Source organism: Nelumbo nucifera, chromosome 5, assembly GCF_055504915.1.
Source record: "Nelumbo nucifera cultivar China Antique chromosome 5, China Antique-T2T, whole genome shotgun sequence".
In the NCBI taxonomy this organism is placed as follows: Eukaryota; Viridiplantae; Streptophyta; class Magnoliopsida; order Proteales; family Nelumbonaceae; genus Nelumbo; species Nelumbo nucifera.
The window spans coordinates 7,243,072-7,362,740 of NC_142653.1; the positions used below are offsets into that span (position 1 = coordinate 7,243,072).

At 39.8% G+C, this 119,669-nt stretch overlaps 12 protein-coding genes, 1 long non-coding RNA gene and 1 other non-coding gene across 28 annotated transcripts; 6 read left to right on the top strand and 8 right to left on the bottom strand.

The window, feature by feature from the left end:
* The first annotated feature begins 1,402 nt into the window (after window positions 1–1,402).
* LOC104608397 (uncharacterized) lies at window positions 1,403–1,927 on the top strand. The gene is made up of 3 exons (XR_737090.3): window positions 1,403–1,539; window positions 1,639–1,691; window positions 1,792–1,927. It is a non-coding gene; the product is annotated as an uncharacterized LOC104608397 (long non-coding RNA).
* A 3,024-nt stretch (window positions 1,928–4,951) lies between these two features.
* PUB49 (plant U-box 49) lies at window positions 4,952–19,881 on the bottom strand. 5 transcript variants are annotated; one of them, XM_010274355.3, is made up of 11 exons: window positions 19,517–19,881; window positions 19,318–19,380; window positions 19,068–19,171; window positions 15,719–15,810; window positions 15,525–15,614; window positions 15,347–15,422; window positions 14,879–15,252; window positions 13,276–13,532; window positions 12,914–13,202; window positions 5,429–5,542; window positions 4,952–5,334 (listed from the first exon to the last, which is right to left on the bottom strand). In XM_010274355.3, exons 1-11 carry the CDS (start codon window positions 19,642–19,644, stop codon window positions 5,125–5,127), a joined length of 1,797 nt encoding a protein of 598 aa, XP_010272657.1. In that variant the 5' UTR covers window positions 19,645–19,881; the 3' UTR covers window positions 4,952–5,124. The 5 variants fall into 5 exon arrangements, with proteins under 5 accessions (XP_010272657.1, XP_010272648.1, XP_088744250.1 ...); XM_010274346.3 differs by having other exon boundaries at window positions 5,429–5,551; XM_088888124.1 differs by having other exon boundaries at window positions 15,525–15,642; window positions 19,517–19,876.
* Window positions 19,882–23,049: 3,168 nt separating this feature from the next.
* Window positions 23,050–29,475, top strand: LOC104608356 (uncharacterized). 6 transcript variants are annotated; one of them, XR_737084.3, is made up of 6 exons: window positions 23,051–23,463; window positions 25,704–25,851; window positions 26,285–26,355; window positions 26,458–26,673; window positions 27,200–27,456; window positions 29,125–29,475. XR_737084.3 is itself a non-coding variant. In XM_088887145.1 (5 exons), exons 1-5 carry the CDS (start codon window positions 23,218–23,220, stop codon window positions 27,227–27,229), a joined length of 699 nt encoding a protein of 232 aa, XP_088743271.1. In that variant the 5' UTR covers window positions 23,050–23,217; the 3' UTR covers window positions 27,230–29,475. The 6 variants fall into 6 exon arrangements, 4 of the variants coding, with proteins under 4 accessions (XP_088743271.1, XP_019055185.1, XP_088743272.1 ...); XR_737080.3 differs by having other exon boundaries at window positions 23,055–23,463; window positions 26,458–26,661; window positions 27,197–27,456; XM_088887145.1 differs by having other exon boundaries at window positions 23,050–23,463; window positions 26,458–26,661; window positions 27,200–29,475.
* A 722-nt stretch (window positions 29,476–30,197) lies between these two features.
* On the bottom strand, window positions 30,198–30,269 carry TRNAG-UCC (transfer RNA glycine (anticodon UCC)). The gene has a single exon. It is a non-coding gene; the product is annotated as a tRNA-Gly (tRNA).
* Window positions 30,270–30,345: 76 nt separating this feature from the next.
* On the top strand, window positions 30,346–41,270 carry LOC104608342 (Pentatricopeptide repeat (PPR) superfamily protein). 3 transcript variants are annotated; one of them, XM_019199634.2, is made up of 3 exons: window positions 30,346–32,879; window positions 35,673–35,819; window positions 41,134–41,270. In XM_019199634.2, exon 1 carries the CDS (start codon window positions 30,401–30,403, stop codon window positions 32,774–32,776), a length of 2,376 nt encoding a protein of 791 aa, XP_019055179.1. In that variant the 5' UTR covers window positions 30,346–30,400; the 3' UTR covers window positions 32,777–32,879; window positions 35,673–35,819; window positions 41,134–41,270. The 3 variants fall into 3 exon arrangements, with proteins under 3 accessions (XP_019055179.1, XP_010272610.1, XP_010272603.1); XM_010274308.3 differs by lacking the exon at window positions 41,134–41,270 and adding an exon at window positions 36,983–37,514; XM_010274301.3 differs by lacking the exon at window positions 41,134–41,270 and adding an exon at window positions 37,086–37,514.
* LOC104609786 (endo-1,4-beta-xylanase 5-like) lies at window positions 38,948–43,339 on the bottom strand. The gene is made up of 5 exons (XM_010276178.3): window positions 43,054–43,339; window positions 42,785–42,948; window positions 42,476–42,574; window positions 41,599–42,381; window positions 38,948–41,443 (listed from the first exon to the last, which is right to left on the bottom strand). The coding sequence occupies exons 1-5, from the start codon at window positions 43,322–43,324 to the stop codon at window positions 41,093–41,095; spliced, it is 1,668 nt and encodes a 555-aa protein (XP_010274480.2). The 5' UTR covers window positions 43,325–43,339; the 3' UTR covers window positions 38,948–41,092.
* A 7,281-nt stretch (window positions 43,340–50,620) lies between these two features.
* On the bottom strand, window positions 50,621–54,516 carry LOC104609779 (endo-1,4-beta-xylanase 5-like). Its single transcript, XM_010276167.2, has 7 exons — window positions 54,337–54,516; window positions 52,938–52,984; window positions 52,617–52,839; window positions 52,335–52,498; window positions 52,154–52,252; window positions 51,276–52,058; window positions 50,621–51,164 (listed from the first exon to the last, which is right to left on the bottom strand). The coding sequence occupies exons 1-7, from the start codon at window positions 54,395–54,397 to the stop codon at window positions 50,811–50,813; spliced, it is 1,731 nt and encodes a 576-aa protein (XP_010274469.1). The 5' UTR covers window positions 54,398–54,516; the 3' UTR covers window positions 50,621–50,810.
* A 4,120-nt stretch (window positions 54,517–58,636) lies between these two features.
* Window positions 58,637–62,624, bottom strand: LOC104608329 (adenylyl-sulfate kinase 3-like). Of its 4 annotated transcripts, none has more exons than XM_010274288.2 (7): window positions 61,943–62,624; window positions 61,214–61,354; window positions 60,323–60,472; window positions 59,972–60,090; window positions 59,727–59,811; window positions 59,239–59,280; window positions 58,637–59,039 (listed from the first exon to the last, which is right to left on the bottom strand). In XM_010274288.2, the coding sequence occupies exons 1-7, from the start codon at window positions 62,256–62,258 to the stop codon at window positions 58,999–59,001; spliced, it is 894 nt and encodes a 297-aa protein (XP_010272590.1). In that variant the 5' UTR covers window positions 62,259–62,624; the 3' UTR covers window positions 58,637–58,998. The 4 variants fall into 4 exon arrangements, with proteins under 4 accessions (XP_010272590.1, XP_010272582.1, XP_088745149.1 ...); XM_010274280.2 differs by having other exon boundaries at window positions 59,234–59,280; XM_088889023.1 differs by having other exon boundaries at window positions 58,843–59,039; window positions 59,133–59,280.
* Window positions 62,625–70,554: 7,930 nt separating this feature from the next.
* LOC104608322 (Galactose oxidase/kelch repeat superfamily protein) lies at window positions 70,555–72,111 on the top strand. Its single transcript, XM_010274271.3, has one exon. The coding sequence runs from the start codon at window positions 70,713–70,715 to the stop codon at window positions 71,841–71,843; it is 1,131 nt and encodes a 376-aa protein (XP_010272573.1). The 5' UTR covers window positions 70,555–70,712; the 3' UTR covers window positions 71,844–72,111.
* A 2,599-nt stretch (window positions 72,112–74,710) lies between these two features.
* Window positions 74,711–75,949, top strand: LOC104608315 (uncharacterized). The gene is made up of 2 exons (XM_010274266.3): window positions 74,711–75,436; window positions 75,551–75,949. The coding sequence occupies exons 1-2, from the start codon at window positions 74,858–74,860 to the stop codon at window positions 75,719–75,721; spliced, it is 750 nt and encodes a 249-aa protein (XP_010272568.1). The 5' UTR covers window positions 74,711–74,857; the 3' UTR covers window positions 75,722–75,949.
* Window positions 75,950–77,459: 1,510 nt separating this feature from the next.
* LOC104608308 (mitochondrial outer membrane protein porin 2-like) lies at window positions 77,460–82,643 on the bottom strand. The gene is made up of 6 exons (XM_010274259.3): window positions 82,356–82,643; window positions 82,183–82,250; window positions 78,934–79,044; window positions 78,743–78,829; window positions 78,441–78,649; window positions 77,460–78,063 (listed from the first exon to the last, which is right to left on the bottom strand). The coding sequence occupies exons 1-6, from the start codon at window positions 82,402–82,404 to the stop codon at window positions 77,757–77,759; spliced, it is 831 nt and encodes a 276-aa protein (XP_010272561.1). The 5' UTR covers window positions 82,405–82,643; the 3' UTR covers window positions 77,460–77,756.
* Window positions 82,644–97,199: 14,556 nt separating this feature from the next.
* LOC104608300 (cyclin-like protein) lies at window positions 97,200–110,392 on the top strand. Its single transcript, XM_010274247.3, has 4 exons — window positions 97,200–97,410; window positions 100,428–100,698; window positions 101,742–101,802; window positions 109,582–110,392. The coding sequence occupies exons 1-4, from the start codon at window positions 97,343–97,345 to the stop codon at window positions 110,187–110,189; spliced, it is 1,008 nt and encodes a 335-aa protein (XP_010272549.1). The 5' UTR covers window positions 97,200–97,342; the 3' UTR covers window positions 110,190–110,392.
* Window positions 102,500–107,598, bottom strand: LOC148791207 (uncharacterized). Its single transcript, XM_088887028.1, has 2 exons — window positions 105,244–107,598; window positions 102,500–105,171 (listed from the first exon to the last, which is right to left on the bottom strand). Exons 1-2 carry the CDS (start codon window positions 106,046–106,048, stop codon window positions 104,687–104,689), a joined length of 1,290 nt encoding a protein of 429 aa, XP_088743154.1. The 5' UTR covers window positions 106,049–107,598; the 3' UTR covers window positions 102,500–104,686.
* A 554-nt stretch (window positions 110,393–110,946) lies between the features above and the next one.
* On the bottom strand, window positions 110,947–114,682 carry LOC104608291 (pentatricopeptide repeat-containing protein At2g33680-like). The gene is made up of 2 exons (XM_010274234.3): window positions 113,941–114,682; window positions 110,947–113,846 (listed from the first exon to the last, which is right to left on the bottom strand). The coding sequence occupies exons 1-2, from the start codon at window positions 114,349–114,351 to the stop codon at window positions 112,557–112,559; spliced, it is 1,701 nt and encodes a 566-aa protein (XP_010272536.1). The 5' UTR covers window positions 114,352–114,682; the 3' UTR covers window positions 110,947–112,556.
* Between the last annotated feature and the right edge of the window lie 4,987 nt (window positions 114,683–119,669).

Consider the following 119,669-nt stretch of genomic DNA (forward strand, 5'->3'; position numbering starts at 1 on the left):
ATTAATCATATAATATATATATATATATATATATATATAATATTTGGATTTAAGAAATGCATTGAAACCAAATCAAATATAGAGATATATAGATTGTATTTACAAATAGAAAAAGTTTAAAAGTGTATATAAAAATTAAAATAATTATGATGTTATACCATTAAATATTAGACAGAAATTTTTCTCAGTATATAAAAACTAATATTGTAGTAGATAGGTTTCAAATAGGAAAGTCACGATTGGAGCCAATGACCTCTTGCTTCAAGAGTTATGCCTTATGCGGCATCTGATTCATGGTTCAGAGTACCGCAATATATGCTACTGTATGTAAGTTTTTTTTGAGTGAAAGATACACCAAATATAGGAATTAGAAACATCTGTCAGGTTTGAATAATGGCAGTTTAATGGATGTGCACAGAAAAATAGCAAAAAACAGAGCGTCGATGCTTTGAATCGCTTGGTACTTTGGTAGGTGATTTTTCAAATATCAAGTATATTGTTAATTTGAACCATGACTTGAGGTACGCCAGGTCTGAACCACAGGACTGTGGGTTTAAGTATTTCATGGGGTGGATATGTGCCTTCTTCTGTAAATCCCAACTGTGTTGGTCCAGCATTGTTGTCCTTGATCTCAACTGTGTTGGTCCAGCATTGTTGTCCAGTATATTTTCTTTTTGGGGAGTGGAGGGCTGATGTGCCATCTACAAATGGCCCATTTGATGAGGAATCATGGGGTTTAGCTACATGTTTTTGTCCTTGATTATATTATATCGTTTGCTGTACGGGGCCAGTATTCGGCTTGCTTCCGAACATTATTTATATTGTAAATTTAGGTTAGTTTTTTAACCCATTTCATGGATCTTAAATGAAATTATTTTGTTTAGTTGAAAGTAACTGCTATATGATGCATATTTTTTTAGTAAGTACATATCTAAAGAATTTGATCCTCTTTCTTGAAAAAAGTAAGGTAAAATTTTTAAAATATTTTTATAGTTTAGCTAATTGATTAAGTGTATTTTTATTTTTTATTATATGAAAGCTGGCTGATGCTATCTCTATTATTTCTAACAATTGATTAATTTTATCTTTGTCAAAACCTGTATATATATATATGAGGCCACATGGTGAGTAAAATTCTTTTAGAATCCAAATACTACCCCTCGCTCGTCCCGAATTCATTTTTGAAAGAACTGACAAAACACTGTTCATCATCTACGGTAAACAGAGAATTACCACCAACGAAGGGACCTGGACGAACAATCAGGCCATATTCATCCCCAGGCGATGACACTGGTGACCGTATTCGAATTCTAGTTGAACCAAGGGTTTCAGTGATTCATTAGAGGTAAAGAAACGATGACATTAGGCTGTCCGTGTTTACCTCTTGCGATGGCAAGTATTATCGCTGCTTCCCTTTCGCAGCGACCATTAAGAACTGGACGAAACTTTCGCATAAAACTTCTAGATGGTATTGCGCTAGGAATTACAAGATCCCGGCTCCCCTGTCCATCATTCATTTTGAGAACAAAATAAGATTAGGTAAGTCCAATCGTTATTAATTTTTCCCTTGTTATTTTCTTTTGTTTTCCGTTTATTTTTTTATTTTTTTCTTCCGATCATTTTGGTATGAGGTAACAGGTATTGAGTAGTCGTTGGAACCGGTGATGAAGCTTTCACCGAACTGTATTTTGGTGAGATTCTTAAAGTTAACCCAGATCACCGAACTGTATCGTTATTTCTTTTTGGTTTCTTGTAGGATTCAAATGTTGTTTTTTTTGGTGATTTCTTCAGGGTTTCCGACGACGAAATCACCGCCGCCGCTGCAACAGGGTTTCTGACGGCAAAAAACAAAGGGAAAAGGATCAGGGTTTCCTCCGCCCCCTTCAACTCTGTTTTTGGATCTACCAAAATCACCGTGCCACTACTGCAACTTCCAATAGCGGCGGTGATTTCTTCTTCCGCCCCCCTTCTCTTCGTTTACCCTCTCCACCTCCCCTAATTGCATATCAAGAATTCACTGAAAAACCAGCCCAACTGAGATAACCCTTTTACACAGATTATAAAAAAAATAGAAGAGTAAAATAGTCTTTTTATCTTATCGTTAACTGAATATTAAGAGGCACTAACTATAAATGAAGTATTAGTCAATTGTTAGAGATAGTAGGGATAGTGTTAGTCGATTTTCAAATAGTAAAGATACACTTAATTAATTAGTTAAATTATAAGGATAATTTAAAAAATTTATCCAAAAAATTTGATGCCATTTGTCTAAAAAAGAAACCTTTAAATATCAACAAATTAATCAAATTTGAGTCTACCTAACATCTATTTGCAGCCTACCCCAAATAAGTATTCTTTATGTTTCTATCAATAACCTCATGTAGATAACGTGATGCAAAATGTGGTGCAATCATATTAAATTAAATCACCCATGATGTGGCCATATCAAATTAAATCACCTGTTTTGTGCCCATATCAAATTAAGTTGCCTAGATGTGGTGTGCCAACATCTCTTCAGACTAATGCATCTATGCCATCACCATATATGGTTATTCTCTTTATTATGAGAAGGTGCTGGGCTACAATTTCAGAAAACCACCTTCATTCTTTTTAACCCTCTCAAGGAATAAGATCTGCACTTAATAAAAATGAAAAGGGGTGAGAAAGACCTCCTTAACTTTTTTTTTTTTCTTTACGATAAAAATCTCTGAACTTTGGCAAGACCTCTAACCGTTAAGTCAGATAACGAATGCATTAAATTATCAAAATACCCATCTGAAATTTCTGTATTTCTTTTTATTGCCCTTCTCTCTTAAATCCTAATCTAACGACCTAACTTCATGCGTTACCTTCATTTTATCGTTCTACAAATCAGGCAAGCGAATCAAACACAAACGGCTTCTCAAAAACCGTAAATCCTAGAAGCAAACCTGCATATCGTAAATTGTTCTACAAATCTGCAAATCACCCCCTCAAGTTGGAAGTTATCGAAGCAAACCCATAAACTACATCTCCCTTCTTATGAAATTGTAAATCAGACACCAGCAGTGGCTTCTCAAAAATCGCAAATCGTAGAAGCAAACCTGCAAAGATACAGATCTCCAAATCGTAAATCGTAAATCATTCTGTAAATCTGCCAATCACGAAGTTATTGGAGCAAATCCATAAACTGCATCTCCCTTCTTATGAAATCCTAAATCAGACACCAGCAATGTCTTCTCAAAAATCGCAAATCGTAGAAGCAAACTTGCAAATCGTAAATCGTAAATCATAAATGGTTTTGCAAATCACCGCCTCAAGTTGAAGTTGTCGAAGCAAACCCATAAACTGCATCTCCCTTCCTGTGAAATCGTAAATCTTCATTTTCTTTGTATCCTATATTCCTGTCATCGATTCCTAATAACAACGGTTCGGAACTTTTCTTTACCTGGCTCCCAGGCTTTACTCTCTACATTCCTCTTTCTCTCTCTGTTTAGGTGTTCGTCGGTTCTCTCAATGCTTTGATTGAAGTTTGGACTTTGGGTGACCCTTGTTCCGCAAGTACTCTCCCCCAAATCAGATTCAGTCCACCCTTAGAAATCTTTGCTCCACCCTAGGTGTGGACTGAACGGTTAAAACCCCAAAAAAAATACTGTTTTGGTAAATCCTTAATTTATGAATTGCTGAATGCAGTGTTACCGGTGAACCCCAAAAAAAATCCCTAATTTACAAAATTCCTAACTTACAGTGTAGGCTTACCATGGATTGTACTTGAATTTTGAATATCCTTGATTGGTGAATATTTTAGCCGTTTGAGACCATCTAAATCCATTGTACATCATAATAGTGAACGTCTCATCCATGGCTTTTCATATTTTGAGTCATCCTAATGGATGCAACAGTGCCAAAAAGAAATATGGGTGCTGGTTCGAATTGGTTGTTCTCTACAATCATCGATGATTGTTCCCTATCTTCGTCGTAAGTCAGATCACCTTCAACAGTTACTATTTCGTTTCCTTCCTCTATGATGAAGAAAGGAAGAGGCCTTTGCGTGGCGAGTGGGAGCAATGAGATGGCTTCGGCCTTCGAGAACAAGGAAGCAATACAGGAAGTCAACGAAGATGAGGTTGAACTTGTCGTGACGGAGGAAGACGAAGATGGTTAGGGCATTCAGGCGGGTATTGATGGTGTTGAGGATGGCATTGACCATGGGGGCGATGAAGTGGAGCTCGTACATGGCTGGAACATTCATAGCTACGATAGAGACCACATCTCTCTTGATGCTGAGTGAGGGCTGAAGCAAGTTGCAAGCACCGACGGGACTACCGGATTAGGTGTAGGAGATAGACAAAAGAGTGTATAAAAATGATAACAAGTGTAAAATTGTTTGAATAATTATCAAAAGGCTAATTTAGGGATTTAAAACTCTTTAACAGCGAACTGAGAGTCTTTTTTTTATGATCACCAATGGAACACTAATGAAAGGGGGTCTTTGTCTAACAGCCAAAGTTCGGGGGTCTTTGTCAAAAAAAAGTGCTGGGGTTTTTGTCACTGACCCCATAGTACAGGGGGCCTGTATACTTTACCCAAAATAAAAAGTAGTAAAATCTCCAAAAATCTTGAGAAATGTAGATTTATGGCATCTCGTAATAATCTTAGGGTTCGACTATGATATGATATTCCAAAAACAACTGACCAATGGTGTTAATTATCAAAATTAATGGGTGGGTTTTGATTGATCAAAACTCTTTCCATACTTCGGGCAGACACGTGCATACATTATAGTGGGAAGTGGAAACTGGGAAATCCCAGCTGTAGTTAGCCTGCTTTCCTTGATGTAAACAGAGCAGAAAACAAATTTTCCGCTCCAAAGGGGCAAAAATATTCCAGTATGAATAATTGTCTCTTTTTATGTTGGAAACAAATGCATCAAACTGGAATTGCTAAAACAAAGAATTGATAAATGGACAGATAAGCTAATGCAGATGTATGCTGTACACTCAACACATTATCATATCAAAATACATTGTTCCTAGGGAAAATTTTCATATTCAGGCCATATTATACAATACATAAAAGCAAGGATCAATTCTTTGGTGAATAAGATCTGCAGTACTGCTAATGGTACAAAATCTTTGGGAATTCTTACCAGGCAGAGAAGTCCTTCAATTCCCCCGTAGAAACACCTAATTTCCTTTTCTTCGCTACAACATTTTCCTGCAAACCAGCATCACCAACAGAAGCAGCAGCTTCCACTTGAGCATTCCTTGCTTTCAGATACTTGCCTACACCACCCACAGTTGTTGATCCCATTGTTCCACTACCTGGATTGCTATACCATGAACCTACTTTATCCTGAAATGCAGCAAAAATAAACAAAAACAACTGAAAAAAGATTATCCTGAATATAGATGCCAATACTCTGATACCAAAGTGTTCTAAAACATACATTTTCATCATCAATGGCATTCTTCTCATCTTTACCCTTCTCTTTCTCTTCTTCATCATCAGATTCTGTGTAAGGATTGACAAATACCGTGACGCTATTTATCTTTATTTCTTCCTGCAGGGGCTAGATGGATTAACAGCACATATGAAAATATACAAAAACAAGATGGAATAAGAGAAGATTGACATTATTTGTGTGTAAACAACTTGAACTCATTGCGAGTTAAACTCTAACACACTACAAATGCAATGAATAAAAGGCAATGCCACTATCAAATGAATAATCACAAAAAGAAACAGGACAGTAAGGAACAGCAGAAATTACAATAAAAAAGGTTTCATAAATAATTGCACCAATAGGTGCTGTTATTTAGTATTTATAATATTAGGCTTCTATTTCCATAAAACAGATGAAAAGCTTTTACCATTTTCTGTAATTTTTTTCACATTTTTCTTAATTCCCAATTTCAATAAAACTGATAAGCTGGGGAATATTCAGAAAGACACCTTTTAACAAAACTGATAATCATGGGTCTTTTGCAGGATGCAAAGTCCAACCTAGGGCACCAAATAACTTGCTACTGTTGCATGTTTAGAGATCCCTCCCAGGAACCTGGGGCAAAGCTGAGCTGGGTTTGATTGTAGTAGGGTATAGACAGTATGGGCTAGGCCCAAGGCATAAACATTTGGGACCAAGCCCAGCCTGGCAATGATAAATTCAGCACTTTTTATGTTCAAAACCTGTCACCATTAAGGGTCCATATCATAATGACAGGGTCTTTGAGCACAAGAAGCCATTAACTCAAATTTTTTGGTCAGGGCCTTCCAGGTCAGACAGGTTTTGATCACCCCTAGCCTGAAGCTATACCCAACCACAACATAGGCCTGGCTCAGGCCTCGGTGAGTGGGTGGTCTTACACAAGCTGTTTAGTTAGTGTCTGAAAATTTTTATGTGATTTTGTGGTTCATACAATCCAATATGATAGGCATAGCAAAATGGAGGAATTTCAAAATCCAACGAGACAGATGGAACAAACATCTATACTATATATATAAAACAAAGCAGTCCACATCAGCATGCTTCTCCTTTCTCCCTTTCCCTTTCCTGCTTCCTCCTTAACTCTCTCTCTCTCTCTCTCTCTCTCTCTCTCTTACCCCTTCCCAGCCCTCTCATTAAGCCAAGTCATCAACCCTCCCACTCCCATTAAGCCAAGTCACCAACCCTGTTACCCTTCAAATTGTGATATAACAGGTAACGCAAAACAACGAGGTACGATGCATAGACATGATGGAAATTTACCCAATTAAATTCCGCCCTTCTTCCAATCTACCAAAAACAAATTCTACCCCTCTCTAATCAATACAGAGAAAAGAAACAGCATTGTTCTACAGAACTCATTCCCTTCTACCAAAAATTGCTCCCTGTTTTCCATTCTTCTACCTCTCCTTCTACCGAGTACCGACTGTGAGAGAGAAGATTATCTAGAGAGGAGGCAGTGAGAGAGAGCAGGCTACCTTACCTGTTTTTGGTCGTACTTCAGTGAACACAGAAGCTGCATCCTCGGTGAGGGAGAGATCAAAGCTCGTCTACAACTTTTTTTGGGTTTATGTTGATGTGTCTTTTTGTCTGTTTTTGAAGATTTAGTTATTTACACCTCACAGTGAGCATTAGATCTAACAGACTGGTATGGTATTCTGGAGAGAAATGAAAGAAAGGGGAGAGAGAGAGAGAGAGAGAGAGAGGAATAAGAGATTGTAATGGCAGTGTCTACTCTCCTGTTCATGGCAGAATTCAAATATATTAATTTTAATAATAAAAAATCAATCTTTTTGATATCAAATTCTTATATTAATTCTTTTTTAACTAGTTTTCCTCAGTTTGTTTACTGTTGCTTAAGCTAACACTCAGATTGACCGGTTAGGGAAATAGTGATTCTTATTTTAACCTAAAATGCCCATTTTTTATTTACAGAAAAAAAAATGCCTGTCTTTATCAATTATTGCTACATGGTGTTCATTATATAAATAAAGGGAAAGAAGAACATACATCAATCGTGCATCATTCATGGAAGGAAGGATTATGTGGCTCTCTATATGGGTCAGCAGGTGATGGTCATCTTGCATTGTATCCGTTCATTTCTTTTTTTGTTGAAAATGGAGAATTTTTATCAGAAAGGGTTGAAAATGGAGATTGGAGCCCACTAAGTTAACTGTAATCCACTTGCTGTACAAGACTGCTTTGCACGGGCTATTTCTGATTTGTGGTGTGCAGAGACTGTTGGTGGTATTTCTTTCTCTTGGTTGTATTTGTGATTTTGCAGGGAATATCTTTGCCTTTGACCGGAGTTCCTTTCATTTTCTTATGATGGCTGATTGTCATTTGTTGGGAATGGAGGTGGAAGGCTGGTTTGTGGTATTTCTTTCGGGTTGTGTTTGATTGGATTGGACCGGTCTATTGCACTCAGGCGAGATGGGTGTGTGCACATGGAGTTTGGTCTGGGTTTGGTGTTTCTATTTTCTGATGAGGATTGGACTTCTTCGGGTAGCTTCTTCATGTTTTTCTTTGCATGGGTGCTAGAGGCAGAAACAGGGCATTTTGTTCGCTTTTCATTTCTTGCTTTCATAGTTGCTGCTGTCCTACGTTTTTTTATGGCTTTTATAACATTTTTTTGTTCCTTGCAAAGCTGACAGCGGGGGAGATAAGGCTGGAAATGGGAGGACTTATGTTTAGGTTTTGTCTTACACGAATGTTTTTTTTCTTGGAGAGCTTCTAGCAGCAGAGACAGTGCTGCAACCAAGAGAGGAAGGATGGTGACACAGAAGAGTACGGGGGGAGAAATTTTATCTGCATGTCGGCAATTTCTCACTGTTAAAGGATGCTAGACCGGCCGAAGACTGGGTTGTCATGATGATCTATGGGTGGTCAATTCAAAATGAAGTGAATTGCTGCTCACTGTTACTTTTATTTTTGTGGTTCTGTCAATCATGACAGTGTCATAGTTGGGCACGATACAAGTGGCCAACTCTCCTACAATTGTTATATGATTCCTATCACAAGCCCATGCTTGCACTGGCTACCTGCTAATTATAGCTTATAAACAACAGAATTTGATGTACTATTTACTTTAAGAGCAAATATGCAAAACAAATTTATGAGGAGAATTGATTATTATGGTAATAAATAATAAAGTATTTAGCATGCCATACCTCAGGAGCAAAAATGTCAAGGAGAATCAATAATAATACAATTGGTGCAGATGAACAGGAACGGAAGTTTGACTTAGATAATGAACATAGTATGTCTTTTCAGGGAAAAAATAAATAATAACGTGGCATATGCGTGTGCCCATGGATTCACAAGCTTGTTGGTTGGTACATAATATCATATAGTGCGAGGTTGTAAGCATAGTCAGTAAGTGTATATATATATACACACACACACACATGCATACTCCCTACAATAAAAACTCCATGCAATGAGAGGAAGTTATGAACACTTCTGTTGCAAATTTCACTTCAAACATCTCAAACAACACATACAAATGATGTTCAAGCATATTAGTGGATTTTCGGTACCAAGAACGAGGAGTAAGTTGGGCCACCCCACCCTTGACAAGTTATGGCATTTAGGTTTTCAGACACAAGGCTTTCTTTTAAATTCTAATCCATAATTATGAATATACTAGAGTGACTACCAAACAACAATATATGACTTGTTAAAGCAGAAACCAATTTTCAAGCCACCAACCAGCCAAAAAAAAAGCCCCAACACTGTCAAGTAGATCGGGAGAAAAAAACATTACTGAACAAAATTAGTATTTTTATTTTTATATTAATTCCTGTCTCTTTTTTTCAATTTCTATTGCAGTTAATATTTATGTTTTATTTCTATTTTTGTAAATAAAATGTACAATTAAAGTAATTCATAACAAAGGAGAAATTGAAGATGCCACCCATAGAATCAGAGCAAGATAGAGAACATGGAGGGGTGCATCTGGGGTCTTACGTTATAGGAGAATACTGCTTTGACTAAAAGGAAGATTTTATAAAATAGTTATAAGCCTTGCTATGTCGTATGGAGCAGTGTTGAGCAGTTAAGAAAAACAACATGTCCAAAAAATGAGTGTGGCAGAAATCCAAATGCTTAGATGGATGAATGATAAAACCATAAAGAATAGGGTTAGAAAAGAAGTCATATGAAGGAGACTAGGAGTAGCACCAATAGCTGATAAAGTGAGAGAAAGTAGATTGAGATGGTTTGGTCACATGCATAGAAGACCATCTACAACACGTGTTTGGAAAAGTGACCTGTCATAAATCAAAGGGGATAGAAGAGCTAGGAGCAGACCAAAGAGGACGTGGGTGGAAGTAATAAGAAATGAGTTAAGCACCCATAATTCAATGATGGATATGGATGATTTAAGGGAGTTTTTAGGAATCTGTTTTTAATAATTAAAGTATATAAAATAACCCCTCCAATGAAATTTTGAAAAAACAAACTAAAAAAATAAAAGTGGAAGGTTCAAAGTATCGCTACACCCCTTTTGGTGTATCAAGGTGTATCGATATTTTGAGCCTTGGACAGGATCAGAAATGAAATCATTTAAAGGAACCTAGGAGTAGCTCCAATAGGTGACAAGATAAGAGAAAGTAGACTAAGATGGTTTGATCACGTGCATAGAAGACCATCAACAACATCATAAGAATAAGTGACTTGTTGCAAGTTGAAGTGGCCAAAAGGACTAGGGGTAGATCAAAAAGGACATGTGTAGAAATAGTTAAAAATGATTTAAGCGCCAATAATTTAACAATTGGTATGGCATTACCGCATTATACAGAATGGAATGGCAAAGCAGCATTATGTGGCCAGCCCCATAGGCCAAAATTGAATGATAAGGCTTGGATGATGATGTAGTTGGGACAAGGCTTCGACAACGATGATGATGACGTACAATAAATTATAAACCAAAGTATTTTTCAATATAGTAGTCGATCAAGACTACAATCAGTCTTGAATCCCAACTGATTTCGGATTGAGAAAAATAGAAGGAAGAGGAAGAAGAAAGGAGAAGAAGCAGAAGTGCACAAGGGTTTTGAATGAGGCTCGGGTACCTGAATGAGCAAATGCAGATGTGGCAGAGGCTGATGGTGACTGAGATGATTGGGCCGAATTCCCAACCTCCTTTTCCAACTGTATCAGGGCAGCCCGAACAGCAACTAAGGTATCTAGGGGTGTGCCTTTTGTGCCTGATGAGGAAGCAGAATCAGTATTCATAGCCATATGAGCATTACCCCTTTTATTCTTCAGTTTTGCTGGGACTAAATGAGGGTGGAGCTTCCAACATGTATCTTTCGCATGCTTGGGTTTCTTGCAATGTTCACATACCAGATCCCGTTTGTCTTCCTTCTTCATGTCTCTTTCTGTATCACCCCCAGACTTAGGTTTAACTGCTGCCAGGGCTGGGGGTAAGGGTTGATGTTGCATCATAACCTTCCTCCTGGTCTCTTCACTATGCATCAGGGAGTATGCTTGAGAAAGGGTCACACTGTCTCTTGTCAGTATCTGCTGTCTCACAATGTCATAATTTGAATTCAGGCCAGCCAGAAATTCAAACACCCTATTGGTCTCGACTTGCTTTCTATGGGTCTGTGCATCTTTTGGACTTTCCCACTCAAGAGTCTCCAGATAGTCAATTTCATGCCACAGTGATTTCAGTGTAGAGAAATACACAGAGACTGGTTTCTCTCCTTATTTAAGGTTATTCACTTCACACTTTAGTTCATAGGCCCTAGCAACATTAAGGGGTTGGGAGTAGGTCTCTTTCATGACATCCCATATCTCCTTGGATGTCTTAGCCCACAAGTAATTTCGGCTTATATGTGGCTGCATCGAGTTGCACAGCCATGTCATAACCAAGTAGTTCTCCTGAACCCACTTGATATACATTAGGTCCTCCTTGGAAGGCTCTTTCACATCTCCCAATAGATAGCTAAGTTTTCCCCTTCCCCCAATAGCCATCATGGCTGATTGGGCCCATTCCAAGTAATTGGATCCATCAAATCTCACAGTTGTAATCTGAAACGCAATCTTAGACATACTACCAGAACTGTTGTTCCCAAACACACCTTCTCCCTGATTTTTGAACTCCATTCTTGGTCAAGAATCAGTAGTTAAGAACTATTAGGGTTTCCACACTAGAAAACAACACTGAAGCAATCGATCACAATCAGAAAACTGTATGAAATCAGTTCAAATCTGATCTGAAACCAATCGGCAATCAGAATATATGCAGTCTGATAACAGTTCTCACTCTCAAAACAGGCTCGAAAGCCAAAACCAAGTCTGAAACTCACTTAGAAAGCACTTTGTAGAGCTGAAGCAGAATTAGGGTTTCAATCGTAGGGTTAGGAAGACCCTTGTGAGAACATAAACAGTGCTCAGCCGCACTTTCCAAGAGAATTCAGTCAAGTCTAGCCGTAGGGTTAATGACAAACCCTAAAAAAAACTGATCACCTTTGAGAGAAAATAGGAGGGTTCGGCCGCTCCTCCTAGATAGGTCCAACTTATCTTGACTAACAGCAATCTCAAGGGAAAAATAAAGACTTACCCAGAGAATTCTGATCGCTACCTTCAATTGTGGCCTGAACCCTAACCTCCTCTGATTCTTCCTGATTACCAAAACACTGTAAGCCGCGACAAGTCTTCGCTAAACTTTTCTGGTAACCTCCAAAAATCAGCCAACGAACAGTCCTTTGTAAGCTTCCAGCCCTAGAAAATTCTCATGTGGTCAGCTGGACTAGACTCACATGAGAAACACTAGATAGGCTCTGATACTAAGTAGTCGATCAAGACTACAATCAGTCTTGAATCCCAACTGATTTCAGATTGAGAAAAATAGAAGGAAGAGGAAGAAGAAAGGAGAAGAAGCAGAAGTGCACAAGGGTTTTGAAAGGAGGGACAGATTGAATGAGTCTGCCGCCGCCACTCTCTTAATATTTATAGGTTATGTTCACTAAATATAGGAAAGGACGGAACTGCCCTTAATACTTACATGGCAAATAAATCAAATAAAAGACTGAAATAACAAGCTGTCTAAGATAACTACCAACTAACACTGACATGACTAACAAAGGTTACACATGCTGTCATACGAACACAGTGGAGACCACAGCCGTGGGGCCCACATCAGTGTTCTCTACAAATATCAACTCTAAAATTCCCAATTTCGAATGCTAACAAAACTATCTATAAGAAACAAAACCAGGTATATGACAACATTGCCTTCCATATGCCAAACTTGAAAATATCTGAATATGCAGAAAGAAACAATGTTAGGGATCAGCACCCTTGAAGACCAATATATCGTAAGGCCAACTTCATGCTAGTTGTTTTTTCAAAGGTTTGATATCATTGAATTGATCAAGACAAACTGCACTGAATAATTTGTTTAGCCATCCTAGAAAGAGGCAAAAAAGCATAGCTTACCAAAGGCCGGTCATTGTCATCTACAGGAACCTTTTCCATTGCTGTAAGAGTAGTCAAGCCACCCACAACTACACCAAAAACCGTGTGTTTGAAGTTCAGATGATTTGCGGACTTGTAAAGAATGAAGAACTGGGAACCATTTGTGTGGGGACCACTGTTTGCCATACTGACAATACCCCTTCCTGAGTGAAGCAGTTTTGAATTCAGCTCATCTTTGAAAGGTTTTCCCCAAATAGACTCACCACCTCTTCCAGTGCCAGTGGGATCACCCCCCTGGATCATAAAATTCCTGCAAAATAGTGGATGTGATGCTTTAATAGATTTGATAAATAAGTTTCAGTATTTGCAGTTTGTCACCATACCGAATACTCCGATGGAAAGCAACTCCATTATAGTATCCACGTTCACAAAGTGTTATGAAGTTTTCACATGTCCTGGGAGTTATATCACAGTGCAGTTCGATATTCAAATCACCATGTGTAGTATGCAGTTGAATGTAACCTTTCTTCTTTGGATTTTTCTCAACTTTAACATATTCAAATTCATTTTTGGTAACAGGATCATAAGAAGTTGAAGTGAAGGAGCGAGATGCAGCACCAGTAGTGAAACGACTTTTTACCTGGAAAAAAAAATACCCAGTACCTTCATGTAAGAACAATAAGATACCAAGCACTGCACTGTTTTTTATATTGGGCTAGATATTTCCATGAGTTTAACAATCTATACAAACTTTAATTTCTCCTGCAACAGTAGCCACTTTACAAGAAATTGACAATTTGACATAAATACTTGCATAAAATTTTTCCACAATCTCAAGATACATCTCAAATGATCTCGATGTTTGCATTAATAGAAGAAACAAGAATATATGAACTTCCAATAAATATATAATTGTATTATTTGATATGCTCAATTTTCATTAAGTGGTGCGACAAATTCCAGGAGGGAGCAACCGTTTCCCAAAGATTACATTTCCTCTATTTGTGCTCATTGGTTGAGGGATACTGGGATAGAGAATCCACAAACAGCCAAAGAGGTGGACAAATTCCACCAAGTGGATGAGATTTGGAATCTTTATGGGAGGCCTATCATATTAAAATCCACCAAGTGGATGAGATTTGAAATCCTTGGAGGAGGTAGTCATCCATGAACCTTGGTTGGAGAAGGGATAATATGAGCTGAACTGTAGGCAGCATCATGTTGAGTTTTTCAGACACTGCAAGAAAAGGGATCTCTCTTAGAGCTGAACTACTTTACTCTCTTACAAGGTCTAATGCTAGCCTACTACTCTGGTTGGAGTAGACTATTCATTGAAGGTGACTGCCCTTCTGCCCAGTGGTAATAAGGTGATGTATTTGGGAGGAGAGTATATGCACTCTTCAACAGATCATTTAGGTGAATTCTGCAGTCAGTGAATACTCTAGCTAAAGTGTGGGAAGACAGGACTTTGAAGGGAGGCGGGGGATAGTTCAGGTCCAGGGGGACAGTGAAGCTAAGGGTTTTTCTACATATATAGTGTTTACCAGCTTTAGCTGTTTTCTTTGTTACAGTTATTGTAAGATTATTATTAAACTTCCCTAATAGCAGGAGTGTATCCCTAGACAAAGTAGGATGGAAGAACAGGATTTTTGTAGCCAACCCGAGACTTTTTTTTAATAACAGGGATCATCATTTTAACATCACTCTCTTAGATGAAGTTCAGGATTCTGCAGTACTTAATCTCCATTCCACAATTTGATCCAAAGTCCAAATCCAAATACAATTATACAACATGAAAGAATTTAAGAACTTTACAATTCACTAATCACTAGCCAAAAGAAGACGGGAGAATAATAAAGCTAAGAAAACAGATGTACTAATTATAAGTTGATATCTAAAGGGGAAAAAAGATCAATACATTCTTTTTCAAAATCCAATAAAGATTAAAGCTATCAATTAAAAAATATCTTGAGTTGAAAAACTAACCAGTTTTGCATTTACAGGGGTCCGTTCACCTGCCATGTGCATGGCTATCCGTGCAGCAGTCTTGTCACTTGATGCAGCTTTGGCTGCTGCAGCACTTCTTCCATGTACTGAAGCAGATGCAGCATCTACTATACTGTAAGACTGAGTAGGTTTAACCTCTCCATTCATTTTTGACTTGGAATCTTCTTTTATGCGGGACCTTGAAGCTAAAATTGCAGCAAGCGCAGCAGCTCTTTCACTTTGTGCTTTGCTACCACCTCCACCATGCAAAGCAGTTTGCCTCCCCTTCTCAGTCCCAAGCTCCTGAAGCATCTGCTTAATATCCCCAAAGACATTTATGTTGTAGGTTGGATCAGAATTCATTCTCCTTAATTCTGCTCAAACAAACATCTATGAAGTCAATAGATGGTGTATAAATAAATAAAAGATAAAACTATGCTTAAGAGAGTTTCTAATTGCATAAATCACCTTCGTCATCAACTTTCAAACTGTTTTTAACATGATCAAAGTCTGAGAGAACCTTGCTATCAAGTGCATTTGGATTCTGCAGAGAAAGCCAATGCAAGAACCAGTTGTAATTGTCCTGACAATGAAGATTAAATTAACAAGAAACTGAAAGTGGCATTTTTCAACTTTAAACATATACCTGAATTGTAATCAGGTCTTCCTTAGTGAATGGTTCATCTGTAAGGAGCTCCTTCCAGTTTTTTGTTTTCAAGTTCAATTCTTTAATGGCCTTGGCAAGAAAACCAAACAATGCTAAACTGTATGGAAGCCATTATGTACAGAAAAGTTGAAATAAAAGCATACTAGCAATGGTCATCAGAAAAATGCCCATACCTCATAACAGAAGACATTCCCTGTAGTCTTCACAGCAACTATGTGTGTGAATTCAGTAAATACTTTGTTCAAAACTGGGCAATGGTATTCTCCTGCAGTAAGAAAGAGGAGAGGTCCAGCAGTTATTATACCAAGAGAAGTAATTTAGAAGTCTAATTGGTCTCCAAAGACAAGAAAAAAAAAATACTTGGAACCAAAATATAAAGACGAAGCAAGTAATGCCACATGATTATATAGAAATAGATGACTGAACTAAAGAGTAATAAATTGGTTTAGTACAGTTTGATAAGAAAATTAAAATTCATACCTTCATTAGGCAATATTCACTAGCATAGGTTTCCTCTTGAAATCTACAAGCTTAAATCATAAAATTGTTGTTCATATATTAAGAAGGAGGTCCCATGGTGTATGTTGTTCGTTGATGATACAGTATTAATTAATGAAATTAGAGTAAGATTAAATCACAAACCATATCTATAAATAGGTGATCTAGAAACAAGAAATTTTATGACAAGTTGGACTAAAACAGAATATGAAATGTAAATAATAGGAGTTTGAATCAGGGAACAACTAGGAATAAGAACCAAGAGGCACCTCATTGTGGCCTTCATTACCTTGTGTGACAAAGAATACCACTAAAAGTAAAAGGAAAATTTTATAGAACAGATAAAGCCAAAAATGTTTTATGGAGCAAAATATTGGGCAGTCAAGAAATGACATGTTAAAAACAAATGTAGCAGAGGTATCAATGTCGAGACAGATCCAACTGAGGGGTGGTTCAGTTGGTTTGTTAGCTTGTTCGCTTCAGCATATATTCAGATTTGGTTCCCACAACCACTGACTTTTTTTTTTTTTGTGGGGGGGGCTAGTGGTGTGTATTACCAAATACCAAAAAATAATATTGAGATGGATCAGTGTTTTAAAAGCGCAAGGCGCAGGGGTCAATTTGCGCCTGATTTTTGAAGCAAGGCACAAAATTACAAAAAATGCTAAAAAATCAAAAAAAGAGTCAGAAAATTCAAAAAAATATTAAACATAATATTACTAAAAAAATATAAACTTAAACTTTAAAATAATGTTTTAAAAAACCTATTATCTAAAATTAAAATACATAAACATAAGATGTAAAGCATATTCAAATGAGAATTTAAAAATAAAATCAAACATATAAAACATTTTCAAGCATGTAAAACCTCTAATCTCTTTTTTTCACTCAATTGCAGTACTTTACATAGCTAATGTAATGTAAAACATACTACATTCCTGATTCTATGAGCCGCCTTTAAGCTACACCCCTCGAGGCAAGTCCAAACAAGTCCACATTAGGTCTTAAATTCTTAGTTTTCACACAAAAAAATAATGATTTTATAGTATGTTCAAAAAAAACAAAAAAGCGCCAAGTCCACCCTTCAACTTGTAATAGATGACTTTTTCATACCGTTGCTAAGGATGGTCTTCTATGTGCATTGCCAAATCACCTTAGTCTATTTTATCTCAGTTATCACCTATCAGGGCTACTCTTAGATTCCCAATTTCCCATGAATTACTTCTGTTCCTATCTTTTAGTTTCCCACTCATCTGTCTCAGTGATTTAAAAGGTGTGCTTGATGCGCACAGGCGAGGCGTCCTAGGTGGGTGATGCGGGTCTAGAAGGCTAGGGGCAGGCCAAAAAGGGCATGGATTGAAGTAGTGAGAGAAGATTTTAGAGCTCAAAGTTAACAATGGATTTTTTTTTTATTTTTATCAAAGATAAAGTAAAATTTATTAAAGACAAAAGAAGAGTAAAAGAAAGGTGACCAGTTATCACCCAAGAGAAGAAATATAAAATGAGAAAACAGTAAAACAACCCTTCACCACCCCACTCCCAACACCAACCAAGAGACTCCACTACCCAAAGAATAGACCATAACAAAGGCACCACTCTCCAGGCCAGCTATAAGGACTACAACCTTCCCCACAAAAAGACTAAAACCTAACCCAAAACCCCATCTCCAGCAGCAATAGAGCACCAACTCTCACTTGAATCTCCTTAGGATCAACTTTGTTGCCCAAATCCTATAGACATATGAGTCGTTACCTCTTATTTTTATTAATCGTCATCTTAGTTTTCTTCATCTTCTTGATGGGTCCCATCCCAAATAACCATCCTCTTAATCTTGCAAAAACTTTAGACACCAGAACACTCTGTTTAAATTCCATTTTTTGAAACATTTCACTGCAGTAACATTCTTTTTTAAGGGTATTCTGGCTCTTAGAACCCTCAACTATCCCTTCGAGATCCAGAATTGCATTCTTCTCAAATGTCTGAGCTGCAACCGATTCCCCATCCCCTTTCTTCCTTGCAAATTCATCTCCTCAGAAAAATAACCCCAAAATTTTACACACTTCCACCTCCTTGTTAGCTGCCATTTCCAGATCAACAGAACTTTCAACTTTGTGTTTCATCCAGCATCACACTGTCTTCTTGAAACTCACTTTCTTCAATATAGGTTCACTCTCATCATTTTCATAGAGAGGTTTTTCTATAATTTCTTTAACAATGGATATAGCATGAACAGAGCAGAATGGTGAAACAGGATTCATGTAGCTGACCCCATATAGTTAAGACAAGGCGTTGTTGAGTTGAAGTGCAAAGTATTAATTTTAAAGCAATTAAAAACATTTGAATTTTTTAACCGGCGCATAGCTTACACACATACAACAGAAAGTGAAAAGATAAACAAGAAGACATAACGCAAGTAGATCTCCCCTGACAAGCAGGCAGTACCATTGAGGTACAAATCATGGATATCTACCAGTATCAAGAAAGTGAAATAAAGGAAATAAGTTGAGGAGAGGAACATCATGCATATACAATGCTGCCTTGTTATTATGTTTGGTGCTGCAGTGGCAGTGTATTATAATTTCAAAAAGAAAATGCAAATATTAACCAACCTTTTTCCCATTTCTGCAGAAAGTTACAAATTCTCTCCAGATAGAAACCCAGTTCTAAGATTTTCTTTTACCCAATAAATATGTTCCCTTTTCTCCATCCATTTAGCTAAAACCAACTTCAATATGCTTATGCATCAGTTGTATGGATTTGAGGGGTAAATTTCTTTTTATTTACAGCCCAAAATCCAAATTTAAAAACCTGTCTCTTCATTTTAACAACAAAAAGGTTTTATTCCCAAGTGAATTTTATTTAAGGAATACCAAAACGTGTTTGTAAAGAAATTTATCCCAAAAACTGTGACTGTAAAGAAGCCAAGTGAAGTTTGCACTCACGCAATGTCTGTTAGATGCGATCTTACTTCCCCAATTAAGTCGAACTGCCAGAGAATAATAATAGACATTCAAGAGGCCATACCTTCGGAATTCTTGTGGAAAGTAAGAGGTATAAGATCCTCCTCCTTAAGGGGAGCTCCTGTAACTGGATTCTTTCCATACTTTTTTATGTAAGGAATTATATTCCTGCATTCAAACTTAAACCAAGCTCAAAAAAATATAACGAGAAAAAAAAAGCACTTTCTGATAATAATTAATAAATATAAGTGGAATTAAAAGGGTAAATCATCACTCTCTAGCTTAGCCTGATACCATGAATCGATAATACTCACATTATGTCGAAAACACTGCCGTCAATTGTACACACTGCATCCTCGAACGGAGTAAATGTGAGCCTATATCGAACGATTCCCGCAGAGAGAGAAAACGATATGAAATCAGAAAAGTATGAAAGGATAAAAAAGATGAAATTGAACGAGAATAAAATACCAAAAAGAAAATTAGGGATCCTGATACAGAGAGGGAACGCACGCGCAACAGTAGAAGGGAAGACGCTTGAAGGGTGTACCGCCTTCCTTAGATTTGGCGCCACCCCATTCTGTCGCCCACTCCGTTTTCGTAATGAACATGCGATCTTTGCTGTGTTGTTTCTTCCCCATTGCTCTGTTGGCAGTCTAAAATAAAAGAAATCTGGATTTTGCTCAAGTTGCCCTCTCCGTCTGATTTGTCAATTCTTTCTTCTGCAGATCAACAATAGCTCGAGTATGTCTGTGCCTGCGCCACTGGCGGGGAGGGAAGGTAGAGAAAAGAGGATGTGGATGATCGAAGAAGTAGAGCGAGGGAATTGCAGGATTGCTGAAAAAGTGAAAAGCGCCAGTAGGGCTGCAAATGGCATTTGCTCGAATCCGAATTAGAATTACTTAAGAACCCGTTTGGAGGGGTTCAGCTTTGATTAAGCTGCGTTGACTGGGCCGCGTTCAGAAAGCTATTGAAATAAGCTTCAACGGAAAGCTGATTAGCTCAATGCGAATTCTAATTTCCTGGGCTTTTGATTAATTAATTCAGCATCTACAGTGTGGGTTCACCTTGCTAAGCCAGGAGGCAGAAGCCGCTGCATCAAAGCCCTCCAAAACGGCGGGTGATCTGAATTCTATTCCATTTATATATGGATCCCTATCCGATCCGATATGATTTTCTGATTTAAATGTATTTTCGCTGCAATCTAATCCAAGTTATTTTGATATTTTCAATTCGCAATTAAAATCTTCCGATAAATCAGATTACGGTAAAGCACTTAAACCTCTCCTGATATTTCACCTAAATACTGACCTCACTTTTCAAATTTGACTCAGAACTCCTCTCGAAGAAAAAATCCAGGATATTGACAGTTAGACTGCTTATTCATATCAACGCTGCATTGCTGTCCACGAAGGAACGGGATCTGCTCCTCACAATTGGACGCCTTACATATATATCCACCGTACATTAGGAACATCTCTCGTAAAAAATAATTTATAAGTACAGGAGATGTTCCCAATGCATGATAGGATGCACGTGTGAGGCACCCTACGTGAGGAGTGTATCCGGTCTCGTCCACAAAACTCTGATAACATCTTGTGGGTGTGTTTTTCTTCCTTATGATAACTCTGATAACATCTTGTGGCTGTCTCAACCTTAGGACACTCATCATCACTTGGTCAAAATGACCAAACTAACAAATAATAGCACTTTAATTCTCTTATATCATATAAATATGGATAAATTTCTTAAACTATTCTTATGGTTTAGTTAATTAATTAAGTATACTCTTATTATTTGAAAATTAACTAATGCGATCCCTGCTGTTTCTGACAGTTGACTAATACTTTCCCTATTGTTAGTGCACATCAACATAAAGACAAAAAATACTATGTTACCATTTATTCTTCTTTAAATTTTCAAAATAAAACAAAGGAAAGAGGAAAGAAATGCTGGTTCATCCAACCCTGTTGGAGCTCCTGAAAGTATAAAGAATGACCCTAACAGTCTTACAAGCAGATCTGAAAATAATCTTTTGACTGTTATAGCAGAATTTAACGGAAAAATCTCAGATCCAGCAAAGGGGCTCCATGCTCCTTCTTCCTCTTCTTATTTTCCTTTTTCTTTCTCCCCTGTTATGAAAATAATCTTCCTCATCGTCTTTACACTTAGTGACAAGAGTCTTTTTACCCTCACTGTTGGTTCTTGTTACGATTTCCATTGCCGTACCTCAGCTTCTCCATTTATCTGATCTTGTGAGTCTACCTAATGGATCAAAGATCAAGACTCTGGTTCCAGGAAAGGAGATTGTAGTTTGCTCCTTTAACAGCATTAAGGTCAACAGTGCAGGGATTTACAGCAATAGTTCGGTAGTGATCGTCGGTATATCGCATCCAATACCAACGAAAAATGGTTTCTTTACTATCGCTTTTTCCATATGAACTTGGAATCCGACCAATTCTACCATCTATGGAGGAGAAATCACACTAGTTCTTAGACATTGGTTCACAGAATCCGACAAAATTTGCTGAGAGAGCCACAACTGTTATGTTGTTTAATCTTACACCACCTGTTTTGCCGTCTACAACCTTTTTTGAAATTTTAATCAGAATGTTGAAACTGATTTCTATAGCCCCTGTTGAAATTTTAATCAGAATATTACACCACCTGTTTAACGTTACACCATGAATTGTGAAATTTTAATCAGAATGTTGAACTGCGGTAACTTCTCCAAGAACGCTGATTTTTATAGCTCCATGAGAATCGGGACATGGGAGGGTAATATTGGGTTTTAAAAGAATTTTAAATATCATGTGATTTAAAATGTATACGGGTTTTGGCAAATAACAATGGATGCTATTAGTCAATTGTCAAAAACAATACAGTAGTGTCAGTCAATTATTAAATGGTAAGGGTACACTTAATTAATTAACTAAACCATAAGGGTAGTTAAGAAATTTACCCTATAAATATTAGGGTAATTTGCTAAAACCTCCCCTCAAGCTTTTTAACTATTGTTAAAACCTTCATTGAAGTTTGGTAATTGCAATCACCTCTAAAAAACTTCATAACATAGTTACAAGTAGATTCACTCTCTTAGAATCCTCTAACAAGTTGCATTAAAATGTCTAAAATATCCATGCAATTACTTTTGACCAAAATGTTTATTTTTAAAATATTTCTCTTCATATGGCTACCCTTTCAATATCTTTTCCAAAATTAATCTATTTTCCAAATTCACCCTCCACATCAATTGCTCAAAGGTAAATTTACAACTTTAAACTCTTATTTTTTATTGATTCTAAAATTTACATTATTTTTCTGTAAAACCCAGCCTTGATTGTAATTGCATAGGTATTTTGGACTTTTTTTTGCCCCTTGTTAGATGTTTCTAACAGAGGGGATCTAATGCAATTATGCATTTGTTTGGCATCAATGTCGTTGCTCCAAATAATGGTGACACATCAGTGCCATATCCGAAAAAAAATGATATTCCAAGAAACACCTATAAATGAGCACTTAGAAAAATTTTTTTGGCACTTGTTACTTAAAATACCCCACCCTACTGCCTACTCTTGAAAAAAGAATAATACCCACTTTTGACAATTGTCAAAATATTTATCAAATACTCATTTAACGTATTTACTTTGTTTGTGCCTACTAAATCCAATCCCAAAGGCATTGATCGATGGAGCAAGTTTGCAAGGGTACGTGTTTCTATGGATGTTTATAATCCCTTGTTACCTGTTGTTCCCTATGTTACTTAATAATGAAACAATCTCATTAGTTGTAAAATATGAACGACTGCCAAGGTTTAGTCACGTGTGTGGTCAGATGGGACACACTATTGCATCTTGCTCCATTCGGTTTGACATGGAGGAACATATCATCAATTCCACAAATCGGGAGTTTATTTCGAAGATGAAGCAAATGTTAATTCCCAAATATCATGAGTATCTAGAATACTTAAAAGAGCATTTGTATCTTTTTCAAATATCATTTTTAAGTTCAGGGACCTAAACGATACTAATCCTAAAAGTACAGGATACTAATCGAGGGTGTTTTTAGTAAATGAATCACTATCGCTGATGGCAAGAAGCCAAGAAGAGTTTGCACGACCGAAGAAAAAGCACTATCGCGCGCTCCTTCTCTGTCTGCGCGCGCACGCATAGAGGCGAACCGACGAAGGGGATCCTCGCTTTACCAATTTCGTGATGGGAGGTAGAGATTCAGACTCGAGCAGCAGCAGCAGTGGAGAAGAAGACGGGGACGCGGATTGGAGAGCAGCGATCAATTCCATTGCAACCACGGATTTCACTATCACCATCACTAAGGGTTCCACAACTAAGGCCAGCGAGTCAGTGAAGCACATTAATTATTCGACTTCTAACACTGAAGAAGATGGGAATAACGACCACATTAACCAGAAGCCTCAAAATCTGAAGCTCTACCAAATAAAGGTCTCTCTCTCTCCCCCCCTCCTGTTGGAATAACTCTTGTGGCGTGGAACCCTATCTCTATTCCATTTTTACTAAATCATGTCCCTGTTTTATTGTCTAATATTGTGAAGTTTGTTGATTGTTGCAAAAGAATTGTTTATTTTCTTGGTTACCATTAAATTTACGAAGTTGTTATATTCATAATAAGCGAAGGTATAGATTGTCATATAATTTCCGTGCTTTTTTAACATGTTCGAGTTGGTAAGATTGTAGGACTCGTTTGATTCGATTTCAGCTTTTACGAACTACTACATTCTCCTATTTATTCATTTCGCTTCATCGATATTATTCCTAATTTGTAGACACCAAGAAGACAAATCATGTAAGAAAGGTTTCCGGTAAATCCCCCATCCACCGCGATGTATATGAAAGAAACATAATGACACATTGTAATGATGAACTGGCCTTTACAAGACATTTTGGAGATTCTAAACCAGCACTAATATTTTCCCCTCCCCATGGAGCGACAAGAATGTATATGAATAATTTGAATATGTTTGAATGCAGATATTCGTGATTCTAAACATACTGGTGAAAGAAATTTATATCGCTTTGTTTTGTTGGGTGGAAACAAAGTTGCAAGAAGAAATGGTTTAAATGGAAATAAAGTTTCAAGAAGGCCGCTTGAAAGAGATATCAAGTCCTTGTTGTTCAGTAGACGTATATGATTGGGGATTTGGGGCTCTTATTTGCAATCACCATTGGCAGAAAATACCAGTGAATGCCAATGATTGACCACCTCCCCTGCTATCAAACTGTTATGTGCCTTAGGAGAACTCACCCTTAAAAGCTAGTTGTTAGAGGGAGGGAACCCAAACACATATATACTCCACAACAGCATCCCATATAACCGATGTGGGATACCTCACATTAGCATCCCATACTACCAACATGGGACAAATGAATCGTAAACTCTCCCTTATGGATGCTTCTTTTTTGCTGCTAATCTGTAAGCAATGGCGAAAGAGGACTTCAATAGTCGTGGTATACACCACGTGTCCTTCCAGAATAATGTGTTCACCATTCCCAATACAAAGCTTTGAACTTGGAGAAATAATCTAGAGTATTCAGAGCCCCTTCCCAAATACTTTGTGCCATAAGAGACTGCAGGATTACCTGTTATCCAGTCAAATATATCATTTCCATATTTGCTCCTTCTGCCTGGAAAGGTGACCTTTTCTTCTTCAAAAACATCAAAATTTGTTTGGTTGGTTGTAGGAAACTGCAAATAAGGATATGAAAATGGGGACAGAAACTGTCCATATTTCTCTTTGAAGTTGAAATTAAGAGTTTGATAAAGGAAAGATGCTTAGAAATCTAATGAAGACCTTTCAAGTTGGCTATTCTAAGTTGGTATTGGTAATGAAAACGGGCATTTAGTGTGTGCAAGGAATATTCTATTCAATGATGATTGGGCAAACTGTGTACAACGGGAACATTGATCCTTCTTTGATCTATGAAAAAATTTGATTTTAAGTACTCAAAGATGCTCATCATGTATAATGGCCAATGAAGAACTTCAGTGCCCATCAATATTCAATAGAAAGACCACAAAAGCAACTGTGTTTTATATATATATTTTTTGTTTTTTGTTTTCTTTTTGGTGCTAAAGGATTGTTGCCCAATGTTGGTCCTGACCTTTTGCTGTCATCTCTTATTTATGATATGCACAAATACATTTGTGTCGTAAACCTCTTGGCAAATTAATCTATGACATGAATCAATGGGGGTTTGATAGATGCTATCTAGGAATTCCCTGATACATATTGGGTTGTTTAAAGAACCCTATGTCTGGATCCGTTTGGACTTCTATAGTTTTATTTTTGATATTCTGCTTGGCAGGTAAAGGAATCCTATTAATGCTTTGTAATTTTGTGTAACGTGATTGAATTATAATCCCTGCTCTTGCTAGGATTAACCAAATAGTAGTCTAGTCTGTTTTTACATGAAATGGGCAGTTGAATGGAGGTCAATTATGTAAAGGTGAAATGTCCTGATTCAAGTATCCTCTTTTTTGTTTACCAATCAAAAGTCTTGTAGTCCTGCTTCATCAAGTCAATTCCAGTACATTCCTTGAAGGCATGGGTATTGTGGGGAGAGTCAGTCTATTTCCAGATCACAAACTATTCATTTTGATTCTGAATTTTTTATTGCTTGTTGTGTTATATGGTAATCCTAAGCCCTAATGGACATTGCAACAGGCACAGAAGCTTTTAGAAGGCCTCTTAGAAAAGAGCTTGGAGATGGTGAGAGGTCCTATTCCTGTATTGGATGATGATAACCTGGTTGATGAAGGTGGAATCCGGCTATTCAGACAATCACCCCTTGGGATAGTATTTGATCATGTTGGTATGGGTGTTTGATCAAATTCAGATATTTCATTTCATCATAGCATCATGCAAGAATTGGGTGGAATTTCTTACTATGACTTTAAACGTTGTTCACCTACTCAATCTGGACATTTCAGTTGGTGGGACGCAGTTCAAAAATCATGACCACCTGGTAGTCCTGACTATATGCTATATGAACTTCCAAAACCTCCAACAACTTTTACTTTAGCAACCCAATTGTGACCTTTGACTAAACGAATAAAAACCTCCTGTTAGATTGGTTGGGGTTATCTGTTATCACCCGATGGATCAAGGTTGATTAGTTGGTGATCCATGGTATGGTCTGCGGCACTAAGTACTACCTTGTTGGGTCCATGCACCATCATTCATTTCTTCAACCTTCATTAATAAATTATAAACAAGTGCAACTGTGTGCTATGTGCTGTTGCCAGATGAATTTCAACAACCAAGAAAGAAGCCAAGGATTCTTCCTGGAGAATTGTTTGATGAGAAATCAAAGAAGGTTTCATTCCTATCTTCTTAAATCTTTTCTGCAACTCTACTTCCCCTCCACTAATTTGATTTGATTCTGCCAAACCTAACTCCATTGATCTGTGGTTTCCAGTTCAGGCGCCAAATTCAGTCTGTTGCTGTTGATGGTATAGATATAATGGCTGCAGCAAGAGAGGCATCTCAGAAAGCATTATCTAGATTTGAAGCTAAAGTTGATGCAACCAAAGAAGCAGCCAAACGAGAGGAAGAAAGAGTTGCTGAACTGAAAAGAATTAGGGGGGAGAAATGGCTGCCTTCTGTTGCTAGAGAAATGAGGGTAAATTTCTAGGTTTGTTCGTAAAATCAGGACTGTGTAGCAATTTAGTTCCATGCTTGATTGCAATGTTGGGCACTGGTCTATTGTTGGGAGCTTGTTGGTTGCAGCTGGTTCTTGGCCTTGCTAGTTAGGAAAACCTAACACAAACCATCTAATCCATGCTCAACCTCTTGGATTAATCATGCATGCTCCCCAATAATTGCACTCACATTGATCATCAATGAATCCATGCATCAGACACATAATTTCAATTGGCATGCTCGGAAATGTAAACTCAGTTTGATTTTTTATATTTGCCTTTCAATCGTCCAGTACCATTTTTTAGCAGAAAAATAAAAGAAAAGGTAATGGTCATTGGGGAATTTGGATTAGCTGAACGCTTTAGCTGTTCAGCAGGCTGTGGAACCAATGATGAGGTTCCACGCCTGTGGGGGGGGGGGTTGGGGTTGAGTATTAATCTGAAGCAGTTTATACTTTATAGTAACTATATTTCACTATCTGCCTCTTGCTAAGGAGATTCTTTCAATAATTGCAGCAGGTTGCAGGCGATGGCATTGTCAAATCTTAACAGAAAAATGCCCTAATCACACAAAAGCTACAATTGTCCAGAACATCTGTGCTTGACATTAACTACTTTAAAGTTTCAACCCAGTGCACGGAATTCCCTGATGGATAGGATTAGCATGGTCACTTCATAAGGATTGAGTGGATGACGTACAGACCAAAAAGCTAGGTGGAGCGGAATTGTCTTAATATATGCTACGGGGAAACTGGACAATGGACATTATATGAAAGGTAAGCTGTGTCTCTTTATTATTATCATTATTGTTATTTTTTGATGGCTAGGCAACTAGGCAAGCCCTGAATCTAAGGTACCACCTATCATGTTTGAGAGCCAAAGCTATGGATTTGCTGCTTTTGGTGGTGTAGTATTGATTGTAGACTTTGTAGTATATATTTGCTACATCATGTATTACCCAGAGTGGGTTTGGGCGCACCCTTGATTGTTATCTGACAGGGTGTTTTGATTACGACTTAGGTGTAAATCATTTCTAGCCGGGCCTGCCCACGATGCATGTATATATTATGTGTGTATATTCATCCAAATGAATTTAGGAATAGCTTTAATAGATGATAAAATGTGAAAATAATAGTTGGTCATGTACATAGAAGACCATTGGAACACCCTTAAAAAGTGATCTATTGAAAGTTGAAGGGGTCAGAAGGACATGATGTCAAGGAGTAAGAAATGATTTAAGTGCTCATAATTTAACATGAATATGTCATTCAAATAGAATGGAATGGTCAATGGTGAAAAAGGATTTATTAGATAATTTAAACTTTATACAGATATTGAATGCCACATAAAAGCCCGGTACAACCCATAATCACCTGCTAAAGTCAACCAAGTGACATATTGCTTTGTGTTTTTGTAGATAAATTAATCATATAATAAGATAGACGGGTAGAGTAATCAATGAAACGTGCTATTCAGGAATGAGGAGCTCACAACTTGCTTAATGACTTATTCACTAAAGAACAAAGTAATAGTCATTTTGTTAATGTAGCTCTTGATTTTTTTTTCAGAAAGCAAAATGGTACATATTGATGAACATATGCATCTTTGTCAAAATTAACTGTTGGTTGTTCATATATGATATATCCATTGCCTTGGAAACACCAAATGGCTTAACGATAAGCTTGTCAAGTGGCTCACCCCTAGCAACAATTATTCTTTTGCTTTTTGTAATCGATTTTGGTGTTATAAATTATACATTACATGAGGATTAAGAACAGGGTGCAAATGAAGTCCACTGACCTTACCACATAGAGCTTGCATTTTATGAGCTTTATCCTGCCTCCATATTCTAAGGGATGCTGGTCACCAAAGCTATTGGTTAGTTGGTCCTTGGTACAACAGCTAGTCATCGGGGGGGGGGGGGGGGGGGTTATGGCCTCAAAGAAGAAAATAAAACCCATCCACCAATTTGCATATAGAGCCCCATGAAAAGAAGGAATTTTTAAAAAATCTACTCCGACTCTCCGAGGCGTTCCAAAGGGCGCATCTAATGAAAAAATAGGACCCACGATATCATGTTCGCAACTCTACCATCAATCAATCATTAATTATTAGCATAGATAGCACGGAGCAAAAGGACATAAAATTCATTTACTGAATGTGGGAGGAAGAAGCATCGAGGAAACAACCCACAAAATTCCTCTGGTTGCAAAGCTAATCCACATCATGGCCCCCCCACCCCCATTATATTTATATGTTCTTCGCTTCTCATTCGCCTCCATTTGGAACGAGAAGCTGAGTGGCCGAGAAACCGCATTTCTCTCTTTTCTTCTTGATATTAAGGTATGAAGGAGTCTACTTTTCAGGGAGAGGTCTGAAACATTATCTGATTATCCTTCTCTTGTTCGCTTCTTTTCATTTGTTTGGCTCGTTTTCTCATCAAGAGACAAGAGACAAAGAGGTGGAGGTGGTTCTCCGAAGATGGGGATTCTTCTGGAAATTTTTGATGGATTAGCAATGTTTGTTTCTACGCTTTGGGCTCTGCAGGAGAGGCGATTCAATGCCATTTTCGATTCTGTAAGTTCTGCTGCGAGGTCTGCTGTCATGACTATTGTGTTGTGTTCTATTCGTCGGAGGAGAAGATGGAGTGATTTTCTCATATAATTTCTTTGTTCAATTTCAGCAGTACTTGTGTATTTGTTTTTGGTGGTTTGAGACGATGAGAGATATGAGATCGACTTGTTGTAATGTAAAGTTGTCTTGCTAAGAGGTTTAAGAATTTCCTTTTAAGACTATATGCGTATGTACTATTAGCTCCTTGTTCATCAGTTGAAGTTAGTTATTTCTGTGAGAAAATTATAATCTAGTAGAAAACTTTAGATCTGGCTTTCTTTATTCAGATAATAGCATTACCACTATGACAACTATGAGCTGATGACCATGAAGATGATGTAGTAACGTTGTATGGCCTCTCTGTGTAACCAACCAGTGTTAAAAATACCATGGAGAACAGTGGATCCGTTTGGTTTGTAGTTGGAATCGGAATCAGATATTATCCAGAATTGGAATTGGAATGGTCCATTCCCATAGTCTGTTTGGTTCAAATAGGAATGAAAATGAGAATTAAAATCAACAGGAATGAGATTTCATTCCCAAAGAAAAGGTCATTCCTTCAAGTGAGGGAATGCCATTCCAACAAAAATGAGAATAGAATTCCAATTCTAACCAACCAAACAGTGCCTAAACACTGAATCCTCTGCATATAGAACCAACAATCCCCCAATCACGTCAGCTTGACATGTGGGATTCTCGCGTATGGGCATGATGTGTTTCATGATTGACCCAATAATTACAACGTAGCTTTTGGATTTTGGGCTGGCCGAGGCCGACCTCCCAAGTCCCAAATATCACAAACTTGGGGGATGTTTGTTTGGTCGGAGGAAGAATTCATTTCCTGAAGCGTTTACAAAAATAATTCCCTTTTCTTTTACGCAAGCCGATCAAAACTAGAAAATGATGCGTTTGCCGGGAGTCGAACCCGGGTCTATTGCTTGGAAGGCAATTATCCTAACCGTTGGACTACAAACGCCTTTTCATTAGAATGGAAAATTAGAATATTTTAAAGAAGAAACTGTTCCGTCATCATATAAGGGTCTAATTCGGAACTCTGAAGGCCGAGAAAGCATTTCAGGAGTTCAATTTCCAGTAAGTAGCAGTAGCATGGAGACGGCGTCGTCACCACCAAAACCACCGCCGTCGCCGCCAACTGAATCTGAAGTTATCGAAAACGTTACCAACATTCTCACTTCCTCTCAAGCTTCCCTCCAATCCCTTTACCCATACATCCCCCACCTCACTCCATCTCTAATCTCATCCATCCTCTCGTCCGCTTCTCTTTATTCCCGTCCAAGTACTCTCTTATCATTCTTCAAATGGTGCCATTCTCACATTCCCAACTTCTCCCACCAGTCCAACTCCCTCCATTCCCTCCTCAAACTCCTTCCTTCTCTCTTCCACCACAACAAGTTTTCTGACGCCAAGTCCCTCCTCCTCTCTTTCATCGCTTCCGACCGCTTCCACCAGCTCCACCACTCCCTCCTCCACCCTCCTCGCTCCTTCCCTCCCCCTACCAAAGCTCTTCTTGACACCGCTGTTGGTGCTTACGTTCAATCGCAGAAGGTCCACCTTGCCGTTCAGATTTTCAAGAAGATGAAGCGTCTCCACCTCCGGCCCTCCCTCCTCACCTGCAATACTCTCCTCAATTCCTTGGTAAGATACCCATCTTCCCATTCAATTCCTATGTCCCAGGAGATTTTTAATGACGCCATCAGGCTAGGGGTTACCCCAAATACCAAGACTTTTAACATTATGATATATGGCTATTGCTCGCAATTTAGGTTTAAAGATGCAATGGAGTTGTTTAATCGGATGACGGTCCAGTTCAATTGCTTTCCCGATAATATTACATATAACACCATTTTAGATGCATTCTGCAAGAGGGGTCTCTTGAACGAGGCCCGAGATTTGCTTTCTGATATGAAGGATAGAGGACTCTCGCCCGATAGGAATACATACAATACCTTGGTGTGCGCATATTGTAGGTTGGGATGGTTGAAGGACGCAGTAAAAGCGTTTGAATTGATGACCCAGAGCAAATTTCTGCCAGATGTTTGGACTTATAACATGCTGATTAGTGGGTTCTGCAAGGAAGGTAAGATCGAAGAAGCTTTTAAGCTTAAGGATAAGATGGAGAATTTGAGGTTGCTGCCAGACGTCGTTACTTACAACACTTTGATTAATGGGTGTTTTGAGTGGAGAAACAGTTCTGAGGCATACAAGTTGCTCGAGGAAATGAGTGAGAAAGGGGTGAAGCAAAATGCTATCACCTATAATATAATGCTCAAAAGATTGTGTAAAGAAGGGGCCATGGAAGAAGCAAGCAACACCATTCGAAAAATGGAGCAAAATGGGTTTTCCCCAGATTGTGTTACTTACAATACTTTGATCCATGGCTACTGCAAAGCCGGTAATATGAGGGAAGCCTACATGATGATGGATGAGATGGCTCGGAAAGGTTTGAAGATGGATACTGTTACCCTAAATACTGTTCTGCACAACCTCTGTAAGGAGAATAAGCTAAGCAAGGCGTACGAGTTACTTGAAAGTGCAGTCAGAAGAGGATACACTCTTGATGAAGTTAGCTATGGCACTCTAATTACAGGGTGCTTCAAGGACGAGAACATTGATTTGGCTTTGAAGCTTTGGGATGAGATGAAGGAAAAAGAGATCCTTCCTAGTGTTGTTACCTATAATTCAGTTATCGGAGGCCTTTGCAAATTCGGAAAGACTGAGCAAGCACTAGCCAAGTTGAATGAGCTTATAGAGAGTGGGTTGGTTCCTGATGTAACTACCTACAACACTATCATTCATGGGTATTGCAGGGAAGGAAGTGTAGAGGAAGCTTTTCATTTCTACACCAAAATGGCCGAGGAATCATTCAAGCCGGATATTGTTACATGTAACATTCTTCTTCGTGCACTGTGCAAAGAACAGATGCTAGATAAAGCTCTTAAGTTCTTTAATTCGTGGATCTTAAAGGGCAAAGTTGTTGATGCTGTCACCTACAATACATTGATAACGTTCATGTGCAAAGAGAGGAAAATGGAACAAGCATTGAAGCTTCTTGCAGAAATGGAAGAGAAGGAATTGGGACCCGACCATTTCACATATAATGCCATTTTATGTGGGTTTACAGAGGCTGGCAGAACTGAAGATGCAAAGGAGTTTCTTTCAAAGATGATTGAAACAGGAAAATTACCTGATCAATCATCTGTCTCTGCATTAGAAAAAGTTGTTTCTGCAGGAGAGAAGGGGCAAGAGGTGGTAATTAGTGAAATTCCACAGGATCCTGATTCAAGTTCTGAAGATTATTCGAAGCACATAGATGACCTGTGTAATGAAGGGAAATACAAAGAAGCAAGGTGCATTTTGGAAGAATCAACGCGGAATGGTATTACAGTAAATAGATCCACTTATATCACTTTGATGGATGGGCTCATTAAGAGGCGTAAAGGCACATCAAAAGTTGCCCAATGAAGCAGGCTGGGATTGAAGGGTTCTCTTTTCCAGTGTCAAGCTGGGTCATCTTTGTCAACGTGTGACAGCAGATGTCAGCCATGTAACTAGAGAAGCAGTTCAGGTATACATTCTTTTCATCTTCCAATATGAAAGAAAATTAGTAGAACTTGTTTGGGTAACATTTTCTGTATATACATCCCCATAGTTTCCTATTTTGAGTGCTTTATTTTTTAATTATGTGGTATACTTTCTTGATTTCTCTAAAACAATTATTATACATGGATGGTGAACCAAGCCTATTTATGGTTCTTTTTCCATTATTATATCCAGAACAGATAGATAGATGGCCCCCAATAACAAAATCAGAGAAGGCCAACATAGGATCCTGTAAGAGGGTGAAAGTTCAGAAGTGATAGATGGAAAGAAGCTCTCAATACTGAAAAGGCCTATTCTTATCATGATACATGATCAATTCCCTACTAGCACAAGTTCTGAATGTTAAGAATAACACTATCCTGACTCCATATCCCATACCGATAGCATCATACTTACCATGCATTGGTGATAGATGAAACATATGGTATTGCTTAAAGCCCAAAACTATGTCTGATGAGACTGAATAAGGAAGGCAGAACCTATGGTGATGAACGTGCTGCATATTCAACATGGTCATGATTGGATTTATATACAAATGAATCTAATATCAACGCAAACACAATATCATGCAAGTTATAGCAGATTTTTTTTTTAAAGGCAGTAAAACTTGTTTTCTGGAGATGAGAGGAACCAAAGAATGCTTTCAGTTGAGTTTCCAACAATTGCTCCATGGCTTTTCTGCTTTTTCATACAACTCGGTTTCTGCTCTGAAATGATCACCTCAATGTCATGGATTCTGTGCTGGCTAGTGCAATGGCAAGGAAAGGTTTCTAAGGGAATACTCTTATACAATGGTTTTTCCTTTCCATCCTTTTCTTGGTGCTTGTTGGCCATTACAAGGTTTCAGGTTTATCTTCTCCATCTTTCACCTTTTTGATGGCATATTCCTTGTTATCTATCTATGTGCAGGGGTAAGGCTGCGTACATCTGTCCCTCTCCAGACCCCACATTAGTGGGAGCCTTGTGCACTGGGCTGCCCTTTTTATTCCTTGTTATCTATCTCCATTAAAAGCAAAAGGAACTTGTCATCTGGAGATAAAATCAGAGTTTTCTTTTTGATTAGCAACAAGTTAGAGTTTCTTACTGTCTTTTAATTTGCATGTTACATGTTTGTTTTGTTTCAAATTCATATAAATATGGTATATATAAAGAACAAGTGCAGATTTGCTTGATTGCATCCATTATTGAAAAGCATATTTCCCATTTTGCTTCCTGTTACTTCTTGTGCCAGAAACAGTTGAGCTTGATTAATTTGAGAGATGGTGTTCTTTTTTTTTTTTTGACAAAAGGTAATGTAATATTAATTCTGAAGAAATACATACACATGGAGGACAAAGAAGACTGCCTTCCCCACACAAACAACATCAGATGTCCCACAAACATTGACAACAGTACAACAGTTGAAGGACGTTTCATTTTTCAAGTGATGGAATGAGAAATGCTTTAAATGAGATTACAAAAGACTATGCGGCTTTATTGATAAAAAAAAAGACTATGCGGCTTTGTGCTTGTGGCTCTTAAGGAGCCAGCTCCAATTTACTTTTATTTATTTATTTGGTTAGACTGGCAATATATCTCAAGCATCAATTAAAACATGGTTTGTTTCTTTCGCTGTGTCCTTTGCCATTTGCAAGCTTAGTTTAATCAGTCAATATATCTCGACCTGCTTCTGCCTGTTGTAGTAATCAATACTACAGTTTTCCACTTATCAACTGGCTTATCCACAACATCTTCTCTTGGCATATTTTTGTAATTGTTATCTTTTAGATACACCCTTGCAACCATCAATCTGCAGGCATGACCAAATGATGATGATAATGATCCCTTGTACAGCTGGATGATGGTACCCCTCACTAAGTATCTCCTTCAAGTACTGGGTTGCCTCAGAGTAAAAGTGAAGCAACCACATTGGTTACCTATGGAAACCCCACTTTAGATAATTATTTGGAAAAGCTTTGGATTTGGATTAAAATACCTGATTTGATCTTTTGCCACGTCCACTTCTGGAAGCCAAAGGTTGCACCTAGAATGCCAACAGAAGCTTGCTTGCAAGGGACTTCTGTCTGGCCAGAAGTAAAATGGACTGGACTCGTATCTTCATTACAACAAGCCATCGTTCCTCGAGAACGAACATATCTGTCTAATGATGTGCGAGCAACCAAGTCATGGACTACACTCCAATCTTCTATGTTCCAAGAATCATGGATCCAGGCACATATTTTATAGTTTATGGAAAGAGAAAATTTGTAGTATGCATGTGACGTTAAAACTCCTCTAAAATCTTTTCTTTTTTTAAAAAAAAATTTGTTGATTTCTCTCACAAATGTTTTTTCATCCTTTTGTGGGAAGCCAGCTAAGGATGCCTTCAAATTGAATTTCCCTAACATTCATTTATTGTGAATCTTGTATAAATTTTCATTGTGAACTTTCACTTCTACATATTTATTTTGGTTTTCTATATCTTCATAGCCTCTTGAGAGAATCTGTAGTACTCTTATAAGTAGTGGATCTAAGTTGAACAAAATTTTAAGTTTTTTCCATTGTCATTTACTCTTGTTTTTCTTTTTCTTTTTTTGCATCTTGACCATAAAAAAGAGAATGCTATAAAAAACAAGAAAAGAGAATGTGTTTTGGACATATAGCAATGTTGAAATCAGAATAACCTTTTATATGTTCTTTCTGTAATATATTTTGAGGTAATGAAGATCGCTTGTTTGATACATTTAGATGAATCTGATCATGAAGTTTATTGTGATAGGTCCTCATTGGTTAGAAGGCATTTATCAGGGCCGTGGATGCTGTTGGTCCTTCAGGAGGCATGATTAAATGCATGGCATGCAAAGAATATCAAGGTTTCAGACGACAATTTGGGATAACATTTCATTATTTTTCTTGTTTATGGCAGGTATATGCTCCAGTCCACTCTATTTAGTTTATAAAACCATTTTCTATGCCTCTGCAGTTGAAAAATTTCTGAGTTTTTAGTGTGCTGTAAATTTTATACATTAAATGAAAGGGAGGGGGGACAAGAAAAACAAAACAATATACTTATCCTTGGTGTTCAAAAAGAAATAAAGTGCAGCATTCAAGCATGCATGTTTAACTGAATCCTATTCTTTCATCTAAATATTGCTGTCATTAACAGAAAACAAGGGCATTTTAGTTGATACAAATAGGGACTAAGGAGAATTTACTCTCGTATAAAGGAAAAGATTTTTGTATATTTTCATAATGTACTATCTGCTTTCTTATGCTATTGATAAAAGAAGAAGGGTAGTTTGTTTGCACTCATCCAGTCTTTTTGAAAGAAGCCAGCTAAATTTGCCATGTGAAACTTCAGAATTTGATGCCATTAAGTTGATTGTTTCCTGTAATAACTTTTCTTTTTATACAATGTGCCCTCTTCATCCACAATTTGTTGGTTCTTCGTGATATCTTAGTAATTTTGCAATTACCCCGTTGGATCTTCCTGTTTCCTACTTAAGTAATGTAAGACCAAATTGAATAAAAAATTTCATCTTTTTTACTTTTGAAAAAAAAATGCAGCTCTCAACTTGTTGCCCTCTTGTTATGTAAAAGTAGAAATTTGAAAAATCCATCAAAAAAAGTTGAAAATTGGAAAAATGAAATTAAATCAGGTGGACAAGGATCTAACTGACATGTCTATAATCCAATCAAATACGGGAAATACCAAACCTGCATGATTCAAAGGTAATTGCAGAAGAATTCCATGCCCTTGGGCTATTTATCACTAAAGTTAGCCTCTGACATGGAGTCTCAACGCTAATTGTAGACCATATCATTGATTTGTGACTGGATAGCAATTTTCATTGGTTACCCTTGTATATGCAATCCTAAAAATCCAAAACCATTATCAAAAACCTTTTGTAACCAGGCACTACTGCCCCTCCCCCTTGGGGGGAGGGTATGCAAGTTAATAGCTTGTTTTTCTCTGCCAAGTTGCATATTAGTTAGTTGGGGTTTCTGGAAACCATATTGAGTGAAATTATTTCATTTCCTCCTAATATTTGGGAGATGAACTCATGATCTAAACTTTCTGTATTACAGTGATGCTGATAAAATAGAAATGAAGGCATTTTAGGGTCTCAAGAAGTGAAACTATTTCAACCTTTTTTTTGTTAAAATACCAATACTGGAATTTTGTTTACAGCCATTGGGACCTGTTGACGCTGAGCTTCATTTACTCCTCCAAAGCCTTATCTTTGTCTTTATGGTTATGGATATTGAGATGATTTCATGGAGTGCAACTCTCAGACTTTTATTGGATGGTGCTGGTAGTTCCTTGGGTCTATGGAAAATTAGTAATTCTTTCAGGGAGATGGGATCATTGTCTTCCTAGAAGGGGTGCTTGGTGTTGTATCTTCTTTTTACTAGAACATCTTATTTAATGATAAAAATTTCTGATTGTGAATCCAGTCTACAATTCTACATGAACTGTGTCTGCCATATTCGTGGCAAGTTGTGATAATAGAGATAACAGAGTACTACTATGATAAGATTAGTTGATTAGTTTTGCTCTCAAAACCAAGTTACTGTAATGTTGGTGGTTTAAAGTAACAGTTGCCACTGTCTCCATTCACTGATCCGTGTCCATGCTGAAAAAAGTCTTGAAATAGGGAAGGCAGAATCACGTTAGCGTGCTCTTTGCATTACCTAATGTAAGGCATTAATTAAGTACTGGACAGACTAAAATCAGAATTATTTAGTCCAACAGAAAAGATGTGTCTGGGACCCTACAGTGGGCTTCGATCAAAGTAATTGTACTGCTCTGTCCTTTACCTCTTGAGCACCACCACCCAGTGGATGGCCATTGTTATTAATGTTGTTATTCATTTTTATTTTAGTGAATCTATCCAATGACTTTGGAAGTTAGGACGTTTCATCAAATTCTCCTTAACTATCATGCTTAAAACTTAGGAAGCTGATTTGTTTGTTGTTTAATATTTGCTCTTTGCCTATAAAATGGATTTCTACTTTGAGCTGAAAAGAGAAACATCTTTAAAATTTTTGAGTTAATAAAGAACTAGAAACTGTCTAGTGGTCCAGATTCAGATGACCCGTTTACATAAGTGAATAGGATTTGAATTTTAAAAAGTGCATCTGCTTAATAATCGGTGGATTGAATCACTGTGGAGCATTCATTCGATTGTTGCAAGCCGAAGGAGTTTAATGGCTTACTTCATACTCAGTTACTGATGTTTGGTAAGTGCTAAGATGCTACTCACACTGTTGCTAAATTTGCTATTAGTTGTAATGAAACCACTTTGTCATCCACTACTCCCAATTTTCTTGTGAACACGCTGTTATAGGAGTCTTTTCACTAGTATGGTTAATATGAGTTTTTTTTTTTTTTTTTGAAAGATAAAAGAACTATATTAACTAAGAATAGAAATAATAAAGTTCATTACATCTGGTACCCCATCCGGGTAATTATCAAAAGAAAAGGAGTTCTGGGAGTAAGTTTTGGCTATCTGAGCCACATTGTGAGCCGAGGTATTAAAGTTTCTATGTATATGATAAAACACCATGGAAAGACAAGAGGCTAGTTATTTGCTTGGTCGTCGACAAAAGCCCATGGCACGACCAATGGAGAGATGCTTTGTTCTGCAAAGCCTTGATCACTTGTTGGGAATCCGAGCATATTAGGAGGTTGACTTTCATCATCTGGATTGTGAGGGAGAATTTGCTCCTAGAGGCAGTTGAGATTGAAGTTGTCTCTTCTGGGAACACAGTCTGAGTAAATAAATTGTTAATACGTGCAATCAACCATTGGGTGGGGATTTGCCTGTCTTTGAAGCACTTTTCATTTTGGGCAAACCAGATATAATACAAGGCTATGGTATACCGATTACCGGCGTAGGACTTGAGTTATTATCATTTTATCTGGGAGAGTTCTGATTAACTCACATGCAATTTAGCCAAGAGGATTGAAGATAGCATTTATATTTAAGTTCTAGGGAGCTGCAAAAAGCACAACCTGTGTTTGAGGACAATCCAAGAACAAATGCTTGATTGTTTCCACCTCATTGTTATAGACCACACATCTTCGATCCTAAGAAGAGTCCAACACATGATCCCTGACTGGGAGGAAATTTTGATTTATCCTCCATATGAACATTTGGTAGTGAGGAGCTATCGGGAGATTCCATATCCATTTAAGACAAAGTTTAAAATTATCATTTGGCGCTCTTTGGGAAGGAAAGAGTAGGCCTGTTTTGTGGAAAAAATTCCTGAAGGAGGTGTCTACACCCAATACTTTGAGTTTTCCTCTTATGGCAAAATGGAAGTAAAGAGTTGCATTGCAAGAACCCTGAGAAATCACATCTGAGACTGACAGATTTCGAATACCTGATGGGGAAGGCTGCTCTAGCATTTGAAACCTATTCCTAGTTTGAATCCAGGGGACTTGGGGCAGTGGAGTTCCAGAAAAACGAGCTAGACGAGCTAATGGAGTATGGGAAGAGATTATTATTCTTCAAATATCTTGACTTCCATATTTGAGCCCAAACTTGTGTTGCTCATTGAGATATCTCCAAGCAAGTTTCTTGAGGAGAGCTTGATTAACCAGTTTGATTCTCCTGAGTCCTAGCCCTCTCATGTTTCTTGGTTGAGATAGTTTGTCCCGAGCACACCAACAAAAGGGGTGAGGATTAGATTTGGATCTAGACCACCAAAAATCTCTCATTAGTTTATCGATCTCATTAGTGGTCTTCTTGGGAAATTTGGCCACACTCATGGCATGGATTGGGATTGATTGAAGGACAGGTTGAATAAGAATCCGCTTTCCTGCCTGACTAAGGGCCTACGTTTTCCACTTATTTAGTTTGGTCTTAATATTCTCCAACAGAGGACAACTGGGAATGCTCATTTCACCTAGTCGCACATTAGGAACATCTCATATATTTCCCGATGTGCGGCTGGATGAATGTGGCCAGTAATGTGTTGTGGTCAGCAGATTCGGATCTATTAATATTATCAAGTGATTGAGCTTTTAAAAAATATTTGATCAAGAGTCAAGACCCGAGTTATGGCTTATTTATTTTATATTTATATGATTTATTCTATAAAGTCAAAGAATAATTAATATATTTATATGTTTCTAATTTTTATTTGTTTTAAAGATGGTACAACTAACTTGGATTAAATAAAAAAAATCTGACAGGATTCCAATCCAATTTGAGACTCTTTGGATCCGTTCATTGAATTTGGAGTTGAGTTTTTGATAATTGGACCAGACTCAAACGTGGCTGGATAGAATCCAACTCGATTATAGCTCTACTCCACACACATACGCATACACAAAAAGGTGCCATTATAAGTTTATAACCCTCTTTTCTATGGGATCAATACCAAGTGTTTGGTGTTTGATCAAGCACCTCTATATTTGGGGACGCTGAGTGACTATCTCAGCTATTGATTCATTGGCTTATTTATATATCCTTATTTTCATAAAATTTGATAGCTTAAGCTGGTTTTTCACCTTACAGGTTGGTGGAATTTTTCATTTGTGGAACAACTTTTTATTAAGGGGGTATTTTAGGTATTAACAACAATATATGAAGAGTAGAGTAATGGATAATGGATGATGAGTAGTGATTTTGCATTCTTTGCGCTGTCATTTGATGGGATGGGGGCGTCTCTATAGTTCTCTTATTCTCTATAGTCAGGGGTAGTTTTAGGCATTAGCAGCAAAGCCAAGGGAGATTTTAGATAATTCCGTCTATCCTTGAACAGGGTATTGATCTAAAATTCTTGGTATTGAACAGTAATATTGCATCGGTAAGTTTTGATTTAAAATTGTGTCAGATTGAAATCTCTCTGTCCATTGGGTTAGTTTGAAAAGAGTACAAATGCAAATATGTACAATGCAAATACATGCAAAATAATACAAAATATAAGGTTATGCACTCTACACATTTGCATTTGTATTCCTTCCAAACTAAGCCTTAATGAACAACTCAGGCGAGATCGAGGCAAAACAAAGGTTTGCGAATTGGCAAAGTTTGGTCAATTGACATGAAGAAGAGGGAGTTTGGACTTTGAAAACATTATAATATTTTATTGTAACTGCAAAATTTGTCAAACATTTTTTTTTATTCCTATTGAATCAAAAGAATAACAGGACCTACTGGCCAGTTTAAGAATGTTTCGTTATGCCTAGATTTTAACGTCGAGCATTGTTTCTTGAGAAACTCCAGGAGTTGTCACCTTGAAGCTTTGAACCAAAGAGGAATTCATGGAGGGATGAGTAATAGTTACAACATAATCCCCATGGAAGAGCGAGGTCTCGAAGTAGCCATTGCTGTCCGTCAAGCCGGCCAAGGATGCATGAGTCCACTCACCTATCAGCTTGTCCACAACATTGCCTGTGGGAAGATTTTTAAAATTGTTATCCGTCAAACACATTCGGCGACACTGCTCTGGGTACGGCCATGCCCCCCAGATGACGATCCCCTTTATGGCAGGGTGAGAGTGTGCCTCTCTCAGGATTTCTTCCAAGTATTTTGCCTGCACGGACAACCCAAATCTTTGATTAGCTCGTATCATTTAGAAATTAGAACTGTGGTCTTGCCTTACCTTGGTATGTCCCACAAACACACAAGCACAGACACAGACACATCCTCATGAATGCTTTTCTGCAATCTTACATTCATCAACATTACCTGATTTGGGCCGCCCTCCACATCCAACTCTGTGATCCAAATGGGCAGCTTTGTAGCGGCAAGAGTATCAAGAGCAGATCTCATGTAAGCAATATCTGGGGTATTGAAATGGCCCTGGAGCCCGATTCCTAGTGGGATCCTTCCCCCTGCGTAGGACTGAATTTCCTTCAGTTTCTGAATGTACTTGGCGGGTGACGACGTCCCGTCCCTGCTGTCTTCTATTGTATTGTACTCATTCAAAAACATGATTGCTCTGTCATCGAGCTGGTGTGCCTTCTTATAGAAAGCTGCTGATGCGTTCCGACCCAACCTATCCTCGAAGAAGGAAAAATGGAGGTTCTCATTAACAACATCCCATGCAATAACCTGCCCTTTGTATCTTGACATAATGGAGTTGATCCTCTTCCATGCGGCCTGATTGAGTTGGCTATACGATAGCTTGGGTACCCACCATGGTTGATATTTGGGATCATCCCAGAAGACATTGTGGCCTCGCACTCTGATTCCGTTCTTTCTGGTAAATTGGAGCATGGCATCAGCTACCGAGTAGTTTTCCTTGCCGGGAGAGTTCTCTGTGCTGTACCACTTCATCTCGTTTTCGAAGGTGGTCACCGTGAACCTGGACGTGAACCATTTCTGATACGTAGGATTGTGGAGGATAGTCTGAGCAATGGCAGCACCAAATGGGAAGCTTGGCTTTTTCAGATGAATGGAGATTTGGGCACCGGTTAAGGTTTTTCCAGATGAGTCAACCGCTTGAAATTTCACCTTCCTTTTACGTGTCTGCAACATGAATCAATTCATCAGAATTATAATACAACATAGCAAATACCCCAGAGAAATTAACCTGTTTTATTTGTTTTGACAACTCTTTTACCTTCTCAATGCTTTGCTCTTGGTGAGCTCTCCACTGCTCAATGGTAAATGGTTGTAACGAGACACTGTCTACCCATATATCCACCGTTTTGTTTTCGCTCTGAAGACGAGATATGGGAAATTGTAAGAAATTTTAGACTAAAGATTTGATCATAGAAAGGAAACAGGAAAGACTCGTTCATTTCATTCAACTCGTAAACAAAACTATGATAAATTAGTAACATTCAACTTGACCAAAAAGAAAACAATTAATCAGAACCAGAGCTGATCTGATCAGTCTTATGTCCATATAAAGAACTGACAAAAGTACCTCAAAATAGAGTTCAGCCGGGCCTGAAGAGTTAGCAGTTAGGCCACCTTTAAGCATGGACCAGCAGCCAGACTCGGTTATGACTGCACCAGCATGTTTATAACCAGTTTTTGTTTTGAAAACAGCTCTCACTGGTACTTTTCCTTGACTCACTTGTATCCATGCTAATATAAGAAAACAAGCAAATACATGTACAATGTTTTTCATTAGATACAAACCCTTTTTCAGTGTTTGTTTTTATTGGGCTCTGTCATTTTATCAAACATTACCAGATAAGGTGTAAAGATTCCCCTTGCGCAAGTAAAACTTCTGTGAGATACTATCATGTGGTTGTTTCCTGCTATGAGCGACGATGAAGCTGTTGCCTCCTTCTGACACTCTTTGTTCAATCTTTGCACTCCCAAAGATAGACCATCCTCTCAAACCATGATTGAACTCTGGGTTAACAATGATACCTCCTTCGTATTGAGGTCTGTGAGGTTCTACTAGACACTGAAAATTTTGGATAAAAGATGAAAGGAAACAAATATTAGAAAACATTAATTGTTTGCAAAACAAAATGCCTGTGAATTCATGTTACAAAAAGCATGCCTCAATGCTTGCCGAATAGTCATAGGATAAACCTTCTGCAATGGACCCTGTAACCACAAAGAAACAGTATATGCAGTAAGTACAAAAGATGAATTTCAACTAACGTAACCTAGGTCTGGATGGTGAAAGAAAGGAGCTACACTTCTCTGTAAATTGATGGGATTGAGGAGAAATATGGGTTATTGGAACTTGGAAGGCTTAGATCAAATGCATTATTTTTTGCATGTAAGAGTCGGCCCACCGGCCCACTTTGTTTGAGCCTGTATGTCTATTCTAGGTCAACGACACTGGACCTATCCAGTTTGTTTTTCTCTCATGTAAGGCCCAGTCCATTTTTGTTTTTGCCTGCATAAAAGGCCTTATCCTGGCTCAAAGAGGCTGGATCTAGGCTACTTAGGATCACTCCGGATTTGCTACTCATAAATTGTTCTCACATCTCTGAACCATGTATTAGAAACATCTCCCCATGAATGATAAGGGAGATATTCCCAATGCACAACTGTAATGTCCCATGAGCAGCAGATCTGAACCCACTTAGAGATCATATCAGCACCCCACAGCATACTGTATGGGGTACGGATGTTAACTCCAACAATAGATCCTGCCAGAGAACATCTGCTGCTGCTGCTACTGCTGAAGCAACACTCCCTTGCCACTCCCAAATGAAACATGGACAGGGCAGCCATAAAAACATCAAGTGATTTGCTTTTTTGATTTCCATTGTTGGCATGTAGGGGAATTCACATCAGTGACCAAAGAGTGCGCCCCACAGCACATCCCAACCGTGCACTAGGAACATCTCCCAATGACAAGTACAGGAGAAGTTTCCAATACATGTTGAGATGTACATGTAGGGCGTCAATGTGAACTCTTATGTTTCATTAGTGGGTGACAAGGGACTCCAGTTTGCTGCCTACAAGAAAACTACTCACAATAATGACAATATACTTCATCAAGAACATTTTTCCAAGAATGATAATATACAATTACAGAAATATTCCTGATGTGTGGCTGATATACATGTCTTATGGGTAGATGTGGCAGAAATCTATGACATGCCTAGCCTGGTTTGTTAGTAGAAGACCCAGATCCACCACTTGGGGTTGGATAAGTTGTGGCTCAAATCAGATCTTAAGAGCTGGCTGATGCGAGTGCGAGGACAAATTGGAAAAGAAGAATGCCAATCGGACAGTTAGAACCATCTGATCAGTAGTGATTTTGGGGGCCCATTTCATGAATGCATTCATGCGGAGTGGTGACGGATGGTGTTAGCATTTCTTTCTTACGTAGCATATCAAGACCTAGTCACCCATTAATTCAAAAACAACTGCAATTCTATATTTGCAGAGAAGCTAAGCTACGTACTTGGCAAGATTTATATATAGTGATATTAACAAACCTGTAAGAAGAAGAAGAAGAAGGCAAAACAGGAATAGAAGCAGATTTTTTCCTCCATCAGTAGCACCCTCCATTGTCTCCTTTCAGTGCCCTGAAACTGATTTGAAGCAGTAATTCAAATAGATCCAACTATTAGTTCTTGTCTGACAAACTGACGAACACAAAACCTAAGAAGACACATAAAGGGATAGATGAATAGCTATTGGAGAACAGCCTGTGGACAGAGGGAGCTCGGTTGCATACGACTATCTATAGGAGATGCCTATGAGTGATTTGGAAAAAAAAAGTTGGAAATTAATGGGGAATTAATGATCTTTCCCAAATTGGTTTCTAATTATCTTTTCTTCATTGAGCCAGTTACTGCATTAATCCTTATTCATTAAAGGATTAAGTCTCTAAACTTCAAGACGAGTAGGGATCATGTAAGCACATTTAGTGAGCACACTCAATAAGCACTCAATGCTTGCATGGCTTCCCACTCCAAGTGGACGGTTCATCGCAGAGTTATTTATGACAGCACCCTGGGCACATCCATGGACAGCACCATTTTACGCAAACAAAACTGTGGTAGCATAAAGGCATATCCCACCAAGGATGCAAATCATGGATTCATGTAGGATAATGCAAAGTGCAAATTTGAGCATGTGTGAATTGCAAATTGGAGTAGACGGAATTAGGTTCGAATTGCAAAGTGGAGAAGAATGTGAATTAGATAAAATGTGAAATAGGGTTCAACTATGATGCCAGAATTATTTGATACCGGAAAAACTTACAACCAATCAACCAGTATCATAAAGTAGGAAAATCAGGTGGGTTTAAACCAAAATTCACTAAGGGTTGTGATTGATCAAAACCTTTCTGGTATGATTTCTTTCCGGCATCATAGGTCATTTTCCTTGTGAAAAATGATTGAAGAAAGGTAGCAAGCATGTATGTAAATGAATATAAATAATAATAAGGCAGAATTCCCGATCAGTATCCTGTACTTTAGCTCAAGTGACACTTTGGTCCCCAAACTTTAAAATGTGATAATTCAGTACCTGTCGTTAATCATCTGTTATGTGACATTTGAAAAGTCAAAAATGCCTTTCGTATGCCATTTAATTTTCTTTATCAACCATCCAAACATTGACAAAAAACTTAACAATCCCAAATCCTAGATTCTTCTAAACAGTTGCCAACTTTTTTGAATAGACGGGACTAGGATTTGGGACTGCTCAGTTTTTTATCAATGTTTGGATGATTGATAAAGAGAATTAAATGGAATTTGAAGGGCTTTTTTGACTTTTCAAATGTCACTTAACGGATGATTATCGGATTGGTTAATGGCAGGTACTGGATTGTCACATTTTAAAAGTTCAGATATTGAATTGTCGCATTTTAAAGTTCAGGGACCAAATTGTCACTCAAGCCAAAGTACAAGAAATTTTTCCTAATAATAAATTATCAACATCAAGCAAAATCACTATGTAAGTAAAGGGAAGTATTTGGTTTCGGGCAAGTCTTTTAAACTATCCTTGCGTTTTAGGAAATAGACTAAAACTTCCCTTGATATTTGTAAAATCTCATAGAATATCCCTAGTTTTTTTTTTAACAATTGACGCCACCTTTAAATATTAAAGAAAAAATATTGAAAATATCTATTTTGTCATGTCATGCCTTTGACAGTGTGGCAGTAGCAAAGAAAAAGAAAAAGGGTAAAAATTTTCAATATGTCTATTATGGCTCAGTTTTGAAGGAGTATAAATACAAATACATAGAGTGCAAAATCTTGTATTTTGTATTATTTTGTATGTATTTGTACTCTTTCCAAACTGAGCCTAAGGCTGTATTTGTTTGCAATGCAAATAAATTTGTATTGATACAAAACCATGACAGTACAAATGATTTCAGTGTAAATTTTGACCTATTTTTGTTTTAAATTTTATCTTATTTTGTTTGATTGCAATATAAATGAAGTAAATTAAGACACGAAGTAGAATAAAGTAAAATCCAAAACAAAATTAAATAATAATTTGCATTTCCATACATTTATACTGATACAAATAAAATTGCACTGCAACCAAACACAGCCTAAAGCTCAATGAAAGAGAAAGCAAGCATCCATGTTTGTTTAAAAATTTCAGATTTCTAGAAGTGTTTGGTATGAGCAATAGCTAACTTTTTGGTTTATTTCATCTGCACTGTTCACCCATCTCTACAACAACCAACTCTGTTTCAACCAATAGATCTTGTCTTTACAAGTACACTGGACCATGGGCACCCAAAGCGAATGGATAGCGCTTGATTTTTTTACAATGAGCTTCAAGGATTGTTGCCAGTTTTCATGGTGATGATGATAAAGCTCTTAGCTTTGTCCTTGGAGTACAACAAGTTTACATGGATGATAATCTCTTAGACGTCCATCAACTTTCTTCTTTTGTTAAGGTGTAGATAAGAAGCCAATAATGGCGAGCCCAGATTTTCTATTTACTTTTCTGCCTACTCGCTAATTGTTTTGAGATGCAGTCACATATCTCTTAATTCATAATAGGCATGTGTGGCTCCAATTCACGGCCGGTAGAGAGTGGATAGGAGAAGTGAATAGAAAATCCCGAGTGAATAATGGCGTGAAGAGCTTACTCTGAAAAGTTGTCGCTCAACAATAGGCTTGTCTCTTTTGAAAACTGATTTGTGGAGAAGTTATCAGTGGTGAGATTCCTTCACCTTGAGTGTGGGGGTAGAAATATGTCCAAAGAGAGTGATTATAGATTGAGTTGTGGTGTCAACCACATTTGATACAATAGAAGGGTTTGTTCAATCTCAAAAGGTTTGACTTTGACCATAGACTTTTGTATGTTGTTGGTATACAAAGGGTAAAATTGGATTTTACAAAAGTTGTAAGTCACATGCGGTCACATGCAAACAGATTGTTACATTTGTTAATAATAGGGGTAGAATTGGGGATACTTTAAGGGATTTTGTAACAGTAGGGGTTTATAAATCCATTTCTTAGTAGTTTAAGAGATTTCTGCTTTGGTTTATTTGGTTAAAAATCAAACCAAGTAAATAAAAACTAATATACATACATATGTATATTAGACCTGTTCATGGGCTGGGTGGTCCAATGGGCCGGCTCGGCCCCTGGACGGGCTTGAACACGCAAATGAGCCCGGCCTGCAATAAATCCGAGCTGGGCTCGGGATTTGCCAAAATAGCCCAGCTCGACTTATAGACTAAACCCAAAATCCCTAATATCCTAATCCTTCTCAGTCATCTCTTTCCACATTTCCTGTTAGCCGAACCTTTCTTCTCTTCACATCCTCTTCACACTCTCAAGCAGCTGCAGAACCAGCGAACATTCACTGGCGCAACAACTCTGGCAAACTGGCGGTGAGTCTTCTCTTTCTCTCTCTTTATTTCTCTCTCTCATTCCTCTTCTCACTTCTTTTCTTTCAAATCTCAGACACCGGCGAGGCAGTGAACACAGGCACTGGCGAGGCGGTGAACACAGGCACCGGCGACGGCAGTGAGTCCTCTCTCTCTCCCTCTCTCTCTCTCTCTCTCTCAGACGTGAACTCAATCATTGGCGGAGAGTTCTTTCTTCTATTAGGTCAGGCTTCGGACTTTTTATTAGGGCTAGGCTCGGGCTCGAGCCTAATAAAATCATGTTTATGAAGAGTAAAAAGCCGGTCCGACCCATGAATAGGTCTAATGTATATATGTACATAACATGGAGTATATATATGTGTGTATATAGGGGCGGAACCATGGGGATCCAGGGGAGCCCATGGCTCCCCTATAGTCCCAAAAATCCCCACTTGAGTTTCATGTACATTTCCCCCTCCCCCCACTCCCCACCCCAATGGGTTGGCCCCCCCTATGACCATCCATACTTATTCCCCCATCCCCAATTCATCTTAGGTTTTGGTCCCCCTGTTGAAAGTTTCCTAGCTCCGCCCTAGTATGTATAGATACATACTTAGGGGTGTATGTATGTTTGTAATCAGACCAGACTGGTTTTTCAAATCAGTTTTTTTTTTTTTTTTGTTAACGAAATTTTAAAATTTGAGAATTGAAACTGATAAAAAAAAACTAAGTTTTGATTTCAGATGCATGAGATGTGTGGTGTCAAATCAAATTGATAGGGTGTTGGAACGTATTTTAGAGGCAAGTGATCTAGATTCATCGATTTGTAAGAGGTTTCATTACCAATTGGATGTTAATTGGTGATGTTAATGCTGTACTTGTGAGCCAATGATTATTTTCTTGATGTTTGTAAACCTTTAGTTGCAATTAGAGAGGACTGTTGTACCCATTAATTTCTAAATTAGTGGAAGACTTTTATGGACCATAGGTCCCGTGGTTTTTTTCCCAATTTTGGAGTTTTCTATGTAAAAATTCAGGTGTGCTATTGTGTGGTGGTTGCTATTTGTATTTTTTGTTATTTGTCTGAATTGTTTATCTACTGTTATTGACAAACCCATTTTAACACCCAAACTTAGGGGAAAGTTTCTTGGTGTCCTGAGATTGCTTTTCACACTCATTTCTGCTACTGTAATGTACATTCCCCCAACAGGAACCTCTCCACCCTTCCTGCCCTATGTAAACAATATTATTAAAGAGGAAAGTTTTAACAAGTTTTCAGTTTTTGATGAATGAAATCAATAACCTGTATTCTTTAACTGATGTGTTCTCAAGATTCAAATCTCTATTTTTTTTTTCAAATATTTGATGGTATGGCTTCTATAGTATTGTTCTCCTTTTGCACCATAAATCAAAACATAATAATATAGCATTGATCTGATAATAATGGGCCTGATGTTTTACTCTTTCAAGTAATAGCCGTAGTATTCTCTTCTATTTTCCTCATTTATTGAAAAGAAAAAGCTGAATTTCCTTTTCACCTCCATTACATGCTGGGACCTCAACAAACGAATGAAAGAACAAAAGTAAAATGCAGAAAAACCGCATATCTGATTCCCTGAGTTAATAGCGAGTATATACAAATTATAGACCTCCTTTTTGAATCTGGCAGGACTGCACGAAGAAGCTTGTAGGGGTCTGAGGCCCATTGTTCAGTAATAACAAAAGCCTGTTCTTCTCACAAGTCATAATATCCAAAAAACCTGTTCTCACACACAACCCAGAGTTGACATAAGCCGAATCACAACCCTACCATCCCCTTCACAGAGATTTAAGCTTCAAAAAAGCTTGTAATACTTTATCAGTTGATATGTCGAGCTAATCCATCCCATTTGAAGATATCATATACCATCGACAAGTGAAAATTCGGATTCATCAAGAAATCTCGACTCTCAAGATTAGAAATATATATTGTACTACATTAACAAAGAAAATCAAAATACAGAGTTCAAAGAAAGAAAATCAAAACAAAGAGATGGGACGAGCAAAATCTTTAACAGTTCACCAATCTCTCTGTCACTTTGATTGTGGAAAACCAAAAGAGTTCTTCAAACTCTGTGAACCCATTTCTCTGTATTAGGCTATTAGCAAATAAAGCAACTCAACTACAAAACAATCTCTCCAGAGCTCTTCTCCTTCAAGCTCCTGACACTTCTTTCACATAACTCTGTCGGGCCACCACACGGGGTGTACTTAAATAGATTTGGGATATTAATTAGTAGTATAGTAAAACAATAGGGTATATTTAAGTAATTAACCATGTTTTGACAATAAAAAAGGGGGTTAATGCCTTGGGTTGTCCTGCTGTAGCACAAGATGGGACTCTTCTCACATAAGTGGGGACAGTTGGCATTGTTTTACTGGGCAATAGAGAGAAGATCAGAGTGAAGGAAGCAGGAAATCCAGACTGCATTTGCTCACTGTCGATCACCAAATGAAAACTTTTTGGTGCTTATACAATGGAAACTTTATTTATCAAAACAAAATTTTCACCATTACAGGGATCCAACATGGTAATGGGATTTCGAAGCATTATATTCTTTTATTTAATTAAACTGCAAAATTTGTCGAACACTTTTTTTTCTCTATTGAAACAACAGAACATGATCTACTGCCGAGAGTGAACTATTTCTCATGCATTGATTTCAACTTCGAGCATTGTTTCTTGAGAAACACGAGGAGTTGTCACCTTGAAGCTTTGAACCAAAGAAGAATTCATGGATGGATGAGTAATAGTTACAACATGATCCCCATGGAAGAGCGAGGTCTCGAAGTAGCCATTGCTATCTGTCAAGCCGGCCAAGTGTGCATGGGTCCACTCACCTATCACCTTGTCCACAACCTCGCCTGTGGGAAGATTTTTAAAATTATTATCCGTCAAGCACATCCTGTAACACCCCTCCGGGCGCCATGCCGCCCAGATGATGATTCCCTGTAAGCCAGGGTGAGCGTGTGTCTCTCTCAGGATCTCTTCCAAGTATTTTGCCTGCACATACAGAAAACGCAAAGCTGGTTAGCTTGAGGCGCATGCACACACACACAGAGACAAGCTTAGGAATGCTTTTAATTTGTAAAATCTTACATTCATGAAGTTTACCTGATTTGGGTCGCTTCCCACGTCCAACTCTGTGATCCAAATGGGCAGCTTTGTAGCGGCAAGAGTATCGAGAGCAGCTCTAATGTAGGCAATATCTGGGGTATGGAAATGGCCTTCGAGCCCAATTCCTAGTGACATCCTGCTCCCTGGGAAGGATTGAATTTGTTTCAGTTTCTGAAGGTACATAGCCGGTGTCGACTTCCCGTCCCTGCTGTCTTCTATTGTATTAAAATCATTCAAGAACATGATTGCTCTATCATCGAGCTGATGTGCTCTCTGATAGAAAGCTGCGGATGCGTTCCAACCCAACCTATCTTCAAGGAAGGAAAAATGGAGGTTCTCATTAACAACATCCCATGCAATAACCTGCCCTTTGTATCTTGACATAATGGAGTTAATCCTCTTCCATGCGGCCTCACTGAGTTGGCTAGGCGATAGCTTGGGTACCCACCATGGTTGGTATTTGGGATCATTCCAGAAGACATTGTGGCCTCGCACACTGATTCCGTTCTGTTTGGCAAATTGGAGCATGGCATCGGCTACCGAGTAGTCTTCCTTGCCGGGAGAGGACTCAGTGCTGTACCACTTCATCTCGTTTTCAAAGGCGGTCACGGTGAACCTGGACGTGAACCACTTCTGATACGCAGGATTGTTTAGGATAGTCTTAGCAATGGCAGCACCAAATGGGAAGCTCGGCTTTTTTAGTTGAATGGAGACTCGGGCACCGGCTAGGGCATTTCCTAGTGAGTCAACAGCTTGGAATTTCACCTTCCTTTTACGTGTCTGCAACATGAATCAATTCTCTAAGTATATATACAACATAGAAAAAACCAGAGAAATTAACCCATTTAATTTGTTTTGACAGCTCTTTAATTTACCTTCTCAATGCTTTGCTCTTGGTGAGCTTTCCACTGCGCACTGGTAAATGGTTGTAACGAGACGCTGTCTACCCATATATCCACCGTTTTATTTTGGCTCTGAAGACGATATATGGGAAATTGTAAGTACTTGTATTGACTAAAGATCGATCATAGAAAGAACTGCACCTGATAAAAGTACCTCAAAATAGAGTTCAGCCGGGCCAGAAGAGTTAGCAGTTAGGCCACCTTTAAGCATGGACCAGCAGCCAGACTCGGTTATAACTGCACCAGCATGTTTATATCCAGTTTTTGTTTTGAAAACAGCTCTAATTGGCACTTTTCCTTCACTCACTTGTATCCATGCTGTAAGAACACAATCAAATACATGTACAATGTTTCCATTAGATACAATTACACTAATTAGTTACAGACCCTGTCTTAAATTTTGCTTTTATGGGGTTGCCATTTTATCGAACATTACCAGAGAAGGTGTAAAGCTTCCCCCTTCGCAAGTAAATCTTCTGCGAGATGCTATCATGTGGTTGTTTCCTTCCATGAACGACGACGAAGCTGTTGCCTCCTTTTGACACTCTTCTTTCAATCTTTGCACTCCCAAGGATAGACCATCCTCTCAAGCCATGAGAGAACTCTGGGTTAGTAATGATACCACCTTCGTATTGAGGTCTGTGAGGTTCTGCTAAACACTGCAAATTTTGAAGAAGAAACGAAAGCAGACAAATTAATATTAGAAGCATTGTTTGCGTAACAAAATGCCTATGAATTCGAGTTGCAGAAAGCATACCTCGATGTTTGCCGAATAGTCGTAGGATAAAGCTTCAACAAGGGACCCTGTAACCACAAAGAAACACCATATGTAGTAAGTAGACAAGGGAGCTACACTACTCTGTAAGTTAATGGAAATGAGGTTGTATATTTTGGGTTATTGGAAATTGGAAGGTTTCAGGCCATGCCAGGATTCTAAGAACGGCCCATTTTGTTTGAGCCTGCATAGATATCCTGGCTCAATGGAGATCACATCTCCTACCCACAAGGGCCCGCCCCGCAATGTAGTATATTGAGAACTTCTCCCGATGATAGTACCAGAACCAATGATGTCATCTTCCAATACATAGCAGGAATGTGCTGAGGGACGTTGTGGGGGCGGCCCATTGTGGGGATGTGAACTCGGCTCAAAGAGGCTGGACCTAGCTAGTTGGGCTTTCTTTCATGCTAGGCCTGGCTCAAAGCCAGAAATGAGATTCCAATTCAACTCAGCTAAACAGTTGAAATCGAAATGACCCATTCTGGTTCTGATTCCAAACTCCTATTCCCGCGAAACCAAACGGATCCATCATTGAAATATCCATGTTCCAGGGGGAGTGGATCTTAACAAACAAACAAGCACATCATGAGCTTTTGCTACTTGTTCATAGAACTTGACAAAATGCACTCATGTAAGTTGTTTGTAACTAGCCGATCCGGACCCACCGCTTGGACAAGGTAGGGCTCAGATCAGATCTTAAGACTTGAACGATAGGAAGGCAAATTGGTAAAGAAGAATGTCAGTCGGACGGTTAGAACCATCTGATCACCATTTATTCTGTGGGACCATTAAGAGACGCTCCAGAAATCAGAAGCTTTTATTGGTATGGGTATGGGAATGGGGGAAGCAGTGAAGTTGCTATAAATCTCCGTGGGATGGGACCATGACCAGCTCTATATTATTCCAAAATACAATAAATATATCCTTCCAAAATTAAAAAATAAATAAATAAATAAATCTGTGCACTGGTGAGTAGTACTAGTGACTTGTATGTTAAGAAAGCAAATGATAGACAGTGGTCCTAGGCACCACTGTGATCGTTATGCTAATCACGTTGACTCAATTTTTTACAGCTCTTTTCTCGTCAAGAAATTCAATCTCTGATCTTCCTCTCACAGCAGAAAATAAAAATAATACCATTCAATTTAGATGGTCAAAAGCCAAGAGTTTCTTTGTTGCGTTTAAAAAACTTACAAAAAACACAGGAAAACGACAGCAAAATAGCAATATTAACTGTTCCATGAATGCATTCATCTTGTGGTGACGGACGGTTTATAGAGAAAATTAATCGCTACCCACCAATACAAAACAACCGTAATGTCCATATTTCCACAGAAGCAATACTTGGCTAGATTTATATATAACGATAAGAACAAACCTGCAAGAAGGAGGCAAAACAGGAACAGAAGCAGATGGTTTCCTCCATCAGCACCCTCCATCGTCACCCACTCGCTCTTTCTGTGCCCTGAAACTGATTTGAACCAGTTACTCAAAAAGATCCAATTACTATGGAGAACAGGCTGTAGAGAGAAAGAGACAGAGACTGAGGGAGCTGGGTTGCATACGACTATCTATATAAGGAGGTATCCTCGAGATTGAATGATTTGGAAAAGGTTGGAAATTAATGGCGTATTAATGTTCTTTCCAAAATTGGTTTTTAAATGATCTTTTCTTTTGTTCAGCCAGTTGCTTCATTAAAGAACTAAGGCTCTAACCTTTAAGACATGTTTGCATGGCGTCCAACTCCAAATGGATGGATCTTTGCAGAACTTGCATACAAATTTATGTCTACGACAGCACCCGGGGAACATCCATGGGCTTGGACAGCAGCATTTTGTACACAAAACTGAGACATCCGATCAAGGTTTATCATTTTCTTGTAGCAGTGTGTAGATAGATGTGTAAATGAAGCGTTTGCAAATTGCGATACAAGGAATTAGGTTCCAAACTTCCAATGCCGAAGCATCAAGGGTGTGAATTAGATACAATGCGAAATTAAATAGGGCTGTGAGGGACATGTAGCCAGCATGGAAGGGTAAATTGCAGATTAGTATCCTGAACTTTCGGGTTAGTCTCATTTTAATACCCGAACTTCTAAACATGCAATTGCAATATCTGATCTCTCAAAAATTACTAATTTAACACGTGTTGTAATTGTATTACATGATGGCATGTGTGGCTTAAATTTTTTAAAAATATGAAAACTACTTTTTTTTTTTAATATTTTTTATACCATTTCACCTTTGATTGTATTCCTGAATTACTCATCTTTTCTGGCAATAACGACGGTCTAAACCCCCCTTTGTTATGGATTGAATAATTGAAAAAAGGATTACAATGACAGTGGCTCTAATTCCCTCTTCTCCGGCAATGACATTGTGGTGACGTATTTCTGTGTAGCTTCTCCAATGGGAAGCACTGGTTTTTTGACAGAAAGGCTAGGGTATAAAAGTGTAGAGTGGTGTCCAATCGCAGTGGAAGAGGACTTAAACATGGCTATTTTGGAAATGATGCTTACCTCACCTCTTCAAAACTCGAAGGGCATTTTTGCCCTTTCATATAGCATCTAACGTTGGTTAACAGTTTTGGACTAAATTAATAGTTTTTGAGAGTTTAAGTACCTAGTGACACATTTTGAAGCTCATACAAAGTACCAATCTGCAATTTACCCATAATCACTTGACAAATTGGCTTAACAATACTGCTTAACTAACGACTTACCTTAAAAAGAATATGTTTCCACAATATTATATGAAGGGCGTTTCACCCTCATTCAAACATTCTAGCACTTCAACTCTCTCCGAGAACTCAAATCTCTTTGTTTAAGCTCTCCGGGCTTAAGTTGTCTTAGTTACCATTGCCACTTCAACTTATTTTGGTACTTGTGATGATTAGGCATTAAACAAGTGTTTTGAGCAGTATTGTATTTGGTATTGGGAGAATGACCAATCAGCCCAGATCAGAATTTTATAGCCCCAAAGTACAGGGTGAATGCATCCTGACCGTGAATTGATGTCAAATTCACGGGCAGGATGTAGTTTATAGGGGGGGAGAGGGCTAATAGTAGGGGGGGTGGGGGCTGGAATTCAGAATTCTACATCATGTGTATCCATACTTCTCCGTTTGGGTTCTAAAAGCGTAAAACCGGTAGGTTATTGGACTGTTTCTTCAAATGGGCCGCTGAAGGGAGCCCAGTTTCCTATTCACTTTTCTTACCCACTTTTTACTCGCCATAAACTGCAGCCATACATCTCTCAATTCATAATAGAGATGTATGACTCCAATTCACAGCGGATAGAGAATGGATATGAAAAGTGAATAGGAAATCCCGAGTGGTGTTGGTTGAGACTTGACAGCCTTACGTACATGATACATTTTCACGAGCGCGGTTAAAATAATAATAATTACAAAGAAATTGAAAGCTCTAATTATATTTCAGTCTTTGATGAATGAAATCAAGCTCAGTACTTTAACTGATGGGTTCTCAAGATTCATATCTCTATAGTTAAAAAATCTGAGGGTGTGATTTACATTCTATTGTTCCTCTTTTGTTGCATAAAACAAAACATAACAATCATACGCTTTTTACTCTTTTAAGTCTTAAGTAATAACCGTAGTACTTCCCTCATTTAAAGCTGATTTTCCTTTTCCACGTGCAGATAGAATGGAAATTGTATGAAGCGTAAAGGGATTGACATGATATAATATATAGAAATGCCGGGATCTCAAAAAAGAAAGAAAAATTAGGGTCCATTTTAGTTCACGACCAGAATCAGAACCAAAATCTCTCATAATCAGAATTGGAATGATCATTCCCATAGGTTATTTGGTTCAGCTGGAATGAGATTTCATTCTTAAGGGGAAGGAATAGTCATTCCTCAAATGGGGAAATGCCATTCCATCAGGAATGAGGGAATGAAATTCCAATTCCCAATCTTTTTGTTCCTGTTGTTACAGAAGGCCAGTGCCAAGCCTTACCTACTTTTACCTTTTCAGACCCTAGATCTATTTATAGAATTCACATCTGTGCCTCACAAATGCCCTACAGCACATCCCAACTGTGTGTATTGGAAACATTTCCCAATGTTAAGAGAGATGTTCCCAATGCACGCTAAGATGTGCATGTGGGACGCAGATGTGAACTCCTATTTATATGTGATCACATGGGACAGTATAGCCCGATGGCATGGTTTTTAAAAAAAAACGGAAATGAAACCGTTCTAGCCATTGGTTGACAGATCGATAGTTCGACCATCCGGTTCAAACGGCCAAAAAAATTAAAAAACGACCAAAAACCGTTAAACAGGTCAACAGATCGACAGTTCAATCACCCGATTCAACGGATTGTTGACCAAGTTTGAGGTAAAACAGAACCGATTGCCTGTACAATTCCCAGGCCAAACGGTCCAACCATCCAGGTCAACAACGGTTTGAAAACCATGCCCGACGGTATAATTGAAAAGCCTGTATAGCCTTTTCCTTGAAGTACATCAGCTGCCCTAGGCCCAAGATTAAGATCAATGATTTGGTCAAATTTAGTGCCCGTTTGGAAAGGCCGAAGGCAACCTCTTCTTGCTTTAAGGACTTGGGATCTGTTTCTCACAGAGCACTCTTGGCACCAACCTCACAGCATGTCCTGGCCACACATTGAGAACATCTCCCATACAAAGGTGGGATATGCTGTGAGGTCAGTGTGAGGAGCACTCAATGAAGAGCAAATTCCGTTTCATTTGAAGGGCTGTCCGCATCATCCTCTTTAAATAACATAACCAGAGGGTTTCAAAGCAGCTGAACCAGCTAGGCTAAATCTTCAGCCAAGCCCTCCCAAACGGGCCTTTATACTTAGAAAAGGAAGTTTTGGCTCAGTCTCATAATTGTCCAGCCTATTGTCTCCTCTCAACTTCTTGTCCAAGTTTTGTGCCTCCCTTGTCTCTATTTTCACTCATATTGCAGTTCAAGGTTCAAAATATTGACTGATACTATGGATTTTCAGGGTCACTGAATAGGTTTCCTGTCAAAATACCAAAAAAAAAATTGATCAAGTAAACTCTTTGATAGGCAAAATTTGCTTATCCAGAGAGTATTGAGACTTTGAACACTGGTTTGGACTTTGGAGTATGCCTCTAACTACCTTGACTGCCTGCCCAGCTATCCTATTTCACACCCATATATGTTACAGAGGAACCCAGAATTGCTCCTCACAGAGCGTGCCCCCACCAACCTCACAGTGTTTTCTGCCGTGCATTGAGAACACATCCAGTACTTGAATGTCATTCATGAGAAGGTATTCTCAATGCGGAGCTGCAATGCGCTGTGAGGTTGGTGTGAGGCACACTGTATGGGGAGAAAATCCAATTTCATTATAGAGCTTCTTTCATTGTATGATGATACAACTTTTCATTGCTCATCTAGGTGAATGTTTGCATTTCAGGTTTCCTTCCCATCATGAGATGGAACTTGGTTTTTAAACCTAAAAATTTGGTCAATCCTATGATCCATACAATCATAAGCTCATCTTAGGACTACTTGTGTACTAAATTTGTACCTCCATAGTGCAGAAGCTCTTGATTATTTGTTCAAACCAAGTAAATCTTGTGCCTTCCGAATGTGCAGTCCTATTCAATAGATGAATATATAGATCAAATGGTAGCATGACTACCTGAATAAAGGAAAGAAAGTTTCTTACAGAAATGATAATTTAGACCAATAATCTTACAAACACAACTGTTGATCAGATGCTATATTCTACAAAACCAGTTCCACATTATTACAATCACAGAGAACAGATCTGTAGGGCACAGAGCAACAGCCAAACCACAGCATAAACAATGATATTAATTAATCGATCGATTAATTAATGTAGAATCAGGAAGCAATCTAAGCATGGAGAGAAGGAACCAGAAGTTCCCTAATTTATTGCATTTCACAAAGTTGAATAGCTGCCTCAATGAACAAGAAATAAGTAATTCAGTAGTAAATGTGTATTTAGGCATGCAGGAATCTCTTTTCCTCTAAGTACATTATCACTTCTTTGGCCATGTCACATGCTGACGAACAGCCTCTCTTTTGCTTCAGTATTATCTGAAAGAGATGACAATTCACTGTCAAATTTCTTGTGAAATACTTGCTGGTAAAAAGGCCATAATTTTTGAAGAGGAAATAGATAGAGCATACAAATTTCTAAAAATACATTGCAACATCCTTTTAGTAGTAGTAGTAGTAGTAGTAGTAGTAGTAGTAGTAGTAGTAGTAGTAGTAGTAGTAGTAGTAGAGACCTCACAATCCAAAGGCGGCTCATATGGGTCATCAACACCAGTAAAACCTGTGGCATAATAGTTGAGCACCAGTAAGGAAAAATTAGATTAATATTTGAAAACAGCTTATTTGAGCAATCATATATCCAATCAAAGTGGAAATTAGGTAACCAAAACACTCAGTGCCTCAAAAACAAATGATTGGCCAACTAGTCGTGCTCAAAACTTCAATGCACATTTGGAATGATAATGGATAACAGAACAAAAAGATATTCTTTGAAGTTTTCATGAAATCAATGGGATGATGGCAATAATATGTTGGAGCAAGATGAGGTCAAATAGATGAACAGATTGAAACCTCTAGATGACTCTTTAATTTCAAGCATGGTTAATCAACATTAAATTTTAAAAACCGAATCATAAAGGATAAAATACTCAAACAATCTGGGAATAACTTTGAAACAACTAAAAATCACATCCAGTCCTGGTATGGTACAGATTCCCAAAACAATACCTCTGATCTTTCCAGAACGTGCAAGCTTGTACAATCCCTTAGGGTCCCTTGCCTCACATACATGCAGTGGCACATCCAAGAAAACCTATGCAGTGTATGTTTTGTTAGGCCAGTATCATCAACATTTAGATAATTTTAAGCCTAGAGATAAGATAAAAGTCTCTTTAATTTCCTTCTCTTTTCCAGTGACTAATATTGGAATAAGGCATTATGGTTCAAAAATCACCACACCATAAAGTTCAGACCTCAATAAAATTTCCCTCTGTCATCATTGCACGGCAGGCATCTCGTTCCCTTCTATAGGGAGATATCAAGCTAGTAATGCAAATCACCCCAGCATCCGCAAACAGTTTTGCTACTTCCCCTGAAATCAAATAATATGAAATTAAAATTCATTAGAACAAAAGTTTACTTGAATCCATATTCAAAATCTTGACATCTGTGGTAGTTCCATATACTTTCTCAAGAAGAAAATCCAGAATTCTAGTTTCATTGACAGTCTAAATGCAAAATTGCCACAACATGAATACCTTTTATACAATAAAATTCATAATGAGATGGGGGAAAGAAGAAATCAAGACTCTGGAAATACTCACCAATCCTTCGAATGTTTTCCGCACGGTCTTCTGCTGTGAAACTCAGATCACTGTTTAGGCCATGCCTAACATTGTCACCATCAAGCACATAAGAGAGCTTTCCCCTATTGTGCAAGCCACGGCTCAAGGCACATGCTACACTGCTTTTTCCTGAATTTTGAATATAATGTTGATACTAGCAATCTTTACAAACAGAAACATAAACCACAAACTTCAAAAGAAAAAAGAGGAAATTCCCTTTGTAAAAGAAAGTTGTAGCAACTTGTCTAAACCATTCTTTTTAGCAGTGATTAAAATGTTTAGATGCTTGTTTTCTCTAATTAGTCTTTGGCATTTCTGTTTTGCTTTTGTTCTCAGGTAGTTTATAAATGTAATGACCTCACATCAGGTTCTCATCTCAGATTCCCTCCTTGACCTTTGAGTTAACTAAATTTTGTATGATAGAAAAAGTAATGGCATGATCTTCTACCAGTCCTGTTCCATAGTGGATGTAGGGCCTTAAGGGGAGGATTAAGTTTAATTTGATCGAGTATTCACCTAAGGAATCTCACATGTTCGAGTATGGGCCACATATTTTAAAACTGCAAGTGGGAGTTTTATATATTTTCACACCCAGTCAAAATTCCTTACTCAACACGACTGTAGCCTTGATGCATCCCATTGAAGGCTTTATTTGCCCATTTTTCTTTCTTTCTTTCTTTCTTTTTTTTTTTTTTTTTTTGAAAGAAGGTAAAGTATGATTGTATTAATAACTGGTCCTGCGTATGAGTAACTGTACAAGCTTCTTTTCACATCGTTAGGAAAATCCAAGGTTTAACTTTAATTTGAGCTTTGTGCGAGTAGAAAAATTCTTAGGGGTGAATGGTGATTACTAAAATTACATCAACAAACCTGAACCGCTGAGACCTGTAATCCATATGACACATCCTTTTTGCTGAAGTAATTTTTGCCTTTCAAGCCTCCCAATGGAGCATTCATACCACACAATATTTGTAGAACTTCCAACATTATATATTGTTTCATGACTTTCCCCTAGCCAAATAGAATATCAACACCTTGTCAGACCCAGAACGAAAAGAGAACCTATGAGCTTGAAACATATAGATTTCACTAATATTTTCAAGTAATTTTTTTTATCAGTAATTAATATTTTCAAGTAATTGGGATCTCTTCCATCACCAACAACGTAGAATTCAAAAAAAAAAAAAAAAAAAAAAGAAAGAAAGAAAATTTTAGAGAAATTAAAAGTATGAAGTCCTATGAAACAAGTGCCAAAGTACTACCCGGCAAGAAAATTAACAAACAATGCCAACAGAAGACAAGGGATAACAGAGGTTAATAACAACAAGCTCAAGCTCAGAAAAAGAAAAGAAGCTTCCAACAACTGTCCAAAACATACTACATGATAGCTGCTGTCTAAGCAACCAAAAATAGTCAACATACTGGAAGTGGCTTCTCTTGCCTTTTGCACAACGAAACACACTTCATATCCCATTTGAAGGGAAAGGGAAGAACAAAGAGAGACTCAATGAAATAGTGTTGTGTAATCAAATTACAAAAACTCAGCGCAAATCACTAGCAAGGATCAAATAATGTAGTGTGCAGAACAACAAAGAATACCAGAAGCTCCAGCACAGTCGTCAGTGAAGTCCGCTGGGGAATCCAATCCAGATCCATTCCAGCCTGCAGCATTACTGGCGTCTCCATTTACATAGGCCGTTTTCCGCTCTTCAATCGCCTTAATTGGCGGAAAGAATGTCGATCTAAGATTGGCAAGGGAGAGCCCCGTGGTTTTAATCCTCCGATGAAATCCAATCACATCAGTGTGAGACAAATTCAGAAGCCCTAAATTTAACTTGGATGGCGCCAAGAAAACGAAACGTTCACGCTCCGGAGTAAGACAACCTCGCAATGTTCTACCTCCAGTCGGTGCCATATTTATAGGGAGCAGCCACCCGAATAAGAAGAAGAAGAAGAAGGTGGAAATTCAATATTTGGAAGAAGCAGGATAGTGAAGAATTATCAGGAAATGAAATCAAAGCTCATCAGTACAGTAGCCATCACTCAGGAGTCGGAATCAGTAACGTAGCGGACACGACTCAGTTCAAAGGATAATTAGATATATTTTCCAATTGTTCGCGTCTGGAAAGCGAGGGAAGAATGGAAGATCTAGTAAGAAAAACAGTTGGGCCTTGGGCGACGACGGGTCTTTGTGCGTTTGGATTGGAGTGGACTCGACGGGATTCAGGAAGAGCAGACGGGGGAGATGGAGATTGGAGAAGGCCAGTCCAAACTCCAAAATGTAATATATCTTTGATAGTGAATACTTTATAGAGATAATCCGGGTTTCGGACTCGGAGGGATTTTCCGTTTGAGTTCCAACCATTGTACAACACGTGGCTTTTCAATTTTGTTGAGGCTGAGTGGCTTAAAAGGATGAGTGCTGAGTGACCGATTGGGGATTGGGCTGGGCCGTACGTGCCTTGTGGTTGCGGATACGTGGCTTTTCAATTTTGTTGATAATAAGGGGCAAAGGCTAAAAAGCTGAGAGTGAACCAAACACGGATACGATGTACCGTATGGGACGACTGGACGAGAAATATTCTGTTTGGCACATTCTAGAATCTAGATGCACGTTAATCTGCAACTACAGGTGACATGGGGATTTCGTCCTCATAAAAAATGGTCGTCACACCGTTTTCAGGCGTGCATTTGGAACATCTCCTTGTATCATGGGAAGATATTTCCAATACAAAATTCTGAATTGTAGGACAAAATTCGGATTCACCACAGGTGTGATATGAGTCAGATCTCACGTCCAAAAAAGAAAAAGGTGGCACTTGCTATAATAATGCTTTTAAAAGAGATTAGGCGTATCCCAACGGAGTCGGAAAGCATTCAAAGCATCATGTTTATCCTATATGTTAACGAGAAGGGTTTATTGCAGAAAAGGGCAACTTTTTGTCCTGAATATCAATAAAAGATAATGTTTTTATAAAATAATTAAAATAAAGTAAATTTTTTTTTAAATATGACACTGTTCATCATCTTCCTCTTCCTCTCTTTCTCTTTCTTGCTTTTCTTACTGAGATTGAAGCTCTGATGTAAATGTAACATCTGTAATTATTAAGGAAGAAGACCAAGAAAAATGGAATTGACGGATCTTTATAGCATTGCAGGAATGATTTTCAAGGAAGTCGGTGGTTGGGTATTTGAAGAGGTCATCGGCCTGGAACTTGGAAGAAATGCGTTGGAGGCTCGAGAATCTACTATCTACCATCAAAGCTGCAATTCTGAATGCAGAAGCAATAAGTCCAATAGACCATGAGGTCATAGATTGACTGGCCAAGCTTAAAGATGCAGTATATGATGCTGAGGACGTGGTGGATGATTTCGCTAGATAAGCATTGCAACAACAATTGAAGCGTCAAGTGAGCATCAGAACAAAGGTACGCAATAATCTCGCGAGAATAAAGGTACGCAGACTCTTCCCCATATTCAAAATAAAGGTGTGGGACTCAGTTTCACGTTTAATTCCATATAACATTAAGATGGTTCATAGGATCAAGAAAATTGAAAAGAGTTTTGCTGAGATTGCAAACAACTAAAGAAATTTCAGTTTCTCTAATTTCCAGCAGAATTTTAATAATAACAGGAGAAGAAGAGAGGACACTCACTCCTACGTACCTGCATCCAATGTTACCGGAAGGAGTAAGGAGAAAGAGTATATAATAAAATTGTTGAAGATGCCACGACCCAAGAGGTCACCCAGGATCACGGAGAAAGGCTTCCCTTTTGGGTAATTTTCAAACCTCGTCTTCAGCATATATTCGACGTTATCCGGATTGACTGTAATCGTGTTTCCGAGCAAATGGACATGGATGGTCTTACTGAGAGACTTCTTGAGGAGATGGGTATACCAGTCGTAGAGATTGTCGAATTCAATCGACCAGCTCGCAGTGAGATAACTACGACAGATGCCACAGTTACACCAGAGCTTCAGTTTCATTAAGAAGAGCAAGAGAGAGAAGAGAGAGAAGGAGAGGACGAAGGAGAAGAAGAGGAAGACGATAAACAGTGTCTTGCCCTTTCTTGATATTTTTCAGAAAAAGTTACTTTATTTTTGTTATTTTATAAAAATTTTATCTTTTATTGATATTCAAGATAAAAAGTGTCTTGACCTTATTCCTTTTTGTTTTGCATTTATATTCATTTATATATTACTAGTGTCGACCCCTGCGATAAGGCAGGAAGTGATAGTTTTAAAAAACGAACCGGTCAGGGGTCTGGTTACTAGTTCGAACAGTCCGACCATTTGAGTCGAATGGTCAGCCCATTTTAACAAAAAAGATAAAAAAATTAAAAAATTGGAAAACAGTCAAAACCGTTCCAACGGTTCAAACGATTCAAACAGTTAACCAGCCGATTCAGCGATTTGTTGACCAAAATCAACAGTTTTAGGGGAAAAAACGGTTTTGGAGGAAAATGGAACCGGTCAGGTGACCGATTCCCGGTTTTTCTGGTCGTCTGGTCTAGTCCAATTTTAAAAAAAGTGCAAGAAGTGTTAGGATGCAATTTGGGTGAGTTTAACCCGAGTCTATCTTGGTCCAACCAATGTTTTTGTATAAGTTGGTTTTGAGTTTTTGAGCTTTAAGTTGGGTTTGGGTAAAAAAGCTCAAGCCCAACTTAAACTCAGGTTGGACTTGAATTGAGGCGTCAAGTAGCTTGAACCTGATATGCTTTTCATTTGAGCCTGCTCAACATTTTATGATATGCACATCTATATATTATCAATCTTTTCTACTTAAAAATTGTGATAAAAAGCTAAACACACCCAAGTGCACGCTTAGCTTAAGAAGTTGGGTTAAGCTCAAGTTGGACCTTGGTTAGTAAAATAAGGCTTAACTTCGAGTTGGGCCAAGTTTGAGCTCGAAGTTTTAGACTTAGGGTTGGGCTTGGGTTGAGGGGTTGACTCTCAACCCGACTCAACCTACCCATGTTGCACCCCTAGTAGAAGGAGCATTATGACATTCCAAATTGTATTAGTTTTTATTTTTATTAAGTTGTTTGAATCTTTATTAAATTTTTATTTACTATTAATTTTTGTTAATTTTAAATGGATTATGGGGTTTTAAATTTATAATAATTAACTTTAAAACTAATAATTTTGTTATTTTTAATTTTATCAACAAATTTGTAGTATAATTTTATTTTAAAATGAATATCAAAATATAAGATTTATTTTTGAAACTAAAATTTTCTTACTTTTTGGTTGTTTTATTAATAAACATGTACCAATTTGTATTAACTTTATTTTTAAATAAAGCTTGTATTAATAAAAAATATTAAAATATTTTTATTAATTCATATTTTATTTTTATCTATAACTTTTATTACATTATTAACTTAATTAATTAACAAATTTATTGTGCTATTAATTAATTAGTTAGCTAATAAAATAAGTTTTATAATTAATTTATAATTAGTTAACTAATTATGTCATTATCCTTTTGTTTAATTAATATTTTTAATTATATAATCATTTTCTAATTTAAATAAATTTCTTAAGCTAATTAATTAATAAAAGTAAGTTAACTAAATAAAAGTAACTGATTTGTTAAGATACTAGTTGAGGGAATGACCTTCAGTAAGTCAATGAAATCAATTAAGTTAAAACTTATTTATTTTTGAATTTATGTAATTAATGACTTAATTATGTAATTCATTTTGTTAAAATTTTCCTTTGTCGTAATTTGTCTTACATTACACTTGTGCATTTTCTTTGACTTTTTATAATAATATTATAATTTCCGTGGTATATAGAAGAAGGTGGGCTTTTCTTTTGAATTTTGCTTTGATATGGAGTTGGGGTCTAATTTTGCATTAATTGGGACCAATGCAATGCACAAACATTGTAAAGAAAAGTTGAAGCAAAAGGATCCCTATAACATTCCCAATTAGGCTAAAGCAATCTGACTCCAGTCCAATTAATTAACTTTAAAATTAATATCATTTAATAATTAACTATCTTTAAAATTTCTCGATTAACTTTATAGGGTATTAATGTAATTATTTAAATGGATTGAAATGGATTGTAATTTTTTAAGTTCCAATTTATTTTATTAATTGTTTATTTGAAAACGTAACTAAATCTATGTTCATCTTTTTAATGATATTTGTATTGATTTTCGTATTATTACTAATTAATCACAAATGATATTTAAAATAATATATTTTTTGTGTTAATATTTTTATTAATTTATAGTTCACTATGATAAATAATAATATAGTGGAATATTAATAAAATTAACTTGTCAAAACCAAGCTAAACCAGGTTCATTATTGGTTCTAAGTTATAACATTGTTGGCCATTTGAGCTGGTCGTTTAACTATGAACGAATTGATCTAGCCATGTCATATCGAACATGGTATATTGGTATTATTTAATGGACATGTAAGGCACAAATCATCCCAGAGACGGATCATATATACTGGGATTAAGTTATTCGCAACCGTGAATAGTACAGTGGTCGTGTTCAATGTGGGTAGGTTGAAATGGGCCAATATTGACCCAATTTTAGTTGCCCTCTTTGCTCTAGTGGTAAAATGGATTATGCATAACCCACATTGTCAGTAGACTCGGTACATATGCATTTTCTCGATGTTTCTAGCAATATATCAAAACCCGTGCATTTCAAAATAATATTGTTTAATAGATAGGGATGTTAATGGGTTGAGTTTACCCAATAAAATTGGACCGTCAACTTAGAAATCGGTTTGGTCTAGTCTACACCACGCCACTGTGGGTGTAGTCCGTGTGGACTGGTCCAGTCCACACAATTTGTCCATAATTCAAAATAGTTGCGGACTGTGGTGTGGTGTGGATTGGTCCCTGCCACAGGGTGTGGTGTGGATCAATCTACACCCATCAATTTCTCATCCACACTAGAGAACACCCCCTAAGTTTAATGTTAACGGACACTAACGGACATTAACAATAAAAATGATGGGTAAAATACTCTTTTCCTTAAACTAGCGAGGACCTGTGCGATGCACGGGATTTATTAAGAGAAAGCTAAATAATAGAAAGGGTCGTATAATAAAATACCCCTTACATTTTCATGGATTTACTAATATCTACCCTATAGTTAGCATTTTACTAAAACACCACTTATAATTTGCAATGGATTTAATCAATCTTCTATTAGATGACAGTGGGAAATGATAATGTTGATCCTAATGTTTATTTAAATAAATTTAATAAAAAAAATAAAAGTACCATTTTTACCCTTAATAAGACACGGGCAACCACTCTATTGGCTATATTTGGTCATTTTTTTATACAAAAAAGTGTTAAGAGTATTTTTGGAATAAAAAATCATGGGCCTAATGGCAAAACAAACACTCCTTAATGAAAGGTTGATTAAGTAAATAAGTTGTAAAATATATGGGATGTTTTAGTAAAATGAAAACTATAAGGTAAGTTTAAGTAAATATGTAAAACTATAAGGTGTGTAAGAATGGCAACGGGGCGGGGATCATATTCCATGTCCCCGACCCCGATTCTGAAATTAACCCCATCCCCGATCCCCGACGAGGATGGATTCCCATGGAGACCCGAATCCCCAAAATGTTTTTAGATAATAGGATTTTTAAATAAATTTATTTAAAATAAATAAAATTTTAAATTATAAATAGTTTTAAATATATTTTGATATATATAATATAAATAATATAATAGTATATTTAATATAAATAGCATTTTTTATATATATATATATATATATCGGAACCAGGGCAGGGCAGGGACCTCAATCCCCATCCCCGACCACGACCACGACTAAGATTCCTATTAATCCTTGTCCCCGCCCCCGCCCCGCCAAAACAATTCCCATCCCTAGCCCCATCAGGTCGGGGAAGTCGGGTCCCCATTGGGGATGGGGAAAATTGTCATCCCTAAAAGTGTGTTCTAATAAATGACCCTAATAGAAACACATAGGAGTATACAATTGTTTTATATTTTTAACTTTTTAAATAATTAATAATTATTCATATTTTATATATTACTTTTAATAAAATTTTTATAATACAAAAATAACAATAATTAATTTCAGTTAGGTTTATTTATCAAATTGATGAAACCGACCAACCCGATTAACTCGACCCGAGTTAGTCGATTTTCTAGTATTTTAGGTTGGCTTTGGTTCAAAAATTTTCCAATTCGACCAAGTTGGATCAGTTTCACTTTGGCCATTTGTAAACCGACCAAAATCGAACTACCTAACCATGATTTTTGTAAAAATATTAAATTATTATTAATTTGAATATTATGTTATGATTTCTTTATTTTATTGCATAATTTCATTATTTTAACTATTTAAAATATAGTTATGTTAAATATTTCGTTATTTAAAATATTTAGTTATTTAAATATTTAAATAATATATAAAATATTTAAAAATACTCATTATTTGAATTTAGGATATTTAGTTATTGAAATATTTAAATAATTAAATATTTTTCCGTGTAATTATTTAGCTATTTTTAGTATTTTATTATTTAAGATATCTAGTTATTGAAATATTTAAACAATATTTTATTTTTTAATGTTAAATTTCTATTACTTGAATTACATTTAATTTGAATAATCTGGAAAATCATAATTTATATTGCTAGTATATAATTTTGTGATGAATTTTGTAGAAATATAAAACTATTAATAATATGAATATTATTAAATCTATTATAATTATTTTTTTGTTTTTTTAATAAATATTTTAAACTTATTATATAATTTGTTAAAATATTTAAATAATTTTAAAATTTTTAATTTAAACTTCCTTTAGATAGATATAGATAAAAGGTGGAAAAGAGGATAAATAAGAATTAGAGATAATTTGGAGAGAAATTCTCTAATAGATTAATGATAAGTTAGGTGATAAATAGGAATTGGAGATGATTTAGGAGAAAGTGGGGGAGGAAGTTTAGAATAAAGTTTAGAAGAAGAGATTGTTGGGGAAGGAGAGCATCTCATTGGTTCTTTAAAAACATGACGTGGAAAAAAATCAAAAAATTCAAAAAAAGGAGAAAATTTCTTGACCGCTTTGTTTTAATATATATATATATATATATATATATATATATATATATAATAATTTGAATATTATGTTATGATTTTTTTATCTTAAGATTTTTTTTAATTTAAATATATATTTTTTCTATGTAATTATTTAGCTATTTGTAGTATTTTATTATTTAATATATTTAATTATTGAAATAATATTTTTAATGTTAAATTTCTATTATTTGAATAACATTTAATTTGAATACTTTGGAAGTCATAAATTATATTGTTAGTACATAATTTCCTGATGAATTTTGTAAAAATATTAAATTATTATTAATTTGAATATTATGATTTTTTTATTTTATTGCATAATTTTGTTATTTTAACTATTTAAATTATAGTTATGTTAAATATTTCGTTATTTAAAATATTTAGTTATTTAAATATTTAAATAATATATAAAATATTTAAAAGTATTCATTATTTGAATTTAAGATATTTAGTTATTGAAATAATATTTGTTAAATTTTTATTACTTGAATAAAATGTAATTTGAATAACCTTGAAATTCATAATTTATATTGTTAGTATATAATTTCATGATGAATTTTGTAGAAATATAAAATTATTAGTAATATGAATATTATTAAATCTATTATAATTATTTTTTGTGTTTTTAATAAATATTTAAAGTTATTATATAATTGTTAAAATATTTAAATAATTTTTAATTTAAACTTCCTTTAGATAGGTATAGATAAAAGGTGACAAAGAGGATAAATTGGAATTAGAGATAATTTAGAGAGAAATTCTCTAGTAGATTAGTGATAAGTTAGAAGATAAATAGGAATTGGAGATGATTTAGGAAAAAGTGGGGAGGTAGTTTAAGATGAAGTTTAGAAGAAGAGATTGTTGGGAAAGGAGAGTATATAATTGATTCTTTAAATACATCACATAGAATAAAAAAATAAAAAGTTAAAAAAAAAAAGAGAAAACTTCTTGACCGCTATATATAAGAATTTAGTCGATTATCAAAAAAAGTGAGGGAGGTGTATAGTATATATATAAGAATTTAGTCGATTAGGCCTGTCCGTAATTTTCCGTAAAAAGAATTTAGTCGATTATCAAAATAATAAGAATTTAGTCGATTTCCTTAACTTGAAGGGTAATTAGATATTTAGACATGGAAGTGTATGGTAGGAGACTGGGAGGAATTGGGCTGGGGAAGGAGAGTCCTGTTTTTTGTGTGAAAGCTAATAAAAGTCTTCCAACAGTTACAGTCTCTCGATCAAATTAAATATTTTGATCAAACAGAGTCCTGTCATGATGGTCAATTGTAGCTCCCGGACTCCGATGACTCATCCTGAAATGGAGCCCGCAATCTGGAGCCGGTTACCGGAAGAACTTCTTGAACGTATACTGGCTTTCCTCCCTTTCAGAACCTTCTTGAATCTCCGATCTACTTGTAAGCGCTTCAATTCTCTCCTCTTCTCTCCATCTTTCATCTCCCTTCATTCTTCTTCTCTCGCAGTCGGACACAGAACCCAAACTCATCCACCCTTCTCTTCTTTTCTTCTACTTTCTCACCCTCAGTTTTACCATCAGGTCATTCTCTATAATTCTTTTCAGGGCCATTGGCGCTCCCTCACACTACCGTCGTCCCACGCAACATCCCACCTGCTCTCCACCTCCAACGGCCTCCTCTGCTTCTCCCTCCCTAATTCATCTGCCTTCCTTGTTCGAAATCTCCTCTCCAGATCCTCCAGACTCATCGAGTTTCCAACCTACCCTTTCTCATTCAATTCGGTCTCTCTCATCTCTTTGCCGTCAAAGGGATACAAGATACTTGTGCTATCTACCGGGTCATCTTCGAATTCGACTTTCGTTTACGACTCGAACTCCAATTCATGGAGCCGATTCGAGGGCTTCGACCAGATTCTTAGCGAGAATTCTCACCAGGAAGGGGTATTCTGTAATGGACACCTGTATTTTACAACTCCGGAGCCATTCTCCATCGTGGGTTTTGAATTGGAGACGGGGAAGTGGGCAAGGCCGACGGAAGCGGAGCTGCCGGAGGAGCTCACGTTCGTTCGATTGGTGAAGAGTGGAGAGGGGAAGCTGTATATGATTGGTGGGATAGGGAGCTATGGGATATCGAAAAGAGTAAAGTTATGGGAGTTGGTAGAAGGGAGGGATTGGGTAGAGGTGGAGAGGCTGCCGGAGATGATGTGCAGGAAGTTTACGTCGGTATGCTACCACAACTACGAGCACGTGTATTGCTTCTGGCACGATGGGATGGTATGCATTTGCTGCTACACGTGGCCAGAGATCTTGTATTACAAGGTTTCAAGGCGGACCTGGCATTGGCTGCCTAGATCCCCTTACCTGCCCGAGAAGTGGAGCTGTGGCTTCAGGTGGTTTTCCTTTGTTCCCGATATATATACTTTGGTCTGAATTCTTATAAGTTCAAGTTTCCACTCTGTTATTTCTGCTTGTTCCTGTGTTTGTTTGAGAGAGAGAGAGAGGGAGGGAGGTTTCTTCTTCTGTTGGTTTCACTTTTCTTCTGCAGTTCCTTTTATTTATCATTGTATACAAAAGTTACTGAGATTGCTTTGAGCTTATATTGTGGTGGACATGATAGTTCCAGTTGAGTGTAATGTAGCAGTAGTTGTTCTCCCTAGCTATTCTATGCTTATGTGATCTGATTGAGCGATTCCCTTGAGATGGGTTTGGGTTATGTAGTTCCTAATTGGCAAATGGCAATGAAGCTGGTCCTACTCTTTGAAGAATGAAGTTGAATGGGAGCCTATATTCTAAATTGAGATATATATCACCAACACATAACACTAATTCATTTGCAGAAAGGAGGATTTACTGGTTCCAGCTAATTCACCTTACTTGTCTTGATTTTGATGTATTGGCAATTGAATTGGGGTCTTGGTTATTGTTGCATTTTAGCTGGGTAGCGATTCAAAGTTCATAATTTGTAATTGTCCATTAAAAAAATAGATTCTGTATTCAGTTCTATTTCTAATTACTAAATGCCAATGGTGCCTGTTATCCTACGCAGTCATGATCTGAGTTTGACAAACCCAGTCTTCCATAGGATAAAACCATGTAAATTAGTTATAAGTCGGTGTCCATTTGGGTTTTCTGATCATACATTCACATACAATAAAATCTATTCAAGTTGACATTTTCCCAAGTCTAAATGACTAGCAAGAGTTCAAGGGAGGGGTTCTCCTCGGACTTTCTGTATCAAACAAAACTCGCCGATGCAAGGATGAACATCAGAGACTAAATTTATTGATGTATGATGACTAAAGCACCCTTTATATTTTATAATTTATTCACCAAGATACCCTTGTAAGCTGCTGATCACACCAATCACAATGTTCAGCACTTGTGCTTCTTGTTCAAACTTCACCAATATACTTTTCAATTTCCTATTTTTTGACCTTCAGATCAATCATTTCTTTCTCTTCTCTTCTGGTTTTCTTTTGGGACAAACTTCACCAATATACTTTTCAATTTCCTATTTTTTGACCTTCAGATCAATCATTTCTTTCTCTTCTCTTCTGGTTTTCTTTTGGGAACAGAGGAGAAATAGAGTAATGAGGGGAATAGATGGAGCCTCTCTGCCACTACCTGCCTAAGCAGCCAAGTGGAAGGTTGGAAATTAAATCATCGAGAACACTTCTTCAATGTATGGTAGATGTTAACAGTCAATAGTGTCCTTAGACCACACGATTGGAATCACAGAGAAGCTCCATTCTTTTACTACAGAAGGGAGGCAGAGAATACGAATAGTGAAAGGTTTGATTCGGCTAGTAAAATTCAAGTTGCTTAATTTACAGAATATCCGTTTGGAAGTATGATGGTGAAGTTGGTGTTTAATCATAATACACAGAATAGATTCACAGTAATGCCAAATGAATTGAATTGTTCTTATGATGTATGATGTGATTCGTCTCTAAAATTTTGCCCAGAAAATTTGTAATTTGATTAACAGTGAAAATTAATGGATTCAGGTATGTGTGTTTGGTTTGATAGAAAATTTAGAGGGAAACAGAAAGGAGAGAAATAGGAAGTTCTTTAAGCTGCTCCTTGGTCCTCAGTCCTTACAGGGTTTATTACAAGCACCATTTATACAAGGCTACAACTGAATGGTTTTACTTTTAGCTAAAGGATGACAGTCTACATTACATTGACCTGATAGAGTAGATGGAACCATCAGCACGCGAGACCAACTGAATCCCCAACCTTTGATGACCATTCTTCATTTCGTTATATGTAGAAAAAGAAAAAGGAGATAGGAATAATCTGTATAAATCTGTTTGTTTACAGAAAAAGTAGAAAAATTAAATGAGAGAGAGCAATTTATGGAGTTGAGTACCGACACGGAAATCTGGGATGCCAGAATACCGAATACGTGGAGCCAGGCTTTCCACATCACCCTTTGATCAATGGCCTTATAGATCACTTTTTAATCTTGGTAGAGCTTTTTGGCAAGTTTCTGGTGCAATCCGAAATATCACTTCTACCAAAAATCAGAGCGATCAGATGGTTATAATGCCTTTGACCCAACTCAACTACTCGCGTATTTAAAACCGACCTGGAGACCGAACCGGTCAGGATTCAGTTAACAGGTCGAACGGTGAGTCCGTTTTGACAAAAAAAATAAAAAATATAAAACGTTTGAACATTTCGAATGGTTAATTGCTTGGGTCAGCGGTTTACTGACCAAAATCAACCGTTTCTGGAGAAAATTCGATTTTGGGGGAAAATGGAACCGTTCACCTAACTGGTTCTCGATTTTTGGTCTAATCCGGTATTAAAAACCATGCGTAGAACCAACCGACGCTGATGCTTTCAAAAGTAGATAATTCTTGCCTTTTAGGTTCTGTTCGCTTTTCAGTAAATTACTTAATCTGAGTAAATACATTTATCCACATAAGTGTGTTTTAGGAAAGAATAATGGGCAAGTGTATTTACCCATATTCTTTAATTTCTTATATAAATAAAGTAATGACCATTTTATCCATATAAACAATTTATCTCTAGAAAAGTTATTTATCCACATAAAAATTACCTAACAAAATAAACTTTTTCCGATCCTTACAAAAAAAATATAAAATTCTTAATTCCCATTGACATATTTTCCCTCTCAAAATCCAGAAAAAAACACCCCCTAGTTACCGCTTATAAAAATTTGTTGAATTACAGTACGGCAGGGAAGACCGACTTAATGCTTTTGTGATTTTTGGGGGAGAGCTTCCTCTTTGTTGTTTGTGCTTCGTAATTATCAAAAAAAGAAAAGAAAAAAATACCTACTCATTTCCGATCCACGACTGACGACGCTAATAAATTTCTGGTTCAACAATTTTATACCCGGTCAATCAGTCCTGTTAAATTGTGTGCCACAAACGCAAACCTACCCAAAGTACCAATCGGACGGGAATCCACAGATGGCCATGCCATTCATGGTCCCGATTTCCAGTTTCTCTCTTCCTAATTTAGCAACTCCAGTGAAAGCTCACATCGCTGCTGCAGTTTCTTCGTCGCCTTCTTCGTCTTCTCTCAGCACCCCAAGTTCTTCCCTTCCTGTGACAACATCTTCCAACCCTATTTCGTCAAAACCCAATTTCAATTATATCACTAACAGCAGCAGAGGAATCAGCAATCAAGACGATGGTGATGACAGAAAAACCATATTACCGACTATGTCTGAGATCATGGAATCCTCAAAGACCCAGAACCTTAACCTACAGCTCCAAACACTGGGACCCTTATTCAGAATTACAGCCATCAACTTGGAAACCAAGAGAGAGCTTGGCAGGGCAGAAGGACTCATAAGACTCTGGTTGGGAGGGAAAATTCTTCACTTGGACTCCATTAGACTGCGCAGAGAGACACTCAGCATGGAGAGATCAATATTCGGCATTGGTTTGTTTATTGGAGCCGTTGCGGTCAGGTATGGCTACGATTGCGGTTGCAGAACAGCAGAACTTCTTGCCATCAATGACACAGATCTCTACCATTCCAAGGTTCTTAGTTGCTGATAACTCCTCTATTCCTTGTCTCTATCTTCACTTCTTCTCTTTGCCATTAGGATTCTTTTTTTTTTTCAGATTATTTATTTGTTTTATTCTTAATATCAGCTTGTTAAATTCTACAAAAGAATTGGGTTCAAGGCTGTACACGAAGTAACTGGTTCCTCCATGGGAGACCTCGCCCACATGCTTGTCTGGGGAGGCAAGGGGACTCGAATGGACGCAGATATTGAAGAGCTTTTGATAAAATGGGGAACCAGATTTAAAGTTCGCAGTTAAGTTATCCGCTACACCCTGTGTCCGTATAGGTTAATCGGCTTTATTGAATAGCTCATAACCTTGTGACTGCCTTCTCTTTCTTGCCAATGATCAGGCAAGTTGTTCATTCTCCCTCCTCTTTGTTGTATACTGTAAAGACTAAAGGGTTTGGGGTTCAGTTTGTCATGTCTTCTGATCAAATCTTCTGGTCTTCGGAAGAACGTTAATGAACTGATTTATTTCCCTCCAGACTCCACACTTTAAAAACATAATTATTTCCTGATTTCATTGTCTGGAATCATTTCTGCTATGAAGCATAATTCAACAAAAAGCGGACATTTAGCGTGAACTGGTTTATTTCCCTACTCATTAACATTTGTACTTGTTAGTTTTCTGTTTTTCTAGGCCTTGCATTGATATTACAATGTGGAACAAAACTGATTTAACTGAGAAGAAGCCGGATAACAATGAATCGGGATAAATCTATCATTTCATGGTTAGCTGAGCTTGGGACTCCACTCGAGTGTTTAAACCGGAAATAATTCTTGAATCAGATAAATATTCCAAGTCCTATTTGCTGAGAAAGATATAATCCACCAGTCTATTGGTAAGGCAACTTTGAGGCCTGGGAACAGGGAATAAGAGATATTGAATTCATTCATGGACCCTTTCGTAATCAATGAAATCCGAGTTTTTGAGCCAGGGACCCTTCCTTTCCCCCTTGAATCTATACATTCAATGGAGTAAACCAAATGGATATCTTGGCCAAGTAATACGATGCTTATATGGTGAGGCCCAGATCTGCTGAAATCAAAAAACGTAGAAACACGCTGAGAGCACAGCATCCAGACACACTGGGGGAACATTTGGTTGTATAGATTCAAGCTCGAATAGATCTCAAATTCGCAATGACACCCTAAAATCAGACATATAACTATGACATGCTGCAAGCCAGTCTTTCATAAAAGGGCCAAGTTAGAGGGTGAAACATTTCATTTTCATGAAGACACCAACATCAGTAAGAGGGGCAATTTCACTTGTTTCACATTGAGGGGCGCTTTAGCAGGCATTCTCTGGAGTTCAAGATGGGTATTAGAATTAAAGGTGACTTCAGTGTTTTGGGGAATTATTTTTGAGTCAATCCTAAATCATATTGATTTGCCTACGAGATCAACCACTTCCAAATGCTTAAACATTTGCCTTAAGCACAAAATTGAATATAAAAGGGAACTTTCAGGTAAGACATGGGCATTAATGGTGCTAAAACTTTTTCGTATTATAACTTTGTGCTTAGGATGTTCTGACCACCAAACTTCGCGACAATAGTATTCCTTTCTTTTTCCACTTCCAGATGAATCTTCCTCAATCCTAGTGTCAAGTCTCAGCATAAAGGTTAAGCCATCATTCCAAATTCAATCTATTCTAGTGAAAAATGAAATGGGTTGTACCCCTAATATCAGCAGGGGCTGCAATTTACAGTTTTAATCTGTCATAGCCACAGTAGTACTTTTACAGTTTAAATCCATAATCCCACAGTTTCAAAGCTTTGGGTCAAATTCAAATGCCTTGGTTTCCAAGTCAGTATGTGGAAACGCTCCAAAGACGGTCGTAGCAAATCACAAAGTTTCAATGTGTGGGTATAAAAACATTTAACGCAAAGAAGGGTCGGCCTTGATGATTTGGCAAACCATTTCCACCGTGGAACCAAACCACCTCTTATAATTTCAAGTGGGTTGGTTTAGTGTTTAACCAAATAATGTGCAGCGTAACAATAGATTCGATGAAATAAATGAAGGACTAACGAAGGGAACATTCTCATCATGTCAAAATTCTATGGAAGTTAAAAACATTCTCATCATGTCAAAATGGTGGAATGCTTACAGAAAATTGAAGGAATGACAAAACAGACCTAAATATCCAATCAAATAGTCCACAGCCATCCCAGAACCTACAAAGAATATATATCTGTGGAACCATTTATTGCCCGTACTCTAACCACAAATGTGTAGAGAGAATTCATCAGTTGTGTTATCTTTAGCTCTAACCAAGGGAACATTCAAGGCTTAAGAGCCAGGGTAAACCCAAACTTGGGATTCTTTTCCAAGGCTTTGGTGTCAAACTCACCAGAGATTGTCAAGATAGATTTGGGTTTAAGCTCATGTTGAAGGAGGGCCCCAAGTTTCCCATGGTTGTTGAGTCTCGCCTTCACTACTGTATGTGGATCAACAGCATATAACCCTCCAACTGTGAATGTATTCTCATTTGTGGAGAACCTTCTCGTGATCTCTGCCACTCCAGCACTCTTCTTAAGCAGGTCCAGATGGTGAACATATGATGCTCTGAGTGTGTCACCCTTGTCAGCCCTGGAGAATAAGGGACCAAGTATCAGAAAATAGTGCAGTTCTCAAGTAGGATGACTTGCATGTCTGGCGATGCTGTTATCTCTGCTAGAAGTGGGAGGTATTGTAAATATGCTACATACGCAAAGTGCTCATGAAGGTAAGATCTCAGGTTGACAAGCATGCAAATGCTTGTTTAAGGGCAGCTGCTTCATGCAAAATATAACAGAGGCTAGGATCATACCCATACTACCCCCTCAACAGACTTTATTGCAGGGACCAGCATTGGGTAATAGCCTTTATATACAGTATGGACACAGCATGGACATGAGAATAAAAATGAAGTCATGATGTAGTTGAACACGTTGCTACTAGTCCGTGTTACATTACATAAGACTTACAGAATTATTGAAGCACTAGACTCTGGCTTTGTCACGCTAATGCCAGCATTATACTTGGTAAAACTACCCAATTTAATCTCATAGCCCGCCTCTACACCAAATGCAAAGCTTGGGGTTCCAATGGTTGCTGAAAGATCAACAGATGGGGACTGGTTCAGAGCAACAGATGTAGCAAAAGTTGCATGGTCATGGAAGTACTGCACTTCCAGCTGTAATAAAAAACAAACTATAGGTCAACAAGAAGTTTGCAATTACAATTTCAATTATCAAAAAGTGCTGATTTGAGAAAATAAGATAAGTACCTTTCCTGATCTGTAATCAGGATATTTCAATGTAGCAATTGTTTTAGTGGATGGAAAAAGGTCTGCGAAAGTGAGAGTGGTTGACAACTGCAAAGAAGAATGCATAAGAAGAAAATAACGATGAGAGAGAGAGAGAATAGCATTTTGAAGCAGGCATAAGACAAAAAAGGAAAACTGCATAAGAAACATACATTTGTGTCTGTATCAACTTTGACATCAATGAGAGTGCTCTTGTATTTCCATTGGGCTGCAACATCACCAGATGATAATCCTCCCTTCTTCACAGCAGTTGAAGTGAGGGCCTGGATGTATAAAAGAACTCAGCTGTCACACTCAATCGGTATAGATGTACAAGGTAACCAAATGAGGGGGAGGGGAACCTTAGGAAGCATGATGTGAAACACAGAAATGAAAGGAAATTTTAACTGCAGTGTTTAATGATCCAAAAATGGGAAATATGTGCTATGGAGAAAGTAAAATGTTGTTATTTGGAACTAGAAAAATAACTCCATTTTAGGAGTAATAAGCAGAACTATATTGGGAAAGCACAGCAACGTTGTATTTAGTAAACAAAGAAAGATCACCAAAGTAGAGAGCAAAGTAACAATAGCTCCAATACAAGTGTTTTTTTTTGGATCAGTTAGCTCCAATACAAGTGTTACCAAGCCCCTTCGCCAATTATCAGCTCATTCCAGCATTATGGCCATCAGTTATTAACACAAGAGTCACATGGAGAAAAGAGAACTTCCAGCTATGTCAACTGCCACAATTGTGCGAGTATAATCAGGATACCCGAAAGTTAAAGCATCCAACCATGCCACCATGGGTCCAATAACTTATAAATAGGTCTGAGAATTTGCTTTCAAGAAAGAAAGTCAACATAAACCAAATGTGTTTTGTTTTTTTTTTTGAGAAATGATGAAATATATTAATGGAAAAGAAAGTAACAAGGCTTCTAAGGGAGAGGTTCCCTCAAAACAGCCACAAATAGACATGATAAACAAAGCTACCCCTCATCAACAAACATCCTAAGATTAACATCTCTGAAACTGTTGTTTATGACACTCCAGTTTACTAATGTCTTCTCCACAGCTGCGCAAACTTTCATCGGAGCCCAGGCTTTATCTTCAAAAATACGTCTGTTTCTCTCTGTCCAGAGACACCAACAGACCACCAGAGGAATAGCTTTCCAGAGCACCTTACCCCGCTTGGCAAAACCAAATGAGTATTATGGGAGTTTTCTTAATTATATGTAATATGTGAATGGCCAATTTACCGAATTCATAGTCATGTATTATTCACTCAGACTTTAGTGCTTTTAATCGGAACTAGTGATAGTGAATAGACTGACAAGAAATCTTGAAGTCTATCAGAACTCTCCAACTGACTGCTTCATATACGTGTATACATATCTATAACAAAATATAAGAAGAATTTTAACCATGTTCTTCTAAAAAACTAGTAATTTTAGTGGGAGTACTTCAACCTCAAAGATCATATAACAACATTTTCTACCATCAAAGCAAGCTCTATTTTATGTGTTATACATATCTCGGTATATCTTAAAGACTTAAACTTTTTGGCACATGCTAGGTATTCCAACAGGGGATGTAATACACCAATATGCATCACTTACAAGGTTAATATTATGCATGATAATAACAATATCCTGAACCATGGTTACAACCACAGCAGCATCACAAAGGCAACTGACCTTGGAGGTGAGTGGTTACAAGAAATTAGTTAGTACAAATAGTAAATAAGCAAATTATCACAGAGATAATTAATTACAATACTAACTAATACCAAGGGAATGTAATGTTCAACTTGATAATTTGCTAAATCTAGGTGTTGGTAGAGAAGGACTAGTAGTGTCAGTTCGTCTTTAAGTTCCAAGATCCTTCCTTTTTCACAAATACTATAAGAGTTTTTCTTTATACTAAATAAACTAATAATGGTTAAAGATTATAAAATTAATTATTTGGCCTCAATAATAACAATAATAATAAAGCATTTCATCATTCTGGTGTCAACAATGACTGTCCATTTTTCTATAACAATTTTTCTCTTTGATAAGCAACAAAGATCAAAAGATTTATTATTAATAATGCAAAATGATAAAAACCCCTAAACTAGAGAGAGACTCAAGAGACATAACTACCATACAGTTTGCAGCTTGCTGACACTAGAAATAATATCAACAAAGTTAAGAATCAAAACACAGTCAACCTCTAGGCTGAAACCCAGACATCCCCTTCCTGCCTCCTCACCCCTTCCTTTGAAAAGGAATCAGCAGCTCATTGACTAAGCAACCTAAATGACCTATTCAACCTAACAAACAAATTATATACACAGATAACAGAATTAAATTCTAAAAGCAGCACTGAGGAAATCGACTCCTTAACAGTGGAAAAGGGATTTTTTTTTTACTTTCCGATTTTAGTATAAGGAGTTTCTCCATAAATAACTAACATCTTTGCCAAATTAATGCTATTTGAAGATATAAGTAAGTATTCCTTATCCAATTACTCTGCAAAAGGAATGTTCATAAAGATGGAAGCATCATACCAGCGATGCAGACTTCATCATTAAATAGGAATTTCTGTACTTGTGACCGTGCATTAAAGATGTCATCAACCAAGTTGAGATATAGAAGGAAGCACACAATAAGTTTGATTATGAAAACACATTCGCAGCATAACTGCATAGTAATATAAGACCCCCACCTCCTTTGGAGTGGACACTTGGGCAGTGGTAAGAGGTAGAACTAAGGATTTGGCAAGGGCAGTTAAGGACAATCTAACTACAGATGATCAAGTTGAAAGTATTACCTGTGATAATTAGGGTGAGCAATGAGCATTGTGATGAGAATAGATATCAAATTCAGATAAGAAGAAGGGTAGTAAGGCGTAGGCCAACAATTTTCCAGTTTTCTTGCATTAGCATCCTTCTCTAAGCTAAAGATTACCATCAAATGACTACTGAGTTTCTGGTATTCCTTGGTGAACAATGATATTAACCCATCAACTGACATTCTAATCTATGATTTGTTTTCTCTCTATCAACAAAATTTATCATTCCTCCTCATTATTAGAACGGAAATAAGCATCGCTCTTACCTACTAAACTTGATGGTAAGTTTACTGAAAAGAAAAGCTATAATAAACCTCAGAACAATAAGTAATGAACAGGAAAAAAGAAAACAAAGAACAAAGAGAAATACACTATAAAATCGAATCAGGTGCAGTACTAAGAAACATCTGCATATTCCATTTAGTTCCACAAAATGAATATACACAATTCAACGCAACCTATTGAGTTAAGGCCAATGCATATTTATTGAAACCACCTTGATCAAGCAAACCTTAAATGAAGAGTTGAAACTTATAGTAAATGCAAAAATGAGAAACAAAAACAGATCAGAAGGTAATCAGTTCATACAACTCCAGCATCACTGTAAGTCGTGACGGTGAATTTCTGATCGGAGCTATAATCCTTAGTTAACAGATCTGCAAGCCAAGACAGAGAACAATCAAAAAATCGAGATTCCAATCGAAATTGAGAGAGATAACGAGAACACGGAAAGAAAGAAAGAGTAAAACACGCCATCTCACCTTTGGCCTTCTTTCCGATGTCGGAGAAGAGTCCCGGCCCCTTGCTCATGTTTGCAGGAAGAGAAGAAGAGAGATAGAGGAGAGGACAAGTGCTGGACGGAAACAAAAAAGGGAGCTCTGAAACTCCAAGAAGAGGGGAGAGAGAGAGACCGAGCTCAACGGCAGAAAATGAGGGTTTCTTCTGCTGCCACGAAGGTGAATGAATTCGGGTTTATGATAGGAAAATTACTTAAAATTTCCATCAACTATATTATAATTTCCAAAACTTCCCCCGTCCGTTGAATATTTGATTAAAACCTACCCCAAATAAGTAAATATATATTACTTTAATAAATGACGAAAAGACAACAATACCCCTCATTAGTAAAGTAAATATTGAAATTCTATTTTTATTCCTCTTACAATGAAAACGCTGCTTCATTTGCCATTTAAATCAAACTATAGTTGAAGATCAGAGAGCCGCCGTGGTCGAAGAAGATGATGATTTTTTTTTTTTATATAAACCAGAGGTCAAAAAAATGAGCTACATAGGGACGTTAGCATTCAGTAAGACACTTAAAAAAGAAGGTAAATAAGAAACAGAATTAAAATTTGAATGAACACAAATAGCAAGCCAATAAGAAGGTGGATACAGACCATATGTCTCTCTTTTTGAAGTTAAAATTACGCTTTTGCCATTTGAGCCTCGGTGGATACAGGCCCGATCCTGACCCAATAGGAAAGTGCGCAAAATCGGTTCCTAACTGGACCCTCTCTAGGATCTGTAACCGAGACCGTTGGGTGTGACCCAAGAAGACCCGATTATAATTTAGCAAAAATTTTTAACCTGTAATTAGAAAAATAAACCTACTTATTTGTTTTCTTAGGCCTGGGAAAATCCATTTAACTCAAAGTTCATCAAGACATCAACATTCAACACATCGTTCGGAAAAAATTAATAATACGAGAAAAGAAGTGAAGGCACCGTCGAGGTTCCATGTTTTCGGGTAGTCGATCAGGCGCAGAATTACAATTCAATGCATACATGAACAATAAAGTCTGTTTTGGAATGGTGTGTATTTATTTACTAAATGTTTATGTTTAATTTATTAATAAAATTCAAAAAAATAATAATGAATTTATTTATTGACATTTAGGCGTCATTAGGCACCACGTCACCAAAATAATGAATATATGCCTATTCATAGGAGGAAGGTTAAAATGAAACTTCACGCACATAAATCAATGCTTATTTTTTTGAATCTCTATGCATAAGAATCCTCATAATGGGGGAAATGATGAAATGGCATATATGTGGCAATGTTTATTTAATAAATGCTCATGGTGCCAAACACATGCAAAATGGTTAGCCGAACAATATTGGAGAATGTTCCAACACTCGAGTAGGTAAGAGTGGCAATTTCAAAAGGTATAAACTAGGTCAGCTGGAACCAACTTTGTAAAAATAAGCTTGATTGTGGCTTAGGTTTTAGTGACCCAATTTGTTTTAACAATCACTACTAACTAAATCAGTTTGGAGGTTAGTAAGAGATGAAAATAATCTTTGGGCTAAAGTAATGAGAGCAAAATATTTGAAGCACAGGTTCTTTTTAAATGATGAATTTCATAGAAATGAATATTGGGGTTGGAAGAGTGTATTAGAAGGGAAAAAAGTCATTTTCAAAGAAATGTTCTGGATGGTGGGTTCGGGAAGAAGAATTGCCATGTGGGACGACCCGTGGGTTTTTGGGCTGCCAGGCTTTAGAATATGACTCCATATCACTTGCGCACGAGAAATCTGCCCACATCTACTCACAACACACTACCCCCGTGAATTGGGAACATCTCCCCCTGCATAATACCATGTAGGAGGATGAGATGTTCTCCATGTGCGGATGCGATGTTATGTGGGTAGACGTGGGCAGGAGATCCAGACTCTTAGAATATATAGTCCCGAACCTAGATTGAGGGGGGGGGGGGTCTAAGTCGTTGGTCTAGTTGATCTAGAGCCCAGAAGTTGGAATGTTGATCTTGATTCGATAAACTCAATCGTCACACTGCAGGTTGTTGCCCAAATCCTAAGTATAAGGGTTCCTTTAATCGAGAGGGATGATCTTGAAAAATATCGGATGTAGAACTATGGGCTAATCATGAAGTCCTACAATACGGAGACCGGATTTGCTCCTCACACCTAGCACCTCACGCGCACATCCTATCATGCATTGGGAACATCTCCCATACTTATTAGTTATTATTCACGGGAGATATTCCCAATGCACGGTGGAAGTGGATGTGGATGTGAGGAGCAAATCCCATCTCTACGATACATGCTCAGCAGTAGAGATGTTCATTATATGGTTCAAACCACAAACTGAACCGAACCAATTTGAATTTATGATTTGGTTTGATTTATACCTATAAACGGGTTGGTTCGGTTTGAGATTTTTTCTATATTACGGTTTGCGATTTTGGTTTGGTTTATTGAATTTTATAAATCGAACCAAATCATAAACCATAAACCAAAATTTTATATACATATATATATATATATAATATGAATATATGATATGTTATAAATATATAATGAATTCTTTATTTTATAATAAAATAATAAATAAAAATCTTAAGTTTTAAGTTTTAAGGGAGCTATTTGGGCTTTCTAATTAGGTTAAACCCAAAAGAATCATAGAATGGTTTAAAGTCCTGATGAGGGCGGATTTGACCCTCCAATGATATTGTGACACATGGCACCTCAGAACAACTAGGTGACACCCGTAACCAGTTTGGCAACAACTTGCCTTAGCCAAGTTGATGGTGTCCCACCTGGTAGCCTGGTCCTGGCGTGAACTGGCAGCCTGGCCCAGGCGCGACCTGGCCCTGGTACGAAATGGCAGCCTGGCACAGGCGCGACTTGGCGGCTTGGTCCTGGCGCGAACTGGCAGCCTGGCACAGGCGCGAACTGGCAGCCTGGCACAAGCACGACTTGGCGGCCTGGCCTTGGCGCGAATTGGAAGCCTGGCACAGGCGCGAGCTGGCAGCCTGACACAGGCGCGACCTGGCCCTGGCGCGAACTGGCGACCTAGCCCAGGTGCGAACTGGCGGCTTGACCCTGACGCGACCTGGCCCAGGCGCCGACCTGGCGACCTGCGAGACGTACTCAGCAACAAATTCGACATGCATATCCAAACACTCCCACGATCCATGGAAGTTGGTCCACGTGCCAAACGATTCGGAGGGTAGTCAACGTGCATGGCAGTTGCCTTAGGGAATCTCGGACCACTTAGGTGACTTCTCGGAAATCTCGGATATGGTGCGTGAAGCCCACGCCAAACCATGCCTATATAAAGGCACCGCCCCCAATGACATGAGGGGGGGGGGCAAGTAAGCATATTCTAACTCTCATACATTGTGTTTTTTAGCTCGCAGTCTACTATGAGAGTACTGACTTAAGCATCGGAGCGACCTCGCTGGGTTAGCCACCCCGGGTCCTCTGACATTGATTCCTTGCAGATCTCTAAAGAACGATGGCGCTCAACAATCAGTCCGACTCGCCACCTAATAGGCAGCTCGACCCTCTAGTCAGCTCGTTACCTAACGTGCCTAGCTTGGCCCAGTCAACTCGTCACCTAACCTGCCTAACTCGGCAACTAATCTGCCCCCAGCTTGGCCTAGTCAGCTCGACATCCAAGTCCTCATTCAACAAAAGTTCACTTCGGCCTCTGACTCATCAACCACTTGGAAACAGACCAAATGACGAGGTACTTAACACAAAAAATTGATATACAACCAAAAATTGATACATCAAGTCCCAAATCGTATTAAAAACTGACCAAACAGTAATAAAAGGTTTGGCTTGATTTTCATACCAAAAAGGTTAGTTAGATTTAAAAATTTCTCAAACCTTAATTTATCGATTTAGTTTGAAATCTTTTTTAAAAAATTTCTCAAACTATACTTTACCGATTTAGTCTGAAATTTTCTCCAAATCGCATCTAACCGGACAATAAACACCCCTATTTACTAATCTTATATTTGAATTTGACTTACAAGCTACCAATTCATCCCTCGTCAGAAGCAATGTCTCAAATGGCTAGCTGAAGTTCTCTTTTTTGAACACATCAGTGATGTTAGATCAATGTCATAGAGTAGTCTTAAATCAATGTTACAGGGGGGCTAGTAGGTGTGCGGACATGCTAGCTAATTTAGCTCTTTATCACTTCATTTTGTTCATGAAATACAATATTGATGATGCACGATCTGGCCGGTCTTAGCTGTTGATGATCTTGCCTCTGAAATGGGTAACGGGGACCTGAAACGAGAAGAGAAGAGAAGCTCCGGGGAGAACCCGGCGTAAGGGCTCCGAAGCTCAAGTTAGAATCCTTCAAAGGCAAGAATAACCAGGTAGCACGAAAGTTAGCATACCTCATCCCTGGGGGGGTAGAAGCCTTTTATAACCACTTCGCGCACTCACTTCCAGGCCTCCGTCAGGTCGGACATGATTACTTCTGAACTCCTGCCAGTTCGGGCGTCACTTCCTCTGGTCGGACAGAACCGCCACTGTTCCTTCTGTCGGAGCCGTCTCTACGGCTAGTGACGACGGTTGCAGGTGGCGGTGGCAGGAAGCCGTTGGAAATGCGGTTGTCAGGCGTCAGATCCCAAATCAGTCAGGTACGTCGCCCTTGGATAGGGACGTCCTTGGCATCGGGTACGTCTGGCGGGCCTGGTGTTTTGGAAGTGAAGTGTTGGAGTGGCGAGCGAGGTGCCTTAAGTTCGGTTTGGAATGTTTCGAGCTGCCACGGGTAAGCTCGGGTCAGCATCGTGAGGCTTGGGGCCCAGTACAGTTCGTGCTCCTCGCAGGGAGCTCGGGTTCTCTAGCTCGGGTTCTTTAGGGAGCTCGGGCTCCTAGTACCGAGCTAGGACTTAGGGAGCTCGGGTTTTAGGGAGCTTGGACTTTTAACGGGGAGTTCGCTCTTAACAAGGAGCTCGGACTAAACACAGCGATCTGGAGTTGAGGCTCGGTAGTGAGTTTGGACTTGCTTCCGATGTTCGCTTTGGGTGCTCTACTGTCCCGAGCTGCTTGCCTTTGCCACGCATCGGGCGATCGCGAGGTCGGGCCAAATTTCCCTTCATCAATTGCCCCCCACTCCCTGTGACAACGGTTCCGTCTTGGCGCGGGGAGTTTGCAAGGTAGTGGGAGGGTTTTGGTCCGTGCTGAGCGCGCTCGCTCCAATTTGATTTTCAAAAAGGGGCGCGCGTTCGGAAGTCGTGACGTCAGTTATTCGGGAGTTGCGCTGCAGACGCTTTTATTGCGAGGGGACGTGCGCCGTTGCTCCGTCAGTTACGGGAAGACGCGTGCCGACACCTGTCCTCTGACAAGACGTGCGCGACGTTCCATCAGTCTCTGAAAGATGTGCGCTGATTGGTTTTGGAAGACGTGCGTCTTAGCGCGGTTGTGGGCCGTTGGATTGGCTTTGATCTGGGCCGTCGCTTTCCATATGCTGTGGATATAAATAGTGCGCAGCAGGGGGGGCCCGTCCTTGCTATTGTCGTATACCTTGAGCTCGCGCCTTAAGTTTCAGCTTGCGTCCCAGGTCTTGCTTGTTCGAGTTCTCGCGGTCTGCTTCAGTCTTCTCCCCGGGTGAGTATTTTTTGGAATCCCGTTCCGTTTCGCGATGTCTGGTTTGGAGGGTTCAGACTGCTCAAGCGGGTCTGATGTGGGTTCTACGAACCAGTTTGCGTCCCACGGTAGTTCAAGCGAGCCCGATGTAGGTCCTGAGGGAGGGGTCGGGCCTACCACCCGAGGTGCTTCGGGTAGGTCGGCATCCACCTCCCGCCGTGGCCGGGTTGTAGATCAGTTCGGCCCTTCGACCATGACGCTTGAGGAACTTCAAACCCTCGTAGACTACTATAATTTGCCCAGTGAGTACGGTTATTTTATCCCTACGGGGAGCTTTCCTTGGGAACATGGCCCTGATGAGATGGTGATTTTCCGGGAACAGCTCGCCGCGGGGCTGCGACTGCCCTTCCACCCTCTTCTTGTTGAGGTCCTAAACCACTTCGGTGTGACGGTTGGCCAGCTTCACCCGAACTCTATTAGGAACTTAGTGGGAACGATCTCTTTATTTTGCGACGAGAACTTCCCTCTGGATCTGGAGATTTTTTCTTCTATCTTAATGTTGAAAAAGTAAGTGGGTCCCCTTCCTGGGCGTAGGCGGGCATACTACCTGTCCCCTCGCCCGGGCTTCAAGCTCTTACACGGACTCCCCAATAAGGTCCCGGCGTGGAAGCGGGACTATTTCGGGGTGCGAAGTGCGATGGGGTGGCCGTTTCAGACCGGCTGGGGAGTGGCCGCTCCTGATTCCGGCATCACACTTGATGAGGAGACGGCGGAGGGCCTCCGGCAATGGGCGCGGCTTGGGCTGGATTGCCAATGGTATCTGACAGAGGCCAAGCTTATTGCTGCGGGCCTGAGTTCGGGTAGGTTCTTTTCCTAGTGATCTTGTCTCGTTCTTTGCTTATGTCTTACTGATGCCGAACTCCTTTTCGCAGGTACAATGGATTCTCGAGGGTCACGAGGTGCGCACTTGTTCGAGGGGATGAAGAGGAGAAAGCGGGTGGCCAAGCGAGCTCGCGCCGAGCCATCCCGAGCTGCGGAGCCTGAGGTGCCGGACTGTCCGGCAGAGGGGCCTGAGATGGTTCCTCCTATGCAGGGGCCGGCGGGGGCTCCTTATGCTGAAACCACACACACGGGGGGTCCTTATGCAGAAACCACACACACGGGGACTCCCGCCTATTCCGAGTCCGCTCATACGCGGGCTGGGCCGTCGGGCTCGGAGGCCCCGGGGGATTTCAGGAGCGTGCTGTTGCCTGTGCATGCTCTTCAACGGAGTAAGGAGGTGATGTTCCCTGAGGAAGTTGCGGCGTGGACTGAACTCCCTCTGCACCAAGTGGCCTGCCGTGCCGTTACTCATGCCATGGTGGTAAGTGATCCCTTCTTCAGAGCTTGGCTTCTATTTTTACATTCGTTTATCTGACCTCGTTTTCCTTTGATAGGTGAACTCCTCCATTCACGCCTTGGCGAACCAGGTGGAGAAATGCTCGCGGCAGGCGCGAGCTGCCGAGGAGGCCGCTCGGACTGCCGAGGAAAATGCTCGTGCTGCTGATGCTGCTGCTCGCCGTGCGCGGTCTAGGCAGGCGAGGTCTCAGAGGGACACCGAGGCCATGGGGGTGGTGGTGCAGCGTATGGCGGAAATGAAGCAGGACCTGGAGCACCAGGTCGAATATCTTCAGGAGGATATCAGGGAGAGGACTCAGATCTTCTCTCAAGGCATCGAAGACGCGAGGAAGAAGGCTGTCAGCGATTACATTGCTTCGCCGTATTTCGATGACCTGATGGTAGACTCCTACCGGAGGGGTTTCAAGCTGAGTCGGTGGATGATCCGGAATACGTACCCCGATCTCGATACCAGCGCCATATCCACTTCGCGCATCACTCCGGAGATGGCAAATGCCGCGGATGCCGAACCAGAGTCCGAGGGGGAGGCAGGTCCTTCGGGCGTTGTTGGAGAGGCTTCTGATAACGATGAAGTAGCCCCGGGCTTGTGAAATGAAATGAAATGTACACATCTGTTTTGAAATGAAAAGTCTTTTTGTTCATGTACTTGTGTCTTCGAGCTATGTTTTTTGCCGAACTGACCATTTCGGTCCCTCAGTTCGTTTTATGAAATGACTTCGGCGTACTTGCTTTGGTGGCCTACAGATAGTACCTTCTCAAGTTGACAACGTTCCATGCTCGGGGTATTTGTTTACCCTCTAGGGTTCTGAGCTCATACGCTCCCCCCCTGAGTGTTTTCATTACTCTGTAGTGTCCTTCCCAGTTCGGCCCAAGTTTCCCTACGCCGGGTTCGAGCACCATGACCTTACGGAGAACCAGGTCGCCGACGCGGAAGTCCCTCTTTTTTACTCGCGCGTTGTAGTACCGAGCTACCTTTTGTTGGTAAGCCGCAGTTCGGATGTGCGCGAGGTCTCTCACTTCGTCCAGTAGGTCGAGATTGGTGCGCAACTCGCCCTCGTTTGTCCGTTCGTCGTACGCTTCTAGTCGTAACGTAGGCACTTCGATTTCCGCCGGGATCACTGCTTCGGTGCCATAGGTGAGGTTAAAGGGGGTCTCACCCGTGGCGGTCTTTTTCGTGGTTCAGTGTGCCCATAAAACACTTGGTAGTTCGTCTGCCCACAAACCTTTGGCTCGGTCCAATCGCGCTTTTAGTCCGCGGAGGATGGCTCTGTTCATTACTTCTGTTTGGCCATTTGCTTGTGGGTGTGTGACCGATGTGAAGTTCTGACTAATTCCCATACTTCGGCACCATTCTTGGAACTTGATGTCTTCGAACTGTTTGCCATTGTCGGAGATCAGTACCCGAGGTAGCCCGAAGCGACATACGATGTTTTTCCAAAAGAAGTTTTGTTTGTTTCGGGCCGTAACTATTGCCAGGGGTTCGGCTTCTATCCACTTTGTGAAATAATCTACTGCCACCACTAAGAATTTTCTCCCGCCTGTTGCTGGTGGGAATGGCCCCTGGAGGTCGATGCCCCATTGGGCGAAGGGCCATGGACTGGTGAGATACTTGAGGTCGGCCACGGGCTGATGGTGGATGCTGACGTGCTTCTGACACTTGCTGCATTTTCTGACGAGCTCGATTGCCTCTGTCTTCATCGTTGGCCAGTAGTATCCTTGTCGAAGTGCCTTTTGGGCGAGGGCTCTGCCCCCCAAGTGTCCGCCGCACAAGCCTTCATGGATGTCGCGGAGTACCAGCTCGGCTTCGGCTGGGCGCAAGCATCGCAGATAGGGGAGCGTGTAGGATCGTCGGTACAACCGTTCGTCTATCATGACGTATTTGGCTGCCTGGCGCTGCACCCTCTTGGTTGTGTTGCGGTTCGCGGGGAGGGTTCCGTCTAACAAGAAGCTTGCGAGTGGGTCGATCCAGCTCGGCTCTGCTTCGGTGACGGGAGCGACCTCTTCTGCCCCACCGAGAATGCTGGGCCGAGGCAAGTCCTCTACGTACACGGTTCTCCTGGCGTTGTGGCTCGTACTAGCCAGCCGGGACAGGGCGTCAGCCTCAGCGTTCTCTGACCTCGGGATTTGCTTGATGAAGTGTGATTGGAAGTTGAGTAGAGCTTCCTTTACTTTTGTCAAGTACGCAATCATAGTGAGTTCGCGTGCTTCGTATTCGCCTATAATTTGGTTGACCACGAGCTGGGAATCACTGCAGATAACCACGTGCTTTGCCCCGACCTTGCGCGCTAGGTTTAGCCCGGCTATCAGTGCCTCGTTGTTGGATGCCGCGAACTCAAAGCGTAGTGCGTATTCCAGTTTTGTTCCGCCCGGGCCGCGTAGCACTATTCCAGCCCCGTTGCCTTGTTGGTTCGAGGAGCCATCCACGTGAAGGATCCAGGGCACCTCATCCCAGTTCGCGCTTGGTCTAACCAGGAGGGAAGCCACGCTGGCTACTACTTCACGGGGCTCGGACTCGTTTGGCTTGAGAGCTCCGAGTTCGCCCGAACTGGGGACCTCGGGCTCGACCAGTTCAGGGGCTCCGGGGTTGAATGTGCACTCCGCGATAAAATCTGCCAAGGCTTGGGCCTTGATGGCAGTTCTTGGCTTGTACTGGAGATCGTACTCGTTGAGCTCGATGGACCACTTCGTCAGCCGGCCGGAAACCTCGGGTTTGAGTAAGACTTGCCTCAGAGGTTTGTCGGTCAGGACGATGATGGTGTGGGCCTGGAAGTACGGACGGAGTTTCCGTGCTGCTATCACCAGGGCATACGCTAGCTTTTCTATCTGCGGGTACCTTGTTTCTGCTCCCTGCAAGATTTTACTAACATAATATATGGGTCGCTGGACCCGGTTTGCCTCCTTTACTAGTACCGAACTGACTACCTCGTCGTTGGCTGAGAGGTATAGCTCTAAGACTTCGCCTTCCTCGGGCCGAGCTAAGGTTGGTACTTTGGCGAGGTAGCCTTTTAGCTCGTCAAACGCGAGCTGACAGTCTTGGGTCCATTCGAACCCTTTGCCTTTAATCGCTTTGAAGAAGGGTAGGCAGCGGTCTGCCGATTTGGACATGAAGCGGCTTAGGGCGGCTATGCGGCCGTTTAGCCTTTGGACTTCTTTTATTTTCCGAGGTGGTCTCATATCTAGGATGGCTTGTATTTTGTCTGGGTTGGCCTCGATGCCACGTCGATTGACAACGTAGCCCAGGAACTTGCCCGAGGTGACGCCAAAGACACATTTGTTGGGGTTTAATTTCATGTTATACTGACGCAGGATTTGGAAGACAGAATCTAAGTCTTGTATTAATTCTTGCGAAAACTGTGTTTTGACGACCATGTCGTCTACATAGCACTCTATCTTTGTGCCGATCAGGGGCCGAAACAACTTATTTACAAGTCTTTGGAAGGTCGCCCCGGCGTTTTTTAACCCGAAGGGCGTGACCTTGTAACTATATACCGAATTCGGTTATGAAACTGGTTTTTTCCTCGTCGGACTGGTCCATCCGGATTTGGTTGTAGCCTGAGTAGGCATCCAGGAAACTTAGCAATTCGTGTCCCGAGGTCGCGTTCACTAGACGGTCGATCCTAGGAAGGGGGAAGCAGTCTTTCGGGCAAGCTCGGTTCAGGTCGGTGTAGTCGACGCACATGCGCCACTTGCCGTTCGCCTTTTTCACCAGCACAGGGTTGGCCACCCAGCTCGGGTAATGGACTTCCCTTATGAAGTCTTCCGCGAGGAGCTTTTCGACTTCCTCGTCGACTGCTTTCCAGCGCTCCGGAGCTAAGTTCCGTTTCTTCTGTCTAACGGGTCTGACTAAAGGGTCAGTGTTAAGTTTGTGAGTTATAAGATTAGGGTCAATGCCGGGCATTTCGGCCGCGGACCATGCAAAAATATCTAAATTTTGGAGTAGAAAACTTACCAGTACGGCCCGTAGGGGTTCCTTGACAAAAGCACCAATCTGGAGTGCGCGAGATGGGTCCGTCGGTAAGGTCGGGATCGCGACTGTCTCTTTTGTCGAAGAGGCTCGTTCTTCGCCTTGCTCCATAGGCCGCTCCAGGTCGAGGTCGCCGGCCGGCTTGGACTTGCCCTTTAGGGCGGCGACGTAGCACTTGCGGGACTCGAGCTGGTCGCCCCGCACTACCCCCACACCGAAGTCTGTAGGGAACTTCATTGCCAAATAATAGGTAGAGACTACCGCCCGCAGGATATGCGTGATTGGCCGTCCTATTATGGCGTTGTATGGGGAGGGGGTCGCGACCACCAGAAAATCGTGGTTGAGTCTGACCGCACAAGGCCACGTGCCGACCTCTACGGGCACCGTTATCTTTCCAAGGGGTCTGACTTCCTCCCCGCTGAAGCCCACCAGGGGAGTGCTTGCAGGTTTTAGGTCGCTCCTTGGCAGTTGCAGCCGATCAAATGCCGACTTGAATAGGATGTCCGCCGAGCTGCCTAAATCTACGAGCACGTGCCTAACTTCGAAGTCGCTGATCCTGAGTTTAATGACGAGTGCGTCGTCGTGAGGGTAGCGAACTCCCCGTGCGTCGTCTTCTGTGAAGAGGATCGGCTCCTCGGTCTTCGGCCTCTTTGGGGGGTTCCGCTCCTCGAGGACCACTTCGCGAACTGAGGTCCGAGCTGCCGCTGATGTGCATCCCGCCACCACCGAACCTCCCACAATTACATGGATGGTTCCCCGAACTGGCCTTTCTGCCGGAGGCTGTCGCTGCACCGGTTTGGTAGGCCTGCTGCTAGTCTCCGGGGCGTCTTTTAAGTCTTCGCCTGGTTGATCTGCTTTATTGCTATTATTGTTGTGCTGTACAAAGTTTCTTAAGTATCCGCGACGGATGAGCCCCTCTATCTCGTCTCGGAGGTTATTACATAGCTCGGTACTGTGACCGTGGTCCCTATGGAAACTACAATACAAATTCTTGTTTCTTTCGTTTGGATTTCCCTTTAGGCGAGGTGGCCATTTCACGAAGGGGGCGTCCTTGATCGTCATTAGGATCTCGGTCCGCCTTGTGTTCAGTGGCGTGTAATCTGTCCGAGGTGGGAGGGGAGCTCAGAATGACTGGTTTGGTTTCGGGTCCCGAGCCGGGTTTTTCCGGTCGGCCGAGCTAGAGGGCTCGCCGTCCCTCTTTCTTTTCTCATTTCCACCCTCGGTTCTTTGGTTGATTTCCTCCTCCGTCCTCATGAACTTGTCTGCGAGCTTGAGGAACTCGGCCATGGTCGCGGGCTGGTTAGCTACCATGTGCCACTTGAATTCCTTGTGCGTCACCCCTCTTTTTGCTGCGGCGAGCTGTACCACGGGGTCCAACCAAGGTATCTGTAAGCATGCCTCGTTGAATCGTTTGATGTAGCCCCGTATGGGTTCTCCTTCTCTTTGGACTACTCCGAAGATGCTTTCCTCTGCTCGGGGGCACCGTTTGCTAGTAACAAAGTGCGCAGTGAAGACCTGTACAAACTGAGCCCTGCACTTTATCGATCCGGGGGCCAGGTTCCTGTACCAAGTGCGGGCTACCCCCTTGAGGGTGGTGGTGAAGGCCACGCACATGCATGATTCGCTGGCCCTGGCGAGGTGCATTTGGGACTGGAAAGCGTCCACGTGGTCGTTGGGGTCGAAGGATCCGTCGTACTTGTCTAGGGGCGGGAGCTTGAAATCTTTAGGCAAGGGGACTGCCAGGAGTTCTGAGGCGAGGGGGGAAGGAACTGAGAGAATCGGGGCGATTCCTACCTCGTCCGAGCTCGCCTCGCCTTTGCCTCTGAGCTCGGATAAGACGCAGGTGGCGGTTCGTCGACTTCGACGGCGTCTCCGCTGCTGAGTGGGCCTTGTGCTGGCGCTGCTGGCCTCCGTGTTGTCGAGCTCGATGGGCTCGGAGTTCTGGTAGTCCGCTGCCGTTAGTGCGCCGAATCGGTTTCCCACCAGTGGGGACTCCGGTTTTGAGACCCGAGGTGCTGACCTCGCGGGCGAGGTTCCTGATCCGCCTGCGAGCCGCGAGGCGGGGATGACTTTTCTTTCTCTCCGGCCTGGGGACGAGGCCTGGCTGTTTGGGGGATTCTGGGGCCTGGAGGCCTTTCCTTGGTGAAGGCGCCCATCCTGCGGAGAGGCCTTTACTGGCTTTGGGGCAGGGTGGCAAGGTGGAAGCAGTGGTTGGTTCGGTGTCAGTTGGGGAAACTGCTGCTGATAGTGGTATTGGGATAGGTTGTGCAACACTTGGTGTTGGTGAAGCTGGTGTTGCTGGAACTACTGCATCTGGGCTTGCATTGCCCGCATGCATTGCATTAAGTCGTCCAACCGATTTTGGCTAGCTGCTAGGGGGACGGCGGTCGGTCAGTGAAGGTAGTCTCGATGGGAAGAGGGAAGGAGATGTTTGCGGAGGGCAGGCTTACAGGTGCCACTGCTTGTGGCGTAGTCAGATTGGGGATTCCATCCACCGTGAGGGGGATGGTGAACTGCCCCACACACACCACGGGAACTTGGAGCTGTTCCCCAGTGGTGTTTATCTCTGTGCCGCGTCCGGCGTTGCTGGATGAGGCCATAAGTAATGAGTTTTTCAGAGAAGAAGGAAAGGGTATGAAAGTTTTGGAGGGAGGCTTTTTGAAGCGTGTTTCCCACAGACGACGCCAATTGATGATGCACGATCTGGCCGGTCTTAGCTGTTGATGACCTTGCCTCTGAAATGGGATAACGGGGACCTGAAACGAGAGGAGAAGAGAAGCTTCGGGGAGAACCCGGCGTAAGGGCTCCGAAGCTCAAGTTAGAATCCTTCAAAGGCAAGAATAACCAGGTAGCGCGAAAGTTAGCATACCTCATCCCTAGGGGGGTAGAAGCCTTTTATAAGCACTTCGCGCACTCACTTCCAGGCCTTCGTCAGGTTGGACATGATTACTTCTGAACTCCTGCCAGTTCGGGCGTCACTTCCTCTGGTCGGACAGAACCGCCACTGTTTCTTCTGTCGGAGCCGTCTCTGCGGCTAGTGACGACGGTTGCAGGTGGCGGTGGCAGGAAGCCGTTGGAAATGCGGCTGTCAGGCGTCAGATCCCAAATCAGTCAGGTACACCGCCTTTGGATAGGGACGTCCTTGGCATCGGGTACGTCTGGCGGGCCTGGTGTTTTGGAAGTGAAGTGTTGGAGTGGCGAGCGAGGTGCCTTGAGTTCGGTTTGGAATGTTTCGAGCTGCCACGGGTAAGCTCGGGTCAGCATCGTGAGGCTTGGGGCCCAGTACAGTTCGTGCTCCTCGCAGGGAGCTCGGGCTTTAGGGAGCTCGGGCTCCTAGTACCGAGCTAGGACTTAGGGAGCTCGGGTTTTAGGGAGCTTGGACTTTTAACGGGGAGTTCGCTCTTAACAAGGAGCTCGGACTAAACACAGCGATCTGGAGTTGAGGCTCGGTAGTGAGTTTGGACTTGCTTCCGATGTTCGCTTTGGATGCTCTACTGTCCCGAGTTGCTTGCCTTTGCCACGCGTCGGGCGATCGCGAGGTCGGGCCAAATTTCCCTTCATCAAATATCACAACCATTTTTAGGTCATTTTGTTTAATATATATTATTTTGATAATTTTTTGTTTAGTTTGCCCTTTTTTTGGCAAAGTTTTTTATTTATTTTTTATTTTTTTTAGTTGGCAAAGTTTAATTTACGTATACCGTTCAATATCCTATTACAATCCGAACTCGTTTCGAATCCGACAAATATACCCCAAACTCGATAAAGATCGAATTGATAAGATCTTATTCGAATTCGACTATAAACGGATCAATCTGGATCTACCTGTATCCGATTCGTTCGATCCGTTTGCAGCCCTACGAGCACTGAGTTTAGGTAGGGCAACATACACCACGACTTACGAGCATTCGTTTCGTTGGGTGTGGAGAGGGAGAGGGAGAGGAGCCCTAGCTTTAGTCTGTGCTGGTTGTATTTGTCCAGAGGAAGAAGCAACAGAGCTGCAGAAGGTACAAGGTAACAAGGGAGAAGATGTCTCGACGGGAGGGTCGAGAATCCGAGACCAAACGTCTCCACTCCAAACCTGAAAGAGAGCCCAGGTTTCCTCTTATATTATCTTTCTCCCTCTCTCTGTGTATCAATGTTAGGATGAATTCGATTTGGGGTTTGAATGGAAAAATTCTACGGCCATTCTACTTATTTGTTTATTAGTTTTTGTTAGCTTTTGATAGTTAAGGCATGGCATCTGCACGAGTCAATTGAACATCCGACTGTATGTTACGGGAACCCAAATGCACACAAATAGGAAATTTTCAGATGAAACGTAGAAAGGTAGAGCAACCTAAGGACTGGTCATGCCTGTGTGAAACAAAATGATTAAGAAGCATATGAGAATGAAAGCAGTGATGCTTCTAGACTTAGATGGCAATTGTTGAGATTATTCCTTAAAAAGCGAGAAAGAAATGAAGTGAAAAATTCTAAGAGTTCCACTAGGAAATGGGTTTGGTGCATTTACAAGTTCATAAACAAGAACCGCGTAAAGTAGAATTATATCGAGGTAAGGATGACGCAGCCGCAAGGTAAAAAGATTTGAAGAAATTGTTTGCTTCCTCCGATAGATCTGCTGTTGGAGACAGCACCGGTACGAGACTTCGCAATCATATTTGTAATGCATTAGTGAGTGTAGTATCTATTATCAGTGGGGGGGGGGATGGTCTGAACTATTTTTTTACAATTTGCATGTTGCTCTATCTTGTCGTTTAAGTGGCAGTTTTTGTGATGTTCCTGAGATTCCATCAGTTTTACATAATTAAGGCACAATCGCATCAGGAAAGCATTGAGTTTCTATCAGTTTATTTTCCCATCCTATTTCTTTTACAATAAGTCAATGGATTAAATCTGTTTTACCATATACCTTTTCTGTTTCTGTAATCACACAAACACGCAGATACATGTCTGTATCTATATCTAATTATCAATATATAGATATAATATCCATCTTATGACTGCTTAATTACTTAGGTTTCTCTCCTGAATTTAATTGCAATTTTACTTACTGGCACTGAATCTCTCCTGTCTCCTCCCGCTTTCTTCCAATTTTCAATTAATATTGGTGATCAGGTAACACTTCACAGTAACCATTTCATTACCTTGGTTCAATAAGTCATATTAGGACTATAAGGGAGGGATTCAAGAGGACATTACTCATAGAATTATGGGGCGGATGCAGTGGATGGGGGTGTCAATTGGACTAGATTTGGTCCAATCCGATCCAGTCCAATGTGAGTTCATTACAAATGGTCCAGGTCCAATCCAATCCAATAAATATTTTGGACTGGTCCAATTCAATGTCTGGATCGTCCAATCTGTTCAAATTTGGTTTAATTTAGATTAATTCTAAACCAAACCTGGTCCATTGACACCTATATACTTATCTTCTATCAATAGACTACACATTGGCTCAATCCAACCCAATCCAATAAAAACTTTGGACCATTAAGTCTGGACTGGTCCAATTCAATATGTCTTGTTGGTCACTCTGTCCAATCCATCCAAATTGATTTTGGTTTGGACGGGGTCCAATCCAAAACCGGTCCGTTGACACCCTTAGCAGTGGAGATGTGTGCCTAAAGGTATTGTGCATGCTCAGTGCATATGCCAGTTAAGTTGAAGGGAAAGTTCTATATAGGAAATCAATAAGTGATATACTAAAATACTTATAAAAAAAGAAGTAATACACTAAAATTTCACAGAATTAGCAAAGTTTATAGAAAACAGAATTAGAAAAATTCACTTTTTTTTTCTTTGAAAAGTTAAAGTAATTTGTATTGATATAAAAAATATTGACAAGATGTCCATGTACAAAGAGGATCTGTACAGTAATCCACCGGACAAGCCATTATATACCAAAAAAAAAAAAATCTATGGACAGGAAGGATGAGCGTAGCTCTCCACACACACACACAGCCCCCCCAAAAAAACCTCTCTGACTGGAAAGTCAAGCTTAATAAAATCAAAAAAGGACACAGCTTCAACAGGGTTTATCTTACTCAAAAACTCAAACATTCTCTCCAGCCAAATAGCCCACATGATTGCTAAAGGAACCAAGGACCACATGGATCTGCGTTTTTTACTCGTACCATGAACTTTCCATTCCTTAAAAAGGTCAGCAGCTAACTTGGGGCAGCGCCACATAAGCTGTATGGCCCTGAGATAATGGACCTATATTCTGCTAGAGGAAATGCAGTGATGGAAAAGATGGTTAGAATTTTCCTTCTGCTCATAAAGAGGGCAAAGGGAGCAATCCAAAATCATACCATGCCTGGAAAAATTATCCTTTGTCAAGCATTTGTCCAGAATTACTACCAAATGAAAAACTTGACCTCTGAAGCAAAATTTACTCCCTTTTCTATTTGTTGGAGACTTTGAAAAGAGATGAATGGCAGAATCCTTGGAGTGAAAAATAATGATGTGCAAATAGTGACTTGGAAAATCAAAAGACCTAACTATTTATCAAAGAAAAAAAATCAAAAGATCCAACTTCTCTTGGGTTTCAATTCTGAAAGGTTATTACTTATGACTTATGAGGGACTCCGGTTCTCCAACTTCTTTCATGGTTCAATGCCAAATAGTTAGGATGAGGATTTGGCCAGTTCATCTGAATTGGATTCAATTGCAAAGTTGTCATTTAATGTCAGCATGTACAAGAGCAGCCACTTTGTGCTAAAGAAAAGCCAAAGATTAGGTCCATATCTAGTCCACCCATCCCAAGACCCCAGATAGTTGGGACATCATTGGATAATGGACTGATTACCCTTTATATCTGAGATGCTTTTATTTTCATTTTGCACACCTAGTCCATCTAAGTTCTTGTTATCCTGTGGAAACCCTGTTTCTTCAATTATGTTTTCATCATATTTCTTGCTTGTATGATCCTCAATCTAACATGATTCTACAATTCATTTTCCCCTTGAGTTTTTTTTTTTTTAATTTTTAATTTTTATTTGCATGGACAGTCTCACAGGTATGAACTACATTTTTACTGATCTGTGCATATCACTTAATTTGTCTACTTTTGGTGCCCTTCTAACTTAAATGGATGCTTGCTTGATCCTAGTCCCAAGAGACCAAGGAGAGATGGGAAACCAGCTACAGAGAGAACATCAAGTGATCGTAATTTGGATATTATTGACCATAAGGACAGGGATCAAAAGCATCGTAGGCGACTGCAAGATGCTTTACCACTTGAGGCTCCATTAGCACCCGAGTCAAAGGTTGGGGCTGATATTGCAGACAAAGATTTTGACAGGAAGACCAATGAATTTAATGATGGCACCAAACGTTCATCCGATCCAACTGAAGTGCCTCGGTCTCGATCTTATTTTCAGGTTTTGTTTTAATTTGTAAAATATGCCTTAATTTATAACTATTTGCTTATGCCCCTCTCAATTCATGAAATATCCCTTTTTCATAATGGTTTCCTCGTTCCCTTTTCATACTTAGTAGTCAACCAATTCAACTTTGAATTGCTGCTTTGATGCATACATGTCTCCATTTTCTGCTTGTGGTTTTGAGTTAAACTTTTTAGTTACTTGTAATGATGCAAACCATTGCATATGTGCAGTTTCTGCAATTTATGCATGTATACTTCAGGATGAATAGGTATCGTTATTATTTTGAGCAATGTTTTTGCTCACGGGATGCCTTAACACTCGGATGTATCTGGTGGATTACAACTAATGTCTCTAATTAACTCAGTTATGTCAGCTTGTATGGTAGAGTTCATGGTGGGGAAACCCAGTCAACCCTCTAGCTTGGACTTATGGACTTGTGCATGTTAAACTATGCTTAAATTGTTCTCTGAGATACATACTTTGTAAGTTGATAATTTTGGGAAAAGACTATGACTTAGTTTAACACCTCCAAAATTAATAAGTATCAAATGTCCATGGTAGTCTAAACAATGAGTTTGTGTGTTTGTTTGAGAGTGAATGTTTGTCTTTACTTATTTGATACAACTTAACTGAATAAAGGCTTATCTCAATCATATGAAGTTGGAAGAATTACCTTGTTTGATATGTTCTCAATTTTTCCTATATATTTCCTGTATAAATTAGCTAAACAATTCTAAATCATTTGATCACCACTGCCATAGATGAAAACACATATACATGATATCCGAAGCAACAGAAGGCTGATATTGCTAGATTAAAGTCAACATAATCAATTGTTTGTATCCATTGTTTACTTCATCCCTATGTTCAAGTAACTAATGGATACCTGTGGTAGGTCGGATTATCTGGTTATTTTTTCAGTATATATGAACCTTTTTATTTCTGGCCTCATGTAGCGGGATTCTTGTTGGGATCCATGCCTTCGAGTGCTTCCATGTATATAACAATCTTTAGGCCTGCCTATGTCTTATATACAGCACGATGAACGTGGTAGTGCTGGGCAAGGTGGTCGAAGCTTCAGCCGCAGAGGAACTACTGGTGCGTTTCCTCAATTTCATTCAAAATTTGTTGTTGTTCCATCTCAGTTCTCTCTTTGACTAGTGATTTGTTTTATTCTTTTTTTATTTTTTTTGCTAAGAAAAAGCAGTGAGGACTTTAATATGTAAATGATATTTGGGCCAAGGTTTAACATGTTGATGCCGGTGGAAATGTTGGTCATCCTAATATAGGAAACATGTTGGAAATATTGTAAAAATTATACACATGGTGGAAACATTGTAAAATATGCATATAATGATATTTTATAAAATGATAAAAGAAGTACGACCCACCTTTTTTAAATTATTACCTTTTTTAAATCATTAAAAAAGCTAAGAAACTAAGGTTATAGACAAAAGAATACATTCTAAAGTTGTCTTGTAAACCTTAAGATTCAAAGCTTCATGACAGAATGAGTTAAAACAAAATTTCAACTCATAGAAAATGTAAATGGTTATAATAGATCAGTGAAATAATCTATTACACAAACAAAAACTAATATTTAACTTCATGTTTCATGTTTAAAATGAATATTGAGATACTTCAAAGTGACAATCATGTAAGTTAGGCGGGAAATAACATTGTTATGCCACATATCTACAATATTGCTACCAACTTATGTTAATCTCTTGTACTATACATAGTTCTGGTAATGTTCACTGGGAAAAATGTCGATTCCAGTAAGATTTCATGTTGCTACCTGATGAAGGGAAATTTGGCCCGACCTCGCGATCGCCCGACGCATGGCAAAGGCAAGCAGCTCGGGACAGTAGAGCACCCAAAGCGAACCTCGGAAGCAAGTCCAAACTCACTACCGAGCCTCAACTCCAGATCGCTGTGTTTAGTCCGAGCTCCTTGTTAAGAGCGAACTCCCCGTTAAAGGTCCAAGCTCCCTAAAACCCGAGCTCCCTAAGTCCTAGCTCGGCACTAGGAGTCCGAGCTCCCTAAATCCCGAGCTCCCTAAAAAACCCGAGCTCCCTAAAGAGCCCGAGCTAAAGAACCCGAGTTCCCTAAAGAACCTGAGCTTCCTAAGTCCGAGCTCCCTACTAGGTGCCCGAGCTCCCTCATAAGAGCGAGCTCCCTCCTGAGAACCTGAGCTCCCTACAAGGAGCACGAACTGTACTGGGCCCCAAGCCTCACGAAGCTGACCCGAGCTGACCCGTGGCAGCTCGGAACATTCCAAACCGAGCTCAAGGCACCTCGCTCACCACTCCGACACTTCACTTCCCAAACACCAGGCCCGCCAGACGTACCCGATGCCAAGGACGTCCCTGTCCAAGGGCGGCATACCTGACTGATTTGGGATCTGACGCCTGACAGCCGCATTTCCAACGGCTTCTTGCCACCGCCACCTGCAACCGTCGTCACTAGCCGCAGAGACGGCTCCGACAGAAGGAACAGTGGCGGTTCTGTCCGACCAGAGGAAGTGACGCCTGAACTGGCAGGAGTTCAGAAGTAATCATGTCCGACCTGACGGAGGCCTGGAAGTGAGTGCGCGAAGTGGTTATAAAAGGCTTCTACCCCCCCAGGGATGAGGTATGCTAACTTCCGCGCTATCTGGTTATTCTTGCCTTTGAAGGATTCTAACTTGAGCTTCGGAGCCCTTACGTCGGGTTCTCCCCGGAGCTTCTCTTCTCCTCCCGTTTCAGGTCCCCGTTACCCATTTCAGAGGCAAGATCATCGACAGCTAAGACCAGCCAGATCGTGCATCATCAATTGGCGCAGTCTGTGGGAACACGCTTCAAAGGCAGCTCGACCTTGGAAAGATAACCTCACCTATGGCACCGAAGCAGTGATCCCGGCGGAAATCGAAGTGCCTACGTTACGACTAGAAGCGTACGACGAACGGACAAACGAGGGCGAGTTGCGCACCAACCTCGACCTACTGGACGAAGTGAGAGACCTCGCGCACATCCGAACTGCGGCTTACCAACAAAAGGTAGCTCGGTACTACAACGCGCGAGTAAAAAAGAGGGACTTCCGCGTCGGCGACCTGGTTCTCCGTAAGGTCATGGTGCCCGAACCCGGCGTAGGAAAACTTGGGCCGAACTGGGAAGGACCCTACAGAGTAATGAAAACATTCGGGGGGGGAGCGTACGAGCTCGGAACCCTAGAAGGTAAACAAGTACCCCGAGCATGGAACGTTGTCAACTTGAGAAGGTACTATCTGTAGGCCACCAAAGCAAGTACGCCGAAGTCATTTCATAAAACGAACTGAGGGACCGAAATGGTCAGTTCGGCAAAAAACATAGCTCGAAGACACAAGTACATGAACAAAAAGACTTTTCATTTCAAAACAGATGTGTACATTTCATTTCACAAGCCCGGGGCTACTTCATCATTATCAGAAGCCTCTCCAACAACGCCCGAAGGACCTGCCTCCCCCTCGGAGTCTGGTTCGGCATCCGAGGCATTTGCCATCTCCGGAGTGATGCGTGAAGTGGATATGGCGCTGGTATCGAGATCGGGGTACGTATTCCGGATCATCCACCGACTCAGCTTGAAACCCCTCCTGTAGGAGTCTACCATCAGGTCATCGAAATCCGGCGAAGCAATGTAATCGCTGACAGCCTTCTTCCTCGCGTCTTCGATGCCTTGAGAGAATATCTGAGTCCTCTCCCTGATATCCTCCTGAAGATATTCGACCTGGTGCTCCAGGTCCAGCTTCATTTCCGCCATACGCTCCACCACCACCCCCATGGCCTCGGCATCCCTCTGAGACCTCGCCTGCCTAGACCGCGCACGACGAGCAGCAGCATCAGCAGCACGAGCATTTTCCTCGGCAGTCCGAGCGGCCTCCTTGGCTGCTCGCGCCTGCCGCGAGCATTTCTCCACCTGGTTCGCCAAGGCGTGAATGGAGTTCACCTATCAAAGGAAAACGAGGTCAGAGAAACGAGTGTAAAAATAGAAGCCAAGCTCTGAAGAAGGGATCACTTACCACCATGGCATGAGTAACGGCACGGCAGGCCACTTGGTGCAGAGGAAGTTCAGTCCACGCCGCAACTTCCTCAGGGAACATCGCCTCCTTACTCCGTTGAAGAGCATGCACAGGCAACAGCACGCTCCTGAAATCCCCCGGGGCCTCCGAGCCCGACGGCCCAGCCCGCGTATGAGCGGACTCGGAATAGGCGGGAGCCCCCGTGTGTGTGGTTTCTGCATAAGGACCCCCCGTGTGTGTGGTTTCAGCATAAGGAGCCCCCGCCGGCCCCTGCATAGGAGGAACCATCTCAGGCCCCTCTGCCGGACAGTCCGGCACCTCAGGCTCCGCAGCTCGGGATGGCTCGGCGCGAGCTCGCTTGGCCACCCGCTTTCTCCTCTTCATCCCCTCGAACAAGTGCGCACCTCGTGACCCTCGAGAATCCATTGTACCTGCGAAAAGGAGTTCGGCATCAGTAAGACATAAGCAAAGAACGAGACAAGATCACTAGGAAAAGAACCTACCCGAACTCAGGCCCGCAGCAATAAGCTTGGCCTCTGTCAGATACCATTGGCAATCCAGCCCAAGCCGCGCCCATTGCCGGAGGCCCTCCGCCGTCTCCTCATCAAGTGTGATGCCGGAATCAGGAGCGGCCACTCCCCAGCCGGTCTGAAACGGCCACCCCATCGCACTTCGCACCCCGAAATAGTCCCGCTTCCACGCCGGGACCTTATTGGGGAGTCCGTGTAAGAGCTTGAAGCCCGGGCGAGGGGACAGGTAGTATGCCCGCCTACGCCCAGGAAGGGGACCCACTTGCTTTTTCAACATTAAGATAGAAGAAAAAATCTCCAGATCCAGAGGGAAGTTCTCGTCGCAAAATAAAGAGATCGTTCCCACTAAGTTCCTAATAGAGTTCGGGTGAAGCTGGCCAACCGTCACACCGAAGTGGTTTAGGACCTCAACAAGAAGAGGGTGGAAGGGCAGTCGCAGCCCCGCGGCGAGCTGTTCCCGGAAAATCACCATCTCATCAGGGCCATGTTCCCAAGGAAAGCTCCCCGTAGGGATAAAATAACCGTACTCACTGGGCAAATTATAGTAGTCTACGAGGGTTTGAAGTTCCTCAAGCGTCATGGTCGAAGGGCCGAACTGATCTACAACCCGGCCACGGCGGGAGGTGGATGCCGACCTACCCGAAGCACCTCGGGTGGTAGGCCCGACCCCTCCCTCAGGACCTACATCGGGCTCGCTTGAACTACCGTGGGACGCAAACTGGTTCGTAGAACCCACATCAGACCCGCTTGAGCAGTCTGAACCCTCCAAACCAGACATCGCGAAACGGAACGGGATTCCAAAAAATACTCACCCGGGGAGAAGACTGAAGCAGACCGCGAGAACTCGAACAAGCAAGACCTGGGACGCAAGCTGAAAAGCCTAGACGCGAGCTGAAACTTAAGGCGCGAGCTCAAGGTATACGACAATAGCAAGGACAGGCCCCCCTCTGCTGCGCACTATTTATATCCACAGCGTACGGAAAGCGACGGCCCAGATCAAAGCCAATCCAACGGCCCACAACCGCGCTAAGATGCACGTCTTCCAAAACCAATCGGCGCACGTCTTTTCAGAGGACAGGTGTCGGCACGCGTCTTCCCGTAACTGACGGAGCAACGGCGCACGTCCCCTCGCAATAAAAGCGTCTGCAGCGCAACTCCCGAATAACTGACGTCACGACTTCCGAACGCGCGCCCCTTTTTGAAAATCAAATTGGAGCGAGCGCACTCAGCACGGACCAAAACCCTCCCACTACCTTGCAAACTCCCCGCGCCAAGACAGAACTGTTGTCACAGGGAGTGGCGGGCAATTGATGAAGGGAAATTTGGCCCGACCTCGCGATCGCCCGACGCGTGGCAAAGTCAAGCAGCTCGGGACAGTAGATTACCCAAAGCGAACCTCGGAAGCAAGTCCAAACTCACTACCGAGCCTCAACTCTAGATCGCTGTGTTTAGTCCGAGCTCCTTGTTAAGAGCGAACTCCCCGTTAAAGGTCCAAGCTCCCTAAAACCCGAGCTCCCTAAGTCCTAGCTCGGCACTAGGAGTCCGAGCTCCCTAAAGCCCGAGCTCCCTAAAAACCCGAGCTTCCTAAAGAGCCCGAGCTAAAGAACCCGAGTTCCCTAAAGAACCTGAGCTTCCTAAGTCCGAGCTCCCTACTAGAAGCCTCAGCTCCCTCATAAGAGCTCCCTCCCTCCTGAGAACCCGAGCTCCCTGCGAGGAGCACGAACTGTACTGGGCCCCAAGCCTCACGAAGCTGACTCGAGCTGACCCGTGGCAGCTCGGAACATTCCAAACCGAGCTCAAGGCACCTCGCTCACCACTCCGACACTTCACTTCCCAAACACCAGGCCCGCCAGACGTACCCGATGCCAAGGACGTCCCTGTCCAAGGGCGGCATACCTGACTGATTTGGGATCTGACGCCTGACAGCCGCATTTCCAACGGCTTCTTGCCACCGCCACCTGCAACCGTCGTCACTAGCCGCAGAGACGGCTCCGACAGAAGGAACAGTGGCGGTTCTGTCCGACCAGAGGAAGTGACGCCTGAACTGGCAGGAGTTCAGAAGTAATCATGTCCGACCTGACGGAGGCCTGGAAGTGAGTGCGCGAAGTGGTTATAAAAGGCTTCTACCCCCCCAGGGATGAGGTATGCTAACTTCCGCGCTATCTGGTTATTCTTGCCTTTGAAGGATTCTAACTTGAGCTTCGGAGCCCTTACGTCGGGTTCTCCCCGGAGCTTCTCTTCTCCTCCCGTTTCAGGTCCCCGTTACCCATTTCAGAGGCAAGATCATCGACAGCTAAGACCGGCCAGATCGTGCATCATCACTACCCATGGAAGTGGAGATGGAAATATGTTGTCAAAGCTATCTCTTGTACTCCACTTAGTGCTGGTAGTGTTCATTGAGGAATATGTCAATTCTAGTAAAATTTCGTGTTGCTACCCATGGAAATGGAAATATGCCATTGGAAATATTAGGGACATTTTACACCATGATTTGAACCCATACCATGCTTATACTTGTTCATCAATTGCAATGAGCTTATAGGGTAATTGTATCGTCCAATTGTGTAGCCATATGAATCTTGGTATTTATGTGGGGATGGGAAGGTACAAGTAAGCTTAGTTGGTTTGTTGACATAGGTGGTTCCAGGCCCACCCAGAAAATAGTTGGTCTTAATTGGATATTGGAGATCGACTGTTCCTTGCAGAAAACTGTTAAAAATAGAAGGAAAATGCGGATTAACTATTCTATAATTTTCAGGGATTATGTGCACATATGTACATAGGTATCTGAGTGGTCAGTTACCCACTGACATGTGAAAATAAGTTCAATCCAGTTCTCCATCTTCTGATTTACTTATTCACCATGTGGCTGCTGCAAGGTTTGGTAATCCTTTTGAATACTTTTGGCATGTGCTGGATGGTGCCTTGAGGTGTGCTTGACTTGAGTGCAAAATGATTTACTCAAAGGGGGAGAATTTTGAGGATTGTATGGAATTTGCTTTTGTTTTTTCCTGTTGGCCCCTTTTTGGAAAGAAAGACACTCCCAAGTCTTTGGGGAGAGAAGTGTAGGGAGGGATCCTTTGCACTGTATTCTTATGTTCTATCTGGAAATTATTTAAGAGGCATGAGATTTTGTTTTTTTGGGGTTCAGTGGCTGAACATGTTCTTTGAGGGGCACTTGTAAAAAAATGTTATTTGAGGGGCCATTTGATAATAGCTGAAGTGGATGAACTAAATGACTTATTGCTTTGTCTTTTAGTGAATAGGTTATTAAGGAGGTTGTGAGCTCCTTAATGATTGAAGCTGAAATTGTGTTTATATGTGGGTTATTTCTTTCTCATAATATAGTGCAATCTTATATTTCTATTAGGGAAATTATCTATAACCTCCCCTCAGTTAATAGGCAATGTCTTAAACTTCCCCTTCCTTTTAGATACCTCTAGAGAACTCCTTGTCAAGCATATTCTATTAATTGGTTAACAGAATATGTTGTTACTGTAATGCCCCCGTTTTCTTCAGAAAACTTAGCTTGTAGGCTTTTGAGCATTCCAGGTGTTGTTTTTCTCAATATTTTATCTGCAATTGAAAAACTTTTTGAGTATTCCTTTTTGCAACTTCTAATTCTTTTGCTTCTCCGTAGCATTTGTAGTTTTCTCCACATTATCCTTCTTCACCATCCTTGCTCGAGTCCCTTTTACTCGTCTACGATCTCCACTTCTTCATGCTCTACTTCTGTTTGTGTTCGTGTCTTCTTATCTTTGATGATTTGACAAGGAACTTTAGATAAGATCTTCATAGAGTAAATAACTGGGCCTCCAATCTTGACTATTCTAGGGAATTTTTTGTATGCTCTGTTTTTCCCTGCATGAAAGATGGTTTTAAATGATACATAATGTCAATCAAACTTGGTTTCATCAGACACATTTTGATTTTGGTCAAATCTACCTCAGATATGTGTTAACACGTGTTATATAACCTGTAATATATATTGTTCTAAGCTTATTTTGATATAAAATAACTTTAAAAGGTAACCTGGATTCTTTTTGTTCATTTTACTTGAATAGGTTTAATGGTTGAACTAGATGGGCTGATTGTTTGACCTGTAACCCAGTGGCTAAAATGATTGTATTGAGTCCAAGTCTGCAACAGTGGTTTCTCTGAATTAGATAACATGCTTTTTCTATTTACTCTCATTATTCCTTTTCTCTACAGAGCTAATGAAACCCTGGCTTCTCTAACTTAATGGCTTTGGGATTGTTATCTTGTTTTCTTATTCATTGTGTGCTTTTGTCATTGTTCCTCTTCTCTTAGAGCGTAGATGGTGGAGAGATCCAAAGGAACAATCTGGTGATAGAGAATCAGACAAGGGTGGGTCAAATGACATGCGGCAGAAAGATGAGAAGACCCAATCTAAAGGAGAAGATAAGAGTGTTTGGCACCACGATGGGTTCTTTCAGTTGGAGGCAGAAGCACCCCCGCAGGCAAAGAAAAGACCCGCATTTAGGGAGAAGAAGATGCCACCAGATTCTGGAGCAGAAGGCATAAAACCAGCAGAGTCTGTCAGGCCTAGCCGTCCTGATCGCCCTGTATCAGGGAGTGAAAATAGGGAGGAAAGAGGAGGGCGTCATTTTCGTGATATGGACAGAGATGAGAGACCACTCACAGGAGACCGGGCCCAACCATATAGGAGTGAAGTACAGAGGTCTGGCATTCCTCCAAGAGAAAGGTTCAGTGGTGGCTCTGGCTTTAGGGGAAGAGACAGATACAGTGGAAGGCATGGGGAACAGAAGCAGTATCGGCATAATACATACCGTGTGGAGAAATGGAAGCATGATCTATTTGATGAAGCTAATAGGAGTCCTACTCCAAAGAATGAAGAGGACCAGATTGCTAAGGTTGAAGCTCTGCTGGCCTTGTAGCAATGCAGTTGCAGGGGTTCCAGTTCCTACGTGTTTGTTACCAATTCTTTTGTGTCTGAGTGAGTGCGTATGTCGTTAACTAAGTTAGAACTATGGCAAGAACTATGAATTTGTCTTGAGTAAACAAAGATTCCCTAGAGATTTTGTGAAGTTTTAACGAGTGATTATTCAATAAGCTCTCTTTCAGTCATGAATCATGACCATGCCTTAACGTGTTTATCGTTCATTGGCTCCAAAACTGAGAAATAGAATAATTGTGAAACTTTTCTATTTTGGAGTCAAATTATTTATTAAGTTTTATGCAAGACTAGGTAAATCGCCTTCATTGCATGGATGATGAATTTTCAACTTTTAAGCGATGTTTTTTTTTTTAAAATTTAAGTATCAAAGATTGATAGACTGTAAAACATTTAGAACGGTCCTGGTGCCATAGCAACTCTTGTCTTTTGACATCATTAGGCACGTGCCGTAACCACTTAAAACACTTGCATTAAAAGAGCGAAATCACCATCCTTGGGGCTGGAAAAGGCAGGAATTATTTGAAACTTGGTAAGCCTAAGTAGTTTATTTGTTAGAAGTTAGAACTAGGAAAAGAACATCAAGTTAGTAACCATTAAGTGGTTACCACATATTTCTGTAGCCTCATAAAGTCCAATTTGGCAAGCTCACTGATTCCCCCAACAACACTATCTCAATTGGCGCTTACCACAAAAAATAAGAGAAAATATAGATATAGTCTCAAAATTGACACAAAATATGAATAATAAACACATGATATTTGCTGAGAGAAGAAATTTGAATCATAATGAGAAGCAGAAATGCTTGCTTTTCAATTGGCAAGGGCCCTTCACAGGAAGAGAAATAAGACTCAAAATTGTTGCAGATACAACAAATATCTGTATTATTGTCTGAAATTTCTCACAAATTGCAAATAAACGAGAATCCAATTCATGCATCGTTTTTTTAGCAAACAAATCCAACCCATAAATTTAGTGGTCAAAACTTGCATGAATTTTTCTTGATCAGCCTATACTGAGGTAGGTTATATGCCTAAAATGAAACAATGGACACAAACTAATTGGTACAAACTTTGGGTAAATGGCCTCTTCTGAAGGTGGGTCATAGGCAAGTGTGGTGAGTTTATTGGCTACACTGATTGTTTGATCTGAAAGCTTTGCATATGGTCTGGCATAATAGGATGTGTTTCTCTACATGCCACAACCTCTGGTAAAGGCCTTGATTTAACACAAAACCATTTGGAAAATTGCTAACTATATGCATAATGAGTAGCTATGTAAGACAGTAAAATTGTTTTCAGTGAATTCTAAATCATATCAAGGCAATGAACTTAAAAAGTTTACCAAACCAAAAGTAGAGATGAAATTAAGGGCCATGCAGTGCTTTTCTGTATTAGTGTATCGATACTCTTAAAAATATTCAAATGAATGAGAGTGGTAAACTCTCATAACATTATGAACAAAAAGTTACTTGAGTAGTTTGCACTTTGCACATTCAGAAATGACATGAAATTGGTTTTCAACAAAAACTAGGATAGAACTAATTACCTATTGCTGCTTTTTGTACAAGTTATTTATAAAATTTTCTTCACTGCATTCTTTCTCAAGTTATATGCCCATTTACGCACTGCAGAACCAGTACATGAATTTTCAATGGTCTATCAGATGCAGGGCTGGTGGACAAAAGGAAGCCTACCACTTGATTTGTCTTGTCAAAGGGGGTATTTTGTTCTGAATCTGATGATTTCAGTTCATCTGAGCTATTGGCTTCTTGCAATATTACGGTGAAAGAAATTGTTTAGTCCAGGGCAGAAACTTTCTTTGCAAGGTAACTTGGGGATGGGGATGGAGAGTAGGGGTGATCATGGGCCAGGCAAGGATTAGCACCTATGATAAGGGCTATAGTCTATGCCCGGGCCTGAAATATAAGCCTGGGCCTTGGTCTGTATGGGCTCGGGCCAGGCTTTGGGCCTATGCCATTAATACATTATATTTAATATATTATACAACTTATAAAAGATGTTATAATTTATATAAATATAATACACTATATTATGTGCCGATATAAAATAAAATATATATACTTAGGTATATACTTTATATATTGCAGGCTGAGCTGTAAATAATCATCCCTACTGGGGAGGGTGAAGTTAGGATTTGATCCCAGGTCAGTAGGAAGTGGGAAGTGGGAACTACATCCACTACTTTACCAGATGATCAACTGATACCTTCCGGTGCAGAGCAGATACTAGTGGAGCAGATGCCTGTGGAAACCATATTTAGTTGTTTCCCTGCAGCGTGGTTCTCTCCATAGGATGTTTTTAGATGCAAGCAGCTGTTGCTTGTATCTTCAGATTAAGACCTCATTGTTATCGCCAACTTGAAGCCAGCTACACCCAGGTTCCTTTCTCATCCCTCTGTCTTTCATCTCTTTCCTCAGTTTTTGCACATATTCCCACCTCCCTGCGGCTGCAAACACATTTGATAGAAGTACCAAAGCAAGTGGTTCGGTGGGATAACCTGTTTTCATAATTTTATCTGCAACCTCTATTCCTCTCTCCAATTCTCCCAAATTCTTACAAGCAACTAGAAAGGTCAACCATAACGAGTCTCTATGCTCTGCTGGAGATCCTTGAATGAATTCCTTGGCCTCTTTGAACCTCCTTCCACCAGCCAAGAGGTGCACCATGCAGACCAAATGGTCTCTCTCAGGCTCTATCTCCATCGCATAAAACACGCTCTGCCCAATATCAACAAGCCCTCCATGACTACATGCAGATAAAACACAAGTATACGTTATGTTATTAGGCTTCAACCCTTCTCTTATCATCTCTTGAAAAAGATGGATAACATCCATTGCTCTTCCATGGTGAGCCAATCCTCCCATCATTGTTGTCCATGAAATAAGGCTTCTTTCTTTCATAAGCTCAAAGATTTTAAGTCCATCTTCTAAATTGCCACATTCTGAATACATGTTGATCAAGGAATTCTCCACACGAATTTTGCCATCGAGGCACATTTTTACACCTAACGAGTGGACCTGCTTGCCATAGTCGAGCAAGACTAGATTGGTGCAGATCCCCAAAACTGTAGTCATAGTGATCTCATCTGGTTGTAGTTCGGATTCCATGAAAGCAGCAAAGACTTGCAGTCCTCCTTCTCCTTGACCACTTCCACCATACCCTTCAATTAAAGAGTTCCAAGAAGAGACATCTTTCAGACCTATCTCTGCAAAAACCACAAGCGCATCTTCCATGTTCTTGAACTTAGAGTACATTCGTATCATTGTGCACCCAGTGAAACAATTTGAATTTAAACCTGTTTTAATTGCAAGTCCATGGAATTTCTTCCCCTCTGTTTCATCATCCAAAGTGGAACTAATAGCAGCGGAAAGGGAAAAACAACTGATTCTCACTCCTGACTCTCTCATCATACAGAACTTTTCGAGTGCAGTTTGCAAGAAGCCATTTTGTGAGAACCCAGAGACAAGAGAGTTCCAGGAGACCTGGTCTGGTTGGATAATCTCGTTGAAAACCATCTCAGCTTCGAAAGCCCGCCTGCAGGCCATGTAGAGGGAGATGAGAACGTTGGAAACCAAGATATGCGCGAGAAAGCCTCTCTTAAGTGCATGGCAGTGGAGCTGGCAGTAAAAAAAGGAGAAGAAAAAAGAGTCAAATTCAAAATCCAAATGCTCCAAAAATACGGGGGCCAAGCACCGATAGTTGGTGGATCACCTGGATTCCTTGGAACTGGAGCTGTTGTTTGGCACAAGCACTGATAGCGCTGGCGTATGTGAATTGGTTGGGAGGAGAAAACGGGTCCTGGGAGACCATGAGCAAGAAAAGCTTAAGAGCACCATCAGCATTGCCGAATTGGTCGTAAGCAGAGATGAGCGCTGTCCAAGAAACAGTGTTCCTTGTCGACATTTCGTCGAACAATCGATGCGCCCAGTCCAACTTGTTGCATTTGGCGTAAAGATTGACGAGGTGATTCCGCACGTACAAGTCGGAGTCCAACAGAGGAACTCGTTTGAGAATGTTGGCATGGATTGAACGGCCCATATTAAGAGATCGTTGCTTTGAACATGCGCCAAGTAAGGAGCCCAGGACAGTTGGGGTCCATTCTATAATGGCTGTGGCGGGCATCTTGTTTGTGAATTGTGATTCTGGTTCCTGTTCGATATTCCTGCAGCTGGCAATTCTTGGCCAAGGTGATAAAATTTCTTTCGGTTCCAATTTATCCAAATGCAAGAGAGAGCAGTTTTTTTTTTTTTCCCTTTTTTGTTTTCACTTTCTTGCCGACACTTGTTTATAAACACTGCTATCGCTGATCACACATTAACATTTGGATGAAAACATTTTCATTTCATTTGGGTTTGGAGGGGCTCATTTTATCCATTTCAAGGCCTTCCAGGGCATTTGATCTCTGATTGAATGTTGGGTATTGGCTTCAATAAATTCCTTAAGGCTATCCCAAGATCTTGCCACTACCTCCCGAGGAGAAGCTGATAAATTATTAAATAACTTAGGCTATTTTTCCCCCATAACCATTAGATTTCCTCACTTGATTTTTATTTTAACATCATTTTCCACCATGGTTTTCAAAACCGGACCGGAAAAACCAGGAATCGACCAAATGATTAGTTTCGTTTTTCCCTAAAACCGTTATTTTACCAAAAATCATTGATTTGGTTAGTAAAATGTTGGCTCAGACAGTCAAATCGTTCAAACCATTTGAACCGTCCAACGATTTGACCTTTTTTTTGTCAGAATGGACTGTCCGTTCAATTAGAATAATCGAACCGTTCAACCTGAAAACCCAGATCCTTGACTGATTTATTGTTCGATTCAATTTTAAAAACCTTTTTTCCCACGACCTAGTGAGATCCCATTATGGTTTTTGCATGAGGATCCCCATTTGGTGGTCAATTATTCTCCAAACTTGGCTCACTAAGCATTTTGCTATTATGTGGTCTCAATCCTCTATATTACCACATATTGGGCAGTTGGAGTCTATATTGAGCCATTTATTAGCGAGGTGCTTTCAAGTTGGAAGTTTATTAAAAAATTAAGTCGCAAGAGTACTTTTTTTTTTAGGGCATTGGATTCGTCTAGAGTTTTTTTTTTATAAGTTTTATAGATGTTTGGTCCAATGTACTCCTAGTCCTTAAGAAGTTGTAGGCAGACTTAACTTTTACCTTCCATCTGAGGTCCCTAGTATCTCATGTCATCCACCTGATTGATTATGTGAATCAGTGAATGGCTTTTATTATGTTTATGATTTCTTGGGGTTCAGTTAGTAAGTTTTGAGATATCCCATCTATGATTCTCATGGTCAATAAACTCAACTACTGCTTTATTTAATTTGTATTGATGTTCTCCTCATCTTCTTCTCTAATACTCAAAAGTTTCCTTGATTGGCTTCAGGTCAATCCAGTTATTCACCCAATATTTACATTTTGAGCCATTGCCAATCCTCCACGTTGTTTCTCTTCCGATCCAATTCTTTTGTTAACTTATTTTTCTCCATGCCGAAGAACAATTTTTTGATGCCTTGTGGTCCAAGTAGTCATCTTGTTTCAAACATTTGTTTTTAATCACTTGAACCTACAAGTTATTTTGCTCATTCATAACTTTCCACCCTAGTTTCATTAGGTTTGATTGATTTGTTTGGTTCATCTTCTAGGCCCAATCCTCCATTTTTCCTATCTAAGCAAACATTATCCCATTTTGTTAGAGCAAAAATCTTATTATTTTGCTTTTTGCCCCACAATAATTGTTTTTGCAACTTAAAAAGAAAATCTTTAGGCTCCGTTTGGAAGGAGTACAAATACAAATATGCAGTGTAAAATCTTACGTTTTGTATTATTTTGTATGTATTTGCATTGTACATATTTATATTTATACTGCTTCCAAACTGAGCCTTAACCTCAGTTTAGAAAGAGTATAAATGTAAATATGTATAATGCAAATACATATAAAATAATACAAAATATAAGATTTTGCACACTACATATTTGCGTTTGTATTCCTTTCAAACTGAGCATTATTAGGCTCAATTTGGAATGAATACGGAGACAAATATATATACCACACAAATACATACAAAATAGTACAAAATAAAAGGTTTTGCACTCTGTATTTGTACTCATTCCAAACTGAGCCATAGGGATATCAAACATAATTTATAAACAAATGTGTTTATATAAATTAGAGACACCCTCTCCACACTAAGGGGCCTTAATGCTTAGCTCCTCAAATATTTGCATGTGATTACATGAAATATTTATAAACAATGTGACTTTTATGGCCTTAATCTTAACATTTATATAAATTTTCCCTTCACATGACCATTTCCATCAATTCACTACCTACATGGTTTGCATGTGACTTTCATGTGTGGGTTTTATTTAATTTTCAAATCCTAAATTGCCCTTATGTTATTTTTTAATACCATTTTCCCTTTCTAGTTTAATTTTTTTAAATACCTTAATTTTTACATAACTCTCTCAATAAATGGGATAATGACTCACTCTGTGTGTAAGTGCTATCGAGAAAGTGGTTCTTTCAACACCTTGAACGAGTGGTTTCTTGTCTGCTTGATCTTCAAATACCGTGCTTTACAAATGGGTATTTTTGTAATTTTGTCATTGTTGTTGTCAGCCCATAATTCAAATGGATAATTTGATCATTTCACTTTTACCGTTAAGCAAAGTGATGGGATCTGGAAGTATAGAGGGTATTTGTTGCAAAACAAAGTTTTGGGGCTAAGTTTGTAGCGCTCTAAGTTTAGGGTGGGAATTTGTTATTTTTTTGGGTAAAAATGTTTTAATTAACATATTTTAGGGTAAATTACAGATTATTACCCACCTTGTACTTCAGAAGGGGGGGGGGGGGGATTTGGATCTCCAATCCACATGATAACGTATATGTTTGGTTTCATTTATGTTTATTGAGTAAGTGTTTATCGATGGTGCCACTTAGGCACCCTGTTCAGCAAATGCCTCATTAATTGCATTTGTGTATCGAAGATTTGTAGACTTTGGTTTCTGTGTGTCTCTCCTGTTTCAGAAGCTTCATGAAACAGGTAGGGGCATTTTGCTGATGTGGTGCCTAATGGCGTCTATGTGTCATAAACGCCCTCATTAAATGTATTTCCCAATAAACAGCTGTAGTGTCCAGTTAGTAGGATCGTTGTGGGCAGGAGATCTGGATTCCGAGGGTAGAGGCAATTACCCTTCATTCATTTGTGACAAAGGCCCTTTCCGTTACATTCTAACTTTGAAAAAAATCTCATATGAACTTTCAGATTCCAGCAACATTTTCGATTTCCATGAGTTAAATAAATGCATGTTGTATTTGTTGAAATTTCAGGTTTTCATAGAAATTTTAGTTTTTGTTTTTTGTTACAATTTTCATTTTATAGAAATTTCTTAAGTGGGTATTTTGATAAATTTTCTTCTGTCATTCTACTTAATGGAAAGGGGGTCTTTGTCAAAATCTCAAAGTTTGGGGGTAATTGCCACTGTCCATAAAGTCCAGTTTAGGAAGAATACAATATAAATATGTATAATACAAATATATACAATATAATACAAAAAACAAAATTTTGCACTGTACAAATTTATATTTGTACTCGTTCCAAACTTGGAAAGAGTGCAAATACAAATATATGCTATGCAAAACCTTATATTTTATATTTATAAACTTGTATTTATACTATACATATACTCTTCTATAATAAGCCTATAAAATACAGGATAGTAATTTTTAATTTACCCTTCATCTTAACAGGGTTAACATTTTGCAACTCTCACAAAAGGGTCTTGGTATATATTTCATTCATACAAAAAGCACCCACCAAAGGACGAAAGTTTATTCTCTTTTTGTGCATTAAAGAGGTAGAAAAATTAAAAAAAAAACAAATATATATATATATATATATATATATATATTACAGATCAATTTCCCTTGTCTTGTTTACCACGTGCAACTTTGAGGTGTAGTAGGACCTGTTAAATGCCCCATGTTGTGAAAGTTTCGAAGAGCCAAATTTGTTGTGGATCAGCTGGTTAAAGGGCTGTCCACTTCAGCCTCTTTGATTAACTTATCCAAAGTGCCTAGGTAAGATTATTTAACTTATCTGAGTTCTTAGGAAGCTAATTAAATGTAATTGAACCAAAGATTTTCTTCAGTTCAGCCCTCCCAAACAGCCCTTGGGCCAATGGCTATTCAGCATCTTATAGCTAAAGCTAACAGTAAAGTGAAGTTCAGATCACCTGCTAACCCTTCCAACATGCATGATCCGATACCGCATATCCCATTCATGGGGGTCCCCAATTTTGTGGTGGATACACATTTTTTGTTGGCAACATATGATTGTTAGGTATTACATTACATGATGGAGATGGACCAGATGGTTGAAAGGTAGATGCAATAAATGAACATTGAGTTTCCCACATGAAGATGCATGGTTGGGTCATTTTCCCTCAATTGCAACACATCATACAATTGAAGATGGATCAACATGCACATACACATGGAATGTTTTTGGGGTGCAAATTAAAGACCTTTTTCAAATCAAGTCATTCGGTAACCACTATTTGTTACAACCCAAGCCAGGGTTTGATTTTGATTTATCCTCTCTAATGCCTTTCTTTCTCGACATTTTTAAAACCCATTATTAGGTTTTAGGTAATCAACCTTGTACTGGGTAGAATGAAGCATGCTCATGGTCATGGGTGTCCCTAACTCCTGGAGATGGGGAGGCCGGGTTCGCCATAATCATAAGCCCAAGCCCAATAGACCTTAGTTCCCTCCAGTCCTGTTGGGCTTCTGTGGACTATGCGGGGTGTTTTGAATTAGACGTTCCCAAGTCAAGTCACTTTCTCCTTCCTGAGAGTTGAGAGTCACACCACACATGGCAAAGACCTTAGTTCCCTCCAGTTCTGTTGGGCTTCTGTGGACTATGCGGGGTGTTTTGAATTAGACGTTCCCAAGTCAAGCCACTTTCTCCTTCCTGAGAGTTGAGACTCACACCACACATGGCAACGTTGTACAACGTTTCCACTCAAGTCTGAGGTGTGGTTACTTCAGGGTTCTGCTTCTTATTTCTTTCATTTGTTTCCATAGAGTTAGTGCTTTGGGGAAGATATATGGTCTGTGGTGGTTGTGTGCCTTGTGGCTTGGATTGGATTGCAGGTGGAAGCACATCCCAAGTCCCAACCATAGCAAGTAGATACCTAAACCACAAGGCTACATGTTTGGCTTGGGTAGAAAATAAGAGAGACATTAAAAAAAAAGTTGATGGAAAAGTTCATAATAACTTCGGCAAAATTCTTTTACAACCTTCCTTTAAATATCTGTTTTTAGCTTAATTTTCTAACAAAACAAACACATCCTAAAAGTACAACAGATACCAGACAGCCCCTTGGATGGGTGTTTACTAAAGTACCTTGCTTTTT

Coding starts and splice junctions, on each gene's coding strand:
- PUB49 (XM_010274346.3), bottom strand. CDS start 19,644: ATGGGGAAGAAACAACACAGCAAAGATCGCATGTTCATTACGAAAACG. Junction 19,381..19,516: donor CTTCCCTTCTACTGTTGCGC/GTGCGTTCCCTC, acceptor CGTTCGATATAG/GCTCACATTTACTCCGTTCG. Junction 15,811..19,067: donor TTTCCACAAGAATTCCGAAG/GTATGGCCTCTT, acceptor TTCTTACTGCAG/GAGAATACCATTGCCCAGTT.
- LOC104608356 (XM_010274323.3), top strand. CDS start 23,218: ATGGGAGGTAGAGATTCAGACTCGAGCAGCAGCAGCAGTGGAGAAGAA. Junction 23,464..25,703: donor TGAAGCTCTACCAAATAAAG/GTCTCTCTCTCT, acceptor ACATTGCAACAG/GCACAGAAGCTTTTAGAAGG. Junction 25,852..26,284: donor GATAGTATTTGATCATGTTG/GTATGGGTGTTT, acceptor TGCTGTTGCCAG/ATGAATTTCAACAACCAAGA.
- LOC104608342 (XM_019199634.2), top strand. CDS start 30,401: ATGGAGACGGCGTCGTCACCACCAAAACCACCGCCGTCGCCGCCAACT.
- LOC104609786 (XM_010276178.3), bottom strand. CDS start 43,324: ATGTTTTCTAATATTTGTTTCCTTTCATCTTTTATCCAAAATTTTCAG. Junction 42,382..42,475: donor AAGAGCAAAGCATTGAGAAG/GTAAAAGAGTTG, acceptor TTCATGTTGCAG/ACACGTAAAAGGAAGGTGAA. Junction 41,444..41,598: donor TGGAGGGCGGCCCAAATCAG/GTAATGTTGATG, acceptor TTGTCCGTGCAG/GCAAAATACTTGGAAGAAAT.
- LOC104609779 (XM_010276167.2), bottom strand. CDS start 54,397: ATGGAGGGTGCTGATGGAGGAAACCATCTGCTTCTGTTCCTGTTTTGC. Junction 52,985..54,336: donor GTTTTGCCTCCTTCTTGCAG/GTTTGTTCTTAT, acceptor TTGTGGTTACAG/GGTCCCTTGTTGAAGCTTTA. Junction 52,253..52,334: donor CGGCTGAACTCTATTTTGAG/GTACTTTTATCA, acceptor TATCGTCTTCAG/AGCCAAAATAAAACGGTGGA.
- LOC104608329 (XM_088889023.1), bottom strand. CDS start 62,258: ATGGCACCGACTGGAGGTAGAACATTGCGAGGTTGTCTTACTCCGGAG. Junction 59,812..59,971: donor CAGAGGGAAATTTTATTGAG/GTCTGAACTTTA, acceptor TACACTGCATAG/GTTTTCTTGGATGTGCCACT. Junction 59,281..59,726: donor ACGTTCTGGAAAGATCAGAG/GTATTGTTTTGG, acceptor ATTATGCCACAG/GTTTTACTGGTGTTGATGAC.
- LOC104608322 (XM_010274271.3), top strand. CDS start 70,713: ATGATGGTCAATTGTAGCTCCCGGACTCCGATGACTCATCCTGAAATG.
- LOC104608315 (XM_010274266.3), top strand. CDS start 74,858: ATGGCCATGCCATTCATGGTCCCGATTTCCAGTTTCTCTCTTCCTAAT. Junction 75,437..75,550: donor CAGATCTCTACCATTCCAAG/GTTCTTAGTTGC, acceptor TCTTAATATCAG/CTTGTTAAATTCTACAAAAG.
- LOC104608308 (XM_010274259.3), bottom strand. CDS start 82,404: ATGAGCAAGGGGCCGGGACTCTTCTCCGACATCGGAAAGAAGGCCAAA. Junction 82,251..82,355: donor CATCGGAAAGAAGGCCAAAG/GTGAGATGGCGT, acceptor CTTGGCTTGCAG/ATCTGTTAACTAAGGATTAT. Junction 78,830..78,933: donor AAGTTGATACAGACACAAAT/GTATGTTTCTTA, acceptor TCTTCTTTGCAG/TTGTCAACCACTCTCACTTT.
- LOC104608300 (XM_010274247.3), top strand. CDS start 97,343: ATGTCTCGACGGGAGGGTCGAGAATCCGAGACCAAACGTCTCCACTCC. Junction 97,411..100,427: donor AAACCTGAAAGAGAGCCCAG/GTTTCCTCTTAT, acceptor GCTTGATCCTAG/TCCCAAGAGACCAAGGAGAG. Junction 101,803..109,581: donor CAGCCGCAGAGGAACTACTG/GTGCGTTTCCTC, acceptor CTCTTCTCTTAG/AGCGTAGATGGTGGAGAGAT.
- LOC148791207 (XM_088887028.1), bottom strand. CDS start 106,048: ATGTCTGGTTTGGAGGGTTCAGACTGCTCAAGCGGGTCTGATGTGGGT. Junction 105,172..105,243: donor TGCTGCGGGCCTGAGTTCGG/GTAGGTTCTTTT, acceptor TCCTTTTCGCAG/GTACAATGGATTCTCGAGGG.
- LOC104608291 (XM_010274234.3), bottom strand. CDS start 114,351: ATGCCCGCCACAGCCATTATAGAATGGACCCCAACTGTCCTGGGCTCC. Junction 113,847..113,940: donor TCCAGTTCCAAGGAATCCAG/GTGATCCACCAA, acceptor TTTTACTGCCAG/CTCCACTGCCATGCACTTAA.